The sequence below is a fragment of the Cynocephalus volans genome, chromosome 6 (assembly GCF_027409185.1).
Source record: "Cynocephalus volans isolate mCynVol1 chromosome 6, mCynVol1.pri, whole genome shotgun sequence".
Classification (NCBI taxonomy): Eukaryota; Metazoa; Chordata; class Mammalia; order Dermoptera; family Cynocephalidae; genus Cynocephalus; species Cynocephalus volans.
The window spans coordinates 113023822-113146858 of NC_084465.1; the positions used below are offsets into that span (position 1 = coordinate 113023822).

Below are 123037 nucleotides of genomic sequence, written 5' to 3' on the forward strand. Positions count from 1 at the left end.
TCAGTCTCCTTCATGCCCATAGCAATCTGGGGACCCAACAGTCATATTATGTCTTGAGTGCTCACCATAAAAATCCAAGCTGGTGGCTTTTGCAGAGGAGCAGTGCAATTGTCTTAGAAACCTACCCTTATCTATTTGATTCCAGTCAGTTCCATGGGCCAATAGCCACACCCATAACTCTTTTCCGACACACCTCTAACACCTCTCTCTTCAGACTTAACTGCAGGCAGATTGAGCCTATATACTAACTGCTTTGGGAGAGCTGCACTCTTAATCTCTTTTTTTCTGAATCATCTTGACTAACTGAAAGGATTTATTGGGAACCACTTTGATCAGCTCAGAGGATTTTACAAAAGGTATAACAGCCACACACTTGATATGGCCCTTGCCACAAAAATGAGTTTGGGTTTTTGTTTTTTCATAAAAATGAGTTTTAATCAGACTTTGTAGCTTAATGGCCTTCTCAGTTGTATCTTTTACTGGTTAAAAACGTGGATCACTTGCCTGGAGTTCCTATATTCTCTTCCATTTCTGCTTAAAAACTGACCACTTATTTCTTGAGTCATCCCTTACAGCAATGTGTCAAATGTACCCAGTAGGAGCCCCGGCATGCTACTAATATTTTCTTTCCCAAACTTTTTGCCTAAAGCCCCATGCTCATTTGGTCATTATATTTTTAGTTATTGCCAGCTTACAGTTTAACCAAATGCTTTACCATTGTACAACACGTCATCATCTTTCCAACTTCCAATGATATAGTTTCCTCACCAGCCACTGTCCAGTTCAAAGCCAATGCCACATAGTTTAGGTTTTTTATAAGTTTTTTAATTTTTTTTTTTTTTTTTTTTTTGGTGGCTAGTCAGTACAGGAATCAAACCCTGGACCTTGAGCTAACCCGCCAGCCCCTAGGCTCATTTTTTATTGTAGCAGCACCCAACTTCTGGACACTACTTCCGTAAGTTTGTTTAAACTAATTATGATGTGGTAACAGACAACTTCCATATATCAGTGGCTCACAGTAAGACATTTATTTCTCATATGATACATCATTTTACAGGTGTAATGGGCTACAGCCCACCCTAGGTTCCAGGTTAAAAAGGAAATCAAGATCTGGAAACTGCCAGGCTCATGGTAGAGGGAGAAGAGAAGGGAAGCTGCCAGACTACTCGGTGGTGCTTAAAGCTTCTGTTTGGAAAAGGTACTCTACATTTCTACTCATATTGCCTGGGCCAAAGCAAGGCATATAGCGAAGCCTATGATAAGCAGGGCGTGAACATATCATGCCCCTACAGGGAGGGGCCCAGTGGTGACGGACAATAAATATTTGGAACAATAATGCAGTCCCGAGATGTCAGCACTGAGCTTGTTCACTCCTCCTGCCACCACACTCACGCTTGCTGCTGCAGCGTTTTGTACCACATACACCTCGGCCAAAGGTAAAGTCTTGACTCAAGGTCAGGCAGTTCCGAGGCAGGTCACTGTAGCCTGAACTGGAGAGCAGACTAGACCAATTCCTTTTCTTGTAAATTTGAACCTTGAAATACTGAGCAAGTGAGTCACAGCTGAAAGACTGTGCTACATGATGGATTAAGAAAAGTCACACAACTAACCAAGACCCTGTGCCCTGAAGGCTGGGCTAACAGCAGCCAAGCCAGGAGTTCCATGCCAAGCCTGCCTCTAGCCCCTCACTCTGGTCAGGTTCCCACAGGGAAGGGCTATCTACAGGGGAGCCTGTCACATCTCCAGAGCATGGGTCCGCTTGCCCACTTGCCTACCAGATCTGCTCCAAACTTGTTGCTCACCTGTTCAAAAACCTTCCATTGGTCCCAACAGCCCACAGGAAAAGTTCAAACTACTGAGCCCAGCATCAAGGCCTCACTTGGCCACGTAGCCACCTCTTCTAGGCGGTTCTGGATGGATTCCTGGGTGAGACAGGTGAGCTGCCTTTCAGGGGTGGCGCTGTCCAGCATGGCCAAGAAGAAGGCACCTGTTGCACATGGACACCAGCTGCACAGATGTGGTGTGGTGAATGCCACAGATCCTGTGGTTTTACTCTGAAGGCAGAGAGGTGACAGAGTGGCTAACAGCCAACAGGACAGGATTCCACTGGAGATGAAGGTGGCAGGGGTGAGAGATGGAGGATCAGGGAAGCCGGATCCAAATCAGTCTTGCACTGGGGCAGGATCCCCGCCTGCAGCTTCCCCATCAGGTAGACATCTAGGTTGTTTGCACACTCCTGAGAATGCAGAGCTCTTTCCTGTAAAGTCCCCTGCTCACTACCCCTGCCAGTCCCTCCACAAGCCCATAGCCTTCCCATCTCTTTCGGAGCTTTGATCGTGCCCCTCTTGTTCTGTGAAAAAGCCAACCACTTTTGGGCGCATCTGCGAAGCTGCTCTGAGGCCCTGCCTATATCAGCATCCAGATCTAAGTACTCTTTATTTTACTTATTTATTTTTTTAAAAGATGACCGGTAAGGGGATCTTAACCCTTGACTTGGTGTTGTCAGCACCACGCTCTCCCAAGTGAGCTAACTGGCCATCCCTATATAGGGACCCGAACCCGTGGCCTTGGTGTTGTCAGCTCCACACTCTACCAAGTGAGCCACAGGCCGGCCCTTAAGTGCTCTTTAATACTGGGAGGGGAGGGTCACTTCCCCATGACACCCTATGGACCAATCCCGATGTTCTTCAGGGACAACATTTAGGTCCTCTGGCCAATCCTTTTCCAGTTGTGAACAAGCCACTGCTTCAGCCACACCCTACACACTGCATGCCGAGCTGCAGGAAATCTTGGACTGGTGCAGGCACCCTGCAAAGGCCACTCCAGTGCCATGGGGAGGCACTACAGGTGGCCACTGAGCCTCAGATGGAGGCAGAGCAGGCAGGGTCTGCCCTTGAGCCCAATCTGCCCTCCTGCCCCTCCTCTGACCCTGAGGCCCAATCCTCCCCCATGCACCTGTCCCTCCCCCAGCCCAGGTGCAGGCACCACCCGCTCTCCAACCAGCCGGCTTACCCTTTGAAACCAGGGCTGTGGGGGGATGGGAGCCACATCCCGCTCCAGAAATTAGGCATCAGGACTAGGAACCATTAGAAATTTGGAGTCGGGGCTTGGAGTTCAGGTGCCTTATAGAAACGACAAGTAAGATCCTCTGCCTCCTCTACTTGCTTCAGCCAGGTAACCCCTTAGAAGCCAGGTTCACTGATGGGGTCATTGGCTCTCTAAGCTAAACTCATATAAAAGGCAATGCCTTTTTCTGGTCCCAGGCCTGGCCTATTCTTCTGAGACCAGACCCGCCCTGTCCACTGTCACCAAAGCAGCAGCCTCAGTTGGTTCATTTTTGGGATTTTTTTGGCAGCTTGCCAGGAGGGGGATCTGAACCCTTGACCCTGGTGTTACAACACCTAACCGGCCAGACCTCAATTACTTTCATGGTGCCTCTAACTCTAGGCCTCAGGAATGCCCACTGACACTATGCACACACATGTGCACATGTGCATATCCACACATGCGTGCACACACACAAAACACACACGTCTCACCTGAGTCCCAGCCTGGCCCGGTCAGCCTTATTGCTTCGGGGACAGGTACTCACAGTGGCCTTTCCCCAGGGACAGTACTGTGCTGGGAGCCAGATGTGGGGGATACCCCTCCCTACTCCACCCGTTCCTGTGGGAGAATAGAAGGGCAGACCGGCCTGCTGTGGTCACAGCACCTCGGCAGTCTGATCTGAGCCTGCCCGGGCTGGGCCTGGCCCCAGGGATGGTCAGGACAGGGAGGCTGGATACCTGGAAGCCCTGTGCCAGCCCTTCCAGGAACACACATACACAGGGTCTTTCTTCCTTCATTTTAATTTTTTACAAAACCGTGTGTCCCAGCCAAACAGGATGCTACAGGCCTTCCCTGGGGCACTGTGTCCAGAAGTGGGAGGCCCCCATGAATGAGCAGCTGCCAACCCCAGAAGAACCATCTGCCCCTCCACACAGGGGCCAGTGTCAGGAATGGGGTCTGGTTGGAGGCTCTGCCCTGCCCCTAGCAGCTGCTGGGAGAGAAGGCCAGGCCCTGGGTTCCTGGTGCTCCCAGTGCCTGCAAGGGAAGGAGGGAGAAGAAGGTCTGAGAGGAGGAGGGAAGGCTGGGGCCAGGGAGGCGGGAGGCCACGGGTCAGGCCCACAATATCTCACCAAGAAAGTATGATATTATCCAACCACTGTGGTGATGCCGATGATGACTGCCAGGATGAGGACAGTGACGGACACACAGATGGCAATAAAGACTTTCTTCTGCAGGAGAGGAGGGGATCAGGGAAAGTTGCTCGGGGGTGCCAGGGCCAGGCCGGGCTGGGAGGCTCACCTTCCGTGCCTTCTTCTGGTTCTCCAGGGCTATCTTGACATGTTCCTGCCCACGCTCCACGTAGTCCGCTGAGCTCAGGATGTTCTTCTCGATCCGGTTGATCATCTCCCCCTGCTCAGAGGATAGGGCAGTTCAGGAAGGTAGGGATGATGGGGGTTGGGGGACCAGCAGCTCCTTTGCCCACTCCAACCCCAAATGACTGAAGGACAATCCTGGTGGAGAAAAACTGCACTAACAAAGAGGCAGGACGCGATCTGACAGTTCAGACTCCTGAGGATAGCCTCCACGCCCCTTCTATGGCATGTCCCTCCTCCCCTGCTCCCTGGCCCACATGGACTGTGTGTGCAGTGGTGGCTTGGAGCTAAGAGCCTGAAATGGCTCAAAGCTCTTCACAGATGGTGAATTTCTGTCTCCTCACAAATCTGTCTAAATTCACCCATTCTTCTAGGCCTGTCTGCCAGCTGCTCTGAAGCCCTCCCTATTCCTGCCTCCTCCTGGCACCACTAGTTTCCAGGTCCCGGTACTCCTACTGAGATCCCTTCCCCCTGTCTCCCAGCTGCAGAAGGGTACTGGCTATAGCATGACTGAAGTCAGCTCCTCCAGGACAGGGCTGGAAGCTCACCTCAACCCTTACACCAGGGCCAGGGGAATGGCACCCCCAACCCCAACCCTGTGCAGACTTTAGCAGGCAGGCCCCCTAGGGGGCAACTTTGACTGGAGCTTTTAGAAGTATAAGGGAGGATGCTATTGGTGGAGAAGGAGCCAGGGCTGGGGCCATACCTGTGCCAGGCTCATGTTGGAAGGGTGGGGCAGGATACTACGTATACGGGAGCAACCATCAGGGTAGCTGTGGAGTCGGGCACGATTCTGGGGCTACAGCTAAGGATGGAAGTAAGGGTCATCCTGGGCGTGTGGCTAAGCCTGGAAGAGCACAAAAGCCTCGGGAGAGAGTCTAAGGGTGGAGGTAGGCTGGTAGTTGCGCTGGCAGTTCTGACTGAGCAGAGTCTCACAGGTGGGGGCTGCCTGGGGCGCCCACCTGCATCTCCACCTCAGTTGCCAAAAAAGTAAAGATGTCATGAAGCTCTCGGATGCTGCGTTCAAGCTGCTGGATCTCACTGTGCCGGGCTGAGATCTCATTTAGGGCCTGTCGAGTCACCTGTGTGTCCTTCAGTATCTGGAAAGTAGACAGGAAAGGGGGAACAGATCACAGGCAGAGCAGCAGCAGGCCAGAAGTTCTTGCTGAGCTCCAGCAGGCCTCTGGCCTAGAGGCTGACGAGCAGCTTCAGGCATGTTAATTCTCTTCTGAGACTCAGCAGTCCTCAGTCAAAAAGGGCTGGACTCAGGGAGGAGGGGAGGCTAGCCACAGCCACTCACATTGGACACAAACACCTCACTCTGCCCACTGTCCAGCATCTGCTCCAGCTCCTCGTCAGACACCATTCCAGCATTGGCTGGGGAGGAAAAGGCCAGGATCAGAGCTGGGTCAGGGCGAGCTGACACTGTGGGCCACGCGCCACGACTCACTGATCTTCAGCTGCCTCAGGATCCTCTCCACGTTCTTCTCCCGGTACTCAGACTGCATGGAGTTGCACTTGTTGATGAGCTCCACGAATTGCTGGGACAGGACCCCGTGCTGAAGATGGAGAGCGCAGGCTGGGCACCTCTGAGAGGCAGCTGTTACACAATGCCTGCGCCTTAACCACCTTGCCAGGCTCCCCCGCTTCTCTCAGAGGAAAAGCCACATGGCCCTACATGATCTGCTCCTTCCCACTTTACCCCTCTGACCTCACCTCCTCCCACTGTCCCCTCCCTCCCTCCATCTCACTGCTCTCTGAGCAGAGCGCACTCCCACCCCAGACCTTTGCACTCCCTCCTCCTTCTGCCTGTGCAGTGGATTGAATGTCTCCTCAAAACTCACTGAAGCTTGAATTGTGTCCCCAAGTTTTATGTATTAGAAATTTAGCCCCTCACTGTGACTGTTAAGAGGGTGGGAAATCCTATTGTGGTAATTGAAAGGTGGAGCCTTGAAGAGGTGATTGGATTGTAGGACTGTGCAGTAGTGAATGGATTAATAATGGTGGTCAGGGGTGTGGTTCTGAGAGCTTTAAAAAGGATGAATGAGGAGGTTACGTGCTCTCTCTGCTCCGCTATTTTCATAATGTCATACTCTGCTATCACTGTCACCACCAACAAGACCTTCACCAGCTATGTTCCCTGGACTGTGGACTTCCAAGCCTCAGAAACTGTAAGCAATAAATTTGTTTTTCTTTATAAATCACCCAGTTCCAGGTATTTTGTTACAAGCCACAGAAATGGACCAATGCAGCCTGGAATGCTCATTCCTCACAAATACTTTCACATCTTTGCTCAAATGTCACCTTCTGAATGAAGCGTTCTCCATCTTATTTAAATTGCAAGCCTACCCTCTCCTGGCACTCTCTATCCCTCTTTCCCTGCACTTTTTTCGTGAATATTTACTATGTCCTAAATTAATTCACTTATTTATTATGGTGATTGTCTCTCCTCACCACAATGTAAGTAAGTTCCATGAGGATAAGGGTCTTTGGTTCACTGTATACTAAACAGCCCAAAAAGGCTCTGGCCCACATCGGCACTCAGTATGTATTTGCTGAGTGCTTGCTGAATGCCAGCCTCATTGCTGAGACTAGAGGTGTGCTAGTGTGCCTGCGGGTCACATGTTGCCTGGTAGAACAGGTCCATCTAGGTTCTCTGTCTCTCACACCAATGACCACCACAGGTTCCCATGAAACACCCTCTTGGGGGCATCTTGCCCCACCTTGTCTCTTCTCCCAATGCTTTAAATACGCTCATTCCTTGGAGTTCTTTCTTCAGAGATATATCTGTTCTCCTGGACTCAGCTGCACCCTTTCAAGATGCCCAAATTGATCCATCTTCAATTTGGGGCCTTTGCTGAGCCCTGGGCTCATGTACCTCAACCCTGACCCCCAAGAACCCCAAACCATTCCTCACTGGGCACCCAGAGGGGGCCACTCATATCTCAAATCTCCTTACTAAGATGTCACCCCAGGGAAGTTCCTCATCAGTGTGGCCCCAGGGAAGTTCCTCTTCCTGACTTCTTAAATTCTGCACATGGGGCTGAGGATGTCCCTGTCACATAGGCAGGAAAACTGCCAGTCATTCTGACTTTTCCCTCTCCTTCTCTGGGCAGAGCCAGGAGCCACCAAGTCCTATATGAATAATGTCTTTGTCCCTGTTCAACCCTAACTCCCCATCTCAGCTCCTGGAAAGCATGTCTCCTAAAGCCAAGACTAGGGCATGTCTGGGGACACAGCACTTTCTCATTGAATGGAGAAGAAAGCAGGGTGTTACAATGGATTGGACGTCAGGAGATCTTGGTTCTTGACCTTGAGGGAGTTCTTTCTCTCTCTGAGCCTGTTTCCCCATTTGGAAAATCATTAGATCAGGGTTGACTCAGTCTCTGAGGGCCCTTCCTTCATACATCTGCCATCTAATGACTTATGAAATACTTGTTGAAATGTCCGGGTTCTGGGAAAAACAAACCCACCTGTGTTTTTCTCATTCTCATGTTGACTGAGTTATAATTCTCATCAGCTTCCTCCTTCTGGGGCTCTATGGCTGTGAGAAGACACAAGGTGGGGGATGTGTTGAACTGTGACTTATGAAAATTGTTTTGGTAACAGGACACAGGGCCAGGGCCATACCCCAACCACAAAATAGGGAGGTGCTTGTCTCCATAGGATTTTCTGGGAAAACGAAACATCACAAAATGGCTGTAGTGTATTAAATGTTCCCCCCAAACTCACTGAAGCTTGAATTGTGTCCCTCAAGTTTTATACATTAGACACTTGGCCCCAACTGTGATTGTCAGGAGGGTGGGAGATCCTATTATGGTAATTGAGATGTGGGGCCTTGGGGAGGTGATTAGATTGTAGTATCATGCTGTAGTGGTGAATGGATTAATAACACTCATCATGGGCGTGGTTCTGAGGGCTTTAAAAGCAGGGCAGTGAGGAACTATCCCTCTCTCTGCTCCGCCATTTTCTGTAATGTGGGGTCACTTGCCACCACCATGACCCTCACCAGATGTGTTCCCTGCACTGGGACTTCCCAGCCTCTGAAACTGTAAGCAATAAATTTTATTTTCTTTATAAATCACTCAATTCCAGGTACTTCTGTTATAAGCAACAGAAACGGACTAATACGATGACTAATTCTGAGAGTCTGACAGGAGAAAGTCTGTTTTTCTTTGTATTACATCAGTGAGTTCCCACAGATATGCAGAAGCCTCCTGACAAAACCCTCATCTGCCAGCCCAAAGAATGCAGTATGGGCAGCACGAATTGTAGGAATGAATGGTTTCATTGTAAATAAAGGAAACTGAGAGGCACGCATGTGCTATGGAGAGTACATAGACTGGAAGCCAAGACGCAGAGATTCTACACCCAGGCTTGCTCTATGACCTGGATATACTATTGGCTTCTCTGGGCCAATACTCCCCAGATATACCAGGAACAGGGCAGGATCAGAGGGAAGGATCTGTTCGAAGACCTAGGAGCTCACCTTTCAGCTGCGTGCGGATATCCCTCCCCAGCTGTTTGATCTCGTCGCGCAGGTTCTGAAGGTCCTGCTTCATGCCTGAAGAAGAAAAGGCGTGGCTCCCAAACAGCAAACAGCAGCCCCTAGCTCAACAAACCACCCCAGCCCACCTACGTGGAACTACAGCCCCCACAATCCTTCGGGCTGAGCATGCGCTCTGCACCCGGGGCGTCACTCACTCTCCTCGGGAAGGGGCGTGGCCAGGATGGTGACCTGCTGCTTCTCCAACTCCCGGACTTTATTCTCCAGCTTGACAATAGTCTGCCGAATTGTTCGGACCTGTGGAGGGTGACCGAAACAGCTGAAAGAGATATGGGGTACTCCAGACCGCGCAGCTCCTCGGGTCCTCCTGCTCATTCGCGAATCCAGGCCAAGACCCCAGCCCCTTACCTTCTGGAAGAACTCATCGTCCGGGCTCCCCAACCGGGCCGTGCCCGGGTGCACCACCAGCGCCACCCACTCCTTGTCCTCATCGTCCGAGCTGTCATCCCCCTGCCAGGGCCGGAGTCATTTTCACCACTTCCTTGCTGCGGTTCTCGCCCCGCAGGACCCACAGGCTTCCGGGACTTTCCTTCCTGGCCATCAGCCACCCCTCCGTGCCCCGAAGACCATGAGTCTTGCATTTCAGCCCGTCCGCCCGTCCCCAAACCTGCTGCCGCAACTTCTCACCTGCCTCAACTCATGGGTCCGGTCCCGCATGGCTGCCCGCACTCCCTCTCCCCAGCGCCTGAGTCCCCAGGGCCTCTAGGTTCTGAGTTTGGAATTTCCGTACCCCGCTCACACTGACATTCCCTTCCGTCCCCGTGCGGACCCCAGCACCCCCGCGAGCTGCCAGAAGCTTTGTCCCCGGTACCGTCCACAGTCAGCGGGAAGGAGCCGACCTCGGGGACCCCCAAAGGTTCCACAGGTTGGAATTCCCTTTTCTTCCCCCCTCCCGCTCCCTTGGCCTCAGCCCCGCCCCTCTGGGATGATTCGGGGCATGCGCACGAGGTCGCGTCTACTGCTCCCCGGAGGGAAAGGCGGCGATCGGAAGCTGTGGCGCCCCGAACGGAAGTGGAGCTGCCTCGACGTGAGACCCCGCCCCTTTTGCCGGAAATGTGGCCTTTTCTAACGGAAATGTAGTTGCCGAAAACGGTGGGAATGCGTCATTTGTACGTAATCTGAGAGAACCGCATCTCACGTCACCCCATGGTGCCCCCCCCCCACGTCACGTGACCGGCCGTGTCCCAGCCGCTCGGAGGCGGAACGTGACGTTTTGACTATCACGTGTGCCGGCTCTGTCAGAGTCGTCTCTGGGACGCCCGTCTTCTCACGACGTCTCCGGCATCCCGGCTTCCGAGCTGCGCCCCCACATCCCCCCAGGAGGTGAAGAGCGGGGTGCTGACCACCCCCAGAGAGCTTTGAGGCAGTGGGTGGTAGGACCCTCGCTGAATTCGCCTTTATTTCTTTTGGGTCCAGGGGCGTGGGCAGACTGACGACTTAGAATTTGGTGCTGTCAGCATCATGAGACCTTGAAAGTCAGAAAATAATAAGATCCGAGGCTTCAGCGTCACAGAATTGCAGGGTTTTGTAGGCAGGGCATCTGGGGGTGGGAGGTGAGCTCACCCAAGGCAGGAATCTCTTCTCCCGCATACTCCTGGCGCAGCCTCTGACAGGTGGGCGGCGGCCCCTGCTTGAACACTGCAGTCCCACTGAGCTCACTACCTTCTGAGCTGCGGGACCGTCTCAGGGCAGCTCAGGCTGAGAAAAGTGTCTGTATGATGTTGAGCAGTTTGCTTCCCTTCCACTTCCACACCCCACCCCTACCTTGCACCTGAGATCGAGGCAAGGTCTTGTTCTTAACTGAATCCCCAGTACCTAGTTCAGTACCTAGCACATAATGGGCCCTCGATAAATATTTGTGGAGGCTGGTCGATTAGCTCGTTAGTTAGAGCGTGGTGATGATAACACCAAGGTCCAGGGTGCGATCTCTGTGCCAGGTCAGGAGGCCAAGCCCCACCTGGTAGAGTCCCCTGGAGATCATGAGGAAGAATTTCTCTGCTTTTGGGTCTTCCGTGTCAGTCTCTGCCTCTCCGATGAACTACCATTTACCTCTGCCTCCCTGCCCCCCTTTCTCTCTCTCTCTCTCTCTCTGTCTCTCTCATACTCTGTCTCTGAGCGGTACAGTGGAAGGTCTCTTGCACACCTGACTTCTAGTCCTGCGTGTGATCTTGAATAATTCATTGCGCCTCTCTGGGACTCAGTTTCCCCATTTGACAACTTGGTCTGGTAATTTCTGCCTATCCTAAGGTAAGACTCGTAATTGTCTAGTGAGGTTAGGAAGGACGTAGAAGGGTCTTGTCAACTGTTGAGGGTTCTTCTTCTCTGGGCCCACCAGTCCCATCTGCCCCTCTCTGTTTCTCAGACTCTTGATGACTTGCCTTCTTGGTCCCCAACTGCAATCGGAAGTTGTTGGTGCCTCTTTTAAACTTATCAGGATTATAATATTCATTGTTTCATTTGTGGCTCTGGGTAGGATCACAGGGCTTTGGAATAGTGACTCAAGGTCACAGGAGGCTGGACTAGAGCCTCGTAGAATGGTGTGTGGAGGGGACAGAGGCCATTTGGAGAGACTGGCTCTGGGGATGGAGCTCTCCAGAGCTGAGCCCTTGTTCCTCCCAGGCCCTCTGAGCAGCCTTGAAGTGTGTTTTAAGTATGTTGGTTCTTGGATATATAGGTGTCAGCAGGTGTGTTTGAATGTGTGTTTCTTTCAGTCTCTGTGAAGGTCAGGTTATACCTAATCCTGAGGCTTAGCAGCCTAACCTGTCCTCTCTATCTGCAGGTCCAGTCCTATCAACACTGGAGCCAGATGGCTTGGGCTGGAATACCAGCTCATTCACCTAGTAACTCTATGAGGCAAGTTGCTTAACCTCTCTGTGCCTCAGTTCTTGTTTGAAAAATGGAAATAACAGTAGTACAAAATTCACAGGGAGGACATATGTAAAGTGAATAGAGAGTGCCTGGTACAGTGCTATATAAGTGTCTGCTGCTATTATGTGATGGTGATGACGATGGCTATTAATCTTAGGATTTCGGCAGCCCCAGTGTCTCTGCCAGGGCTTCCACTCTGCTCCTTGTCCAGGGTCTTCCTTCCCCTTTCCATCTCCTGAGCCCCACTGTGCTACATGTCCTGGGCTAGCAGCCTTGCCAACTCCTTCACATCTCTCATGTCTCCCCTTGGATCTACATACCATATATTTTGCTTACTAATTTTATATATTGTCTGTCTTCACTGCCCTTGCCCCCCCCCTGAATGTGACCTCCATGAGGACAGGGATTTTCACCTGCCTTATTCACTGCTGTGTCCCCTGCATCTACAACAGTGCCTGGCACACAATAGCTGGTCAATAAATATTCATGAATGAATGAAATTATTTCTTTTTCGTTTAATATTTATATAGTACTTACATATGCTGGGCACAAAATAAGCACCTTATAAATATTAACTCATTTAGTCCTCAAAACAATTCCATGAGATAGGTACTATTAGTGTCCTCATTTTACAGATGAGGAAACCAAGGCAAAGAGAAGTTAAGTAACTTGTCCAAAGTTACACAGCTAGTAAAGACAGAGCCAGGATTTGAACCCAGATAGTGGAGTTCCAGAGTCTGTGCTCTTAACCACTATGCTATGATACAAGGAAAATACCAGCTAGGGGTGACTCCTTATGTTCCACCCACCCTTGGGGACTTGCTGCCACCTGCAGATGCTCTGCTTGGATTATCTGGGGGAGGAGGAGAAACTGCCTGCCTGACTGAGCCTGCTCCCATCCCCTGTCACAGGGCCTCTCTCCCACGCCTGCTGGAGAGGTTGTTGGTCCTCTTCCCTCTCCCTGTTTGCTTTGTCCACAGGAGCCAAAGATGTCCATATATGTCTCACTAAAGGGCCTCCATTCACCCTACAGATATCTCTGAGGCTGTTTCTGTGCCGAGCCCCAAGAGCCACAGAGATGAAGCCCCTATAGTTCCCTGAGAATGTTTTGAGCCCAAACTTGACCACTCCCTACAATTCCATTTGAGACCCTCTCCTCTTCAAACTACACATATTCTTGTGACTTTAATTGACATCCATATATTAGCCTCTAAATCCATATCTCCAGCCAAAAATTCCTTCTTGAGTCCCACATCCCTGAATCTCCCTGCCTCCTGGATGTCCCCTCCTGGATATCCCCTTCTGGATGTCTCACAGGCATCTTAAGCTCATCATGTCCCAACCAGGATATATTGCCTACCCCGAGAACTTCCAAAACCAGCTTCTCTTCCTCCTGTGTTTTCTGTCCATGTGGTTGAATTTATTCTAAGGGTGATAGATCACACAATTTGTCAGAATAAACTCCATAAAAATACTAGAAGAAAATATGAGCAAAGTCTTTTATAGCTCTTGGAGTGAAGAAAACTTTCCCAACTCACACACAGAATTCAGAAGCTATAAAAAATTAATACATTTATCTGCATAAAAAATTTTGCATGGGCTGACCAGTTACTTGATTAGAGCATGGTGCCGATAACATCAAGGTCCAAGGTTCAATCCTGTACTGGCCAGCCACCAAAACAAACAAACAAACAACCCAGCAAGAAAAAACTTGCTAAGCAAAATCAAAAGACAAACTGGGAAAAAATGTTTGCAATCCTTATTGTATACAAGGGTCTAATCTCCCTACTATTTAAAGAGCTCCCACATATTGATAAGAAAGATCAATAGTTCAATTAAAAAGTAAGCAAAGAACATGACAGTTCACAAAAAAGAAAATACATAAGACCTTAAACATATATACAGATGTTCAACATTGCAGATAAGAGAAATGAAAATTAAGACAATACTGAAATAACATTTTTAATTTATGGCATTAGCAAAAGTCCTTAAGTTTGCCAAAACACTCTTTTGACAAGACTATGGGGAAACATGTACTTTCACCCATTATTGATGGGAATGCAAAATAATATAGTCCAGCCAATATTTATCAAAATTACAAATGCATATACTCTTTGAACCAGCAATCTCATTTCTGAAAATCTATCTGAACGAGATTCCTGCTGTATCAAGCAACCATCCCCCATAATTTGGGGTTACTTACTGTGATAAAACAACGATTTACTGTTTCTTCAGAATCTGAGGGTGGCTGGGTAGGTTTTCTGCTGGTCTTACCTTTGACTACTCAAGTGGCTGCAGTCAGCTACACTCACACTCACGTGTCTGTGACCTTAGTTCTGATGGCTGGATGGCTGAGCCACTCTCTCCATGTGACATTTCTCTGTGTGGGTTACTTCATAGCGTCATGGCCTCAGAGTTCCAAGAGGGTGAAAGGGGAGGCTGCAATGCCTCCTGAAGCCCTATTCAGAATTTGCACAATGTTAATGTTCTACCACATTCTGTTAGTCAAAGCAAGTCACAAGTCCATACCAACTTCAAAGGGTGGGGGATAGAATTTCAACTCACCACATCTGCACATGAATGAAACGACACATACATCCAATGTTATTCATTGAGCATTGTTTGTAAGAGATCAGAAACTTGTCCATCAGCAGACACGAATCTGTCAAAAAGAATTAGGAACCTCACTATGTATAAATATGAAATATTTGTTAAATATCAAGGTTCAGAAAAAGTATCATGTTTACTGTTGTATAAGAAAAAAAGTGTGTGTACGTGTGTGTGTGTGTGTGTGTGTATTTGCTTATATCCTCACAAAGAAATCCTGGAAAGTTATATAAGAAACAAATAAAAGTTGTTCCCTAGGGGTGGTTCCTGGGAACAGGGTGATTAGTACAGTTGTTAGAGTAAGAGTTTCACTGTACACCTTTTTTATTACTTAGATTTTTTTTTTTTGACCGGTAAGGGGATTGCAACCCTCAGCACGGTGTGGTCTGCACCACACTCAGCCAGTGAGCGCACCGGCCATCTCTATATAGGATCCGAACCCATGGCCGCGGCACTACCAGCGCCACACTCTCCCGAGTGAGCCACAGGGCTGCCCCATTATTTAGATTTTTGAACCATGTGAAGGTACTACCTATTGAAAAAAATTATATTGAAAGAATGGTAAAGGGGTACTACTGAATAATTTTAAGCCAAGGAATATGTGTTAGTCAGCTTAGGCTGCTGTAACAAAATGCCATAGACTGGGTGGCTTAAACAATAGACATTTATTTCTCACAGCTCTGGAGGCTGGGAAGTCCAAGATCAAGGTGTCAGCAGATTTGGTTTGTGGTGAGGGCCCACTTTCTGTTTGCAGACGGCCACCTTCTTGTACCATCACATGGCAGATAGAGGAAGCTCTAGTGTTGTTCTCCTTATTAGAACATTAGTCCCATCATGATGGCCCCACCCTCATGACCTCATCTAAACCTAATTATCTCCCAAAGCCTCAGCTTCTAATACCATCATATTGGGGGTCAAAGTTTCAACATATGAATTTTGGGGAAACACCATAACGGAACACCACGATCAGACTTTCCTTTTACAGAGATCCTACTGTGGCCATGTGCAGTGCCACCACAGATGGCTGTGCTGGTGGGCACTACACAGAGCATCACACCAGTGGGGCACCATTCACATCCTAGACACCATGTATTTGAATATTTACTAAAAGAAGTATCTGATGGCTGGAAGTAGAGTGCCATAAGGAAAGAACACCTCTTTCTAATTTGCATAAAGGTGCAGTAAGGGTTGGCAGTAGCCTGGCTCTGTGAAGATCAATTGGGAGATCAGTTAGAAATCACCCCAGGCCAAAAGTAATGAGGCCTACACTGAAGCCTGGAGATGGGTATGAAATGCCCATTTAAGAGATGGAATCTATCAGACACAACTGCAGATTAGAGGGGGTGAGGAGGGAGTAGAAGGGTCCTAGATCACTCCTGGGTCTTTGGCTGTGGTTGTATGTGGAGTAAGTTTGCTGGAGTAAAAGAAAGATCTTAACATAAATTGCCTTTATAAATCACATCAACAAACTAGGAAGAAAAGACATACAAAAAAAGAAAACAAAACAACAACAACAAAAAACTAGGAGGAAATGCAAAAACACCATTTATAGAAATACAAAATGCCTAAGAATAAATCTTTTAAAGATATATTAATGTCCTTTATGAGAGAAAAAAATTTTACTTTTATTGAAAGATTTTAAAGAAGTCTAACTTAATGGAAAGATATACCATGTAAATGGATAGGAAAACTCAATATCATAAGGACTTAAGCTCTAGCAAAATATATCTACAAAGGCAGTGCCACGATCCAGTGTCTGCTGCGTGATACTGACTCTGGTTTTGGTGGAGAGAAGGGCTGGAATGGGCCCCCTGGGAGGCAGAGACCAGTTGACCAGGAGAATGTTTTGATAGTCTGGCATTTCTGTCTGGATTGGATCCCAGCTCCTGCCTTGAGCAAGTTACTTAAACTCTTTGTATTTCAGTTTCCTTATCTATAAATGGAGATAAAATAGCAGTAATCTCAACGGTTATTGTGAAGATTAGTATGACTGAATACATATAAGACACTTACAACTCCATACATGATAAGCACAATATAAGAATTAACAGGCTGACCAGTTACCTCAGTTGGTTAGAGCACAGTGTTGATAACACCAAGGTCAAGGGTTCAGTTCCCTGAACTGGCCAGCTGCCACAAAAAAAAAAAAAAAAAAAAAAGAGGTATTACCACCATTATTTTTATTTTTTAATTTTTAATTTTAATTTTTTTTTTTTTTTTAAAGATGACCGGTAAGGGGATCTTAACCCTTGACTTGGTGTTGTCAGCACCACGCTCTTCGAAGTGAGCTACGGGCTGCCCCTAACCACCATTATTTTTAATGTTATTAACATATTCACTGTACAGGTTCATGATGGTTTGAATGGGCAGTGGAAATAGTGAGGACAGGGGCATGGTACCAGATTCCAGGGGCCTGATTAATACACTCTGAAAACCAGATGTGAGGGATGGAGGAACAGGAAAGGGGCAACCCCAGAATAACAGTGCTTTCACATCTGCTTGAATCGAGATTTTCAGGTCACAAATGGCTTCTGTGCTCATTTTCTCTTCCGTGCCTGAAGGGTAGGTATTAGAGCCATTTTACGGATTTGGAAACTAGGGCTTAGCAGTTAGGTGACCTGCTCCATAAGGAGAGGATTGATATTTGCTTTGCACAACAGTAGGGCCTCAACAAATCCTTACTGATGGATAGGTCAAATGGGTATTTATTCTTCTGCTCCTAAGCACAGTAGGTGTGACAAGTCCTGTGCCAGATGCCATAGGGAGGCAGGGATTAATCAGATGAGATCCTTGAACATGAGGAACTCAGAGTCCAGCAGGTTGATAAGGTACATATAAATTTCTCTACCTAAAGCAGTGAGTCTTCCTTAAGGCCAGATGCTCGGGAAGTAACCCAAACCCACTGCAAAAATAAATCTTCATTGTATCAAATCACTGCAATTTTGAGGGATGTTTGTTAGATAGCATAACCTAGCCTAGCCTAACTAATATACTGTGGTTCCCAAACTTGACTGAAAATGAGGATTACCAGAGATAATTACCAAAAACCTAGCTTCTGGGCCCCAAGCCGGTTCTACTGAATCAGAATTTCCAGGGGTAAGGCCTGGTAATCTGTATATTTAATAGGCTTTCCCTCCAGCTTTCGAAGAGCCAAGAAAGACTCCAGCAATTAAACTCTGGAGGAAGAATAGGAGTTGGGCTTGGGGATATGAGAGGGCAGGGTGTTCCAGGGGACAGGAACATGAGGAAAGGCATGGAGGTAGGAAAACACAGGAAAAACTTGGGACTGGAATGAGAGGGTGCATGCAGGATGGTGGCCCTTGCTGAAGTGGAAAGCTGGGGTAGGAAGTCTGGGCTTTATCTCATTGGCAATTCAGAAGCAGAGAACTTTTCTGAGCAGGGACTGGTCTAACCAGGCCAGCACCTAGAAAGGCCACTCAGGTAGGGAGAATGCCTAGGAAGCTGGTGCACGATCAGGCAATTCACCTCACAGGTTATCGGGTAGACTTTGAGCGATCATGGGCATGGTGAGCTCAGAATCACCACTGTCAGCACAGTACGTGTGCTTGTGTCCCTATGGAGAATGGCAGCCAGACTTGACTTGCGTATCTTTCACTCATTCATCATTTAACAAATACTTATTGAGCACCTACTATGTACAGGTGCCAGAGTGCCACGGGAAAACTAGCAATGGAGAAAACAGACAAAAATCCCTGCCTTTGTGGAGCTTATTTTCTTTGTCTTTATGCCTGGGTAAAGGTGAGAGGGAATATGCCATTCATTCAGATTTTTAGTGAGCATCTACTTTGTGCCTGACCTTGTGTTGGCTGCTGGGAGTAGCAGACATGAGTCAAGTGCAGTCTGGTCTGGTGGGGAAGCAGACTCAGCCCACACGTGGTGAGGCTGTCTGCCCAGAGTGCTGGGAGAGGCTTGCTCTGGGTGATGGAGGATGAGAGGTCTGACTCTCAAAGAAGGGGCCAAACAGCATTCTGGGCACAGGGAACACACAGAGAAAGACTCAGAGGTGTCTAGAGTCCATGATTACCTGGTGTGATTAAGGCACAGAAGGAAAGTAGGAGAGAGGAGGTGATAATGGTGGGATTCACATGCCAGAACAGGCTTTTGAGTGTACTCCAGGACGCCATGGGGGATGTTGGAGGTGTTGGTGCAGGGGGTTAATGTTATCACATTTGTTTGGGGGACAATCACAGTACGGGCTGGGGAAGAAGATGGATGTGAAGGAAAGGGCACAGGGAGGAGGCTGTTCCAATGGTCCAGGTGAAGGACAATAAGGGCCCAGGCTGACCTGAGTGGTGGGAGCAGAGAACCCCCAAGAGACAGTTCTGGATGTGGCAGCTGAGAGAGGAGCTCTAACACAGAGGTTTACAAGAATGGGCTTTGCAATCAGAATGTGCAAATGAGAGCCCCAGCCCTGGCCTTTATTAGCCTTGTGGGCTTGTATACCTTATCTAACCATTCAAAGCCTCAGTTCCCTGATCTGCACACTCAGGAGAATAGTGGCGGCTGCTGTGAGGTTGGGAGATTTCTGGGAGCTGCCAGCATAGTGAGGGGGACATCGTGGATGCTCAGAACATGGTAGCATTATTATGATGGGGAGCAAGTCAAGGACAGCTTCCTGTCTGTTTGAGCAGCTGGGTGGACGGAGATGCCATCTCTCATGGAGAACACAGAAAGAAGCACTTTGGGGGTGAACAAGGCCACCGCCAGCTTTCAGCTTCCCATAGCAAAGCCCTGGCCTTGCTCATCATAGTCATGAATTTACTTAGGTCTCTGATAGCATTTTTTGTCTCAGTGCTCAGGCACATAGTAGGTGCTGCCTTTGTGGAGAGGGCTCTGACTTGCAGGTGCAGATGTGGGTACTATGGGTGTATGTAGGTGCAGAAAGGTGCAGGTAAAGAAAGAGAGGCTGGGATGGAGCCCAGGGAACCCTGATGTTGAGGGCTGTAGGAGAAAGAAGGGGCCCAGAGGGAGGCTGGGAGACATCCAGAGGTTGGGGACAGAGGGGGACAGGAGAAGAAAGGCGGAGAGGGAGGAGGGCATTCAAGAGGAGAGAGGTCAAGTTTGGCGCTGCTGAGGATAAGACCTGACCAGTGGTCGAAGGATTTGGCATCCAGGCGGTCCCTGGTACTCAGCAAAAGCAGCGTCAAGGCCTGGCCTGGCAGGGCCAAAGCCCCACTGCAGGGGGGAGGAGTTCATGTGCTGTGACAAGGTGGAGATGGGGAGAGGAGAGGTGGGCCTTGAGGACAGGAGCACGCAGGGTAACGTGAACCCTCAGGGGTACCAGATTTCTGCTCCCAATAAGAATGAATTTCATTTTTAACAGTCAGAGCCATCTGAATGATGGGCCAGGCAGTCTCGGACGGTAGTGAGCACCCTGTCCCTGGAGGCAATCAAGCAGAGCCCTGAGACACAAGACCGCGGGGGTGCTCAGGCGTAGGGTGGGAGAAGGTGTGCAAATCAGGCCCCACGCCCTTCTCAGCAAGCGCTTGGCTGACGCCTTGCATCAAAAAAGCCACACAGAGGGTCAGTCTTGCTACTGCTAGTGTCCAAAGAGCCTCCTGCAGGGCCACCAGACGCAGAGGTGGTCGCGTGTAGGCTCACACCCAGACACGCAGACACAAAGCATAAATCGCTCCCTGTCTCCCGGTGTGAAGACGTCCGCATCTCTGTCCCCAGGTCGCTCCTCAATTCATCCCCTTGTCCTCTTTCCGCCGGCCCGCGCCGGTCCCCGCGTTGCCTCCGCCCCTCTCCGCAGCTCCTGCCTCCCTCCCCCACCCGCTTCTCGGCCTCCCCAGTGCCCCTCCCCGCGTGTCCCCCTCCCCGGACTACAACCCCCAGGCGCCCCCAGCCCCCTACGCTGCGCATGCCCCTGCTCCCCGCCCCCTCCCGTTCCCCCTCCCTCCTGCCTCCTCACCTCCCTCCGCCCCCCTCCCCCGCGCCTCGGCTCCCGCATCCCTCCATCCAACCCTGTGCCGCAGCCGCATCGCCACCGCAGCCCAGGCAGAGCCGAGCCGGCCCAGGCCCCTGTCCCTGCTCGGCCCTCGGCCCACTGGCCCCCGGCCCCGCCCGCAGGCCCCCCTCAGCGGCTTGGGCGCCCCCCGCACCCCCAGACCCCGGCCTCCAGCACCGAGGCGGGAGGCAGGGAGCAGCAGCAGGGGCAGGAGGACGAGGAGGAGGAGAAGCAGCCGTCGCAGGATGAAGGATCGGACTCAGGAGCTGCGGAGTGTGAGCTTGGGGGTGGGGAAGAATGGGGGGGCGGGACCCCAATATTTGGGGAGCGCGTGGCGATGGAGTGGGGGAGGTGCTGAGACGTGGGGGCGAATGATGAGACTGGAGGTTGGTAGCCGGGGCACCCCAATATCTCAAGGTACCTGATGTTTCCAGTGAACCTGCATTTTGGGGATAGTGGCTGGTAGGGGTTGGAAGCCATTAAGACATGAGGGGGCAGGAGAGGTCTCAGGGGCCTGGGACACCCCCCATTCCCAGGAGGGCCCTGGGGTCTAATATGGGGATGTCAGGAGAGAATTGGAGGGTACTGTCATCCCCTATGGCAGATTTGCCAAATTAGAAGGATGGAGGCGGTTACCTGGCCAGACTGAGAGTCCAGCAGGACCTAGATTTGGGGGATGCTATGGGGAAGGACACAGTTTGGGACTGAGATGCCAACACCTGGCAGTGAATGAAGTGTGTGCACACGCGCGTGCTGTTCCCCAAGAGAGGGGGCACCTCTTGGAGATGGGGAGGGAGGAGTGGCTCAGGAGACAGCCAGAGGGCCAGGGCCTGAGACGGGTGACCCTGGAGGTGGGAGCTGGGGATGCAGAGGAGAGGGGAGAAGGTTCCATGCACAGGGCTCGCCATGGAATTGGGTTGTGTGACATGGGTCGCACTCTGCCGGGGGAACTGGAGCATCCTGAGCAGTCCGGGGTGGGCGATGGGGGCCCGGGTCTGCAGGCCTGAAGAGGCCCAGGTCCAGGAGTCTGGCCAGGCAGTCAGTTGTTTGGGGAGATGGGGGAGGGCTGTGCTAGAGGTTGCAGTGGAGGCTGCTGTGGGTGGACGCTACTATTTGGGGGGGCTGGGGAGTGGGGCTTGATGAGAATGGTTTCAGGAGCAGGGAGGATGCTGGGGCACTTGGAGAAATGACCTGGGGCCTGAGGAGGCAGAGCTGACCATCGCTGTGTGCTCCTGGCCTGTGGTGTTGTTCATAAAGGTTCTAGCTCTGGCCAGTGTATCCTGATGCACTGGGTCCTTACCCGGAGTCTGTTGGTTGTTACTCCATTTGACAGATGAAGAAACTGAGATGGCAAGGGACTTGCCCAAGGTCACCATGCAAGTTGGGTGGGGGGTCAGAATGGAATCTGGGTTTCCCATCTAAGTCAACATGGGTCTCTGCTTTTTCAGTCTTTGAAACTCAAGTCTCAACAGTGGATTTGGGGGTGGGGACCCAGGTCACAAAGAGATGAGGGAAAAGAGCTTGGAGGCAAGTGACTGCTGTCTCTGGGGAAAGACAGGTTGGCAAGTGGGAAGAAAGGAGGAGCTGGTGGTTGAGGGAGGGAATTTTGAAGGTTTATTTCTTTACTAAACTTTTACTGAATATATGCTCAGGCGTGAGGAAAATGACAGTGATAATAACCAATACTGTTCTAAGTGTTTTATATGTTTTAACTCATTTTGATCCTCACAGCAACCCTGTGAGGCTGGTATTAGTATTATCTTATTTTATAGATAAGGAAACGGAGGCCCAGAGAGGTCAAGTAATTCGATGAAAGTCACACAGCTAGTAAAAGGCAAGATTCAAACCCAGGCAGGCTGGTTTCAGCATTGGTGCTCCACACTCCCCTGCTCTCGTGGCGCAGTTTGCAAAGCAGGTTGCCATCCATAATCTCACTAGATTCTCACCAGCCTCCTGGAAAGGTAGGTGGACTGGAAGGCTACCTCATTTTATAGTTGGGGAAACTGAGGCTCAGAATGGTTAAATAACTTGCCCAAGGCCACACAGCTAGCACGTGAGGAATGCAGATTTGAACTCAGATCTGCCTGCTGCCAAGACTATTTTGTTACTCCAAAACTCAGAGAGATGGGAAGTGCATTGGGGTGAGGTCATGGTGGAATTGTGGTATAATCAGAGAGAGAGGGAAGGAAGAGGCTAAGACAGGGGTGAACGGGGAGGAGGGGATGGGGAGTCCTCATCTGAGTGAGTCAGGGCGCCCCTGCCCAGAGGTGAGGAATCCCATGGGCTGGGGCTGCTGGGGCCGCCACACGGGGGAGGTGGGAGAGGGTGTGGAGGGGGGAGGGTCTGGGTGAAGACTGATGCTTTGATGTTAGTCACGGCTCAGGGAAACTGGAGATTTGGGAGGGGGTGGATGGGGCAGAAAGAAGCTGCCAGATGCAAGGAGTAGAGGGGTCTCCCTGCCAGAGTTGAGAGTGAGGAGGCTGGGAGGCAGGAGAGACTGGGCAGGGTGTAGGGGTCTCTGACATGCTGGGGAGGACCCTGGGAGGAGGGGATGTTAGCTCAGGGGGCCCGATTGTCTTTCCAACAGTACATTAGAGTTCCCAAGGGGTTCTTGCATCTGTTTATCACTAGTGGTTGAGGGAGGCTTGGGATCTAGACTGTCTGGATTCAAATCCTAACTTTGCTACTTCCTGTGTGACCTTGGGCAAGTTGCTTAACCTCTCCGGTCCTCGTTTTCTTCATGTATGAAGTGGGAGTAATAATAGTACTTGTTTTACAGGGTTGTCCCGAGGATTAAAAGTAGTTAATATGCATAAAGTGCCTTGGGGGAAGCCTGGGGCACAGCAGTGCTCTGTTTGCTACTCCACCGATGACTTTTATTTCTCTTGAACGTCACATAAGGCTGCTTAAATGGGCAATATGTGATCCCTAATTTATTCTGAAGTAAATTAAGGGCCAAAGAAAAAAAACTGACTTGTGCCCAACGCCACAAAACTCTTAGTGGCAGAACTGGGTGGAACCAGGGTTTTCTGTCTTCAGTTCACCAAGTACCTTTGGTTGCAATGGGGAGTTAGTCAGCTGAACAGTTGTCCTAGGGCCCGAAGAGTGAGGCCAAGGCTGGGGCTCAAGAGAAGAGGGGAACAAGTGATGGAGAGGAATGTTGGTTGGGGAGAGAGGCCAGGAGGGGCCCGGTGTGGGCTAGAGTCTGTGGAGTGGGAGGCAGGAGGCGTGAGGGGACGAGGAGACTGGGAGGAGCAGAGTGGAGGAAGATGAGACCTGCAGTGAGGGAGGCTAGAATTTGAGGCTGGATGAGATGAAGGCTGCTAAAGGACAAGTTGCACACCCTGAAAGCAGGGGCCAAGTCCCATGCATAGCCCTTAGGTATAGGGCAGGCATACTAGGTGCTTTAGAAATGCAGACCTGAAGGAATGGGATGAAAGAGTGGCCCAGTAGTCAGAGACCAAGGGACCCTGGGCGATAGATGGGTTGACATCTTCCATGTAGTGCTGGGCTTCTTTCTGCCATTCAGACACAAGTCTCTCCCTGAATGAGGGCCTTCACCCATGTTCCCTCTGCCCGGAATGCTGTTTCCTCTCCCCAGAATGCTTTTCCCTCTGGCCTGAATTCTGTTCCCTCTGTCTTGAATGCTATTCCCTCTGTCTTGAATGCTGTTCCACTGTTCCCTCTGTCCAGAATGCTGTTCCCTCTGCCCTGAATGCTGTTCCCTCTGCCCTGAATGCTGTTCCCTCTGCCCATAATTCTGTTCCCTATGCCCAGAATGCTGTTCCCTTTGTCTTGAATGCTATTCCCTCTGTCTTGAATGCTGTTTCACTGTTCCCTCTGCCCAGAATGCTGTTCTCTCTGCCTTGAATGCTGTTCCCTCTGTCCAGAATGCTGTTCCCTCTGCCCTGAATGCTGTTCCCTCTGCCCATAATTCTGTTCCCTCTGCCCAGAATGCTGTTCCCTTTGTCTTGAATGCTATTCCCTCTGCCTTGAATGCTGTTCCACTGTTCCCTCTGTCCAGAATGCTGTTCCCTCTGCCCTGAATGCTGTTCCCTCTGCCCTGAATGCTGTTCCCTCTGCCCAGAATCCTGTTCCCTCTGTCTTGAATGCTCTTCCCTCTGCCCTGAGTTCTGTTTCCCCCATATTGTGGCACAGTTGGCTCCTTCAGGACTCAGCTCAAATGTCACCTCCCCAGAAAGGCCCTCCCTGACCATCCTGTATAAAGCCCCCCTTGATACCCATTTCTCTCTATCACATCTTCCTGTTTATCCCCCTCCTGCTATTTAGCACGACCTGAAATTACCTTGTCCATTTTTCATTGTCAGCTCCTGGTAGGCAGGACCTTCTCACCTGTCCTGTTCACCCTGTACCCCCAGTAGCACCCAGAGGAGAATTTGGTATAAGTTGTACACGTTCTTAGATGAATGAATGGCTCAGTGAGGCAGAGGGAGGATGAGGAAAGGGGGTAGGTGGGTCAGGCAGGGAAGGTGGAGGAGAGCGGTCGGGGTGAGAGGGCTGGGCTGAACACCCGCAGGAGGGAGGAGAGGCCCAGGCCAGGGAGACAGATGGACAGAAGCAGGAGGAGGGCGCGGGGAGAGGCTGCTCCTCTAGATCAAATGCCACTTGCACCCGGAGGAGCACGGGCGAGCACATGTGTCACACACACATACGCACACACACACGCGTGCTCTCTCTGTGACTTCTCTATCGCCCAGCTCCAGTCTCTTTCCGCCTCTGTTTTCATCACCTCTCACCATCTGTCTCTTTGGTCACTGACTTGCCAACTCGCATTGTCCCTCTTCTCCTTCCTTTTATTTCTGTCCTGGTTGTCCCTGCATTGACACACACGTGAGGGCCCTGGTGTCTTGGTGTGAAAAACCTGGCCTGGGGGGTCCTGGGAAGGCCACACTGAAGCTGGAGGAGGCCCCGGAAGGTGTCTAGAAGCTCTGCGCCATCTCCTTTTGTCCTCTCAAGTGCTCAGGAGTGGGAGAGCAGGAGAGAGCAGAGAGAGCAGAGGCCTGGGTTCAAATCCCGGCACCCCAGCAGCACCCCATCATGTGTAATCTTGGGCAAGTTACTTCATTTCTCTGTGCTTCAGTTTCCCCATCTTTCAGATGTGAGTAAGAATAGCATCTACCTCAGGGAGTGGCTGTGAGGACTAAAGCAGAAATGGAAAGCACTTATAACAAGGCCCAGCTCGCAGAATCGGCGCGTATGATGTGTTAGACATGTATAGATTATTATCATCCTCATTTTGCACATGAGGAAACTGAGGCTTGAATTGTCCATCTGTAAACCCAAAGCCACCGTAAAGTGAATGAGGCACATTTGACCATTTTTTCCTAGATAGTCTCATTTGCCCCCAGCCTGCTTTCTTTCAGGTTGGCCTAACTTCTTCCAGAAATGGAGGCTGTGCTCATTATGAAACACACACACCTCAGAGCAGGGTGGGCCCTTGGTGACCACTTTCCCCAGCCCACCCACTGCACATACGAGAGAATGGGGGCCCAGAGAGCAGCTGAGATTTGCCTAGAGTCACAGCAAGTCACATGGAGGCTGCAAAGCTTTGCTTCCTGTCTGAGCTCTTCCTGCAGCCATGGGCCTTCTTACTGATTCTCTGTCCTGGCTACAGGAATTCAGCAGTACTGAGGACGCAGCAGATCAGGCTCTCTGGGGCCAGGTAGGAATAGAGGGACTGCCATCTGTCAGCAGGATGGTTGAGCAAGAGCCTGGGATTTAGCCCCTTACAGTCCTGGGGTCAGGTCCCACTCCTGGCTTTATTTGCTGTGTTGCCTTAGGCAGGTTGGACAACCTCTCTGAGCCTGTTTCCTCATCTGTAACATGGCGGGGCAGGGGGTAATAACCAGCCCTCATCAAGCACTCGCCTTCTCTCCTGCAGCATTAGGCATTCTTCCTGCCTGTCTCATGGCCTCCTCCTGACCACCATCTAGGGTAGACATTATTGCCTATATCAGCAAGTGCGGACACTGAGGCTCAGGGTGGGGAAGGTCATGTGGCCTTCTGGCTGCTGACCTAGGGTGAGTTCTTTAGCCTATGCCTCAGTTTCCTCATATGTGGAAGGGAACTATAATACTATCTACATCAGAGGACGACTGCAAGAATTAAATGGATAAATATATGCAGAGTGCACGGAACAGTGCCCAGCATGTTGTAAAATGCTATCCAAATGTTAGCCATAATTATAATTATGGTCCTTACAGAGTTTTAATGAAGATTAAATGAGATAACAAGTATGTAAGACTTATGCAAAAGGTACTATCGTGGGGGCTGGCCAGTTAGCTCAGTTGGTTAGAGTGTGGTGGTATAACGCTAAGATCAAGGGTTTGGGTCCCTGTACTGGCCAGCCACCAAAAACAAACAAACAAACAAAAAGGTGCTATCAAATGATAATATTTTGCCTGGTTTTCAGGGCACAGAGCCTCACCCAGATCAGGCCTTAGCAGAAGCTGACTGAGAGAGAAAGTTATGTGGCAGAGAGTATCACTGGAAGGTGGTCCAGTCTGGAGTCTTGGGGTGGGCAGAGGCAGGTGTCCTGGATTCTCAAGGTTCCCACCCGTGTTCAGCCTGGGTGCCCTTGGGCAAGGCACTTTCCTTTTTTCCCTCTGGCCTCCTGTTCCCTCATCTGTGAAATGGGGACAGTGACATTTGCTCAGCTTTTCTCACAGAGTTATGGTGGTGAGGATCAAAGGGGATTACGGATGTGCAAGTGTTTGTAAACTGTAGAGGATTATTAGGTCTCAGCTCTCATTGTAATTATTATACCAAATAAATCATACTTGGGCCTGCTATCTTCCTCTCTCAAGGGCAAGTAAACAGGTGGCCCAGGATGCTCCAGGGAAGGATGTAAGGGAACAACAGGAGGGACAGAAATTAGACTTTAGGAAGGACTTTCTAAAGCTCACAGGGGGAAGGGAAAGAGACAGAGAACAGGAAAGTTCCCAGGCCCCTGGGCCCATAAGAGGCCTCATGACATGTGTGCAGGTGGGCTGAGGGCTGAATGCGTGTCGAAGGCAGATAAGGACAGAGGAAGGCTTTGGGCTCCAGGGAAGGGAAGCTTCATAAAGCAGCTGGTTTTTGAGGACAGAGAAGGCAGAGAGCAGCATGGGAGGCCGATAGTCTCAGAACTGAGCCCAGCACCCCAGAGCTTCTCAGGGCCAAGGTCTATCTGGGGTGATCCTGAGCCAGGTGGAGGCTCGAGGAGCCAGAAGTCCTATCAGGGTTCCTAAGACCCACCCATGCCACCTCTCCTTCTGGGGACAGTTGGGGCCCAAGACGGAGGAACCTCCCTTTCCAGGCAGATATTTGGGATTGTCTGGAAATTAAATGCAAGTGCTGAACACATTTTCTGGTGTGGGGCCCAGCATCTGTGTTGAGAATCCCTGGAGTTCGGTCTGGGCAGGGCTTAGGCGGGAAGCTGGGGAGTGCTTCAGGAACGTCTAGCTGGAGGTTTCCTCTGGGCTGTCTGGGCACTTCCTGGTGCTGTTGGGTTCGACTGATTCCAGGTTCTCTTGGCTGTCTGGATTGCATCGAAGGTCCCATCTGGCTTTGTCTAGGTTCGATCTGAGCTGTCTGGAATCTGTCTGGGATCTGTCTGAGCCTAGTCTAGTTCTGTCTGAGCCTGGCTGGCTTCTGTCAGGGCCTGTCTGTGTTCTGCTTGGACCCTGTCGAACTCTCCTCTTTAGATCCCAACCGGCTACATCCCCAGGTAGATGCTCTTTGGATCCTGTCTTGATTTCATTCCAGCTCTGTGCTTCAATTCTATATGAGCTCCAGCTAGATTCTTGCTGGAAATTAGGATGAACTCTGTTTAAATTCCCACTGTGGCCTGATTAGGGCTCCAGATGTAATTAAGCTTGATGGGCTCAGATTTTGCCCTGAGACCTCTGTCCCAGGCAGAAAAGAGTGCGGAGAGAGGACTGTGTGGCACTGGGAACCCTCCCTGCCCCCTGCTCTTGCCCAGGTCTGAATGAGTGTGCAGGCCCGAGGCTCAGAGAGGCTGAGGACAGGCCCAGAGGGCCCTCCTGAATGTCCCTGAGCTGCAGCCAAAGGCCTGTGTGTCCACACGCGTCACGTGCAGCTCTGCCATGGCTCTGTGTGCGGGCGAACGGCAGCATGTCAGTGTATCTGCGTGTGGGTGTCAGAGCCTATTTCTGTGGCCTGCGTGTCAGCTCTTCTGTCTGTGCCGCTGGTCTGTCTGTCGGCGGCAGTGGTGGTGTGGGTGGGTAGATCCCTTTGTGTCTCTGAGCCCTGCGGGTGGAGGACTGAACAGCTGCAGGTTGCAACTGGGAAATCCAAGCAAGCAAGAGTAGGTGGGTGTGAAATGGAAGGGCTGGTTGAAAGCAAGTAACTACACCAGGAAGGGTAGCAAAGGGGGAGCAGGAGCGGGCGGAGGGGGAAGGCGTCACGGGGGGGATCAGGGCGCTGCTTTTGTCCCCCAGCCCTCACCGGCCGGACTGGGCTTGCTCAACTGGGCTCCTGCCCCTGGCAGCGAAGTGACCTTGCTCAGGGGATGTGGTTGGTCGGTGGGGGAAGGAGGAGAGGAGAACGAGTGTAAAGTGAGGCCTGGGCAGGAGCAACTGGGGGGCGGCAGGAGGTTCAGGCTCCTAGGACTCCTTCCCAGAACCCTTATTGGAGCCCAGAGCCAATTACTGCAAGGCTGGCATTTACCTAGTTGTTAAAATATTGAAATATGCCCATACTGGTTGGTTAATAGCAGCTGCCCTGAATATCATCCTCCTCCAGGATGACTCTGCACCCACAAGGCCACATCCACCCCAAAAGGGTGTCTTTTGCTAATTCCCTCCAAGGTGTCCTTTGGGCTATCAGCTACCCTGGCCTTCAGGTCCTTGTTCATTCTGACTTTTGGTGCCTTTGCCATGCCTCCTACATGGGACTTGTCCCAAGTCCCCTTACATATGTGTGGTAACGAGAGGGCCACAGAGCTAGAGAGCCAGCCTTGGGGACCAGTATACGGACTGCTCATGGATTCAGCCTTCCTTTGCCTCCCAGGCGAAAGACAGTGATGATGAGGAGGAGGTGGTCCATGTGGATCGGGACCACTTCATGGATGAGTTTTTTGAACAGGTAATGAGTCCCCAGTGCCCCCAGACCTAGAACCCAGCTCCTAGCCAACAACTACCTTTTTCCAGTTCCCCACGCCCACCAACTCCTGCAACCTCCTTGGCCTTTTATCAACTCTCCTGGGTCTGGCCCATTTGCCTGAAGCCCGGCCGATTCCCCGGATCCCCTTGTCTGGACTGACAACTTGGCTGGGTATGGCTGGTTTTCTGCCCCAGGTAGAAGAAATCCGGGGCTGCATTGAGAAGCTGTCGGAGGACGTGGAACAGGTGAAAAAACAGCATAGTGCCATCCTGGCCGCCCCCAACCCAGATGAGAGTGAGTGCTGCTGCTGCTGGCTGGGGGTGAAGGAGGAGGGGTCTGGGGTCCCACCCAGACTTCTCACCTGCCCTCGCCCTCCCCTCAGAGACCAAACAGGAGCTGGAGGACCTCACTGCAGACATCAAGAAGACGGCTAACAAGGTTCGGTCTAAGTTGAAAGGTGAGGAGTGCAATCCCTCAATTAGGGAGAAAAATAACTCTGCCCACAATTGACACAACAGGCCTTTCTATAACGAATGTCAGCAAACTTCCAGGGGCCAGATTCCTAAACAGCAAGAAAGCACAAACTGCCAGATATCCCCCCTTGATCCAGATTCTTTGGAGAAATATACATGACAGGGAAATGAGGGAGAGGAGCCTTTCTGTCCAGATCACATCTGCACCCTGCTGGTTCCATCAGCATGAAGGTCCACCAGAAAAATATAGTCTCCAAGTGGCCTTGGTTTCATTAAGTCCTCATTTCTCCTGAGCAGGCACCCGTCATAGCTCTGAGCACCCAGTAGGTGGGCTCAGCAAATGCCTCCGAATTGGTATCCTTGGCTCAGGACAGATTGGACCGTGTGGCTGACATCAGAGTCTGGCAAGCTTTCAGGAGGGGCTTGCCAAAAGCTCATGTATTCACTCTAATTTAAGGACTTGGGTGCTGGTAATAATCACCTTTCTCCAAAGCATTGTGGGTTGGGAACCTCCTTGTTTGCTGGTGCCAGGAGAATAGCAGCGTTACTGTGCTGCTGGTTTGTATGCTAACGGTTGTTCAGCATCAGAAAACATTTGCCAAGCACCTACAATGTCCGAGGCACATTGCTAGGCTTTGGGGAGAAGGAGCTATAACAGATGCCTGGACCTGAGAACACTGACCTTGGTCCAGGTGACGAAATGAGAACAGGAATTCCATGCCCTCCTGGACTCAAGAGGAGGCCATATATGAGCTCTGATGCTGATTTGTAAAAACAAGTCCTTTGCACTCAGGAGAGTGTGCTGGAATGGAAAATACCCTAAATCAGGAGCACATGGAGTGCAAATTCATGTCCAACCTTCACTCAATATCAATTTTCTCTGGGCAAGTCCCCTACCCTTAGCTTTCTCATCAGTACAATAAGAAAAATTGAAGCAATTTAAAAACTGGCTTTTTAGGGCCGGCCCATGGCTCACTCGGGAGAGTGTGGTGCTGATCACACCAAGGCCAAGGGTTCGGATCCTATATAGGGATGGCCGGTTGGCTCACTTGGGAGAGCGTGGTGCTGACAACACCAAGTCAAGGGTTAAGATCCCCTTACCAGTCATCTTTTAAAAAAATTTTAAAAATAAATAAAAACTGGCTTTTTTTTTTTTTTTTGCGGGGTGGGAGCAGCAAAATGTTTTTTTCCAAATGAAATCTTACAAAGAACTCAGTGTATAAAAAGCTCTGGCTGAACTGGTGTCGGGAAGTCCCACCTGTCTGGCCTCCCCTTCACTCACTGCAGCAGCCCTGCACTTCTGTCTCAGAGGCAGGTTCCTCCAGCACACAGTTTAAAAATCCCTGGGCTCAATGGTTTCTTTGGGTCCATTGAGCTCTGACCTTGAACACTCTCTGTAAAACCATGAAGAGAGAAGGCTCTGTGGTTCAGGGGTTTGGGAATAGACCCAGAAAGAACCTAAGAGAAGTGGCAGTGGCTTAGAGAAGCTGACTTTCCAGACCTGCAGAAGAGGAGAGAAGATTTTCCTCTTTTCCGTCCTCTTCTGGTCAGTAGTATGAGCTGGTGGTATGAGCTCAGGCTTGGGCTGTAACCTTGAATGAGCTGTTTTACCCACTTGAACCTGTTTCTGGTCTGAAACATGGGCTGATAACACTGAACTCCCAGGATTGTTGTAAAAAGCTAGTGAGATCCTGTAAAAGACCCCTCCCTCCTGACTTGGCCCCAGCCCCAAGTCTGACAATAGGGCCTCAGTGTGGGCCAGCAGATTCCCGTATCTCTGAGTGTTTGTGTCCCTGGGCTTTTCCTGCATCAGCTGGGCCAGAGCTGTCACTCAGTCACTATGCCTGCCATTGCTGGCAGGGGAGCCTCGGGTGCCATCTCTCCCCGATGCCTGCAGAACGGAGAAGTGATAGTCTCAGGAATGGTCCACAGGCCCTGGGAGGTCTGAGAGGGCTTGGTGATTCATCCCTGCTGCATTTTCTGATCTTGCCACAAGCTCTTTTTTAGAAAATCTGAATGATAGTGTCATGAGTGCATGATCCAGAAGCAGGAATCCCAGTTAATCAGTGCACTTTTCCAGAACATCCTTTAGAAGTGGGAATTCCCAGTACGGCTATCACCTTGCAGGGCAGGGGGAGGGCTGTTTTCTGTGTTGGAATATCTATCCATCCTTCATCCTGGAATTCTCCCGGGCAAGGGTAGTCACTAGAACCTAACCCACCTGGAAGTGCCTGCCTTCCACCCAAAAAATCGCAGGATGGGTTCCTGCCCCCTGTCCAGGGGCTGTAGGAGGTGGAGAGTCCCCCACATACAGGGCCCCTCAGGTGGATGGGCCCACACCCTCTCTGGGATTGGGCAGGAGTTACAGCTGGTGGGAATTTCCAAGACCCAGTCCTTCCACCAGAACAAATAGCCCCCTCTGTCTTGTGACCGTCTGACCCTCAGCCTCCCCTCCCACCCACCTTCGGGACCCCCTCTAACATCTGTCCTTTTATTTACTGGCCTCCTGCCCCTTCACCGTGGATCCTCTACTGCCCGCCCTCCGCATGTGCATGACATTTCTTCCCAGGCCTGGGGACAGTCTCCAGGCGTCGACCCTTCCTACGCCCCGGACCCCCGCCCCACAAGCCCCGGGTCTCCCGCGCGTCACTGCGCCCTCTCTCCCACAGCGATCGAGCAAAGCATTGAACAGGAGGAAGGGCTGAACCGTTCCTCCGCGGACCTGCGCATCCGCAAGACTCAGGTAGGCGGGGGCGGCCCGGCGCGGGCGGGAACAGCCTGGCTCGGAGGAGCCCGGGCTGCAGGCGGGTGGGGTCCTGGGCCCGAGCGGAGCAAGGCGCGGAGCGGGGCTGTAGGAGAGGTGGGACCCGGCCACCTCTTAGTGCCCTAACTGGGTCGGGCGTAGTATGGGGGGACCCGGGGTGGGGGTAGGGGACTGTGAACTTGTGGGGCGTCGGGACTGCAGGCCGAGGTGAATAAGAGGACGTAAACTAATTCAGCCCGTCCTCCCCTCTCCATCCGCCTGCCTCGGTCTCTGCTCTCTGGTCCCTAATGTGTCTGTCACCCCCACCCAGCACTCCACACTCTCCCGGAAGTTCGTGGAGGTAATGACCGAGTATAACGCGACCCAGTCCAAGTACCGGGACCGCTGCAAGGACCGGATCCAGCGGCAGCTGGAGATCAGTGCGTGTGTCCCGACCCCACGACCCCCCCAAACCCTACGGAACGGCCCACGGCCCCGTCCAGGCCCTTCCTCTGTGTGGAGGGGGCGCCTGGCCTAAGGCCGGTTGGAGGGTGGCTCCCGGGCCCCCGCCCCGGCCTGGCCCAGTCCTTGAGCAGGGGTCCTTTCTCTTCACAGCGGGGAGGACCACGACCAATGAAGAACTGGAGGACATGCTGGAGAGCGGGAAGCTGGCCATCTTCACGGACGACGTGAGCCGTCTGGGGGCGGACTCTGGGTTTGGAAAGCATTTGCCTCCCCGCCAAGCTCAGGTTGAACCGAGGTCCCAAGTCCACCCTGGAATAACAAGCAGCGGGAAGCCCCGACCGGGAACTGGGGAATTCCGTGGGAGCAGGGCAGGAAGGCACCTTCGTGAGGATGGCCAAGGGTGGCACGCCAGGCACTGTGCTAAGCACTTCCCATATTTACATGTACCTCCTAACTCATTTACTCCTCGCCACCACCCCGCGAGGGAGCCCCGTTTCACAGCCGAGGAAAACTGGCCCAGAAAATAACTTGTCCAGGGTCCCCGAGCGGGGGCAGAACCAGCATTTGCATCCACAGGGTAGTTTCAGAGTCAGAACTCTTGGGTCCTCAGATACACTATGCCCTCCCCTGCCAAAGTGGGTCATTTCATCATATGACTAATGTGCCTACATTTTGAAATTTTTTAAAAGAACAGGTTTTGGTTTTGCTTAAGTTTTGCATACTGCCCTGCCCTTGTCATTTTATATGTGAGTGGATGGGCTTTCCCCCAACACTAGTTCTTCTTTCTCTTTACGAACTTTTGCCCTGGCATGCCCAGTCCTGTCTCTGTTTCTGCTTCTGGTGGCAAAATGGCCCTGGCTAAGGGTTCTAGACCAGGTTTAAAGTATGCACTGTGATTGTCTTATAGTTTTCAGCAAGTTGTTATTTAGGTAATTGATCTTTTTTGAATTAGCTTTGAGCAAATTGATTATGGGCCGGTTCACCTGGAGTCCCCCAAACGGCTCTGCTCAGGCTGTCTGTCCGTGTGAGAATGGAAGGAAGCCTGGTGGGTGTTTCCAAGGGAGCCACTTCAATGGACAAGAGCCAATCCCTGCTCACTGACCCACTATCAGTACAGGGGAAACCTGTCATTACAATGCAGGGTGGTCGGGATGTTGGCTGAGGACTGTGCCAGCTGCAGATGGGCCTGAAGTGGTAGTTGAAGGCGATTAACGCTGGAGTCAGGGAAGACTTCCTGGGGGAGGTGTCATTGAGCTGTGCCTTGAAAGACAAGGAGCTTGTGGACATGGGTGAAGGACACTTCAGTCAAAGAGGACTGGGAGAGAGGACCACTTGCCAAATGGCCATTGGATGATTTGGGCTCTTATAGGATGAGCAGGAGATCAGGGCAGAAAGGGAGACTGCTGAAGTGAAGGTGTGTAGCTTTCGGTACTGGGGAGCCCTGGCAGGTTTTAGAGCAGAGGAGTGGCTTGATGCTGTCTGAACAGCTTGGGAAATGAGTGGCCTGAGCCAGACGAGATGTGTGTGCTTGTGGGTTGGGTTCTGAGGGCCGCAGTGCATTTCTGTACTATCTGTCCCCTGCCCCATCTCAGGCAGCTGCAGGTCACTGTGGGCACACTGCCTTCCCATCAGGGCCCCACTCTCTGCTTGCTATGCCCTCCCTGCTGCTCCTTCTTCCATCTCCCTGCCTGCCTCTGACCATCTCTCCTCCCTGGGCTGCCCTGGCGTCCATGACAGAGGAAGCCCTGGAGCAAGGTGGTGGGCTTGGACAAGTTTTCTTTTTTGTAATTTAACAAACTTCTCTTTAGTGTTTACTGTGTAATCCATGTACACATATGAACTCACTCCATTTTTATGACAATCCTGTGAGGTGGGCACTGTCATGACCCACATTTTCTTGGTGGGGAAACTGAGGCCAAGCGAGGTTAAATAATTTGCCCAGGGTTACAGCTAGTGAATGACACTTGGACTTGACCCCAGATGCTCTGGCTGCAGAGTCGAAGCTCTTGTGGGGGTGAGGAGTGGTCGCAGCCCTTTCCCCTCCATCGCCCTAGATCAAAATGGACTCGCAGATGACGAAGCAGGCGCTGAATGAGATTGAGACAAGGCACAACGAGATCATCAAACTGGAAACCAGCATCCGCGAGTTGCACGACATGTTTGTGGACATGGCCATGCTTGTGGAAAGCCAGGTACTGGCTGTGCCATGCCGATTGGGAGCCGCCCTGGGCCCCGGGCTTCCCCCCATCCCTCCATGTGCCTCTCTGTCTGCAGGGCGAGATGATCGACCGCATTGAGTACAACGTGGAACATTCCGTGGACTATGTGGAGCGAGCTGTGTCGGACACCAAGAAAGCTGTGAAATATCAGAGCAAGGCCCGGAGGGTGAGCAGGCCCGGGGCCTGGTGGGGGCGGGGGCGGGTCCTGGTGGGTGGGGCTGGGCTCAGGCCAGGGCCCGCGGCAAGTTAAGAAATCGGGTGAAAGGACTTATCTCTGGCTCTGACCTCTTCCTATTTCTGTTTTCCTCCCTTCTTTTCCTTCACACCCTCCTCCCTCATCTTTTCCTCCATCTGTCTGTCTGTCTGTCGGTCTCTCTCGTTCTCTCTCTGCCTCTCTCTGTCTCTCCTCTTTCTGTCTGCAGAAGAAAATCATGATCATCATTTGCTGTGTGGTGCTGGGGGTGGTCTTAGCGTCATCCATTGGGGGGACGCTGGGCTTGTAGGCCCCCGACCCTTCTCTCTCCCAGACCCCTCCCCACCACATTGGGAGCAATACCCCCACCACCCTTTTCACTCTATCCTCTGCTCCAGGCTCACCCCCAAAACAGACCCAGGCAGCCCCCTCCTTGACCCCCACAGCAGACCTTGGAGTCCCTGGACCTCCCCCTGCCATGGACCACCCCTGCCCCGCACGTAGATAGCAACAGGCGTGATTACACATGCACACCAACATGCATGCCGCCGGCACATGCTCGAGACGTGTGGACACCCCAGCGTGTGTGTACATGTGTAGATGTGTGTAGATGCTCCACACCCCTTTCTTGCTCCCCACCTCAAGTCTGGATGTGGTCTGAGCTCCCCGCTTCACCTGGGTTGTTGTGTAGACTGTAGCTGAGTATAACACAGCAGCCCATCAGGGCCCCCTCTGTCTTCTGTGAATAGGTGTGTGTGTGAGTGTGTGCGTGTGCACGCATGTGTCTCCAGGATGTGCCCGAAGTGTTGACAGGTCTTCTCAGGTGGAACCCTCCACACTGTGGACTGGACACCAGTTTGGGCTGGGCACAGAAATCTTTGTTACTATGCTACCTGTAATGAGGTCGTGGGAGTGTGTGAGTGTGTGTGGAGGGGCTATCTACACAGTGTGTTTCTGCCCCTTTGTATTCCACATACACACACGTGTTTATCTTTAGAGACGTGTGCCCCATCTAAGTTGTTTCTCCAGATTTATTTGCCCCTCTCTCTCCCAGAGCTGCTGTCCCCCTGGTATGACCGCACACAGTGCGACATCAATCTTGTGCACCTGGAGCGCCCTGCCTGGCCAGGCCTCGGGCTCCCTGTGCACACATGCCCAGATCCTTATCTCTCTGTGTCCATGCCCGAGGATCAGCCCAAGCCCACAAAAGCTGGTGCACCACAGTGTGCCCGCACGCCGAGGCTGGGGAGGGCCCGTGGCGGTGGCCACGCCCAGGGCGCACACACACACTGGAGCACATGAATGCCTCCTCGAGGGCTGCTGGTAGGGCTGTTATTGACAAGGCAAGATGTCCAGGGTGCCCCTCCTGCCACCCACACACTCACCTCAGACCTGGGAGAGGCCAGTGTCTGTCCCTACTGCCCCATCCGATGCTCTGGGCTCTGACGGCCTCAGGGAACTTGAGTTTGGGAACTGTTTATTTCAGACTTACCGGAGTGGCCAGTGTGGCAACGATCACTCAGGGGGCCAGGTCCTGGGACCTATCCCCTGGACACCTGTCCTGCTGAAAGGTCAGCAGTGGCCGCCTATGGCACCAGGGTGAGATGGAGCGGGGAACAGGACTGGGCTCTGGCAGTGGGGAAAGGGTAGCTTCTCTCTGGTTGTGTTTGGTGGCAGGTGGGAGGTGCATGAACAAAAAGACAGTGTTAGAAGTCCCCCCTCTATGGTCGAGGGACATGTGGGTGAACACACAGGAACATGAATGTGCCCCACCCAGGGGTGGGGCCCATGTGCACAGGTGGAGGGCTCAGGCATGTGTGTGCTCGGTCCCAGGTCATGTGAAGTGTGTGTGTGTGTGTGTGTGTGTGTGTGTGTGTATGCACGCGCACCGGCCACACAGGTATGAACTCCTGGCACACCCCAGCCCAGCTCAGACAGTCACCCTCCCCTGCACGTGGCTGTTCGGGCCCTGTCTGCCCTGGCCTGTGTGCATGTCAGTGTGGCCATACATGTGTCGCCCCCAGGTCAGCTGTCCTGAGCAGGGGAGCTTGCCTGCCTGTTCCCAGAATGCCCTTCCACAGGACAGGAAGTCTGCCCGGGGTCTGGCCACAGCCTTCCTGCTCCTCCTCAGGTTTTGGTGACATCAGAGCAGGCCCCAATATCCAGTCCATTCTCTCTTCCTGCTGCCCAGCCAGGATCCCCTTTGAACCCAGGTGTTTCTGGAAGTCCCGCAGCCTTGGGGCCAGAAGGAGAAGGGTGGAGCTGCGGCTGGGTGGCACTAGGCCCACCACTGCCTATCTCTGGGCCTCAGGTGGACCAGGGGATCCCCAAGGGGCTGCTGTGCCCCAACTTTCTACGAGTCCCACACATTGCGTGATGTGTTTGCGTGTTGGCTGTCGTTGTCTGTGTGTCCCAGAATGTCATCTGGGGTCTGGTGTCTTTTGCATGTTCTTGGACAAGTGTGTGCTGCCCACCCTCCACGCACTTCCAGCCGGCAAACCCACGTGTGCCCCGCGGGTGGTCCCGGGCCTGGCCAGGGCTCAGTGCATCCCCACCCCGTCCCCCACCCTGTCCCTGACCCCTGCCTCTCACAAAGCACACTGCGTGTCCATCCCATGTGCCCGTGGGGCGGTGTGCGCTCTCGCCATGCCTCGAGCTGTGCACATGATGTGTTCTATGCATTCACCCTGCCCCCTGCCTGCCCCGCACAGGACCAGATGGGTGGCCCCCGGCTCCTCCTACCCCCCTGCCCCTGCCCGCTGTGCAGCCGTGTGCGTTGGCGTGTGTTTCTGTGTCGCTGGCGTGTCACGTGACGTAGCTGTGTTTGCTGACATGAGCCCCTGCCCCGTCTGTTTCTCTGTTGGTTTCTAGAGCTCTCTCCCTCCCCTCTCCAGAGGGGACAGGACTCCTAGGGCCTGGCTGGGGGCCCAGAGCCAGGTCGCCCTCTCCTGTCAGCCCTCAGAGCCCCATTTCTATTGGTGACCAAGTTGCAAACGGATAAAACACAGGAAAATTCTGCCCCTCCCAGCCCTGCATGTCCTGTCCCCAGAACCCCCCCACCCCCACCCCGGGCCGGTTGGGCCCCGTGGGACGGGAGAAATAGCAACCAATCCAACAGCGGGCGTGCCGTGTGCTCACTTCCTTCTGTCCCCACCCGGGACAGGGGCGCCGTGGGGAGGGGGAGATGCGTGGGGGGAGGAGTGGGGAGCTGGACAGACCAGTGGACACAGGCTTGGACAAGGATTTTAATCCAGGGCATGGCCAGGTACAGCATTCCCGGGGCACCCTCAGCAGAGCACTAACACGATGGCAGGAACTGAATGTGGGTGGAGGGGTGAGATGTAGTAAAAACCTACTGATTTCCTCAGCCTTCGTTGAGGGGAATTCAAAGATAAATGTCTAAAGGTGATACATTTTTTAAAACAATGGGAATATAACTCCCCAAGGAGGGACGAAGGTTGTGGAGGAGCCAGAGAAGCCTCTCCACTCTGACCCTGGGCCTGAAGATCCACCCGGATGGCTGGAGACCAGCGTGTGGCCTGTGGAGCCTCTGCCTGCTTCCAGCTGGAAAAGCCCCAGCGGGACAGGCAGTTGGGACCATCCAGGTGGCAGAACCCGGGTTGAGAGTGAAGTCACTCTGGTCCCAAACCCCTGCCCTAGAACTTGGAGGCATCAGGACCCAATGCAGACCCAGGGCTTGTGGACTTAAAGTGTGGTGGGCTCCAGACAGCCGGTCTGGTGCCAGAGCCCTGCCTCCAGCTCTGGACTACAGTCATCCCTCCCAGCCAGGGGTGTGGGCCGGGGCCTGGGTGGAGGCACTGGACGGGTCTCCAGGCCCCGGCCCTAGATCACTGGGCTGAGCCCTCCGTGGCCTTCACCCAGAGGATGGTGCGGGTCCGGCTGTCCTCCCATGAGAACAGGGGCTCATAGCCAAAATGGCGCTGAGCCTTGTCGGTGCTGACGGTGAAGGTGGTGTTGGCCACAGCCAGTGTGTAGGGGTTCAGCAGGGGCGCGTAGAGCAGCAGCGGCCGCAGCAGCCACTGCAGCAGGGCGTTGAGCGCAGCCAGGAGCACCAGCAGCCAGTAGGGCAACAGCGGGCGGGTGCCCACCAGCCGCAGTCCACAGGGGCCCAGGAACTCCATGTTGAAATCCTCGTAGCTCTTGTAGGGTGATGCGTCATAGCAGAAGTACACCTGGCCACCTATCAGTGCCGCGCGCTGCTCCATCTCCCGGGCCACCAGCACGTGCATCCAGGCCACGTTGCCTGTCCATGGGGGAAGGGAGCGGACATGTCCCTGAGAGCCCTTGTGACCATGCAGATGCTGCCCACATCTCCACTATGGCCTGGTAAAGGTTGCTTTTCCCCCAGCCCCTATAGCCACTTGCTGTCCTGGGCCAGCTGTCCTTCTTTTGGTCCTGTGTAGAAGCTGCCCCCTCTTCTCCTGGGGAGATGCTGCTCCCACAGCTGCAATCCTCTCCTGGACTTGTGACATGCATTTTGTCAGCCTTTCCTAACTTGCATGGATACTGTTTCCACCGTGCCTGCACAGTGCCCACCTTGGCTCATGAACAGACTATCCTTTTCCAGCCAGGTGCACACGGCCCTCCCAGAACCACCCCCTTCTAGAGCAGGTCCTCCTACCCTGGTCTTAGCCTCTCCCTGCCTGTCCCAGTTCTCACCCACATAGACCCGGCCGTGCTCCACAGAGGCCGAGACAGCCCGGAAGAGCCGGCCCCCCAGGCGCAGGCCCTGGCGGTAGAAGTCCCTCATGATCTGGTGGCCTTCACCGTAGATGCCCGTGGGACGCAGGGCACATGTCACCAGGGGCAGCCCCCCGCGGACCTGGTGGCAAAAGGCAGGCATTGCTAATACCCAGACCGGGTGGTTTGCTCTCTGGCCTGGCCTCATCAGGCTGGAGATGGAAGGGAGGTGCCTGGAGCAGGTTGCAAATAATCTCCTGTGCCTGGCAGTGGCGCCCAAGGCCCTCTCTGCTCTCACCTTCCTTCCATTGGCCTCCAGGACCAGCCGCTCAGCCAGGGCCTTGCTGCGAGGATAGGGGTGCTTGTGTATTGCTTCATATGGGGTGTCCTCATTGCCCCTAGGGAGAGAGAGGAAAGACTTAATGCTGATGGGAAATGGGCTGTTAAAATATTGGGAGACCTCAGCTCACCTGTAGAAGGGGTGGCCTTTGGTGTTAGGCCCCACAACTTCCATGCTGCTGGTGTAGACCAGGAACTGTGTTCCAGTCTGTACACAAGCCTCGATCACGTTCTGTGTACCTGGGAGAAGTGGGGTGGATCCAAGCTGAGGTTTCCTCCCTCTCCACATCCTTCCCCTCCCCATCTCAGGTCCAGGGAAACCACAGTGGGTCAGGTGGTAGCAACAGAGCTGTCAACAGGACAGGTTGTCACACGGGAATCACAAGAGGTCATGGTCAAAGAGGGGGTGGGGAACAAACAGGCGAGATCAGGCCATGCCTCAGGGACTGGGAAGTGTGATTAGACCTGGGAGGGCCCTCACCCTGCACGTTGACCTCGTGGATGGTCTTGGGACTGGCCCTCCCAAACACGTCCACGAGCCCAGCTGTGTGGATGACCACATGGGCTCCGGCCACAGCTGCTGTCACCTCGTGGGCCTGGGTCACATCCCCCTGGATGGCAGTCACCTGCACGGGCCCTGGTGGGGCATGGGGGAGGCCAGAGGCAATGTCAGAGCCAAGGCCAGCTGCTGGGTTCCGCCTGCACCCTCGGGAGCCACGTTCCCAGTGTGACTCATTCGTCCATCCATGTGGACTGGAGAACATAAACAGGGATCAGCTTTTCTACCACAGGGGTGGGGATCCTGGCTTGGGAGGGGATGGGGAAGGGGATCCATGCCTTCTTCCCTCCACAATCACCTGTCTTCAGGTCCTCCAGCCAGGGACCCAAGTGTAGGTCAAAGACCCGGATCTCATGGAGCCGGGGCTCCCGCTGCAACAGCATTCGCACCACATGCTCCCCCAAGAAGCCACAGCCGCCTGTGACCAGGTACACCAACTTCTGGGCCTGGGCAGAGTCTGCCATGCCTGGCTGAGGAAGAGACCTTGCTTCACTTGAGTTGCCTGCTGCCACCTGCCCCAGTCACCTGTCCTCCCAGACAGGGCCCGCTGGCTTGGCAGACAGGAGTACAGTGACATTGGGGCGGGGAGGCAGAACTCTCCAAAGCTGCTGCCATAGGTGCAGGAGCCAGGCCTGACCCTGTTACCTGCTGAGTTCTTAAGAGGGGTAAGGGATGGGGCTGCGGGAAGTGGTCAAGGTTTGAGGTGGATGGGGAGAGAAGTTTCAGGGTAAAAATGGAGGGTGGGAAGGCAGGGAGGTGGAAGTCGAGAGGAAGGTATAGAAAAGTGGGAAGGGCCACCTTTGTCCCTCGGATCACCTCTGCCTACCTGCGGCCACTGTCCGAGGGTGCCTCAACTGGCCACCAGACGGTCAGTCTTCTTTTGTCGCCTGGGCCCGCCAGCCAGCAACACATCATCCCACTTCCGCTTGCTCCTCCTCCTCCTCCCTCCTGGCCCATTCCAGGAACAGACCAGCCCAGCTGCCACCCCCTCCACCCCCACTCTTGCCATGGGGTGCCCCCTGGTGGCCACTCTGCCTCTATGGCATCAGGTTCCAGCAAAGAACCTGGAAGACGAAAAAGCCAGAACTGCTGGGTGGGCGCTGAGGGGTTTGGGCCCATGGGATGGAGCCTGCAGGGTGACCTCATTCCCACTGCCTGACCCCAGTCCCTCCCTTCTGCTGGAGCTCCAGCAGCAGCTGCGGTTCTGGAGAGGCAGACAGGCCTGACCTTGGCTTGGCTCTGGCAGGCACTGGGAGGGATTTCTGGCATAGCTGGGGCAGCCTGTCAGGTGGCCCAAAGCAATGGCACTGGGTCTGTGGGTCTAGGCTGTTGCCCGAAAGCCCCTTTCCACAACCCAAACTTCAGACCACCCATTTCCCCCTCTTCATCTTGCCCCACCCTCTGTATCCCCAACCCCCATCCCTCCCTGCTCTTCCCCAGAGATATGGACCAAGAACTTTTGTACAATAAAGTTTAATCACAATTATAAAAATGTGGCATTGGGTTTGCACTATTAACATATGTACAATCCAGCCCAACAGGAAGGGCCCACCCCCCACCATCCTGGCCTGGCTGAGCCACAGCCGCCAGACACCAGGGTGGAAGGGTGACCCACAGGGTCTGGCAGGAACAGAAGACGAGGCAGGGTTCCAGGCACAGAGTCCCCAGGACTGGGGGTGCAGGGCCCCCCCCAGGGGAGAACATGGCCACTGCCCCGAGAGACCCCTATACTGGGGAGGGGTGCACGTGGGGCACAAAGGAAAGTCCCCATTAACACAAAGCGAGAGGGCTGTGCAGCCCCCACAAGAACAGGATCTGTACAGGCCGGCACCCCAGGTTTCCACAGGAAACAGCTGCTGGCAGCTACAAAACATTTACAGCTTCTTCTCCGCAAAGAAAAAAAATTAGGAGGTGGGTTGGCAGGGGCGACAAGGGAGGCAGAAGCTGCCTCAAGGGACTGAGGCTCCCTTACTGGGCTCAGGGCCCCCCAAACCCACACTGGGAGATGGGGGCATGAGGGCCCTGCTGAGCCCACTAAGGCTGGGGGTGCTGGGAGCTCAGGGCACCAAGGGGGAATAAATAGGGGTGTGGGCACCAGTCCTGCCCACCTCAGTTGAGGGAGCCACGGCAGCTCTCGGTGCCACACAGACACGGAATCTTGTTGTCCTCCAGTGGGAACTTGTAGTCGTAGGTGATCTCCTCGTCCACGCCGATGGGCTGCTTGGAGTAAATCACGATCTTCTTCTGCGACTCAATGGTGATCACCTTGGCATAACAGTTGGGCTGTAGCGGGGAGGGCAGTGTGAGCCATGGCCCACCTTCCCCTTGCCCATCCCCCGCCCAGTTTCCAGCTCCCAGCGCACCGTGCAGCAGTGGTTGATGAACCTCGCCAGGTTGCCACACTTGGTGGCATCGATGATGGTGTCATGGTCCACCCGGAACAGGTAGCTGCTGCCTATGCCCTCCTGCACGTAGCGCTTCTCCCGCATGTCGGCCACCATCTGGGACGGAGGGATGCAGACGGTTGCAGACCTGCCCCTTGACCTCCTACTGGACCAGGCCTGAGGCCACCAGCCCCTCTAGACAGTCTATCAGCCACCACCCCAGTGACCCGCATTAGCCAGGTCTGGACCTGTGTTTCTGATTCTGGCTCCCACGAACCCAAGGCCTTGTGATATGCCCTTAACTTTGCTTCCAGGAGCCCTCCCTCTTCTGGCCACCCACCCTAAACCCTGGCTGCCATTCTGACTAAGTCACCACATGAGGACCCCAGGGAAGTCTGCACTGATGCTCCGGGCAGAAGGGCCACCAGGTCCTCCAGGAGCATCTGCCTGATCATGATGGAGCCCCCAGACTGCTGTGGGGCTAGCAGGGGCAGCTTCCGAAACGTCAATGGCCATTTCGTGGTCTCACCCTACTCATCTCTTCTCTTCCAAACAAGCATCAGCCAGCTGCCGCTGGCCAGTGCAAAAGACAGATTGTTCACGTTAGGGCCCGTGTCCTTGTGTGAGAAGGAGCAACTCTTACTTCCCCGAAAACAGGACAGTGAGATCTCTGCACTCTCCTTTGGTGACCTCACTTCCTTTCAGAGCTTCAACTGCCAGTTAAGTGGTGGAGACTCCTCCCAAACTTCCATCACCAGCCAAAACCCACCTTGGTGGAGCTGCTGGGCGTCCTCCCCTTGATGTCCCTGGGGCCCCACCTCACATGTCCAGCTTGGCCCTCATCTTGATCATACATCTATCTGTCCCTGCTCCCATCTTCCCGGCAGCCAGTGGCAGCGTCCTGAGAAAGGGCCCTGCCACCTCCTCGCCCTCCCCTCCACAGCCAACTCCCCAGAACCCACAGGTTCCTGTAATCATCAGTGCCTAGTCCAGGTCCCCCTCGCCTTGGCCTGGGTCTCTGCCACAGCCCCCACACGGGTGGCAGCCTAGATTAGCTCTCCCTTCACACTACAGCCACAGGGAGTTTGCTCTCCTGCTTCACGCTTGCCAGGTGTTCCTCCTGTCTCCCCACAGGCCCAAACTTATTCAGGGGACCCCCAAGCTCTGTGTAGTCAGTGCTCCACCTGCCCCCAGCCTCACATCAGTGCCACTGGCCCTACTTTTCCCAAATAGCCGCACCAATCTCCTTGCCCTCATATGACCGCATCCTTCCAGGCCCTGGCACATGCTGACCCACACCCAGCAGCACGTGCCCCTCACCCGGGCCTGGAGCTCCTCAACCTCTCTCAGCATTTGCTCAAACATCACTGTCTCGGGGAGGCCTGGGGTCCCTGCTCCCCCACCCCTGCCTCCCCAAATTTCCCCTCTAATACCAAACACCGTCCTCTACTGTTATCACTTTTCTTTCTTTTTCTTTTTTTCAAAAGATGACCAGTAAGAGGATCTTAACCCTTGACTTGGTGTTGTCAGCACCATGCTCTCCCAAGTGAGCTAACCGGCCATCCCTATATAGGAATCCAAACCCTTGGCCTTGGTGTTATCAGCACCACACTCTCCCAAGTGAGCCACGGGCTGGCCCTGTCGTCACTTTTTGATGCCTGTCTTCCCCACTTCCCCAGGTCCTTAAAGGGGGCGGCAATATCATCCTTGTTTCCTGCTGGATCACTGTCTGCTTAATTGTACCTACAAGCGATTGCAGGAGGCTGGGAGGGAGCGGAGGAGGAGGGATGGCAAAAAGGACAAGGCAGCTCCACCAGCTAGTCTTGGAGCTGGAGGGTATATGAGGCTTCATCCAGAGGGCCAAGTGGTACACAGGCGAGCACCCTGCACTGAGGTCGTCAGATCAGGGCTGGGGCTGGGTGTGGAGCCTCACCTGGCGGATGTTCTGACCCACGTATTCGATGACCATCTCGTCGGCTGCAATGGGTTCCATCGCAAACAGACCCCACTCGTGGATCCGGCTCCGGCCAAATCGGAGCTTCTTCTTCCGGAACTGGGAGGCAGAACAGACTGTCCAGCTGGATGCCGCCCAAGACCTAGCCCCTTGCCTTTCCTGCAGACCTCCCAGAACAGGGGTGTACTGGCCACTCACCCCGACCTCCACCCCAGGGGACCCCTGGAGCCAGCACAGGCAGCTGCCCTCTTCAACCTCTGCAGAACTCCTCACCTTGAGCTGGTTTAGCTTCAGCAGGTCACTATCCATGATGGCCGAGGTGCCGATGGCGCTCAGCAGCCGCCGCTGCTCAGACCGGCGCTCTGAAAGCACGCGGTTAGTGCCCTGTGAGACACAGAACAGGGAGGAGGTGAGGGACCAGAGAAGTATGGGAGGCAGCTGCGGTGGCCAGGATCAGGGCAGGCCCCACCTGAGTGTCTGCTCCCTCCAGCTGCCGGGCCGAGACGGGGCACACATCCAGGTACTTGTCCTTCTCCTTCTTGCTGATGGGGTAGTAGCCCTCGCTGCGGGCTGAGCCTGTCTGGTGCTCTCGGGGCCCGTCCTGGGGCCGCCGCTTGCGTTTTGGAGTGCTCAGGTTGGTGAGTGCAGGGCGTTAAGGAAGAGAAGGGCTCCTCACTGCCAGATCCCCAGGCCCGCTCCTCTGCATCCACCCCAGTCCCAGCCCGTGGAAAGGGCAGCTGCCTTAGCTGAGCATGATCAGCATGAGGAAGATGAGGTGAGAGAAGCAAGTCTCAGAGCCCACCACTCCTGCCTGAAAAACTCTGTGAGGCTGAAAGAGGCGGGAGGCAGAGAGAGGCACGAGGCAGAGAGGAGTTGGCTTGGCAGCCAGAGAAACACCCAGGCTGAACGCGGCGTGGCGAGCTGAACAGGAGCGGGGTAGATAGATGCAGACACTAGGAATGACCCGAGGAGGACACCACCTGGCTGTGACCCCAAGGAAGGCCACCCCCACCCCCGGGCCCACGTCCTCCTGTCCTGTGCAGGCGACCACTGCAGCACAGGATATTGGTGTGATGGACCCAGTGGGTGTCGTTGAGCCAGTCAGCCCCGCTAGTCTGCTGTAGCAGCCGCTCGTACGTGAGCCGCAGGTAGCCCATGTCTTCCAAGTCCAGACCCGAGTTCCAAATGTCATACAGGATGGTCATCTGCTCAAACTCGCTGCGAGGCTCGTAGGTGGGTGGCGGCGGGGGCGGGGGCAGAGGTGGCCTACGGCGCCGGGTGTGGGAGCGGAGGCTGCGGCGCCGGACAGCCCCCTCCCCATCACTGCTGCTGCTGCTGCTGCTCTCAGAGGACTCGGACTCCTCCTCCTCGTCCTCTTCCTCCTCCCTGTCCTCTGGTCGCTGCTGCAGCTGCTGCGGCTGCTTGGGCTCTTCCGCCTCAGACACCACCACCTCAGGGGCCTCGAGGACCTCATCTGCTGGGGAGCTGAAGAGCGCTGCAGGGGCAGAGACTGGCTCTGGGGGCCGCGGGACCGGCGTAGAGGGTGCGGGCTTGACAGCCAGGGCATAGTTATGCTCCAGGAGGATGTGGCTGAGCAGGGGGCTGGGGCGGTCTGCCTCGTCTGACGTCTCTGTGGCCTCTGAATCGTTGACAGCAGGCAGGGCAGCCAGACCACGCCGGGCCGGGGTCAGGGCCAGATCAGCCAGTACTGCCAGGTCCACTTCTGTCCCTGGCTCAGCCTCTTCTTCCTCAGTGCAGCGGCCTCGGCCTCCAGCCCGACCCCGGCCTCCTCGCGTCACCTCCTCGGGCCAGCTCTTGACCAAAGATGCATGATCCAGGGGCAGGTTGCGAATGGTCCGCTCCACACCCCGGGGGACTTTGCGAGAGGCTGGGCCAGGAGACTTGGCCTGCGGCGGGGCAGCTGGGGCAGGGTCTGGGGCTGGCACCTCCTCCACAGCAGAGAAGGAGACGGTTTTCCGGCGCTTCTTGGGTGGGGGTAGGAGTGGGATAGGGGAAGAGGGGCGCTCATCAGGGCAGGGCGCAGGGGCTGGAGGCCCAGCTGGTAGCTCTGGGGGAGGCTGGGGCACACTGGGAGGTGGTTCCTTAGTTGGACCTGGGGAAGGAAGCACACAGTGACAGGGAGGAGGGTCAGCTTCTAGGCCTGACATCAACAGAGATTGGCCTGGGCAGAAGCCCTGCCGCTCAACTGGGCCCTGGGCTGCCCCGTCTCAACAGTCTGTGACACTCCCTTCTCAGCTTCTGCCCCAGAAACTCACCCTGCAACGTCCCCACCTCTACGGGCTCCCCTGACGGGATGGGATTCTGCACTTGCAGGAGTGTCAGGCATGGGTTGAACACGCTGAGCGGACACTCTCCGCTTCCCCACAGAGCTCACAGTCAGTGAGAGGCAATGACACAGAACACACGCCCGCCCAGCTGTGAGGAGGGGACATGGGGCTCTGCACAAACGCCTGGAGTCCAGCCTTTTCACCAGCACTGGCAGCGACAGCACCACATCCAACCACAGGCACAAGGACCAAGGCGATTTCTGCCAGCTGCGTTCTATAATAATGACCCCATTAGCCAGCCTGGAACTAAAATATCCACTATCTTAAACACAAACGACACTCGCGGTTTACCGAGGTGAAAGGATACAAGGTAAGAAGCTGCATCTTTGTATTAAAATATGTTATAATGCGGTGTTACAATGTTAAGGTCTCTGGCTGGTTAGCTCAGTTGGTTTGAGAGCAGCCTTGAAACACCAAGGTCAAGAGTTCAATCCCCATACCAGCCAGTCACCAGAAAAAAATTTTTTTTTCATTGGAACATATAATATCAATGTCAAGGCTCCACCCCCTCAACCAAACTGAGGAGTTGCCCTAGTGGGGAGGGGATCAGGAGGAATCTCCCCCAAGGAAGCTGAGGCTGAAGCTGAAACCCAAAGGACCAGGGGTGGGCTGGGGAGTGGGTGTACTGTCTTTGAGAAAGTGGCGTTGGGCCTCCCCAGCTCAGCCCCCAGGACAGGGAGCACATCCTCCATCTCACACTCACGTCCATGGGGGAAAGCCTGCCTAGAGCTTTTAGAGCTAGCCCAACACCACCTCCTTTGTGAAGCCTTGCCTGGCTTCTCTAGACAGCGTAAAGCCTTCCTTTCGGAACCTGAAGGCAGGAGGCTCTCAGCTGCCCATCTCAAGCTGACTGTGGAGATTAACAGCTAGCATCTTGTGCCTAGCACCAATCCAAGCCTTTTCCACACACTGACTCGTTTACCTGCTGCCCTGCGCTGCTCTGGACGTCCTGTAGCCTCGGGGGTTTCATATCTGGCACCACCCCTCACACAGCTGGAGGGCAGCAGCACCAGGCCTGGCCGGACAGGCAGGGATCAACGTACATCTGCGGCCTAACAAATGCTCCCGGATCTGGCCCCCTGAGCGAGGCCCGCAGGCCATGGTGCTTTAGGCTCTGGATACCAGCCAGGGTTTCAGCCAGCAGTAACCCACGCTCAGAAGTTATGGAGGCCCTCAGTTTCTGTAAGTCCTCTCACCTCTTCTCTCCCCCACGTTGGAGCAGCCTCCCCCCAACCCATCCTCTGACCCAGCCACTCCAGCTTCCAGAGACCTCACTGAAGAACAAATCCCCCTCCCAGCTCAGGTTCCTCATCCCCATTTCCCTTTGCTCCCCGGTCTGAAGGAAACCTGCCCTTCTGTTTAGGAGACAACTGTGGGGGTACCTGCCCAGTCAATACAACTCCCACCTTTCTCTGCGAACTGCTCTTCTGATACCCCCAGATCCACAAGGGTGAAGCCCCAGAAGCCAGTTTCTACTGCATGACCTACCCCCCTCCCAGGGCCATCACTAACTGACCCAAGCCAGCCCAACCAGAAACTTCCTTGAGAATAAGGCTCTAAGATAGACGGGCCTATCTGTGGCCAGCCTGGGAGGCAGGTGGAGGCAGACACCCTGGGTTGGAATGGAGAAGCAGAGGAAGCCCATTTGCAGGAGGTGGGAAGAATGAACCAGACTGGAAGACAGAAGAAAAGCTAGTCCTACAGGCATTTTGGTCCCTGTTTTTGGGTTCTACCAGACAGGCCACAACCTATAAACAAATCCCTTTACTAAAAATTGGTTCCTGTTACCAGAAACTCAATGAGCCTTCAGTGAGGCACCAACTTACCAGAAGCCATGACCCCTTCTCTGGAGGTGGGTGTGGGCTACCCTTTGCTATCTTCTGAGCCCTCCCCCAGACTCCTGCCATTGGGCCACACAGCCCTCCCCCAGCCACATCCTTGGGAATGTGGATGTCCCTGCACACCCCCTCATTCTCTAAAAACTGAGGGACCTGCCTTCATCTCCCTTCCTCTCCACCCCTGTCATCCCCCTGGGGTATTGGCTCTCCCACCTGTTTACCTGGATTCCCACATCTCCAGCGACCTGCTTCACTCGCCCTCAGCTACCCTCCACCAAACACAGGCCTGGCTCTGCCTGGCCCTGTCAACCCCATTGAGGTCCATGCCCTCGGGCCTCGGGCCACAGTCCCCAGTGCCCTTTTCCCATTCCCACCCCTCACCCTGGCTCTAGGCCACTGCCCTTCTCCTAAACTTCTTGCCTTCTCCTGCCCAGACCCCAGGCCCTCACTTGGTCCTCTCCTCTCTCAGCTCCTGTCGCATCAAGTCATCCTTCCAGCACTCCCACCCTGCGTCCCCCCAGCTGCCCCTGTTCCTCAGCTCCAGGCCCCACGTCCACAGGCCCCTGTGCTGCTGGCAAGCCTAGTCGCCTTCCATCCTCACTTCCCACTCCCCTCGCTTTCCAAGGCTCCTGCTGCTCCTACAGAGCCAAGAGGAGCTTTGGGCATGAAACCTCTGCCTCCCCCTTTACAGATACGTTTGCCTCAGATCTGAGTCCGTCCCTGCCTCCCCAGGAATGCCACTCCAGCAAAGACTCTTCTCTCCTGGTCCATCCACCTTCTCCCTCTGCCCTTCAGTGGAGGAACATGCCCAGCTCTCAACTAATTTAAAAAGCTAAACTCTCCATCAACCCTGCATTCTCTTCTTGCTGTCTCTCCAATCCCAGCCGGGTAACCCTGGGCTTGTTCCTGCATCCCACTAGCCTCCAATTCCTCATCTGTAAAATGGGAATGACCAGGATATTGTGAGGACTGAATAAGAAAATGAATTTTCAACTTGCTACGCCTAGAGCCTGGCATCCAGTAAGTACTCAATAAATATAAGCTAATTTTATAATTCTGACTCCTCAACTCTTTTCCTTCTCAGCCACAGTAGCCTATCCTTCCAGAAGGCTATCTTTGTCACCTCCCCTCACTCCTTAACAACCCATAACTTGGCTTCAGTCTCAACTGCTCAACTGATAAGGTCACCAAGGACCTCCTAACTGTCAAATCCAACAGACACTTTGCTATCTTATAACCTCTTTCTGGCCCAATGACACCGACCACTCCCTCCTCTTTAAACCCTGAGCTGCCCTTGGGGTGCAAACCTGACAGCTCCCTGGTTTCCTTCCCGCCTGTCACTCCTCTCTAGCCCTCTCTGGCTTTCTTCTGCCCACCTGTCTCTCAGGACTCCAAGGCTCCACCCCCTCCTCTCATTCCACACCTCCTCCTCAGTTCTACAGGTGAACTCACACCTGCACTAGCACTGCTCTCCAACATTTGCCTCATTTCCAGCCTGCTGTTCCTGCCAGAGCTTCAGATCTATTGATCCAACTGCCAGTGATTCTACCCGGAGCTCCCAGAGGCATCTCAAACTCAATCCCAACAAAGCTCAGCAGTTTTCTTCCTAATCTGGGTTCTCGTTCCTGAGTTTCGTTTCCTGGTAAGTAGTGTAACCAAGCCATCCTATCTCCTAGATTTCTCTCAAATCTTCATCCATACCTCCACTCCACTGCCCCGTACCTCACCATAACCACCCTCCCGTTCTCACCTATGAGCCTTCAAACCTTCCAATGGCACCGTACCTCCTTCCTCATCTCTTCCAAATGTCTCCCTCTCCTGCCAGGATGGTCTTTCTGAAATGCAGACCTGGCCATGTCCCCCTCCTTCTTCCTGCTCCACTGAGTATGAAACCTGGGACCCCGCAGACCCTTCTGCTTTCCAACAGACCCAGAAGCAGCTGGAGAGTCATCTGAGATGTAATGAGAGCCTTGTCTCCCCCTGGTGAGGGGTCTGTACCTGAGCCGAGTGTGCCAGTGCTGGGCTCCTGTGGCCACTACCTATCTCGGACCATGGATGCTCAATAACGTTCAAGTGGGTGATCCTGGGAGTCTATGTGCACCTTTGAAGCATACCTTAAAAGCAGACTTATTTGATTCCATCGTAGGAACACCCCAATTCAAGCTACCACCATAGCTCACCTTCCTTCCTTACTGCAATTGCCTCTTTTTTTGGTGGCGGGCTGGTAAGGGGATCTGAACCCTTGACCTTGGTGTTATAACAGCATGCTCTAACCAACTGAGCTAACTGGCCAGCCACCTCTGCAATCACCTCTTAGTCTCTCTGAACCTACTCTGGCCCCTCTCCAAGTTTCCTCTGCACTGCATCTTTTCAAAACACAAATCTGATCATGTCACTCCTCTGATGGCTTTATACTGGTCTCAAGATAAAGACCAAATTCCTAAGATAGCCTGCTTGTTTTGCATGGCCCGGTCCTTGCCCACATCTCCGGTTTCAGCCACCCCAGCTCCCCTCTGTGCTCAGTCCTACAGAAGGTTAGCTTTCTTCCAGGCTTCCCAACCTGCTGCTTCCCCTGCCTCAGGGCCTTTGCACATGCTAACCCCGCCTTCCTCCCTGCCTTGCCTACATTTCAGGCCAACTATGCCTTAGCAGGGAAGATTTCCCCATGCGCTCAGATGTGCTCGAGTTCTGAGTACTTTGTACTTTTCCTTCATGGTGCTTTCACAGTCTGTAATGATGGGTTTTCTTATGGATTAATTACTCAACCCAACCATCTCTTCCTGTAGACTGGGAGCTCGCCGAGGGCGAGAGTAGTGCCTGCTGAGCACACCATCATAGCCCTGCACCTAACTCCTGCTTGGCTGTGGTAAGTACTCCATAAACACCTACCGCCTGAACCAGCAGTTCACTCAGCTGGATAAATTACCCATATGTGCTATAAAATAACAATAGAACGCACAAATCCACAAAGGAATGCAAAGATAGAGCTAAATTCTGAGTTAATGTTGTGAATATTTGTTTTCTACCTACTTAGCCATTTAATCACCTGCACATATCTACTATACATTAAGGAACGAGCTTAAGAAAAATTAGTAGGAGGATCTTCTTAAATTGGGAATTTTCTCCATAACTTACTTGGACGGAAGGCATTTCCCTATTACTTTAGCAGCCAAACGCCCTGGTCTGGCTCTGCAAAACCACTGTAGCAGAGCAGTTTGACATGTTAGGCCATAAATGTCTCCAAGCAAGGGGGAGTGACAGGTGACAGTGACTCTTTTTTGGTATATTTTTCCAAGAGTCATACACTTATACACAATAAGTGCAGGTTCCACTGTTCTCTCTCTCTCTCTCACACACAGATCAGATCAACACTCACCTGCAAGTCTTGCTGGAGACTTCTCTTGCTCAGGAAGTGGTATGACGGGGGAGCCTGCCACTTGCTCAGGCTCGGCCTCCTCCACAGGAGCTGGCATGGGCACTGGGACTTCTCTAGGGGGTGGTGAGGCTGAGGGAATGGTTGCTAGCTGCTCCTCCTCTTCCTCTTCCTCAGAGGACTCAGATGATGAAGAGGACGAGGAGGACGAAGAGGAGGATGAGGAGGACGAGGAGCTGGAGGAGCTGCTGCTCTCGGAGTCTGACGTGCTATCGTTTTCACCATCTGAGTCAGCATACAGAGAACATTTGGAGGACGAATCGCTTTCCTCGTCCTCGCCTGGAAATCCAGAAGGAGCAATCAGGCGAGGTGGAAAGGCCTCGGTGAAGCTGTGGGTTCACTCACGGACTCACTACATGGATGTCACCCTATGTCAAGGAGTTGGATAAGCAAAAAGTTTGTTCCCACTGAGGTAAGATCAGTATTAAGGGGCTGGGGAGCGTGGTGAAGGGAAGCCCTGGACTTTGGAGCAGCAGCTCAGGGAAGGCCTCCCTGAGAAGGAGATGCTGAAACCAGGGACAAGGAGGAGTCTGCCACACAAGCAGTGGGGCTCAGTGGGGACGTCAAAGGCAAGAAAAGGCAGGTACTTGCAGACTGGCAAGCTTTTCCCAAAGTGGGTCTTATGGACACAGGCTGGATGACAGACTCTGTGAAAAAGGATTCTAGGGTGAAATAAGCTTAGAAAACATGACAAGCTCCATGCCTCTGGGAGACTGGTAATGTATGGGAAGGGCTCTAAGAAATCCAGGAGTTCCAGTCTTTGAGGAACACAGTTGGGCAAATTAGAACAGAAGATGGTGGTGGCTAGGGAGGAGGCTGAAGGATGGCCACATGCAGCTGAACAGATAAACAGGGCTGGAGCACAAAGGTTGAGAAGTCACCTTGCGGAAAACAGGGAGCCAGGAAAGACTTCACGGAGGGACGTAACAATCAGGTGTGCGTTTTAGGAAAGATAATTCTATCAGCAGTTTGGAAAATGGAGTGGAATGGAGGGAGAAGGATGGACACAGAGACAGGGAAATCAGTCCCCTGCCACAAGAGTCGAAGTCACAAAGACAGGACAGCAGGAACAAAGGTGGTGACAAATGCAAGAAGCATTCAGGAGGGAACTCTGATGGAACTGGTGATTGAGTGGTTGTGGGGGGTCCACAGCCCTCTCTCCTAGCAGACAGCCCTGCCCCTGAGAGACAGGCCCTTGGGTCATCCACTCGCTGTCCTGACCTCTGCAGAAACGGCACCTCTCCAAGGTGTTCCTTGACCAGCACAGAGAAAAGAGTAAATCTTTCCCCAGTCCCCACCCTATCAGTTTCTACCCCGTTAACCTATTTTACCTTCTTCAAAGCACAAGTTTCTACCTGAATTGATCTTATTTGTTTGCTTGTTCGTCAAGTCTCCTCCTAACCTCCAACAAGTTCTGCAAAAGCAGGAACCACGTCCACCTGCTATGTCCCAAATACCTAGAACAGCACCCAGCACAGAGGGGCTCGCTGTACATTTCTGAACAAATGAATGGAAAGGAAGCCTGAACTATCTACCCAAGACCTCAAAGAACAAGGAGAAAAAAACACGTGTTCAACTGAAGGACAGAGGAGTGTCTGGTGATGGCAGCTGTGAGGGGGAGAAAGGAGGCACAGCTTGGTGGCTGGGCCTTAGAGGGAGAGCAGTGGTCTAAGGTGAAAAGATACAGACAGGCTGGCAACATTGAGGGGGAGGAGGAGAATGCAGACCCCTTATCTCCAGGGCCTGGGAAAATAAGTAGGCTCCACGAGGTGATCCTCAGGGGAGCTGCATTTCAGTAGAAGAGGCAAGCAGGAGGAGTGTTCTGAGTACTGGGGTTTTACTTCCAGGGGGCCAAGGGTTCCAAAGGATGTGGCTAAAATCATTGCTCTTGCAGAGGGCAAAGGTGGCCAATAAATCTACCAGGAAAGTTATGCAGGCCCAGGAAAGGGCTAGCTGAGTGGTGAATCTCTTCCTCCCAAGCCAGAATTCTATTCAACTGGCTGTGCTCACCATCTGACGCCTCTGTCTCCTTCTTAGTGGTATCCACAGCTTCCTCTCGCTCTTCATCTTCCTCATCATCCTCATCATCCTCCTCGTCCTTAAAGAAAGGGACAAATGGGGACTAACAGGAAAGGGACAACTGGTCCTCCATGAGGCACAGCTGCCTGGGCTCCAGCCCAGTGTGAAACTGGCCATAGGGACAGGGACTCAGGAAATAGGCTCTGGCAGGGACTCAGTGCCCCGGCCCCCCACCTTCTCTGAGGAGGACTCCTGAGACGCCTCCTCCCCTTCGCTGTCCAGAGCAAAGGACTTGCGGTGCTTGCCCTGGGTCTTGCCTCGGTCCTCATCTCGCTTCGGGGGCTTGCTCCCCAGCCGTCCCGACTCTCCGGCCTCCTTCTCTCGCTCAGGGTCTAGGCCAGGCGAGTGGGGGTCAGGGCACTCTACCATCAACAATGAGTTATCATCCCCCTACCCCATGCAAAGAGCTTTACATACACTGCTGCTGACCTGCTAGACAGTCCTCATTTTACAGACAAGAAGTTGAAGTTCAGTAGAGAAACAAACACCTCACAGTCATCTAACAGCTTATGCTGTTTTAAACATATCCCACCCACTTTATCTTTCGTCTTTTTCTGGGTTGGGTGGAAGAGGAGCTGACTTGTGCCTGGCCCAAGAAAAGAGTAAGAAGGCCAGTAGGTCTCCAAGGAAGCAGATATGACTCAATACAGAAGTCTCCCAGCCATGTCAGCTGTCAACGAACAGCTCAGATTTAGACAAAGTGGGAAGAAGGCTGCAGGAGAACATAAGCATTAGATAGTAAACTCGGCTAGATGACTGGCTTAACTTCGAAATTCTCTGATTCTATATACTGAAGAGTCTATTTCTATGTTACAGGTGGAAAAACCAAGATGCAGAAAGCTTAACTCAGCATACTAGAGCAAGAACTACAACTACACCACAGGGATAGCCCTGTCTGATCTTCTCACGCCTCTCGGAACTGCCTGGGTTTAACCCTGTGCCAGAATTTCCACTTGGCTCCCTGCCCTCTAGATACCCTGACCCCTTTGTCTCCGTCTCTCGCTTTCATCAGAATCTAAGCAGCCCATTCCCTTTCTCCAGCCGCCTGATCTCCCATTCACCATCTTCGTCTTCCTCAGCTGGAGTGGAGGGCCGGGGCCTCTTTTCCTCACTGGCTTCTGAAATTTCCGATGGTTCTTTCCGCTTTACCTGGGAGAGGGGGAAGAGATGGGGCCCATTTAGAACTCAAGCACTCACAGGTGCTGACCACCCCCTCCCCCTTGCTCCACCCCCTCAGCAAGTCCACAGTTCTAGGTACCTTAAACGAAGGCAGCCGCAAGGCCCCTCGCAGCCCTGACCCAAAGGCAAAGGCCTCGATGCCTGTGGTTCCCCCGCTCTTGGCCCAGTCTACGAGGGACAGCAGGCCTGGCTCTTTGAGCTTTGTCTTCTCTTTATCCTCCTCCTTGGCTTGCTGTTTGGCTGCATTCTGGAATGGCTGCAAGCAACAGGGAAACTGAACCCCAGAACCCAGGCGTTCCCACCTCCCTGAGAACCAAATCCAGACCCCAGGAATTCAGAAAAGCATCTATTTCCTCCTCCATTTGACACACGTGTCTGTCACACCTGTACAGGCATTTGCCCAAAAGTCTGCTCCCTTAGCCCTGGGAAATAGCTACAGGTATTCCCACACCACAGACAGCAAAACTGAAGACTGAACCCCAGAGAGACTTAAGGGCCTTGACCACCACAAGTAAGCAGTGGAGCGGGTCAAAGCTCTTCTGCCTCTCCGGCCCATGTGTGTCTGCTGCTGTGTCCCCTAACACCACTGCCCAGCTAGGGTGTCCCTCTGAGGGCCCGTGGTCTCGCTCTCCACTCCCCTCCACCTAGTGCATGTGGCCTGGAGAGCCAGAGGCCTAACCTTCCCCTGTGCAGCTCCAGGTCTCCCCAGTCCCAGGCATTGGCCTCACCTTGGCCTTCTCTTCTTTGCTCTCCCACCACTGGTCAAAGGCTCCAAAGGCCACGTTTTCCACCATCTTGCGGTTGAGGTCTCGCTGCATGATGCTCTTCATCTCTTGGACTAGGGTGGCCAGCACGCGGCCCACGGTGCCTGCTGACGGTAGGGCCTTGCCCTCTGCCAGCTCTGCTTCCTCCCTGGGAGGCAGCCGGGCCTCTTCTCCCGAGATGGAGGAGGGCAGGGGCTCGGCTGCCATGGGCAAAGGCAGGTGGTAGGCCTCCCGGGAGTAGGCCCCTCGGCCTTCTTGCCCTTGTGTGTACAGAGCATAGGGCAAGCCATAGGCTGCCTCCTGGGGGGGCGGGAATGGGAGGAAGGCCTCCCCAAAGACCCCACCAAGGGGACCGGCTGAGGCAGCAGTCAATCCCTTGCCCTGCCGCAGCTGGTGGAGCCGAGTTAACATCTGGGTCTGCATCTGGAAGGACATAGGCATCCCTCCCCACTGAGCCCCAAGCCGGTCCATGAGCTCCAAGGAGTTCACAAAGTCATAGATGTGAGGAGGAGGGGGAGGGGGTGGGGGGTACTCAGGGGGTGGTGGCCCATCAGGTCGGGGTGGGAGGAGGTAGGCAGGTTGGTGGGGAGGATAACCAAGGGGAAGGGAAGCCAGATAGGGAGGGGGAGGAGGAGGGGGAGGGGGAGGGGGTGGAGGCTGCTGGGGGGGTGTCGGGGCCGGGGGTGGTGAGCCACCCCTGTCGTCGTCGGAGATCTCCATGTCCTCTCCAGAAGAGCATGGAGAAGCCTATGGGGGTACAGAGAAGGGTCACAGAAAGCTTCTATCTGTTCCCTGGTTTTCTCCTCAAGTCCCTGTTTTCCTATCAACTTCCCTTCCCTCAGCCTTCGGGGCCCAGCCCTGCCCTCCACATCCCAGGTACCTCCTCTGACTGACCCCAACCTCACCTGGTTCTGTCCGTTGGCCTTGGGAGACTCTCGGGTAGCCCCTGGTTCCCCACTCCCTGGGGGTGCGACATCCTCAAAATTAGCTGGTGCAGGAGGGGGTGTGCAAGGCCCGTGACCTGACCCTGAAGGCACCTCGCTCCCTGTGTCCCTAGCCCCAGGGCCGGCGCTGCTGTTCTCTTCCTCCTCCTCTGTGTCGGAGGCCAGGAAAGAAAACTTGGAACGCTGCTCCTTCAGCAGCATCTCGATGCGGGAATCCAGGCTGCTGTGCTGAGCGAAGGGCACGCTCTCATTGGTGGTCTCTGGAGCTGGGGAGCCGGAACGGGCAGGTGAGGCTGGGCGGGGGGAGGTCCGAGCTTCTTCTCTCTCAGGGCTGGGCCCCCCACCGCCCCCGCCTCCACCAGGTTCTGGAGGCTCCGGCGGTGGGGCCTCAGAGGCAGGAGGCCGGTAGTCCTGGTCAGCGGGCCGGCTGGGCTCAGGGGGCAGGTAGGAAGTGTAGGAAGGTGGAAAGCGCTCAGCTGTATTTTCAGCAAAGGGGGCCCCGGGGGCCTCCTCTCGAGGTGCCCGGCGGGGTGGGTAGGAAGCATGGCGCTGGTAGCGATTCCAGCTCTCATAATATGCTGGGTAGTTTGAGTCAGAACCACGAAATTGAGAGGTCGAGGAAGAAGAGGTCGATGAGGAGGACGAGGACAATGAGGAGGAAGAAGAGGAGGATGCAGCAGTGGCTGCAGTGGTGGCTGAGATGGCTGTAGAGGCGGTTGTGGGGGCCGAAGATGCAGAGAAATGGCGGCGAGAAAAGGAATCTTGGTAGCTGTTCTCTGACCTCCGGGGCTTGAAGGAGGTGGAAGTGGTGCTAGAGAAGAAGTGGGGACATTAGCTGGTCTCATCTCTACATGACCAAACCCAAGTGTCCTGCTTCTCAATACCCAAAGCTCCTCTACAATGGGTTCCTAGCTAGCAAGCTCCCTGAGGACGGCAGTTTGTTGGCTGAATCCACAGAGAAACTAGAACAAATTATTTCCCTCTTGGAGAGACTTTGGCCTTCCTCCTCCCAGTGGCAGTTCCCAGAGTCTGATGGCTGGGGGCCCCAGATGGTGTTTGCTCTTTACCTGCTGGAGTAGGCAGAGTCCTGAGAGTAGGGCGTGCTGCCCCGAGATGTGTAGGGGGTTCCTTGGGAGGACTGAGGGGTGAACTGGCCAAAGGAAGATGGGGTATCTTGTCGGCTGCTGGAGAAGCTTGTGTCCTGGGAACATGGGGTGCCATTGCCAGGGGTGCCCACCACAGCAGTGCCTGCTGGGTAGGTGGCCGTGTCAGAGGAAGAGCGGCGGCGGGATTCAGTCTGGAGGGAGAGAGCAAGGCAAGGAGAAAGGAAAAGTGATCAAGCACCATTTGAAAACATGCTCTCCCCCAAACCAAGAATCCCTGTCTTTGGAAGGATCTAGGCATCTTTTCTTGGCTCTTCCTGTATTTAACAGGGAAGTCCAGAACCTCCCCAAAGACTGCTCCTGCTCCTGGCACGCAGGAACCATGCCCACAGCCACAAGCTTCTCACCGTCTCAGTGGCTCCTCCAGAGCCCTGGAACTTCTCACTCAAGGCCTTGCCCCCTGTGGGCACAGTCTGAGGGGTGTAGGAGCCATTGACAATCAGTTCATAGTACTTCATTCGTTGTTGTCCTAGAGGCAGAGACATGGGAAACAACAGTCAGATGGAGAAAACAACACCTTCCTGACCTGGTATTGCTGTTTCTTTCTCAAGCTTCAAGTTTCCTACAATTTCTTGGAGTCTTGGGTTTTGGGATTTTAGTTTTCCTACCTTATCTCTATCTTTAAGACCTTCTACGTCATCTCTACCTCTTAACCGCTACAAATAATATGTTTTATGACACTTCACAGTTTACAAAAACTCTTCTACATATGTTGCTACACTGGCTGATCATCAGGATAGAAAAGAATCAGTGCCCCTATTTTACAGGCTTATCAGCACCGCACTCTCCCGAGTGAGCCACAGGCCGGCCCCTTCTATTTTACAGGCTTAAAGAAAACGGACCTGCCCAACGTCACAAAATTCTTTGGTGGAAGAACTGGAATTCAAACCCGGGTTATCTGCAGTTAAATCCCCCCATACTCTTTGTCCTATAAACTAAAGGTTGCAGAATGGTAGCCTGAGGACTAAATCCAGCCTACAGATATGTTTTATTCACCCTGCATAATGACTTAAAAAGTCTGGGGACGGGGGTAGGAGGGATGAAGTAATACTTAAAAACCATGAGATTTCCCTGGTGGAAAAAAAATTAAAAAACAAAAACAAACAAAAAAAAACAACACCACCCATGAGATTTGACACAAAAATCTTGATTTCTGGCTTTTCTTTTAAAAATCAAATTAGGGAATAATAGCCCTTATTCCCACTTGCAAACTGGCTAATGCCAACTAACAGCTCCTTTAGGTGGCACTCTAACCTACAGTTCACCATAGACCCCACTCCTCCCTACTGTTCCTTAACAAAGAAGCCCAGAATGCTTCACTCATCTTTATAGTTTCCCAATACTCTACCTAAAATTTCAAAACCAAAAAAACTGAAAACCTACTTATTTTGCAGATTTTGGAGTCAAACCCTGACCTGAGCTAATGATTTACTGCAGCCTTTATTCAGTCTATCTAGTGTGACCCCTCCCTATGATTTCTTACAGATATAATCATGTGCTCAACTTTGGGGTGCTGCCCTGACCCTGCCGAAGATAACACACAGAAAAACATGTATGTCCCATAATTCCTCTCTAAAATTTAAAAATGCTGATTTCAGAAACACATCTGGCCCTAAGAGTTTCAGATAAGGAATCATGATCCTGATCACTTGCCTGACCCCAACAAGCACTTGCACATACAATCTGATGGAGCCCACCTTTGAGCAGCGGGCACAGGTGCCCTCACCTTTGATATCAAGCTGGGCGTGGATGATGTTGCCCATGACGGAGGTCAGGTGGAGGTTCTTGACTGTTTCCTTGGCGCCCCGAGTGCTGGTGAAAAGCACACGGGCCAGGCCCAGGTGCTTGCGAGTGCGGGGGTGAAGAAGGATTTCTACCTCCTCCACCTCACCATACTTTCGGCACATGTCCTTCAGGAAGGTCTCCCGCACATTGTCATTCAACCTTGCAAAAGTCACTTCCTTCAGTGGGATCTGTCCAATGTAGAACTCATCCAGCTGAGAAGAGAACAGGAGTTGGTCTGGGGTCTCAATATTGACCACTCTTCCTTTGCCCTTTGGGAAACTTTAGCAAAATCCATGCAGTCAAGAGAGAGGTCTGGGAAACGGAAGGGTAAGGGGAGGAGGCCACACAGAGGATACATCAGTCTTGACTCTTCTCTTTCCTGAATTCTTCTCACCATACAAGAATGGCAAGAACCAGGAACAGAAATGCACAAACTGAGAAACCCCCATGGAAGGAACTAGTAGGGAAATAATTCACTAGCTCAGCTTTTACTAAGTGACCGCCTGAGACTGGGCACTAGAAATACAAAGATGAAAAAGAAAAAAGATTCCTGCTCAGAAAAATAGACAACACAGACAGACACACACAATTGCCTGACGCAGTGTCAGCAGAGGTACAGACAGGGTGTTTGGGAGTTCACAGAAGAAAACCTTTGTATAGAGTGAAATCAGGGAAGAATGCATAAAGATGGTGGCATTCTTACTGGAGTTTCTGGATAAACAGGTGTTTGCCAAAATGACAAGGACTTCTAGCACATGCAACTATAAGACAACTAGGCATTTTCTAAAAACTGCAAAGCGTATGGTATGAAGGTAACACAGGGGTGTTACATCAAGGCCAAGGATAAGGCTTGGCCAGATCAATAATCATATGTGCCAATGCTCAAAAACGGACTTGGCAACAAGAGTAAAATAAGAGAACAGTAAAACCAAAGCAACAAATGGCAGCATAAAATAGAGAGAATGGAAGCAAGGAAACCAGGTGAAATGAAGACAAGGGTCTATATTACAGAAGGGGCAATGGGAATAGAAAGATTCAGACAAAGCAGAAAAAGAGTCACCAGGACTTGGTGACAGACTATGTAAGAAATTAGGGAGAGGAGAATCATAGGATGACTACCAGGTTTCTAGCCTGTGCAGCTGAGTAGATGGTGTTGCCATTTATCAGTAGAGGGAAAATGAAATAGAAAGCAGAATTAAGGCGGTGAAGAGAATTTGTTTTAAATCTCTTGAGTATGAGATGTCTGTGGGGCCTTCACATGGACAGACTAATGGTGGCTGGAAACATATATTTGGAAGCCATCAACATTTAGGTAATAGGTGAAGCCATGGCTGTGAAACAGTAAGGAAACCCCACAATTTATTTAGAAGGGAAAAAGAATGAAGAATTAGTGGAAGAAACTAAGAACCATCAGTTCTTAGTCCAAGGCCTGATGAGTGTCCTGCTTGGAGTGGAAAATGGGAATCCTCTGAGAAAACAAGATGGTCAAATGAGAGGTGAGAAACACAGGACTCTGGGGTGGCAGTGGCTTTGTCACTCCCTTTAATTGTGGCGGAACTGAGATATCTCACTGTTGTGCTATGCACTGTCTAGGAATACAGTGATAAATATAGCAGCTAAATCTGCCTTTACTTCATCCTTCAAGAAGTCAATACCCCCACCACCAGGGATACACTTTGGACACCTCACCTATACCTCTCTAGAAAGATAAGTTTACCTCCTACCCAAAACAACTCAGTCTCATTGCCACTAAGGTTGTTCGACCTGGCTGTGTCCTTTTCACTACAAAACCCCTTTTATTAGGCTATATGAAGACTAGAGTGTCAGGATGGATCTTTTCTGCACCCTCCAAGGGCCACCACACCAGGAGACCAGCAGACACTTACCTTAAACTTAGGGACTGGGAGGGAAAAGTCTCTGTTTTTGGACCTGACATGGCAACGGGGGTCTTGGAGATCTTCGACTGGTATATACTTTGAGTCCTAGGAAGGAAAGCAGGAACAGAAAGACAGCTCAAGATGAAACCAGGCTGTTGAGCTCTAAGAAGCCCATTTGGAGATTCACATGCAAAAGAGCTGGGTTCAGTTGTCCACCCTTGAGAAAGCAGGCTATAGGTAGGAGAGTTCTGGGTGCTGAACGGAGTAACAGAGAAGCAGGGGGCCTGGAGTTCCCTAGATGGCAAGAAAAGGTCTGGGGCACTCACGTTGACGCTGAAGTGGATTCCATCATAGCGGTACACCTTTTGAGAAGGCCTGCGCAAGGCAGGGTCCAAGGCAGGATCCACGATGAGCTTGTAGTTCCGCCACTGGAAGCTCGGGGCCTTCTGCCCATCTCCCCCACCTTCCTGATCCATCTTTGCTCATTTACACTGTTAGGAAAAGAGGGATATGCAAGGGGGTGATCCCTTGCTGGGGGATCAAGGCTTGACTCCCTTGCTATCCCTCATTGGCTAGCTCAGATTCCAGGTTCTCTCATCACACCAGTTTCCACAGCTCACCATGAACGCGGCTCCCCCAGATTTCGCCCTAAGTACCCTCTGTCTCACCACAACACCCCATGCTCTCTCCACTTCCCAACTCTTCCCTCAGGCCCCCAGGCCCATCTCGCGCCCCCTTACCTTCCCGCTCTCCCCAGCGCGCGCCCCACTTGGCCTCCGCGCAAGACCCCTCCCCCGCCCCCTGGCAGGCCCCGCCCCCTCCCGCCTCCTCACCGGCCAGCGGCCCGGGCCAAGCCCCGGCTCCCGCTCCCACAGACCCGCTCCCGTCCCCGCGCCCCGACCCTCCGGCCGAGAAGTGGCACCTCTTCGGGGCGTTAGAAACACCGCGAGACCGAGCCCGAGACCCGGCTTCGACCCCGAATCCGGGCCGGGGGGTGGGGAACGCGCGCCGATGCCCTCTCCTCCCGCCCCGGTTCGTTCTGCGCCCCCCCCTCCACCGGTCTCCGCGCACGCGCGCCGCGGCCCCACTCACCCGCTCGCGGCGAGCGGCTCCCCTCCCCCCACCCCGCGCGGCACCTCAGCGGCGCGAGGCGGCGGCGGCGGCGGCGGCGGCAGCGCGAGACCCGGCCCCGCAGCGGTGGCGGCGGCGGTGCCCCCCCCACCACCACCTCCCCGGCGCGCGCACCAAACACCACCGCCACCTGCGCGAGGCCCAGCGGGCACAGCGTCTGCATTCGCACTTTCGCCACGGGTGCCGCCAGGAGACCCACGGGGCCGAGGGTAGCGGCCTCGCCTCGGCCGGCGCCCTATAAGGCTCGGGAGTTGCGGCCCAAGGAGCCTGGAGATTGGTCGCATCCCCCGGAGAGTGGGCTTCACCACCACTATGCAGCTGCTCCGGCCTGGGGTTTCTGACGAATCGGCGGTGACGAAAGCTGTGACCAGTCCCTGAGGGAAAAGGGGGCGGGCGGAGGGGAGGCGGCCAGCTGGAGCTATGCAGGGTTGAGTGGCGCGTTGAGCGGACGCAGATTCGTCGGGCGGGCGGGGCGAATCGGTGGACAGGACGCGCGCTCCTCTGCGCCTCTTCCCTGCCCCTTCCTTGCGCCGCCGGAGGTCTAAGGGGCTGCAGATTCGCCACTGTTCCTGGCTTCAGCCGTCGCCTCCCTTCATCCGCCTTGGTGGTGTCAAGAAAATAACGCCCGGTTAGTCAAGTCGTGTTGGCAGAGTCGACCACTTTTTCTGGCTCTTTCTTCCTCACACAACTCAGGGGATAGCCCACTTCTGACCCAGGAGGAAATGGCTCCAGCCCAGAGCTCCTGTTTGAGTCCGATGAAAATTTCCAGTCAGGTGTAGAGGATTCCCGAGTAATTCAGAGGAGGAGCCGGCCTGTCGAATCTGCGGACCCTTCTGGGCGGGGCAAAGGCGCCGCGCGCCGAGGGGCGTGGCCAGAGCGTGCGGAGCCCGGCGGGGCGGGGCGCGGCGCCTGCTGCAGGACCCGCCGAAACCGGGGCGGACTGGGAGGGGCACCCGGGAGGTGGAAGGATACCACCAGGAGCGGTGACTCAGGCCGTTTGCCCGGCCCTGCACTTGATGTCGGGAGCGTTTTCTTCCCACTATCATCCTTGGGCCTATAGCTGTTTAAGATGCCCATTTGACAGATGGGGAGACTGAGGCCCGTAGAAGGTGCCGCATTTTGCCATACTTAGCCCACAATTAGTGGTTAAATCCGGGACTGTCTCCGCGTTCTCTAATAGGCCTAGTTGGGCCTAAAGGGCCTTAAATGGGTCGTGTAAAATATAATAAACTAGATCCTACAGGATCTGGAGTGGGCTGGTCGACTCTCCAGGCATCATGGCCCCAGTGCCAGCTTTCTTCAGCTGGGGCTCCCTATGCTCATGGGAGCCCGCCACTCGAGGTCAGCACCAGCGCAGGCCTATACCTGGGACCCTGGGGCCGGGTCCCCCTCAGGCTGGACACCCTTTTTATCATGTGTGGACGCAGACACCCTGGTCTCTGGGGGGAACGGCACTCCCAAGAGGCCCATCAGCCTGAGCTGAGGATGCCCTAGACTCCTGACATCTCTATATCAGTTCCTCACTATAGGACCTTGGGCAAGTCATTGACCTAAGTTTCAGATTCTTCCTCTAAAAATGGATGTTAATTCCTGTCACACAGTACTATTGTAGACATCAGAACAGTGCAGGAAAGAATCTTGGAGCCCGGTTTGTGTAAATCCACCATTTCAAGGAACAGAGAAAGGGGACTTGCCCAAGGTCTCACACCACAGCAAAGAAGACAGAGGATTAAAACCCTTTCAAATTTTGAGGGAAATGAGGCTAAAAAATTAATTTACATGGAGGCATAGGTGATGAGATCAGATTCCTTACTTTTGCCCCAGGTGAAAGGTGCTGGTTCATTTTCTCAAATCAAACAAAGATTCCCATGTGATGGTAAGGGTAATCCGAATTCGGTTTCACTGACTAGCTGTGAAACCTATGAAAAGCCCCTGGTATGTAGCACTCAAGAAAGAAACTTACACTAGGCTGGCTAGGTAGCTCAGCTGGTTAGAACTCAGCCTTATAACACCAAGGTTGTGGGTTCAGATCCCCATACCGGCCAGAGGCCCAATAAATAAAGTTAAAAAAAAACAAAAAACTTACACTAAATCCTCAATGGAAGAGATACAGACCCTGAGCTCAGGAACAAGATTTCAAAGGCCTTTAGCCTTGAAATAACTCTCCACATTCAGAAGCAATTGGTCCATGTCAGTGCCTGACAGGGCTCGCACCTGGAACCCACTCCCTGCCAGGTACATTTGCCTCCACCTGCCTCTTAGGAACAAGTAACCTCCCAGGAAGTCCCCCCACCTTCATCCCATTCACAGCCACAGGAACATATGTGAAACACAGTTTATTGTACAAAACGGTGCATCAAAAATTCAGTGTCTGAAGAGCTCTGCATTCCACAGGCTAATGACTGGACCTTCTCCCTTAAAACTTCCTCACCCAACCCTTGCTAAGGAGTCAGGCTGGGGCACAGGCCCTCAGTCTCCCAACACCTCCAGCCCTGGCCCAGGAGAGTGAGAACTGGGTATAGATGCATAAATGAAGGCCTAGGGCAGTGGGCCAGGTATCACCCCTTCTGCGTGTGGCCATAGGTCACCAACAGTGGGGGGTTGGCTTGGACCTCCAAAAACAGGGAGGATCCTTCTAGGAAAGGCTGGACCTATGCCTGGGGCAGAAATACCCAAATCCCTCTAAAGCAACTAAAGCAAGAATGTGGAACCCCTCAAAGTATGGGGCCAGGGAAATAGTTCCCAAAAATGCCAACTGTGAAATAGATTCTACAAAAATAAAGCAAGGGTTGACTGCCTTCTGGGGCAGCTGTGTGGGCCTGTAACCTTCTGACCTCCACATCTTGTGCAGGAGCAAGGGACTGAAGGTCAGCATCACAGGTCCACCTGGGTCTCCCTGCCTCCCCTCTATCTACTGCATGGTACTTGGACTGAGGACCTTCCACTTCCTCCCTTGTTCCTCCCAGCCTAGGTGCAGGGTAGAACTTACAAAACCCATTGAATGGACGGACATGGAAAAATCCCTGGGGATATAGGAGCTGCCCCAAGGCCTGGCCCAAAGGACCCTGCGGGCAGGAATCTGGTGTCTACCTGAGAGTGGCCCGCAGGAAGTGGCTCCAGCCAGGGGTAGGGAATGAGGTCTGCAGGCCCCTGGGGCCTCTGGTAGACCCCTACAAGAGGGGCAGGCAGTGCTGCAGCAGTGGCTGACACCAGCCTCACACAGCCTGCAGCTCCCCCTGCAGGCGACTTAGCTCCTCCAGCTCTTGCTTGTAGCGGTCTGTCTTGTGTGCCACCAAAGAGCGGTAGAAATGCAGGGCAAAGGCCACGAACACGAGCCCCACGGGTACCATGATTGCTGTGGAGGCCATGGCTGCTTGCCAGCCTGGCCCATGGGTCCCACTACCACCACATGCTTGCCGAGGTGGGCAGGCCTCAGATGATGGCTCAGCGTGTGATGGGGCTACAGAAGCAGAAGGTGGGGGGAGGTTGGAAGCTGGACTAAGGGAGGTGGCCACTGATGTCAGAGTCCCAGGCACCTGGGTTGCAGGTACCACAGGGGCCGGTGTGTCCAAGGGAGCCCCTATGGGCACAAACTTGACCCAACCAACCAAGACAACTTCAGCAAGGAAGAGGAAGGTGCCCAAGGCAGTGGAAAAGCCCCAGGCCAGCTCCACGTAGCGGTGGAGCCGCTGGTGTGGAGACTGGTGGACAGAGTTGAGGTTGTGAATGTTGCTCACAGCTTCAATGTGGGGCAGCAGACACGTGGAGACCATGAGTGCAAAGAGGTGCACAGCCACCAGCACAGTGGTACAGGCACTAAAGGCCACCAGCAGGCCTGGTGGGTATTCATGGTTGCTCTCCAGCTGTACCTCCACCATGGCCACCTGTAAGGACAAGAGGGATGGACTGAGTGCCCGTAACCTCCTCAATAGTAGAAGAGTTTTTGACTGTTGGGATACATCACTGATTTATTCCTAGGACCTAGAATGGTGACTGGCAGGAAGAAGGCACTGACTTTGTCAAGTGAACAAATGGGCAGCCTTGGCAAGGCTCTGTCCTGTTCTGGACCTTGGTTTCCCCACCTGGCTATCAAGAGGGCTGGATGATATGTTTGACAATTTTACCTTGTAATAACATAGGGGTTAGCAACAGATTATGGAGCTGGGCTGACTGGGTTCGTTCTCAGCTCTACAAGCTGTGTAATCTAGAGCAAGTGACTTAGCTTTGTCTGTGCCTCCATTTCCTATCTGGAATAGGGGGTTGATAATAGCACCTACCTGCCTTATAGGGTGGTTGAGAAAATTAAATGAGATGATACATACCAAGTGCTAAGAACAGTGCCGGGCACACAGTAAGCACTAGGTAAGTGTTTTCTGTTATTATAGTTAACGCTAAAGTCTGAGGCCAGAGTTTGCAAATTGGTACACCATGAACCGAAGCCAGCTTGCAGACATGTTTTGCTTGGCTCACACAATGTGTTTTTTTTTATTGAATTACTTGCCAACTTTTAAAACTCAAGAGATTTCATATAAATATCTCTATTTCCAGATCCTCTGGAAAACTTGGAAGATCTGGTCACACCAGGCCCACATTCCTGCATGGGGTCTCTCAGCTAGAGTTGAGTCATGGCTGCTCCCTGTGGACAGGTCATGGGGTCTCTTGATCACCAGTCTCACTTGGCCAACTTGGCATCCATAGTACCTGCCTGGCCTTGGCAAATATTTGAATTGATGACTCTGTTCTAGCAATGTATAAATTTTGGACTCGAGACAGACTGCCTAAATTCAAATCCTGCCACTTACTTGCTGTGGGACCTTGGGCAGCTGTCTTAACATCTCGGATCCTCAGTTTTCTCATCTGTAAAATGGCCATAGTAGTGGTAGCTACTTCATAGGATAATAGAAAGTCAATGAACATAAAAGTCACGAGCTCAGTTCCTGGTACTTACTGACAGTTCAAAACAATTCGTGTAATGTTATTCTAACTCAGGCTACTTGGGTTTCAGAATCTGGATCTTTCCTCATCCCTGGTTCTCACAGGGTCTAGTAGTTTGCTCTGGGGCTAGGGGGAAGGTACAGAGCATGGCAGGTGGTGGTAGGAAAATAAGGCTGAATATTTTGGGAAACTAGGCCATAGCAGGTGTTACCAGGTGTTTTCCACAGACAGGGATCTGGGTCAGGTTTAATCCTGGTTTTTCCCAGAGCCAGGCCCAGCCTTGCTCACCCCTGCCAGGACTGGGGCCAGTCCTTCCCCCAATACCTACACATCCATCCTCTTGATCCTGCAGAGAAGGCCCTGGCCCTTAAGCTGTCACCCCAGCAACCTGCAAGTCCTACAGTTGGCCAGACTGTCCCGTTGGGAACAGGCTGGACCATGGGGTTGACCTCCCTCAGCTGCTCCCTCCCTCTGCAGTCTGTGAAGATGAAGAGAAGCCAACTCCCCGCCCCTAAATGACACCCCCAGGAGGAAGGGGGGTTCGGTCTATGGATTCTGGGACCCCAAATAGAAAATCAGAGGTCTAGGATAACCCTTAGAGACTTTACCTGTCATCATTCAAATACAGAGGCTAAGGCACAGAGAGGGCAGGGACTAACCCAAATCACCTAGTACTATGACCCTACCTCAGCTGCCTCTGATGTCCACCCCAACTGCCTCTGATGTCCACCCCAACAGAAGCACGTTCCCAAAAGCACCCCCCCATCCCCTTTCTTCTTCCTGTAATGAACAGTCCGGTGACCCTGGGTCCTAGTTCATTCTATATTCTTTATCTGCTGAGTGTCCTTGGCAGAGTGACTGCCCCACTCTGGGCCTCGGTTTCCACACTTGTCTAATTAGCAGGTTAGTCCGAGCCACCTCTGGTGTGTGTCTTGCTCTGATGTGCTTGGATCTGGGGTTCCTGATGACAAGAATCACAGTTCATCTGGGGCGGGTACTTGGCAGGCTACAGAGGGCGCACCCTCCATGATCTCAGAATTTCCCACTGGCCTGCGAGGGGAGGAGGCTGTCCAGGGTCACACAGCTGGCCATAGCAGGGAGGAGTCAGGACTCGTGTCTGTTGACTCCTCACCATAGGACTGACTCCCTCTATCCCACTTCTTGTTAGGCCACTTCTGGGACCGTTAGCTGGTATCCTCCTCCCACACCTGCAGCTTATCAGCTTGAGAATCGCTTATCAGCTTCCCTCCCCAGCGGCTTCCTCACGGGCATCACCTTTTCTCAGTTTTCCTGGGTGATACTAGCACCCTTTGTGCCTTCTGCAGAGCAGCCTCCTTCCTCGGGACGGGCCTGCCTTCAGTTGCATCCAGTTTATTCCCACCCCCACCCCCGTTGATAGAACCCCTGTCCGGCTCTGACTTGCCTTTGAACTTCTCATGAGGACCTAGTGACCGCTTCTGCCAGAAGGATCACTCTGCCCTATCGTTGCCTATGTGTCCCCGTTGGTGACTTGTTTACACCCTCCCCCATGGCCCGTTTATATCCCTGGAGTCCTGTTAACCCACCCACACCCATAAAAAGGGACTTGTTCAGTCCATTGGGACCTAGTTCGTTCCCCGTTTAAACTCCATCTTTCCCTTTCCTCTACCCTGTCTCCCTGGGGGAACCGGTTACTTCACCCCCACCCCGTGTGCCCCTTCCCTCCCTCACCATGGCGAAGCCCGAGAGCAGGGCGGACGTGCGGCTGGAGGCTTTGAGCTTGGCTCGGCTGAGGTAGAGGCGGCGCCAGCTGAGCGCCCGCAGCGAGTGCTGGCTGGCCCCCATGAGGTCGAGGTAGCCGCGGTGCACGAACTCCCGGTACGTGGCCGAGCCCGCGGGGCTCTCAGCCTCCGGGTTCAGCGGGGTCTGCTCGCCCGCGTCCCCCTCGGCGCCCTTCATCCTGGGGGGGGGGGGGGCGGCACCAGGAGGGCTGAGCGGTCACAGCGGGGCCGAGGCGCCTCGGAAGCCCCAGGAAGGCCGGCCCAAAGCGGGGGAAGGCCCCATCCCCCGGCGGGGCGAGCGGGGATGAGGGCAGTAGGAGCCCGGAAAGAGGCGACCCCGGCGAAGCAGGAAGAGCAGCGGCTGCGGGGAAGCCCCAGGGGCCGAAGCGGGAAAACAGAGGCCGCAACAGGAACTGGGGCAGAGGCGGAGCCGGGGCGGCCACATGACGGGGTGGAGCCGGGGGACGGAGCCCCCGCAGTCCCAGATCCGTGGGCAGAGATCCCGGGGGACCCCGCGAAACCACCGCACCAGGATTACCATGCAGGCGCCCGAGCCCCAGCCTGTGACTGGGAGTTCCGAGCTCCAGACCACTCCAAGGCACACCTGGACACTCCCAGGTCTAAGCAGTAAACTTGGGAAAGGTGAGCTCATTCACCTGTAGAAACGGCAGGGGCCCCTCAGATCGATCTAAACAGCCCCTAGGAGTGAGCCCTTCGGCTATCCCCACCATACCCCAGTTCCCCGACGCTGCAGACAGACACACGAACTCGGCGGCCCCGGCTGGAAGATTCTGAGTTTTATAGCAAACCGTATTGTACAAACCCGGGGCCCAGGGGCCCAGCCCGGCTGGGTCCCCCACTTGCCCCTCGCCGGGCTGCCTCCTCCCCCTCCCCCAAGCGGCCCCATCCTTGAGCCTTTCGCGACCCCCAGGTCCCCCCTCCCCTCCAGCCTTTGGTCCGCCCAGTCCCACCCCCCCACCCGCGCACCTCCCTGTTACCTGAGGTATGTGGATAGATCCCCCCTCCCCAACGTGGTACAACCCGGCTCCCCCAGGAGGCCCGGGCTGAGGGGCGGGACCTGGCCCCGACTCCGCCCTCTGGCTCCCGAAGCCCCTCCCCAGCACCGGAGGAGGGGCGGGGAGAGGTGGGCCAAGAGAGTCTGTTACAAAGTTCCCATGGCAACTAGAGGGGCCATTTCCAGCCTTAGCACTGGCATCGGGAGGTGTCCGTTGGCTGCTATTTCCATGGCAACCAGGAGTGGCAGTTCCCTGGGCAAATGGGATAGTTTCCATGACGATGAAAGAGTGGGTAGAGCCAAGCTGGAGGAGTCCCATCTTCCCCATCATTGGGCTGGCACCCCCCACCCCCAACTCGGGTCAAGAGGGGTGTAGCTGCTCAATACAGTAAAGCAAGAGAGAGCCTGGGGGTGGCGCAGTCCAAACTGGGTGCCCACTGGTCCAGTCTCAATCCCAGCTGGTCCTGTCCCCTCACACTCCGGCTCTCCCAGGTCCGAGGTTCCCCCGGTTCAAGTAACACTTCAGTACAGATGAATGTTCAAGTATTGTGCGGAGAGGCAGGCAGGGGGCTGGGGTACCCCTCACCACTCCCCTGGGCCACGAGCTGAACAGCGGTAGTCCCGTGGCCCCCACTCCTCGCAATAGCTGCCATTTTCAGTGACGTTCAAGGAGTCAGGGTCAGGAGGGGAAGGAACTGAAATCTGGGGAGGGGGTAAGGAGAGGGGTGACCCCCCTGAGGGGGTACAATTGCCCCCACACCTGCTGTTGCCCCCACCCCCCACTCAGCCCTGGCTTTCCCCTGGCTCCCTAAGTCCCCCTACCTGACACCAGGATCCCCAATTGCTCCTCTGGTTTCCCTTTTTGGCCCCCCCATCCCACCCCGCATTCCAAGACTTTGTTCCCTGAACCCTTGGTGGTCTGCTTTCTGCCCCCTCCCCCCGCCCATCCTCCACCTCCCCCAGCCCCTGGCTCCCAGTATCCTGTGTGCAGATACCCTTTTCCCATTCTCCCTCCCTCAAATTTGCACCTGAACCCCCCTCCCACCATCCCTTTGGCTCAGCACCCCCCAGAACCTCTGACCCATTCCCCCCAGGGGATGGACAATGAAGCAGGTGAAAGGGGGAGGAGATGGGAAGGACAGACCCCCAGAGATATCAGTGCAGGGGGAAGAGAAGGGGGAAGCTGGCTCAAGTTCCTGGGCAGGAATCCCAAGTCAGAAAACTCAGGAATCCCAAGTCACGAGGTGGGTAACCTGGCCTCCCAGCAAGGGGTGAAATGAAGGCCGAGGTCCAGGCTCCTGATGAGTCCAGGGAAGGGTGGGGGGGCGCCCAACTAGCTGTCCTTGAGAAGTAGCTTCTCCTCTGGGCAGCGGAAGGGGCCAGGGGGGCCAGCGGCTGCCAGCCGGGCACAAGCTTCAGGTGAGAGCTGGCGGCAGGAGCGCAGGTCTAGGCGGCGTAGACGCGGGCAGCGGCGGAACAGCGGGAGGCAGTGGTCTGTGAGGCGGTGGCAACCTGGGGGATGGGACAGCAAGAGTTGAGACCAGGTAGGTGAGTGGGGACCAACAGGGGAACCCGATGGACAGGGGACCATGCTTACCAGCAAGATTGAGGTGCACCAGGGTCTCGCGGAGTGGAGATGTGGGGGCTGTGAGGAGGTGGACACTGGGGTCCCCGACGTGGGCGCAGTGGCTCAGGTCCAGGGCGCTCAGCTGGGGTGCATGGCGCAGCAGGAGACGCAGGGAGGCATCTGTCAGCTCCAGGCCTGCCAGGCGCAGTTCTGCCACCCCCTGCAGCCGCCCCCGGCTCTCTGTTTGTCCTGGGCAGGCAGAAGATAGTCAGCACCCCTGGCCACTCCTGTCCCTGCACCCAGGTGTCCAGAAGAGCTGTCTCCATACCCTCACTCCTCACCAACCCCCAAACCTGCTTCCACCATAAGCAAGGTTCAACTAGCTGCACTCACACAAGGCTTGCTCTTCTCCCAAATACCCAAACAACTGACTGCAGCTCATCTGTGCATTGCTCACATCACCTCCTCAGTGAGGCCTGCCATGATTACTGTCTGAAACTATAACATTCCACACACTCCTACCCCTTCCCTGCATTTTTTTTTTTCATTTTTTCACCATCTGACATATTGTATACATTTTTTCCTACTAATCTTGCTCTCTTTCTAGGAGAATTCAGTTCCATTGAAGGCAGGAATTTTTGTCTGTGTTGTTCATTGCTCTAGCAACTGAGACACACTAGGTGCTCAATATATATTTATTCATTCATCCAACACATGACATTCCTTTTTTTTTTTTTTTTTTTTTTTTGTCGTTTTTTCGTGACCGGCACTCAGCCAGTGAGTGCACTGGTCATTCTTATATAGGATCCGAACCCGCGGCGGGAGTGTCGCCGCGCTCCCAGCGCAGCACTCTACCGAGTGCGCCACGGGCTCGGCCCGAACACATGACATTCCTAAAGGGCCTTCTCCCAGGCCCTTCTCCCGCTTCCCTCTCTTCCATGATTCGTAGTGAACAGTTGGACACTCCCCTGGTCACCACTCTGGGTCAACACCACTCTGGCCTGAACTCCTGCCCCAGCCTCCTCACTCATTCCAGTATCTCCTCTTCTTCCTAGCATCCACTGAGAGCCATTCTCAAACACAAACAGGACAACATCCCTCCTCTGCTAAAAGCTCTGAGGGCAACTCAAAGAAGTCCAGTCTTGGTAGAACATTCCAATTCCTATAAGGTCTCATACCTGTCTCTGCTCCTAATTCCTCTCCCTTACCCCCAAACACATAGGCCAAATTTCACAAGTGGCCCTGCCCAAGACACAGCCTGGCCAGTGTCCCTGGCTTTCAGGTCTGAGCTCAGAGGCCTCCTCTTCTCCCATCTCTGGGGAAGAGTTCACGCCCCTCATCTTTGCCCCCAAAGCACATGTCTGCCTTTGTTTTATAACACTGGCTGTCAAACTGGAGAGGCTTCAGAGTCCCCCGGAGAGCTGGTTAAAATGGCTTTGCTGGCCCCACCCCTGGAATTTAGGTGGGTTTAGGGTGGGGCCTCAGAGTTTACTTTTCTAATAAGCTCTCCAGGGATGTTGATGCTGCTGGTCCAGAGAGCATACTTTAAGAACCACAGCCTTGGGAGACAAGTTCTCTAATCATCATTCCTGTTTACTGATGAGAAAATTGAGGCTCAAATCATAAAGCAATCTGTCCAAGCTCAGATTATAAAGAAACAGAGCCAGGAAGCCCAGGACTGGTGACTCGAAGTCCACACTCTTACCACAATGCTGTCTCCTGCCAGGCACCAGCCTAGCCCTGAGATAAACTAGATCAGATGTCACAAACTCATGAAACCAGACTCCAAAAGTGGAATCTGTATAGTGCTAAAAATTTTCTTAAATTAATGACTAACAACACAAAAAGGACTTTTTTTTTTTTGGTGGCTGGCAGGTACAGGGATCAAACTCTGGACCTTGGTGTTATTAGCACCATGCTCTAACTAATTGGGCTAACTGGCTGGCCCCAAAAATAGCATTTTAAGAAAGAAATTCAGATACTGAGCTTTGCTTTGAAGAACTGTTAAGATCTAGCATCACTGGGGACCCCCTCTCCACCTGACAGTGATGGGCTGGAGCTGGGCTGCTAGAGGCCACCCCCTAATGTCCTGCACCAGAGCATCACTCTTCTTGTCTGCCAGGCCACCTCTGCAGATGCTCGACTTTGCAAGCCCTGGATTCTACTCCTCCTCCTGTCTTTGAGGAGCTAAGAGCCTGGAGAGGGGATACATTTACAGATGCCTCCAACCTTAGGCCACAGTTAAAGGCCATTAGAGGAAAGGAGAGAAAAGAGAGGTCACTTCTGGTTTGGGTGGGGGAAGTAGTCATCTGCCAGGATTTCACTGAGGTGGTAGCATTTAAGCTGGGCCTCCCAGGGTTTGAACATGGAGCGAGGTGACAGAAGAATACAACAGGCAGAGGGCAAAAGTGAGGAAGTAGAAGGACTTCCAGTTCTGCTCCAGGAATGCTGCACAAAGCCAGGGAGCCAGGAAAGGAGAAGTGGGTGCACAGTCCTGACACACACAGCAGCCCTGAGGGCCTGGAAGGCTCATCTTGGGGAGCTCCTGAGGAAGGACTTGAACTGAAATGAATTAAGGCAGGAGGAGGTGGGGTGGGTCTGTCAGATAGCCAGCACTGTTTCACCTTGTGGAATGCAGCCCACCCCCAAATCTTTCCAATTCAGTCCAGTTCCAGTAAGAATGGGCAGCAGGTGAGGGCACTGGCCTGGCTCTGCCTGTGTGACTTGTGGCAGTCACTCAACCCCTCTGGGCTTCTAGTGCCTTGTCCAGAAAATGCTTCTCTAGTCCCCCCTTCCAGGGTTGCTATGAAAGGGGTTAGGTGGGAAGAAGGGAGCCAGGAAAGGAAGCTGTGGAAGAACTTTGCAATTATTCTCTTATTTAAGGTCCCAGCAAATCTTTTGGAATCTTCCCTCAAACTAGACCTCCCTTTTATCCCGACTGTTTGCTCATTCAATTTATTCATTCAACAAGTATTTACTGAGCACACCACTGAGTAAGCAGCCAGCCCTTGCCATCACAGAGCTTAAGAACCCACTGAGAGGAACAGAGCTGAAATCACTTCTCTGCTGCACAGTGATGTGCTGGGAGGGGACTGCTTTCACAGATAAGAGGGACTCTGAGCTCAGTGGGGGGAGGATCAGGGAGGGCTCCTAGGTGGAAGTGGCATTTGTGCTGAGGCCTGAAGGATGTCTAGGTGTTAATCAGATGGAGGAGGATAGAGCCTAAGAGGCAAAGAGGAGTAAAGGACCTGGGTTGCAAGGAACTTGATGATGAGGCTGAGGTGGCCAAAATGCAGGGACAGCCTAGGTCAGTGGGAGCCAGACCATGCCGGGACTTGGAGACTGTGGTAAAATATTGGTCTTTATCCAAAAAGCACCAGGGAGCAATGAGAGTTTAGAGCACAGGAGTGACATGGACAGATATGCCCTTCTGGATGGTTCCCCTGGCCCCAGTGTGGAGAATAGACTGCTAAAGGCCAGAGAGGATGCTGTGAGTGTCCCATCTCCTGGATTTATGAGAAGCTCCAGTGCCCCTACCTCCCACCTCCATATGACCCCTCTGCTCCCAGCAACTCCCTCCACCCTATGGGCCTCCTGCCTCAGCAAACTGCTAATCGTGCCTCACACTTCCTGGGAAAACCCTGTCCCTTTCAGGACTCAGTTCAAAGCACACAGCAGGTGAGTGAATGAACGATCGCCAAGCCAGGTCTTCCTGCTCAATCTCATGTGTTCTTTCCTTTTCTCAGATACTTTAACCTACTGGCCAGCCGCCAAAAACAAAACAAAACAAAACAAAACAATAAAAAACCTTTAACAAGACCCAGCATGAGTCAGAAGAGACCTTAGAGGCCTCGTACCCTCACCTTGGCCAACCCATTCTACAGATGTAAAACAGGGGCCGCACCTGGTTTGGTGTCTGGTGGAGGCAGGAGCAGCTCGCGGAGCTGGGAGTCTTTAACATCCTCTATCCAGCGGAGGTCCAGGAGCCGCAGGGCTGGCAGTGGGGCTGAGCCCAGGGCAGAGACAGACAGCCAGGAGCAGCCGGAAAGCACCAGCTCCTGCAGGCCTGGGAGTGGTGGGGATGGGTCAGGAAGCAAGTGCTGCAGGCCTGTCCCCGTCCCTCCCCTGTCCTGCCTCACCACCCCACCCTACCTTGTAGTCGGTTGAGAAGCCACATGAGCTGCTTCTTGGAGACACCTGTCCAGCTGAGGTCCAGGGCACGGGGCTGGCGGCGAACCACACCGCTGAGCATGGGCGGGGTCAGAGACTTCCGCCGGCTCAGGTCCATTCGAGGCCACAGACGCTTGTCATAGCACCTGTCAGCCACAAGGGGGAGACAGAGACCTCAGTCCTCAGCTCCCAGGGAGCCCACAATCCCCACACTCTCTCCAGGCCCACACAGCCGGTGGCAAGAAGCTCCTGGCCCCAGGCCAAGAGCTTTGGGACCCCACTCCATCACTAACTGGATGCGAAATCCTGGGCAAGTCCACTTCTCTCCCTGAGCCTCAGAGGCCTCACTTACCAAAAGAAAGCAATGACCCAGACTCTGCCTGCCCCACAGGGCTGCTATAAGATCAAATAAGGTAATTACAGTCCATGGGCCTTAAAGCTTATAAAGCATTATGCAAAATACAAACTCAAACACTTCACGCACCATCTAATGCAACGTCAAAGGGACTGGTGTTATCACTAGTCCCCACCTCCTTTGGGCTTCTTGATTCCTCCCTGGCAAAGCCAGTGGCTCATGGATAAATCTTATTGCCTCTACTAATCTCTGCCCCTGATCCACATCTGCCCCATCTTGATGCCAGCTGCCCAAAGCTGGACTGACAGCCCTGATATTTTCTCTTTCTTTGATTATTGTGTTTCTCCAACTAAAATGTAAGCTCCATAAAGGCAGATTGGCCTTTTTTCACTTCTGTATCCTAGTCTTCAATGCACTGTTGCGTGCAAAGTAGGTTATTTGTTGCACGTTTGTTGAATGAATGAATCAAGCCAGTGTGAACTACTTACAGCTCACATGGAGCACTCCTCCCCACACTCATCTATTCACTCAATGTTTACGGAAGGCCCGGTAGGTTCCAGGTATTGAAGCTACAAGATGAATGAGGCCTGAACAAAGTTAAACAGGTTTCCTGACCCCAGCACTCCAAGAGCCTTGACTAGTCCAACATGCAGTGAACTGGAGAAGGGCTTCCCAAACTCACTTCACCAAGGAACCCTTCCCCATCTCTTCCAAGGTTATCTATTAACATTTTGTAGTACACTAAAGTTCCTCTGGGCTGTTTGGGAACTCTCTTCTAGTTCAGCTGTGTCAGGACATTCCCACTGGACTAGATGGACTGTGTCAGACGCAACAGGGACAGGGCAGGGCCCACGAAGCTCGTCTTTCCCTTCAAGAAGTTCTGGGCTGGAGCAGTGTCCCAAACTCCCGTCATCAACTGTCCACTTGTCTGCAGACCATGAATTCACCTTTAAATCATCCCCTCTTTGCACTGAAAATCAGTATTGTTTCACATAAATATGTTAACCTTAAAAATAAATTACAATACTCTAACAAGCATGAGAAATTAAATAAATAAATAACAATAAAAACAGACCAGGGTTATTTTGAATTCTAGTGAATTCTAGGGCTATTGCTGTGGCTTTAGGCTACCACTAAAGGCTACTTCTGTTAAACAGGGAGATAATCAAGTGTTAGAGAAGTATTAAAGGTAAAACAGCACCCAACGGAGACTTCCTTTTCAAAACTAACAGAAGAATTAAGCCATGTTTTTAATAAGCCGGGGATACTCCAGAGCCCCAGGTGACATTTTAGGAAATGCTGGAAGCACAGACACCAAGAAGGCTTCCATTTGAACAACTCCACTCCTCTGCTACCCAAACTCTTGTTCTCTCCTTACCCCACCTCCGCCTTTTGGCATTATAACCTCTTCCTCTCCGGATACCTTCCACTCAATTAACTTTTGCAAATCTTTCCAATTCTAAAAGGGAAAAGGAAAAAACCAACCCAGCTTCTGCCCCTAGGTCCAACCCCTTTTCTCTTTCCACACACAGTGAAATCCTGCTCCATCCAAAACCTCTCTCTGCCTACTCTGACCTATCCTTGAATCCCAGCTCAACTGCTACCACTTCCTTGAAGCCCTCCTGGATTGTCCACAGCTGGAAGGGAACCCCTCTCCTTGAGGGCCCCCACAGGCCCTGATTATGTTTCTGTATCATATTCCATGAGAGCCAGGCCAAACCACCCACCTGCCTACAGACACACAATGCTGTCTGGTGCCAACATGTTTGGGCACATGCTGTGCCTCTTCCAGAAATGCCAACCAACCCAGATCCTGCAAGGCTCAGCTCCAGTTCCTTCTCTTCCCGGAAGTCTCCCTGACCCTTTCTTGGCTGGAGCTCATCAGTCCTGTTACCGTTGTATGAGGACATGGGGGTTAAACCTCAGTGGCAGCCAACAGTCACTGAGAACCTCTGTTATCAAGTGACCAGCTTCCACTGGGCCCAGAGCAGGCAGATGACAGGGTTCTTGCTACACGATCAGGGGAGACACAGTCTGAGGTGCTAAGCGACACAATAAGAGTCAATTCAAGGACGGGGATGGGGAGCCTCATGGAGAAACAATGTCTGAACCAAGACTTTGAGGGAAGAAGTGGCTATTTCAGAGAGGGGAGGGGAGGGGAGGAAGAGGGTGTGTTCTGGGTGGGGAAGAATCGGTGTCTAGGCCCAGGAGCAAGACAAAACGGAGAGTTCTGGGAACCTCAGGGAGCAGGAACTATGGGCAGTTCATCATCTCATCGTGATGATGAGAATGATAATGATGATAATGATGACAATGACAGCACTGATAACTAGTGTTCCTCCAGGGTTCACAATGTACCAGGTATTGTACAATGCGTTAAGCATTTAACCTCAGAACAGCCTGAGGAGGTAAATACAACTATTATCATCTTTTTACTGTTAAGGAAAATGAGGCCCAGAGAGGTTAAGAAACTCGTTCAAGGGCCCACAGCTACTAAGTGCTAGCAGAACCAAGCTGTCTGGGTGGCCAGCCTGAGCTCTGAGTGCGGAAGAGGCAGGGGTGGGGCTGCAGGGAGGCTGTGGTAGAGACGCCAAAGGAAGAAGGGCTAGGATGCCAGGCCACGGACTGCTGTGGCCACAGAGCCCAGAGGTGAAGTATGTCAGCTGGGGGGATCTAAACTCCAGCTCTGCCACCTCCAGGCTTTGGGCAACCGTAGGCATGTCACTTGCCTTCTCGGGGCCTCCATTTCCTGAACCATAAAAGGTGAAGGATGGCACTTACTTCCAAGGTTTGCTGTGACAATAGAGGGAGATAACACAGGGGATGTGTTTAGTGCAGTCACAGGGGCCCAGTTCATGCCCAAATGACAAAACAGGACTGCGGGATTTCATTGTGAGCACACCAGGACAACAACAGATGGGTTCTAAGTTAGGGAATGACACTGAGGCAAGAGGTAGGAAAAACTCTTAAGAGCCAAGGCATGCCGTCGTCTCAGAGAGGCAGGGCTTCATGTCCAAGTTTCCTAGCCCATTCACTTTCTCCTTGACTCCAGCCACCCTCATGCCTGAGTCAGCACATTACTAAGCCCACTGGCGAAACCCTAAATTCTAATCTTAAACCTAGCTCTTGCAGGAGCCCCTCGGGACAGGGTGCTGGGCCAAACTGCTCCCTGCAAGCTCACAGTCTCTGGGGCTCCAACCACAGCCACTTCTTCCTTCTCAGAGCTCTCTGGGCTCCCTGAAGCCACCACCGTCCTATAGTCTGTCCATCTGCAGGCCTTGACTCCCAACCCCAGCTGGCCTTGACCCTGCATTCCAGTCCCTTCCTTGCTGCCCTCTCTGCACATGTCCTTGAAAGCCCCAGGCCTCTTCCGGCAACTCAACAACTCCTCCATACCTTCCCTGCCCACCCTCTTTCCCCTTGCTCTTGGAAGAGCACTTCGCCTCCCAGTTCCAAGAGATGAACGCCACCAGACAGGAAAGCCTGCAACTTCCTGCTCTCTCACCTACAAATTTCTCCAGCTCCACCCTCTACTACCTCTTTCCACACTCCATCCTGATTTCCTCACTTTCATTCATTCATTCAGCAAATATTTTTTCAGTACCTATTGCATGGTAGGCCATCCTAGAAACTAGGGACACAGCAGGAACAGACAGATCAAGTCCCCACCTTCGAGTTGACGTCACTGACACTATGCAATCTGACTTTGGTCCCCCATGACCCACTCCATGGAGCACAGCCAAGGATACCAAGGCCTCCTTGTAGCAAAATTCAACTGCTACTTCTCGGTCCTTCCTCTCCCGTGACCTCTTGCCAACACCCACCAAGGCTTATCACTCATTCCTCCCTCAGTCTCTCTCCTCTTTGGGGCACACCTCTGTCCTTGATTTCCTCCAATTTCTCTGCTGCTTTCTCTAACTCTGAAATACTGACATTCTACCTTCCACATCGTTGAAGCTACCTGAATGTCAAAAACTCCCAAGCTTCTATCTTTGTCTAGAGCTTCCGACCGGCAGGTCCAGTTGCTGTCCTGCCAGCTCCAGCTGGCTGGCCCACAGACCTTGCAGACCAACCCTGTCAAATCTGAGCTCTGCACTTTCTCCCAAACCTGCTCCTCCTCCATTATTCCTGAGCTTGGGGAATAGAGCTGTTGCCCATCCAGAGTCCTGCACCACAAATTCAGTTGGGTGAGAGTTGTCCTGCTGCCCCCAAAGCAAATTAGCCACCAGGTCCAAGACATTTCACTTCTTAAAGTTCTCAACCTGAATCCCTCCCCACTGCCCCTGCCTCTGTGCCCAGACCTGGCACAGCCTCCTGAGAGGTCCCACCGTGTCCCCCACAGGCCCTGGCTCTGCTCTGCCCTCATCCTTCTCATCGAAGCCACCATTTTATTGAGTGTTTAGTAACTTTCAGGCACGATGCTAAGTGCTTTGCAGAAACCACCTCACTGAACCTCCATAAGGTGAGCTTTAATATGAGCCCCAGACTACAGATGAGAAAACTATGGCCTTGAGGTGTAGCTGTCCACCCATGGCCACATGGCCAGGAAGTGCTGGAGTCACACTGGAGGAAACCCATGGGTCAGACTCCAGGGCCCAAGCTGGAAACCACTGTGCAATCCAGCTTGCTGCTCTGTCCACTTCCGGTCAGATGTCTCTCCTTGAAGCAGAAATCAGGGTCTTTTCAGTTCTGGATCCCATGTGCCAAAGGCTGGCCTTGAAGGGGACTCAGCAAACATTTCTTCAATTAATACATGAGGCAGGGGTGGTAATTCCCAGCAACTTCTGCAACTATCTGCTTCTATGTTACCAGTTGACTGGGAATTCTTCAAGGGGCACAGATCTATGTTCTGAGAACTACAAGTCCTTGCTTTTGGTAAACATCTGTAACTGTGTGAGTAATAGTAATAATAATTTCAGTTAAGGCATTAACTATAGTTCCTATTTCCTAGGTACTGAGTTCAATTCTTTATGCATATTAGCTCACAAAAACACTATAAAGAAAGAGCTTTTATTATCCTGGTTTTCTTAGATGAAGTAACCAAGGCACAGTGAAGTTATGTAAATGGCCCAACTGCATACAGCTCCTTAGGGGAGAATAATGTTCGGTGGCAGGCCATTTGCCTGCAGAGACCAGAAGGCCTGTACTAGCACCCCAGACCTTGGCTGAAGGGAGAGGACAGGAGTTGCAGTTCAGCTGCTAACGTGCACTGCGACTTCAGGTGTCCCTCATTCTCTCATGGGGCAACTACTACAAGGAATAAATCAGCTAACATTGTGAAGTGCCCTACCGGAGGTCCACAGCGAGTACCTGGGAAAGAGCCTGAATTTACTCATTTATAAAACATTTCTTGAGCACCTACACTATCCCTTGTCACATGCTGGGGACATAAATATCTGACAGACAGTATCTGCCCCCTCCCAGCAACTGACAGGAACAGAAAAAAGAGTCAATGAATGAAGGCTTGTCAACACGGAGAGGGCCTCTGTGTGCTCTCTGAGGGGAACAGAGTGCTGTGGAGTTTGATGGAGAGAATTCTGCTGGGGCCGGGATCAGAGAGGCAGACAAGAGGCTGGGGAGGGTGACCGGCATTTCTTAACGAGTGAGGTTCAGGAGCTGGGGGGTGGGAGTAGAGGAAGGAGAGTGGACAGAGGGTGTCGCTGTGGCTCCAGGTGAGGAAGCTCTGAGCTGAACCAGGAGGTCCAAGGGGCCAGCAAGGGGCATTCCATACATAAACGGGACCAATAATCAGACTGCCCCCAGAAAAGGGAGCATGGAAAGTAAGTGAGATCATGCATTACAGCACTTAGTACTATGCTTGGCACACACTAAACAATAAATAATAGCTATCATTAAGAGGAAAGACTCTGGAGCCAGAGGGCCCAGGTTCAAATTCCTGGTTCTATTCCTTCCTCTCCAAATGACCTAGGGCCTCAGCTTCATCTCAGCTGCCCCACAAAGCTGGCTGCGAGGATTAGATGAGCTCACAAAGGGAACGCACACTGCGCACAGTGAATATGGCAGTGTCACACTATAACAATACATACACGCTACAGAAGTATTATCTACACAAAAGCAAGGCCCAGAGAGGATCAGAGACCTAGTATAAGTCACAAAGCAAGTGAGAAGCACGCTGGCAATGGAACTCAGGCCTCTCTAGGCCACTCACCAGCGGCTCCAAGTTCGGCAGACTCGCATGCAGATACACAGCTCTCGGGGCCCGAGGTGCTGGAAGACACGAAGCCAGGCGGCCCGGGGCAGAGGGTGGTCGGATCCAGCAGCTAAAGGCAGCGTATCAGGCTCAGGGCTTCGAGGTGGGGGCCGTACCACATGCCTCTCCAACTGTGGAGGCCGGGGTGGTGGGGCGGGGCCCAAGGGCCAGCTGAGCAGAGGCGCCCCACTGCCAGGGCGCACAGCCCGCCGTCCCCCACGGTTCTCTTTCTCGCCAGAGCTGCCCCGGGCTGGTCTTCGCCCATTCCGGGCCTCGCCAGGGGCCTCATCCTCACTAAGCGATGTGCCTGATGAGTCGGAGTCAGAGTCCGAATCAGAGGAGGAAGAGGAGGTATCAGGCACCCGCTCCAGCAGCTGGCACATCCGCTTGAAACGCTCTAGCTTCTCCCTCTGTGGTGATGGGGATGGCACCGCCGGACCCTCAGCAGAGGCCAAAGTCGGCTTTGGTTTCTGCAGGAAGACAGGTGAGGCTGTTCTAGGGCCTGAAACACATGTTCTCCCCCTAACCCCCCACCACCACCCATGAGGAGTCACCAGGGGATGTACAGCCCAAGGGACAGTCCTGAGTTCCAGCAGTGGCACTGCTGCTAAACAATGTGAGACCTTGGACAAGTCAAGGTCTCTGTACTTCATTTTCCCCATCTGTAACACGAAGGTGCTAATTCAAAGAATTAAAAGCCTGTGGGTGTCGATGGCTTATAAACTTCCAAATGCAGTAAGGTATGGAGAACACTAGAGACCTGGTTTTGAGTACTGGCTAGCTTATCAACTCTGTATGACCTCGGCAAGCCCCTGCTTTATCATATATGACATGGGACACCTGGACTAGACAATTCTGAGCATCTACTCAACAATGTGAGAGTAACAGGGACCACCTGGCCCCGTGCGGAGCACCCCATGGTCACTGACTCACAGTGCTCTAATGCAGTGGCGATTTGGGCTACTCTTTTTAGACACAAGGAAAGTGAGGCTCAAAGAGATTAAATGACTTGCCCAAGGCAACAAACTGACAAATGGCAGAGGCAAGATTTGAACACAATGAGGCAGACCCTGCCTTTAATGTGTCAGTGCGAAGTAATATCTGAGTTCTAGCTTTGCTGTGAGACTTTCAGCTAATCTTTGAACTTCTTGGGCCTCATCTCCCTTGAATTTAGGTAAATTTTATAGTTAACAAGTCTCATTTACTTTCATTACGTCATTAGATTTATACAGTTCTGTGGAATAGATGGGTAAGGTGGGCAGCATCATCTCCATTTCACGGATGGGAAAACTGAGGCTCAGAGCAGCTGACAAGTTGCCAAGATCATTCAAAGAGTAAGCAGTTGGGCAGAAATGTGAACTCAGTTCTTTCCCCTTTAAGGCTCGGAAAGATGAGGTGAATGGACCAGATAATACCTTAAGGGCTCTTGAGAACTCAGGGGCTCCTGTGGCCTGGACCCAACCCACCCTCCCACCCAACTCTTCCCAGGGGCCCAGACCCCCATTATGGCCAGTGGGGCTGGGGCAGGACAAAGCCAGCAGGAAGATAAAGAGCTGTGTCTGTAGGGTGGAGGGTGGGGCAAGGAAAGGTAGGAGGGGGAGGGAGGAGGTCCCCGGCACACCTCCCAGTTCTCGGGAGGGAGCCCAGGGTGGCAGGACGAGAAAGCCTGGCTTGGATTCAGAACCCTGGGGGGCAGAAGGCCGGGGCCGCCTGGGTCCGATCCTCGGAGGAGGCAGGCATCTCCACCCACCTTCTTCAGGTGCCTCTCTCGGCCTCCTTTCACCTACCAGAGCAATAGGCAGATATGGGGGAGGGAAGAGACCCCATTAGGCCCTCAATGACCACAAAACTTAAGGCCCACACCCTTCTGTTAGACTACAAGTCCCAGAAGCCCCCATCTCAGGGAAGAGTCTGAGCATGCTCACCTTGCAACCAGTGTCTTGGCTCACTGAGCATGCTCTCATCTCCTCTTTCTTTCCCCTCAGGCCCTTTCCAACCCCTCCCTCCTCCTCCTCCATAGCAGTTCATTTGAGCATGCTCTCTCCTTCCTCCCAAACCACCCAGGTTTCTCAAATCTTCCCAGCCAGTGCCAATTTCCCCCCTCACCTGTACCTCTCCTCCACACTGAGTATGCCCCATCCCTCCCAACTCCTGACCCACATCTTCCAACAACCCCTGGACAAACCCACTGAAGCATAGCCTCCCAGACCCCCTCCCCCAATAATGGCCAACACTACAGCTCCCAGAATCCCTTACGCTTGACCTAGTGAGCATGCTCCATGGCTCACCTTTTTCCTTGGGGTGGGGGGCTCATTCCCTGCCTCCCTCTCCTTTCGTTTGGGGGGCCCAGACACGTCCTCTGGGGGGGGGCCAGGAGGTAGGGGGCCCTTGCGCCTTGGAGGGGGTGGTGGAAGTGGCGGCTCCTCTGTCAGCTTCCATCCACTCCCCAGGCTGGCGCCCTCCTCACCATTGTCAGCCCTGCGGCGGCCTGGCCCCTCACCTGAATCCTGGAGAGATGGAAGCTGGGAGTGAGGTGCTGCACAGCTCCCCAGCTCACCACCTATCCAGCCCCCAGTCCAGCCCCTGCCCCTACCTTGTTGGTGCGGCCTTCCTGGGTGCAGCGAGGGCACTCCCAACAGTTGGGGATCTCTGCATTGATGACACCCTCAGCCTTCCCCATCTGTAGGCAAGAGGGCAGGGAGTGGATGTAGGATGCTAGCAAACCCAGCAGCAGTGTGCCCCACCTCCTTGCTCCCTGACAATCGGCCCCATCCCAGATCCCAGGGTCCCCAAGACTATCACCTTCAGGCAGCCAGGGTGGACGATCTCGTTGCAGATTGTACACTCCATGAGGCTCAAACCAAATTTCTCTTCCTCTCCCTCCACTGTGTCCTCCTTCCCAGCCTCCCCACACAAGAGGCACACAGCTGTGTGTGGGAGCACGGGCTGTTGGGGAAGAGGGGTATCAGGTACCCCGGAAGCCAGCAACAGGGGAAAGACCCTTCTCCTTCTGGGGACCCTGGCCAGTTGTTGGATAAGGTTCAGAACCCATGTGGCAAGCTAAGTCAAATCCTGTATCTTTTCCTTTTTGGCAGTATGACCTCGAGCAACTGATCTGACCTCCTTGAATCTCTGTTTTGCATCTATAAAACGGGGCTAAGAATCTTTCCCCTGCAGGACTGTTGTAAGAATGAGATGATGGAGGAGGCGCATTCGATACAAAGTTGTATTCACTGTTGTGATTGTCATAACTGAATCCAGGGCCAGTGTGACCCTGAAAGTACAGCTGGCTTTGGGGAGGGAGACCACAGGCATATATCGTAATAATACTCAGAGAGGCTGAAGATATGGCAGCAGTTTGGGGTGATTCTGAGGCTGCTCAATTGGGCAGCCCAAGGGTTGCTCTGGATCCCGTAATGAACCCGATTTGGGCAAGACCCCAGGGAACACTAAAGGCAGCCGGCTAGTCTTGGAGAAAACGGTAGCAGCCTTCAGACAGTGTGACTTAGGGGAGGATAATGGCCATACTGAATCCTACTGGGGATGCTGAGGGTTGTGAGAAGCATCAAGGAAGAAGCAGGTAGGGGAAAATGGCACAGAAGAGCAAGGCAAGGGGTTGGGGGACGAAGGAAGAGAAGAGAGGGGCTGTGGGGTGAGGAAACTAACCAGGAAAGAGCAGCTGGAGGAAGAGGGAGGTGGTGGTGTGGGGAGGGGGATGCAGGATGCAGCTGCTGGGGAAGGGGCTGCTCTCTGGAGCCCAGGGAAGCTCAAAGGATGAGGAAGGCAGGGAGGAAATCCCCATTTCCCCCACACCTACTGTGTGCTAGGCCTCTGGTGGGCACGTTCACACCCCTGCTATTGTTTAATCTTTACAACTCAGCAAAGGAAACATTTTACAGAGAAGGCACCTGAGGTTCAAAGTGATTTGCTCAAGGTCACACAAAGGGTGAGCCTGGCCTCAAATCCAATGGATGGATGATGAGGAAGAGGCCAGAGAAGAGCAAGCCTGTTCACAGGGGCCAGCTGTGGGAATAGGCCACTTATGCACAGATACCTCCGGGGAGTGGTACCGCAGGGGCTGAGCTCTCCGTGGGTCTGTGCTGAGAGCTAGGAAAAGCGTGAAGGTAGGGACTGGGTCAGATTCTTCTGTGCTCCCTAACACTGCTCCCAGCTTGGAACTAAGAAAATAGACATTTAAACAAACCAGGGAACAGATGAAGGAAATGAATGAGCGAACAAACGGCAACTCTATAGTACACTCTGGGAAGCAGCCACCCCAGAAAAGAGCTTGGGCCAGCCGGGGAGGGGTGCCCAGAGCTCCAAGGGGACTCCAAACGCGGGGGCAGAACTCACGGCAGTGCACTGCCGGAGCAGGCACGACTGCTTCATGCGCCCAGGCCCCCCGAACTTCTTCATGTCTCGGCAGAAGTGGCAGTCCCCGCACTCAGTTCGCACACAGGCCCGGCAGCGGCGGCAGCGGGTTCGGCGTCGGCGCGCTCCGGCCCCCGGCCCCCGGCTGCTCGACGACATTGGGGGCGTCAGCAACGCCGAGGGCTGTGGGTGAATGGTAGCAGGGTCAGACGGGCCTGGGAGACTCCTGGCAGCAGCTCTCCCCACCCCTAGGCAGCCAGAGCTTGCCCTCCTACCCACGGGGACAAAGAGGTCACCCCCTCCTGTGTGAGTCTCAGGGGGAAGGCACTCCTTCTACTCAAGGCCTTTCCCTCCCTGCAGCAGCTCGTCTGGCTCCTGGGAGCCATGAGAACTGGCTTCCTGACATTACTCCTCCTCTACCACTTCCTCAGTGCCCCTTCCTGAGCCCAGGGAGGAGGAAGGGATACTGAGTCCTCTCCTCTGACGTCACCACACCAAAGCTCCTTTCAAAGGCCAGGGGCTCCTCATCTGTGGTGTTATTTCAGAAAGGTCCCAGCTCTCCTTGTTTTCCAAATATAGAACACCCCAGGATTTTCCCAACTTAAAATTCCCCAGATTTATCTCCAAGGCACCCCCAGATTCCATGGTGGAAGCTCCAGACTTTTCTTTCTCCTTCTCATAAGCCCCAGCCATCCAATCTCTCTTGCTCCCAAACCTGAATATCTTCCCTAGATCCAATGGGATCCTTACTCCCCCATCCCTAATGATCCACTCTGCCCCCCAACTTCCGGGGCTCTGACACCCCCCTGAGATGTTTCTTCAGAGTGTCTTCTCAGCCTAAGATCTCAGCTCCTGTGTTCCCCTCAGAGCTCCTTCTGCTCCATGCCATACTCCTGGATCCCTCGGGTCAACCTAGGCAATCTCCCAGATTCCCTGGGATTCTAGAATCCAGCCTGACATCTCCACAAAACTCAGGATAGGCTCGGTCTTAGATTCCCCCCAGCTTCCCAGGCTGCTTTCCATCCCTAATTGTCTGGAATCCCTCGGGTTCCCCTTCCCATGGAAACTAGATCCTCCAAGATCCCATACAGACTCAGCACGCCTGGAAGGTCTCTTCCCAGTGAAGAGTCTTACCCCAGCTTCCCCCTTTTCAGGGACTTCCAGACCCATCCATGAGGGTAAGGGGCCCTCCAGCGCTCCAGGGGAGGGGCCTGGAGGGCGGCGACTGCAGGCGGGGGTGGGGGGTCTGCAAGGGGAAGCAGGGTCTAGGAAGGAAGGCCAGTTCCCCAGGGTTGAGAGACACTAGGAAGGAGGACTGGAAATGAGGAGTTTGGAGCAAAGAGAGGGTGAGGCTGGGGGCGGGGAAGGTAGAGAGAGGCCGGGCTGAGGATGAATGGGAGTGGGAGCTGCCCGGGTCTGGGGATGAGGAGGAGCCGCACGAACCCACCTCACACGTGTCCCGGGAGCCATCTCTCCCTTCTCGGCAGCTCCCGGCGGGTCGGCGGCCATCGGCGGCGGGGGGGCCGGGCGGCGCGGGGCGCGGAACGCTCAGAACGCCGGGGTCCACGGCCCCCCGAGGGCGCTCGGCCCCTCCCTCCGGCGGAGGCCGGGACGGCGGCGAGTGGAGATGGGGGGCGCCGGGGGCGAGGCCCTCCCACGGGCTACGGCGCGGCCCTTCCAGGGGGAGGTCCTGCTCCGGGGGGCTCAGTCCCTCAGCCCCCCCAGGCCAACGGGGGGTCCTCGGGCGCAGGGTGCTCAGCTTCTGCCCGGGCCCCACTCAGTCCCGGGTCCGAGTCACAGCTCCCCTCCTCCCGCCCCGCCTCTCCCCAGCGCCCCCGGCCCTTTAACTGGCCCCTTCCCAGCCCCCACTGCCCAGGGGTCCAGGGCCAGGCCTGGGCCCCCCACCGTATCCGGGGTTCAAGCCCCGCCCACCGCCGGTTCCCGGGGAGGGGGGGGTCCCTGCAACCTGCCCCCCTCCCCTGGGCCCGCCCCTGGACTGCGGCCCCCGGCCCTACCGATACGGGGCGAGGGGAGGGGGGCGAAGGAAGCTGCTCCGGCCCCGCCCCCCAGCCCGCGCGCGCCCCCTCCCTCTCCCCCTCCCCCCCCGCGCGACCCTCGGGAGATAGGGATTTAAATAAAATTTGAATAAATCCCCCTCCTCAAGCGGGAGAATGGAAGGAAAGGATGGAGGGGGACAGGGAAGGGGGGAGGGGCAGTTGTGGGGGTCTCAGCCCCCCTGGTCCCCCGGCCCCGCTCTGCTTCGGCCCGGGGCCCTGACCGCCTCTCTCATCCCTCCTCAGCTCCTTCCTCCTTCCTCCTCTCTTTCCCCTCCCCTCCCTCCTCCTTCCCTCCTCCTCCTCTTTACTCCCTCCTTCTCCCAGAGGAACCCCGCCCCCTACTCCCTCCTTCCTCCACCACCTCCACTTTCCAGGACAAACGGGCGCGGGGTACGACGGAAGTTGTAGTCCCGCAGCCACCGATGATACCGTGGGAACAACGGGACACTGGGGCCAGCGCGGACTACAAGCAATATGGCGGAGGGCGTGCCAATCCGGGAGCCGAGGATGCCGGGAGTTATAGTCTGTTTGCCCCGAAGCTCCCCGTTGCAGAACACAGAGAAGGAGCGGGAACGATGACTACAAACAAGATGGCCTTCTCCCCAGACTCGACCTCCTTCCCAGGCATTCACACGCCCTCCTGTCCACAACCCTCCGCGTGTGTGGTACCTGACGGGAGTCGCAGTCCATCTGCTGCCTTCCCGCTGCCATTTCTACTCGTCAGGAACAATGGAAAGGTGAAAAGGAACGAGGACTACAAGCAAGATGGCGGAAGAGGGGCGTACACCTGACTAGAAGTCGATCTTTTGAGGTGCGATGGGAAAAGTAGTTTTCTAGCCTTCTAGAGTTCCTTAAGAATGGCGGACCCAGGAGGATAAGGAGACTACCGAAAAGATGGCAGGCTGCCTAGCCTCACCCCGCCGCCTCATTCTCCCACCTCGGGCACCTCGCCCGCCTGAACTCTAAAGCCCCTCCGGGCGGCGCGAGGCCTGACGGGAGTTGCAGTCCCCGGCTGTCCGGTTCTCTGCAGTAGAGACAATGGAGGGAGCGGGCGGGGCTGCCGGCAGAGATGGCAGCCGAGGGGGAGCGGGGGCGGCGCACGGGACTTGTAGTCCAGGCGCCAGGGCTGTTCCCGGCAGCACCGGGAAAGAGGACTACAGCGAAGATGGCAGCCTAGCCGCTCGACCCCTGCGCCAGAGCCTGCTGGGGGTCGTAGTCCCTTTCTGAGCTCTACAGAGAAAGGACGTTGGCTGTCGAAACGTGCATTACCACGCCAAACTACGAGCCGACGGAAACGGAAGGTCTCTTTCCTCCTTTCCCCGCCACCGGTTTCGGAACGGCCTGCCGGGAGATGGAGTCCCAAGCGTTCGCTCGCTAGTGGAGGGGAGAATTTATGTCACCAGTGGGAATCAGTGCGGGTGGGGAAGAAAGACGTACGAGCGATCCAGGAATTTCGAACGTCCTCCTCCCCGTGTGGCGGGGGCTTCATATTTCAAGGGACGGCTCTTTAAAGGAAAGCAACAGTAATCACCATCGTCGCGACCGGGGAGGCGTGGTTCTCGCCGAGAGTGCACTCACGCTTGGGCGTCTCGCACCCGATGCTGTTCTCCAAGCCTTCGGGATTTTGTATCTTACAAGTCGTGGGGGCTCCAGGGGAAAGGCTCATGCAAAACCCCCGACCCATCCCGAGAAGTCACCAAACCTCGGTTTTCTCATCTGAAAAACGGGGGTAATGATACCCACCTCGAACAAGACAGTGTTCACGAAAGTGCCCAGATCTGACACGGGGCACGTGTGGGTGGTTCCTTTCTTGAAGTCCCTTCCAGTCCAGCCGTCCTGGGAACACAGGAATCTATCGTGCCGGACGGAGTTAGCTCCCGTGGGAAGAAAACTGTGATGAGCAGGCTCCCCGCATCTTGAGCGCCCGCCACCCGTTCTCATCTGGCCCTCCACTACCAGGCATTGCTCCCAGGGGGCGCCCGTTCTCCACTTGACTGAGGTCCTACCAACGCCAAATTCCTCAACCTGAAGTTGTCGGCTCAGCATGCTGCCCAGTCTCATTCATCCCTGGCCTGATTTCCAAGTCACCCTTGGAGGCTTCCCCCTAGACATCCCAGTTGCCAACACAAATGGGACTGCTTCCCACCTCTGTGCCATCTTACCTTCCGTCTTGATCTCCACTGCCTGGAAAACTGCTCACTTCTGACTCCAAGGCAGCCCCTCTGCCTCCTTCTCTCTTCAATGTTTCGGGGCCTTGCGGAAGACTTGGTGGGTGTGGTTTTTCTGTTAGGGAAGTTAACGCTGGCCAGTGCGGTGTGAAGGCCAAGTTTGCAGAGACTGGCCTCAGGCTGAACTGAGGGTCTTTGCAGCTCACTTTCTCAGTCAGGAAATCCTCGGCTCACAGAGGATTGTTTGTCCCCTTTGTCCTCACTGCTTTAACTTTGGCTTGCAAGATTGCCTTAGGGCTTTTTCAAAAGCCCTTCCCTCAGCCCCCTGTTATGCTCTTCTCCACCTTCCATCCCACTTCCCCACCCCGTTAACCATTCATCCTTCAGGCTTCCATTTATTTTTTATTTTTTTCTTTTATTTATTTTTTTCTTTTTGTCTTTTTCGTGACCGGCACTCAGCCAGTGAGTGCACCGGCCATCCCTATATAGGATCAGAACCCACGGCGGGAGCGTCGCTGCACTCCCAGCGCCGCACTCTCCCGAGTGCGCCACGGGCTCAGCCCCAGGCTTCCATTTAAATGCCACTGTCCCAGTGAAGCCTTCCTGCAATTCCTAGATGAGATCTATTGTCTCCCCACTAGATTGTAAGTTTTGTGGGAAGTCCACCTCACAAGCGTTTTCAGCATCTCATTTGATCCTCATAAGAATCCTATGAGGTAAAATCCCATTTTATAAAACTGGTGCCCTCAACTCTACAGAACGATGAATGGCAGAGCCCCTTCTTCACCAGCCCCGGCTCCTGCCCACTGCTCCGAAGGGTGTGGGAGGGCCAGTCCCCAAGGATGGAGGACCATGGAGCAGGTGCCAGAGCCCATACCCCTGGGCCTCTGTGCCCCAGCTGCACCCAGGATCTGTGGGGTATGTGGGGCACAGCCTGACCCTCCTAACCTGCTGACCACACCTGGCACCAACTCTGTGTTCATTTTTCAAGAAACAATTCAAATTGCTGCTTGGAATTTGAAATTTCCTGTAACTGTCAGTGTAGGGACTATATCCTGATCCTGTTTCATTTTTAGACCAACTTGGTAAAAATTCCTGGTCCTGCCCAAGCCTCCCCACAATTGAACCGCACGTGAGCCCTGAAAAAAAAAAAAAATAGAGCGATGAGTGGAAGAGCCAGAATTCAAACCCAAGTCTCCAGAGCCGAAGCTCAGAACTACAACATCCACAAACATCAAATCCAGCCATGTGTGTTTCATTTGGCCTAGCAACAACACATTTCTCATGAAAACAATATTTACAGTTTCTCTTGAAAAATCCTGAAATTTAGCAAAAATGAGTCTGTACTCCTTAAACAAAAAACAGCTGAAGCTGAACAGGGGCTGCCCCTTTTGGACAACTCATATCACTAGTGCCCCACAGTCCTCTCTCAGCTTGCTTCAGTCATAATATAAGCAATATTGGCCCCATTCTAACTCAGACAAGCAGAATAAGACCGTTGAGGGCCAAGACCATTCCTTATACTGTGGGTAGCCCCTCCATGTTGGGCACTATGCTTGCTCACACAGCTGGGTGGGTAGGTAGATGGCAGAGTGAGACTGCATATAAAGATATAGGAAAACTAAGATCTTTTTCAGTTGTACAAAAATTATGTTTGTTCTTTGTCTTATTTATGCATATTGTTTAAGAACCTTTGGAAGAATGGCTTAAGACCTCTCAGTGGTGATGGTTTCTTATGTGAGGGCCTGGGCTGTGGGACTACAGACTAGTTTCAGAAATAGGTCATGCCATTCAGTCTTCAGAGGGGAGCTGCTGAAAAGGAAAGGAGGGCACCTGCCTGCTTTCAGAACTATCTGCTACCTTGGAACAAGCACACTGAGTTCAAAAGATGGAGTGGCCCATTTATCCTGAGGTTCCTTTGTAGCAAGAGCTGCTCTTCCTTCTCAGTCTGTTCTGGACCTCTGTCGAAGTTCACAGCTTCTCTATCAGCCAGGGTAGGCTAGGGTATGCTGCAGTAACAAGTCTCAAGTTTTAGTGGCTTATAACAACAAGGGTCTGTTTCTTGCTCATGCTGCATGTGAAGTGTGGTCAGCAGGGGAGGTCTGCTCCTTGTAGTTGCTCAAGGAGTAAAGCCAAGGGGAAAGGCTCCATCTCCATAAGACTTTCCATGATCACCATCATAGTGGGAGGAGGACTTGGTGAAACATGCACCAGCTTTTATAGCTTCTGCCCAGAAGTGACACATGACAGTTCTCACATTTTATTAACCAGTCACATAACTGTACCTAATTTGAAGGAGCCACGGAAGGGAACTCTTGGCACATTCCCGGAAGGAGAAGAACTGGTAAACTTCTGGACAATCCTAATGACAAGCACAGCTTCCTATGGGTCCTAGGGGAAATTAGTGCCGTCTCCTAGAGGATTTTCAGAATCCAAGCCAATGGAAAGCAGGAAGCATGCCCAGGGACCTCAGAAGCTATGGGCAGCCCCTGCCACTGCTGCAGACACTGCTGCCACATGGGTGGTATGCCATAGCCACTGCCACACCAACTTCTGCCTCAGGGATGGCTTGCCACCATAGCAGCAGCCACCACACCATGCAGGAGGTCCACAGACCACTCAACTGCATCGGCAAAGGAAAGTCACCAGCAGAGCCCAGGGAAAGAGGTGAGGGAGTGCATACTCATGACCCAGTAGCCCAACCCACAAGGGGCATTATGCTGCACATGCGGTAGCACACCTAGGAGTGGGAGGTAAATGTGCAGACTACAGGACTGCCTTGATATGGGGAAAGACACACACGGAACCCCCTAAGAGTGTGGAAACCAGAAAACCCAAAAAGAATAAGGAAGAAAATTCCCAATTACCACCAACCCAACCCCCGACCAGGGGAAGCAAGAATCCAGAAGGAGCATCTGCCTGTGGGAAAGAGGAAAGAGAAACACTGCCCAGGGTCATGCAGCCCAACCAAAGAGTGACAGGGCACCCAGGCACTTCTCTGAAGAACTCAAGATCTCACTCACATCTTCAACAACCCAACACATTGTCAATAACCTCATCAATGAATCACCAAGTGCCCCAGTGCATAGGTGTATTAGTCCTTTTCTGTTGCTTATAGCAAAATACTTGAACTGGGTGATTTATAAGAAAATGAAATTTATTGCTTACAGTTTCAGAGGCTGGGAAGTCCAAAGTCCAGGGAACATATCTTGTGAGAGTCTTGGTGGTGGTAACAGTGATCCAGGGGTCTCACATTGCAGAAAATGGCAGAGTAGAGAGAACTTCTCATGTGCTCTTCTTTTAAAGCCCTCAGAACCATGCCCCTGACCACAATTATCAATCCATTCACTATGGCATGGTCCTATAATCTAATCACCTCCCCAAGGCCCTAATTTTCAATTACCATAATAGGATCTCCCACCCTCAACAGTTACAGTGGTGATTAAGCCTCAGTGAAGTTGGGGGGAGGGCATCCAATCTACACCACTAGGCCACAGAGGAACTCACATGCAACTCCAAGATTGAATGCCACTGAGGTGCCCATATGGACTACACTGCCATATCTACCCAGAACCAATACTAGGACATCCTACCCAATGGTTAATCTGGAACACATCTACAGGAGGAAGTCATCTTTCTCCTCAAAGCCCACTCTAGAGTAACGGAAGAGGCAGCTGATCTACCACATGACCAGACATCAACATAGAGATACTATAAATAGAAAAAATAAAAGAAAATATCAGTCCAATAAAGGGATACAATGGCTCTTGACCCCATAGGGCAGAAAACCCTTGAAATGACTAAAAAGGAATTCTGAGTAACAGTCTTGGGGAAACTCAGTGAGATACAGGAGGACTCAGTTGGACAAATCAATGAACTGAGCAGAACTATCCAAAATATGAAGGAGGAGATCTAAAAAGAGATTAACACTGTGAAAAAGAATGTAGCAGAACTCCTAGAACTGAAGGAGGCATACAATGAAATAAAAACACAGCTGAGCTGAGAGCTTAGGCAGCAGGCTAGATCAAGCAGAAGAAATGATTTTTTTTTTTTTTTAAGATGACCGGTAAGGGGATCTTAACCCTTGGCTTGGTGTTGTCAGCACCACGCTCAGCCAGTGAGCGAACCGGCCATCCCTATATGGGATCCGAACCCGGGGCTTTGGTGTTATCAGCACCGCACTCTCCCGAGTGAGCCACAGGCCGGCCCAATCCCTATCAAACTAACAGCAGACTTCTCAACAGAAACTCTACAGGCCACAAGAGCATGGGATGACATATTCAAAACACTAAAAGAAAAAAACTGCCAGCCAAGAATATTATACCTGGTAAGGCTATCCTTCAGAAATGAGAGAGAAATAGTGTATTTCCCAGAAAAATAAAATCTGTGGGAGTTCACCACTACACAACCAGCCATACAAGAAATCTGCAAGGGAGTCCTACATCTGGAATCCAAAAAACAATAATCACTACCATGAATACACAAGAAAGAACAAAACCCACTGGTAGAACAATAATGCAAATGAGAAAGAGAAAGAAACTGTATCTTACCACCTCCAACAACCAACAAACACTGAAGACAAACAATAAAAGAGAAAAAAAGGAACAAAAAGTATTTAAAACATCCAAATGAAAATCAATAAAATGGCAGGAATAAGACAATATCTTTCAATAACAACCCTAAATGTAAATGGATTAAATACTCCACTCAAAAGATACAGACTAACTGATTGGATTAAAAAGCTAGATCCAACTATATGCTGTCTACAAGAGACTCACCTCACCTTTAAAGACACAAACTAATAGTGAAGGGATGGAAAAAGATATACCATGCAAATGGAAATCAAAAGCGAGCAGGAGTAGCTGTGCTTATATCAGATAAAATAGACTTTAAACCAAAAACTATAAAAAGAGACAAAGAAAGCTATTATATAATAATAAGGGAATCTATCCAGCAAGGATAGATAACAATCATAAATATATATGCACCCAACACTGGAGTACCCAGATATATAAAGCAAACATTATTAGACCTAAAGAAAGAGATAGACACCAATGCAATAACATTGGGGGACCTGAACACCCTTCTCTCAATATTGGACAGATCATCTAGGCACAAATCAACAGAGTAACACAGGATTTAAACCACACCTTAGACCAACTGGACTTGGCAGATATCTACAGAACATTTCTTTTATATTTTTTATTATTTTTTAAAATTTATTTTGTCGATATACATTGTGGTTGATTATTGTTGCCCCTTACCAAAACCTCCCTCCCTCCTCCCTCTCCTCCCTCCCCCCCAACAATGTCCTTTCTGTTTGCTTGTATCAACTTCAAGTAATTGTGGTTGTTATATCTTCTTCCCCCCCACCCCCGGTTTGTGTGTGTGTGTGTGTGTGTGTGTGTGTGTGTGTGTGTGTGTGTGAGTGAATTTATATATTAATTTTTAGCTCCCACCAATAAGTGAGAACATGTGGTATTTCTCTTTCTGTGCCTGACTCGTTTCACTTAATATAATTCTCTCAAGGTCCATCCATGTTGCTGCAAATGGCAGTATTTCATTCGTTTTTATAGCTGAGTAGTATTCCATTGTGTAGATATACCACATTTTCCGTATCCACTCATCCAATGATGGATATTTGGGCTGGTTCCAACTCATGGCTATTGTAAAGAGTGCTGCAATGAACATTGGGGAACAGGTATACCTTCGACTTGATGATTTCCGTTCCTCTGGGTATATTCCCAGCAGTGGGATAGCTGGGTCATATGGTAGATCTATCTGCAATTGTTTGAGGAACCTCCATACCATTTTCCATAGAGGCTGCACCATTTTGCAGTCCCACCAACAATGTATGAGAGTTCCTTTTTCTCCGCAACCTCGCCAGCATTTATCGTTCAGAGTCTTTTGGATTTTAGCCATCCTAACTGGGGTGAGATGGTATCTCAGTGTAGTTTTGATTTGCATTTCCCAGATGCTGAGTGATGTTGAGCATTTTTTCATATGTCTGTTGGCCATTTGTATATCTTCCTTAGAGAAATGCCTACTTAGCTCTTTTGCCCATTTTTTAATTGGGTTGCTTGTTTTTTCTTGTAAAGTTGTCTGAGTTCCTTATATATGCTGGATATTAATCCTTTGTCAGATGTATATTTTGCAAATATTTTCTCCCACTCTGTTGGTTGTCTTTTAACTCTGTTAATTGTTTCTTTTGCTGTGCAGAAGCTTTTTAGTTTGATATAATCCCATTTGTTTATTTTTCCTTTGGTTGCCCGTGCTTTCGGGGTTGTATTGATGAAGTCTGTGTCCAGTCCTATTTCCTGAAGTGTTTCTCCTATGTTTTCTTTAAGAAGTTTTATTGTTTCAGGGTGTATATTTAAATCCTTAATCCATTTTGAGTTGATTTTAGTATATGGTGAGAGGTATGGCTCTAGTTTCATTCTCCTGCATATTGATATCCAGTTATCTCAGCACCATTTGCTGAAGAGGCAATCCCTTCCCCAGTGAATAGGCTTGGTGCCTTTGTCAAAGATCAGATAGCAGTAAGTGTGTGGGTTGATTTTTGGATTCTCTATTCTATTCCATTGATCAGTGTGTCTGTTTTTATGCCAGTACCATACTGTTTTGGTTATTATAGCTTTGTAGTATAGCTTAAAGTTGGGTAGTGTTATGCCTCCAGCTTTATTTTTTTTGCTCAGCATTGCTTTGGCTACGCGTGGTCTTTTATTATTCCATATAAATGTCTGGATAGTTCTTTCCATTTCTGAGAAAAATGTCCTTGGAATTTTGATGGGGATTGCATTGAATTTGTATATCACTTTTGGTAGTATGGACATTTTCACTATGTTGATTCTTCCAATCCAAGAGCATGGGATATCTTTCCATCTTCTTGTGTCCCCTTTAATTTCTCTCAGCAATGGTTTGTAGTTCTCATTATAGAGATCTTTCACATCCTTGGTTAACTCAATTCCTAAGTATTTTATTTTTTTGGTAGCTATTATAAATGGGCAAGCTTTCTTGATTTTTCTTTCTCCATGTTCACTATTGGAGAATAGAAATGCTACTGATTTTTGTGTGTTGATTTTGTATCCTGCTACTGTGCTGAAATCATTTATCAACTCCAAAAGTTTTTCTGTAGAGGCTTTAGGCTGTTCGATATATAGGATCATGTCATCTGCAAACAGGGACAGTTTGACTTCATCTTTTCCAATCTGGATGCCCTTTATTTCCTTCTCTTCTCTGATTGCTCTGGCTAGTACTTCCAAAACTATGTTGAATAGAAGTGGTGAGAGTGGGCATCCTTGTCTAGTTCCTGTTCTTAAAGGAAAAGCTTTCAGCTTTTCCCCATTCAGGATGATATTGGCAGTGGGTTTATCATATATGGCTTTAATTATGTTGAGATACTTTCCATCTATACCTAACTTATAGAGGGTCTTTGTCATGAATGAGTGCTGAATTTTATCAAATGCTTTTTCAGCATCTATAGAGATGATCATATGGTCCTTGTGTTTGACTTTATTAATATGGTGTATCACATTTATTGATTTGCGTATGTTGAACCAACCTTGCATCCCTGGTATGAATCCCACTTAATCGTGGTGAATAATTTTGTGTATGTGTTGCTGTATTCTGTTTGCTAGTATTTTATTGAGGATTTTTGCATCTATATTTATCAAGGATATCGGCCTGTAGTTTTCTTTTTTAGTTATATCTTTACCTGGTTTTGGTATCAGGATGATGTTTGCTTCATAGAATGAGTTCAGGAGATTTGCGTCTGTTTCAATCTTTTGGAATAGTTTGTAAAGAATCGGTGTCAATTCCTCTTTGAATGTTTGGTAAAATTCTGCTGTGAATCCATCTGGTCCTGGGCTTTTCTTTGTTGGGAGCCTTCTGATAACAGCTTCAATCTCCTTTATTGTTATTGGTCTGTTCAAATTTTCTACATCTTCATGGTTCAGTTTTGGGAGCTTGTGTGTGTCCAGAAATATATCCATTTCCTCCAGATTTTCAAATTTGTTGGCGTATAGTTGTTTATAGTAGTCTCGAATGATTCCTTGTATTTCAGCTGAATCAGTTGTAATATCGCCTTTTTCATTTCTAATTTTTGTTATTTGAATCTTCTCTCTTCTTTTTTTTTTTTTTGTTAGCCATGCTAATGGTTTGTCAATTTTATTTATCTTTTCAAAAAACCAACTTTTTGATTCATTGATCTTTTGTATTGTTTTTTGGGTTTCAATTTCATTCAGTTCTGCTCTGATCTTCATGATTTCATTCCGTCTGCTAACTTTGGGTTTGGATTGTTCTTGTTTTTCTAGTTCTTTAAGGTGAAGTGTTAGGTTGTTCACTTGCCATCTTTCCATTCTTCTGAGATGAGCATTTAATGCAAAAATTTCCCCCTTAATACTGCTTTTGCAGTATCCCACAGGTTTTGGTATGATGTATCATTATTTTCATTTGTTTCAATAAATTTTTTGATTTCCTGCTTGATTTCTTTTTGGACCCATATGTCATTAAGCAGAATGCTGTTTAATTTCCATGTGTTTGTATAGTTTCCAGAGTTTCGTTTGTTATTAATTTCTAGTTTTAATCCATTGTGGTCTGAGAAAATACATCGGATAATTCCAATTTTTTTGAATTTATTGAGACTTGATTTGTAACCTAATATGTGATCTATCCTGGAGAATGATCCATGTGCTGATGAGAAGAATGAATATTCTGAGGTTGTTGGGTGGAATGTTCAGTAGATGTCTGCCAATTGCAATTGGTCTAGAGTATTGTTTAGATCTTGTGTTTCTCTACTGATTCTTTGCCTAGATGATCTGTCTAATATTGACAGTGGGGTGTTCAGGTCCCCTGCTATTATGGTATTAGTGTCTATTTCCTTCTTTAGGTCTAATAGAGTTTGTTTTATAAATCTGGCTGCTCCAACATTGGGTGCATACATATTTTGATTGTTATGTCTTCTTGATGGATCAGTCATTTTATCATTAAGTAGTGTCCCTCATTGTCTCTTTTTATGGTTTTTAGTTTAAAGTCTCTTTTGTCAGATATAAGAATAGCTACTCCAGCTCGTTTTTCTTTTCTGTTTGCATGGTAAATCTTTTTCCATCCTTTCACTCTTAGTCTATGTGAATCATTATGGGTGAGGTGGGTCTCTTGTAGGCAGCATATAGTTGGGTCCTCCTTTTTAATCCAGTCAGCCAGTCTTCTACAGAACATTTCATCCAACCACCACAGAATATACATTCTTGTCATCAGCACATGGAACATTCTCCAGGATAGATCACATACTAGGTCACAAATTGTCTCAACAAATCTTTTAAAGTTGAAGTAATTTCATGAATCTTTTCAGACCACAACATATTAAAACTAGAAATCAATAGGAAACAAAACTCCAGAAGCTATACAAACACATGGAAATTAACCAACATGCTCCTGAATGACCTATGGGTCCAAGAAGAAATTAAAACAGGAAATCAAAAAATTTCTTGAAACTAATGAAAATAAGGACACATCATACCAACTTGTGGGATACTTCAAAAGCAGTATTAAAAGGAAAGTTTATTACAATAAATGCTTACATCAAAAGAGTAGAAAAATCTCAAATAAACAACTTAATGCTACATCTCAAAGAACTAGAAAAACAAGAGCAATCCAATCCCCAAATTAGTAGACAGAAAGCAAGAATTAAGACCAGAGCAGAATTAAATGAAATAGAGACCCCCAAAATGATACACAAGATCAATGAAACAAAAAGTTGGTTTTTTGAGAAGATAAACAAAATAAACAAATCATTAGGTAGGTTAACTAAAAGAGAAAAGACCCAAATAATCAAAATCAGAAATGAAAAAAGAGACATTACGTCCAATCCTGCAGAAATACAAAGACTCATTAGAGACTATTATAAACAACTATAAACCAACAAATAAAAAAACCTAGAGGAAATGGACAAATTTCTGGACACAAACAACTACCAAGACTGAACCAATAAGAAATGGAAAACTTGGGCCGAGCCCATGGCACACTCGGGAGTGCGGCGCTGGGAGTGCGGCGCTGGGAGCGCGGCGACGCTCCTGCCGCGGGTTTGGATCCTATATAGGAATGGCCGGTGCACTCACTGGCTGAGTGCTGGTCACGAAAAAGGCAAAAAAAAAAAAAAAAAGAAAGAAAGAAATGGAAAACCTGAACAGGCCAATAACAAGCAATGAGACTGAAGAAGTAATCAGCAGTCTCCCAACAAAGAAAAGCCCAGGACTGGATGCCTTTACTGCTGAATTCTACCAAACCTTTAAAGAGGAATTAATACCAATTCTCTTTAAACTACTCCAAAATATTGAAACAGAGCCCATTCTCCCAAACTCATTCTATGAGGCCAGCATCACCCTGATACCAAAACCAGACAAAGATGCAACAAGAAAAGAAAACTACAGGCCAATATCTTTGACAAACATAGATGCAAAAATCCTCAACAAAATATTAGCAAACAGAATACAGCAACACATCAAAAAAACTGTACACCACAATCATGTGGGATTCATCCCAGGGATGCAAGGATGGTTTAACATACGCAAGTCAATAAATGTAATACACCACATTAACAAAATCAAGGACAAAAACTATATGATTATCTCAATAGACACAAAAAAAGCATTTGACAAAATTCAACATCCCTTTATGATAAAGACTCAGCAAATTAGGTATAGAAGGAAAGTGTCTCAACACAATAAAAGCCATATACTACAAACCCACTGTCAATATCATCCTGAATGAAATGATATTTCAGCTTTTCCCTTAAGAATGGGAATAAGACAAGGATGCCCACTCTCACCACTCCTATTTAACATAGTATTGGAAGTACTAGCCAGAGCAATCAGCAAGAAAAAGAAGTAAAGGGCATCCAGACTGGAAAAGACAAAGTCAAACTGTCCCTGTTTGCAGATGACATTATCCTATACAGAGAAAAACCTAAAGACTCTACATAAAAACTCTTAGAGTTGTTAAATGATTTCAGTAAAGTTGCAGGGTAGAAAATCAACATGCAAAAATCAGTAGCATTTTTATATTCCAACAATGAACTAGCAGAAAAAGAAATTAAGAAACCTAGCCCATTTAGAATAGTCACCAAAAAATGAAATACCTAGGAATAAGTTTAACCAAGGAGGTGAAAGATCTCTACAACAAGAACTGCAAATCACCGCTGAAAGAAATTAAAGAGGACACAAAAAGATAGAAAGATATCCCATGCTCTTGGATTGGAAGACTTAACATTGTGAAAATGTCCATACTACCCAAAGCAATCTATAGATTCAATGCAAGTCCCATCAAAATACCAATGATATTCTTCACAGAAATAGGAAAAACAATCCTAATATTCACACGGAACAAAAAAGACCCTGAATGGCCAAAGCAATTCTGAGTAAAAAAAGATAAAACTGGAGGCATAACACTACCTGACTTCAAATTATGCTACAAAGCTATAGTAACCAAAACATTATGATACTGGCATAAAAACAGACACATGATCCAATGGAATAGAATAGAGAACCCAGAAATCAACCCACATACTTATAGCCAACTGATATTTGACAAAGGCACCAAGAACATACATTGGGAAAAGACTACCTCTTTGATAAATGGTGCTGGGAAAACTGTATATCCATATGTAGAAGAATGAAACTAGACCTGTACCTCTTGCCGTCTACCAAAATCAACTCAAAATGGATTAAGGACTTAAATATAACACCTGAAACTATAAAACTCCTAAAAGAAAACATAGGGGAAACACTTCTGGAAGTAGGACTGGGCAAAACCTTTATGAGCAAGACTCTAAAAGCACAGGCAACAAAAGGAAAAATTAATGAATAGGGTTATATCAACTAGAAAGCTTCTGCACAGCAAGTGAAGCAATTAACTTAGCACAAAGACAAACTACAGGGTGGGAGAAAATATTTGCATACCACGCATCCAACAAGGGATTAATATGCAGAATATACAAGGAACTCAAAAAACTTAACAGTAAAAAAATGAGCAACCCAATTAAAAAATGGGCAAAAGAGCTGAATAGGCATTTCTCAAAGGAAGATATACAAATGCCCAACAGACACATGAAAAAATGCTCAACATCACTCAGCATCAGGGAAATGCAAATCAAAACCACATTGAGATATCATTTCACACCAGTTAGACTGGCCATTATCAAAAAGACAAAGAATAACAAATGCTGGCGAGTATGTGGAGAAAGGGGAATCCTCCAACACTGTTGGTGGGACTGTAAATTGGTGTAGCCATTATGAGAAACGTTATGGAGTTTCTTCAAACAACTACAGATAGAACTGCCATAGGTCCAGTAATTCCACTGCTGTGTATATAACCAAAGGAATGGAAATCATAATGTTGAAGGGATACCTGCACTCCCATGTTTATCGCAGCTCTATTTACAATAGCTAAGAATTGGAACCAACCTAAATGTCCATCATCAGATGACTGGATAAGGAAAATGTGATACATTTATACGATGGAATACTACCATGCCATAAAAAAGAATGAAATACTGTCATTTGCAGCAACATGGATGAGCTTGAAGAAAATTATGTTGAGTGAAATAAGCCAGGCACAGAAAGAGAAATACCGCATGTCCTCACTCATAAGTGGGAGCTAAAAAAGAAAGAAAGAAACAAACAAACAAACAAACAAATAACAATCACAACAATACGTTGAACTTTCAAAAGGAGTGAACAGAACTGAGGTCACCAGAGATGGGGAAGGGGAGAAGAAGGGGGGTAAGGGAGAAATTGATTAAGGGCCACAAAAAGTGATTACATTGTATAATGTTGAATATACTAATTAACCTGTTTTGAGCATCACATATTACACAGGTATTGATATTTAACGCTGTACCCCACAGATATGTACAATCAACTATGTTTCAATAAAAAAAAAAAAGAAGAAGAAGAAAGAAATCAGAATCTAAACCAGGTCCACATACTGCATTTGGCTGCTGCAGTAGGCACCTCTGAGACAGCCCCACGTGATCCCTGCCTCCTGGTGTCCCCCTGCCCTGGAATGCAGGCTGGACTTAGAGACTTGTTTCTATAAGGAAAAGGATAGGCAAAAGTGATGGGGTGTCACCTCCAAGATAATACTATAAAAGACCATGACTCCCACCCTCTTAGCACTCTCTCTACGTCTTCTTGGCTTCTCTAGTCAAGCAAGATATCATGTTGTGAACTGCACTATGGCAAGGTCACTGTGGCAGGGAACTGAGGACAGCCTCCAACTAATAGACGGGCAGGACTGAATCCTGCCAACACCTCCTGAATGGACTTGGAAGCAGATACCCTACCCCCTTGGGGTGACTGCAGCCCTGACCCTGATTGCAGCCTTGTGAGAGCCCCTCAGCCAGATGTGCCCAGATTCCCAACCCACAGAAACTGTGACATAATAGTTATTGTAAGTCACAAGGTTTTGGAATAATTTGTTACACAGCAATAAATAACTGATATTGTTGTTTTGTTTCCTGAATCTTTTTAATCTACAACAGTTCTCCTACCTGTTTTGTTTTTTTCTTGCCAGGCCTTGTTCTATGTGGAAGATAGAATGTGTGTATTACTCATTGTCCTTCAACATGTGACCCAGAGTGCCCTAGGAGATGGGGCAGGGGTAGCCTCCAAGCTAAAAATGCAGAGGCCTGGGGTCCATCCCAGGTCTCTTGAATCTCTGTGTGGGGCCAGGAATCTGTATTTCTAATTTTCACATGTATTCTCATGCACCAATGAGAGGTTACTTGTGAGGACATACATACTCAAGTCTTTGCACAGGACAGCCAACTTGGTTTTTCAGTTGGCTAAACAAAAGTTTCTTCTGCATGCTAGTTTTCACATATCTATGACAATTTAAACCATGTTTAAGAGAAAATCAACTCAATTGCATGTGAAATATTGACGATTTAAAATATTCTAGGGAGTCTAAAATGTTAAACACCTTTTTGTTTCATGCTGTGTTGTAAACTGTCTGGATGCTTTCTGCAAATTGCTACTGAGTCTCTGTGATTCATTTGCTCTTTATTTTTATGCCATATACATATTTCATGCAGCCCTTCTATTAGTTACCTATTGCTCCCTAAATTTAGTGGCTTAAAACAACAATAATCATTTGTGATCTCTCATGGTTTCTGTGGGTCAGGAATTCAGTAGGGGCACAGCAGGGATGGCATCTCGCTGCTCCACCACGTCTAGGGGCTCAGCTGGCAGACTCAAAAGCTGGGGGCTGGAATCATCTGAAGTTTTCATTCATTTTCATGCGTGGCAGCTGATGCTGGCTGTTGGCCAGAGCACCTGCACATGGCCTTTTATGTGGCCTGGGCTTCTTCCCAACATGGCACCTGGATTCCAAGGACAAGTGTCCAAAGAAGCACTTCTTACAATCTTGCCTCAGAAGTCACATAGCATCACTTCTGCTGCATTCTGTTTGCTGCAGGTAAGACACTAGAACCAGCTGCATTTGAGGGCAGGGAATTAGGCTCTTCCTTTTGAAGGGAGGAGTGCCAAAGAATTTGTGGACATAGTTTAACATCACCGTGATCCTAACGAAAATATGAGTGGGATCATCCCCATTAGTATTCTGGATTGTGAGACAGTACACTCCAATAATCTCTAGCAACATCTGAGTGCACTTAGAGTGAAAAAAAAAATAGAGATAAATGTTAAATGTATTCACCTTTTACTTTTTACTTTATGGGTGTTGTGTTATGCGACTTGCTTTAGAAGGCTTTTTCTTAGCCCAAGCTTTTAAAGTGTTCTTCTATATTTTTACCTAATGATTTTAGAGATCTTTTTCATATTTAAGTCTTTAAACTATTATTAATTTTTAAAATGATGTTAGGAAGGGAAACTGTGCAAGATGAGGATTCTTGACCTAGTGATGAGGAAGTGTCCCAGAAGAAGGAGGTGGTCCGGATAGAGCTGGGAGGGAAAAGCTGAGATGTGGTCTCTGAGTCCAGAGAAAGCTCTGGAGCCCACACTGTACTGCCAATTAGTTCCACCTGGAGGCAAGGGTCCTGCCTTTTATCACCCTGGGCCCGTCTGTCATTGATCATGTTTTGCCAGGGGAGGGGCACAAGGCAGTTCCCCAGAGATGGGGGACAGCAGGGGGGTGAGGGATGTACTGTGGTCAAAGGGATCCAAGTGGGGCATCGAAGCGTGCACCAGAATACACCTTTGCTTTGCTCAGGTCGACTTGCTTCTCCCAATAAGTTCACCCTGTGCACGTCCAGCTTCTCCATGTTTCTGATTGGTCACAATTTCTGGGTAAACATAGAAGAGTTAATTCTAGAGCCTTTTTAAAAAAATTTATTTTTGGCAGCTGGCCGTACAAGGATCCGAACCCCTGACCTTGGTGTTACCAGCACCATGCTCTGGAGCCTTAACTGATATTCATCACCTCCTTCCTTTGCCACCTACTCATTCTAGCCACCCCCCAACCCCTCACTCCCAGCTTCAGTGGGTATTTCTGCTCCTGTAGATAGTTTGCCTAGTGGGTTGACCCTGACTCTCATCTCTGCAGAAGCCGAGTCTCTAGTTCCTATGCCCTATCAGGTCATGGCTATAATACTTGCCCATTTACAAATAAAGCTCATTGTGGGTATCTAGAAATGTCTGAGTGCTAAACATCCTCCTAGCACCTGGTGACAACCGGGGTCTATTACCTCTGCCAGTATGTAGCAAGCCTTTTCTTTGCCTGCTGGTCATGAGGGGACCAAAGTGACCAGGCAGCAGCTGCAGCTCAAAATTCAGTGGGACTTATCTTAGCTCGTTTTCTGTTGCTATAACAGAATACCTGAGGCTGGGCAATTTATAAAGAAAAGAAATTTATTTCCTACAGTTCTGGAGACTGGGAAGTCCAAGGTCAAGAAGGTGCATCTGGTCTGCTTCTGGTGAGGGCCTCGTGCCGCAGCGTAGCAGGGCAGAAGGCATCACAGGGCAAGAGGTGCGCACAAGAGCCCAACTGGCTTTTATAACCGACTCACTCTGGTGATAACTCATTAATCCATTAACACATTAATCCACTGATGGATTAATCTATTCATGAGGACAGAGCCCTCATGACTCAGTCACCTCTTAAAGGCCCCACCTCTTAATACTGTTACATTGGGGATTAAGTTTCAACATGAGTTTTGGAGGGCAGAAACCACATCCAAATTACAGGAGGCCTCTTGCCATGTCCCTGGGTAGAAATGTTTCTCCCCACTCTAGAAACCAGGGACTAGGATCTCTAGATCCTCAGGGCCTAAAGTTGGAGGGGACTAAGCACAAATTCACCAGGGGGCACACTGGGAGTGGTAGTGAGCAGAGCCACTCCTGCTTCCACCCTTCGGAACTGAAGCCTCCTGTACCCACCTCCTGGGGCACAGCACCATTGAATAGCCTTAGTTTAAGGTGTGTGTCTCCTTCTGAAAGATGGTGCTGCATCCTCTCCATGCTGGCATCTCAGCTGTGCCCTCCAGAGGCTGTTCCATCACCCTAAGAGGCCAGCAGCTTCTGGATGGTGCAGCAAGGGGTAGTATGTCACCACCGCACTTTCTTTGCTGTAAAGTGCATCCTTTGGTCCACGGGAGAAGAAGGTAGCTGTGAGCCATTAGCAACCAATACACATACCAGCTGGGGGCTAGTGCACTACCAGTAAAACAATCTGGGTGGGACACCAGCTGCACCCATAAGACCTAACTAAACTTTTCCCTATAATCTTACAGCTGTCCCTGTACCATCTTTTTAAAACAGTGTGTTCTTATCCTTCCTCATTGAAATGTCACTTCTATCACATACTAAATACCTCCGTATACACGGGTCTGTTCTTGGTCTTTCTATTCTGTTCCATTGATCTCCTTGTCTAGTTCTGCATCTTTATCCCAAAGTGTTTTATGAAGCATAATTTGAGGGTAGCTTCTGGTATTTGGCAAAGTCTACTCATCTGATTAGACTCTGTTCATGTGTCACTTCTTTGGGAAGTTCAGGTCACACAGTAGCCATTCGGTAGTAGCATAATTGAGGCTTTAAAAATGTGATTCTTTTCCTTTCCCGGTATCTTATCTGAGAAATAGGGATGACAGCCGCTGGCCAGATAACCCAGGGTGCCAGAGGCTGAAGGTAGTGGTTACGGTAAAGAGCCCCAGCTCTGGTGCCTGCATTCAAATCCTAGCACTGCTCCCTACTAGTGGTGGGACCCCGGACCGATCACTTAACCTTGTTGTGCCTCCATTTCCTCATCTGCTAAATGGGGACACAGTACTACCTACTCCAAGAGATTTTGTAAAGAGATAGTGAGTCAATATACAGAAGCAGCTTAGAACAATTGCAGGCCCCTAGTAAGCACTTGAGAAATGTTAGTGGTGGTGATGATGATGATGATGAAGGGGGAACCGCAAGGCTGTGTGCTCCAGGGGGCCAGGGGCCTCTTGGTCTTGGTTGCCATCATCTCCCAGGCTCTGGAATGTGCTGTGAAGGTCCATGGAATTAACGAATGGAGTGGGCTGTGCCCTGATGGCAGGCACCTGGTGGGTGGAGTCGGTGACAGCCTGGGAGATGGGAATTATTACCCCAGTTTCCAGATAAGAAAACAAACTAAAGCTCAGAGACGTTAAGTGACTTGCCCAAGCTAGTGATGAACAGAGGCAGGACTTGAACCCAGGTCTGCTGACTCATAAATTGCTGGATTCCCAAGGTATCAGCTTCTGGTAAGATCAAATCAGAGATGGAGACAGGTGGGCCTGCAGGGGGCAGGGAGGGAGCTGGACGAGTGGCAGAGCTGATGGCCTTTGCCAAAATAGGCCCTGTGGACAAGCGGAGCTGGGCCCGGGATGGGGCTGATTCCTGCAGCTGTGAAGGGCGCCTCCAGAAGGCAGGCATGGTGGGGTTGGGCAGGGGTGAGGCCTGGCCCCACGTCCACCATCCACCTGTGAATAGCACCAGATCGAGTGTCTGCTTCCCTCCTCCCCTTCTGCCCTCCTCCTTCCCCGCATCCAGCACCATGGTGTGGACTACGCCTCAGTGCACCCACTCAATGGGCTCGCTCTAATCCCCTGACATCACCACCTGCCAGCCCTGGCATCCCCCAGCCTTGGAGAACCTGTTGAGGACCCCCCCTGGAACCCGCATTTTTCCTTGACCTCCTCCCTCTTTTTGCTCATAGTTCAGATCTCGGACACCCCACCTCCAACCCAAGCTGGGGGCAGGAGTCTAGGATCTGCCCTGGCTTTGCTGTGTGACTCCTGGTAAGTAGCTGCCCCTTTCTGGGCCTCAGACTCCTCATCTAAGTCCTCCCAACCCCCAGCTAATCACATCGCTCTATTCTGGCTTCCTCTCAGTGTTCTGTCGCTCTAGGAAATCTTGGCTTTATTAGTTCAGGTGTGTATTATTGGTCTCCCCACTGGACTATGTGCTCCATGAGGCAGGGACCGTGCCTGCCACATTATTCAGCCTGGTGCTAGCACACAGTAGGTGCTCCATTAATATCTGCTGAGTGAATGTATGGGCCCCCTCCCTCCACGTCACCCCCCAGTGAGGGGAGATAGGGTGGGGCAGCGTTCTAGCCACCCCGGCTGGAATTTGGGTGGGGGTCTGACTGATCACTCTCTGACTCAGAGGGCAGGCAAGGGTGAGAGCGGGACATCCTCTCCATCACGAACATGTTGGCAGACCCCTGCAGAGGAATGTCTGTCTCCCCCTACCCTGCCCCTCTGCCACAAGGCTTCTTCAGGGGGAGGAGGAATGCCTCAGGTGTGTGCATCTGTGTGTGTCCATGTGGTTTGTGCCCGGGCAGAGGAACAAGATCTCTAGTGTAGCGGAAGCTAGGACGTGGCTAGATCCCAAGATTCCTAATGCCCAGCTACACACATGTCTGCGTGTCCCTGTATGGGCACGAGGTGTGTGTATCTCTTGTGTGTAAACGCCTGCTCTATGCAGGCACCTCTGGCTGGGCCTCCAGGTGTGGTATGTGTTCATGTGTCTGTACGTGTGTGTGCGCTCATCTGTCTGGGACTCTGGGACTCTGGGTGCGAGACTTGTGTAGGTCTGGCGAGATACAACACATACGTAGGCATGACCACTATGGTGTCAGCTCCATGACAGTAGGGACTTTTGTCTGTCTTGTTCCCTGCTCTATCCGCAGCACCTAAAACAGAGACTGGCACAGTGTAAGGCGCCCTGCGTACTTGAATGAATGAATGGAGGCAAGTGTGTGTGCGTGCCTGGTGTGTGCCCACGTGCCAACGTGTGAGTGCACGTGTGCGTGCTCCTGTGTCTATAGGGCACCTGCATGTGGGTGATGTGGCTCACACACCACCCCTGCTGTCCCTTTTCCCCAACTCCTTGGGAGCCAGGGCCAAATGCCTGGGTCCCTGTGGGGCGGAGCAGGGGCCGCCTCCTCAGGGGAAACTGGATCCCAGGACGTGCGGAGCGGCAGGGAGTGGGGCAGCCCCTTTGTCCCCCGATAATCCCCTCCACGCCCTTACCCCTCCCTCCCAGCCACCAGAGTTTAAGGTTGAATTTGGGAGCTGTAGGGGTCTAGGGTACCCCCTCAGCCTCCACTTCCCTGCCTGTTCCCTGTCTCTGGGTCTTCTGTACCCTGAGTCCTGGCCTCTCTGCCTGGAATATATGCTCTTCTGGGTCCCTCCCAAACCTCTCCCTGTTCTGTCCCATGGCCGGGTCTGTCTTTTATTCTTTGCCAGGACCCTGCCTGCTGCTTGCCCCCTCCCCAGGGCGTGACTCCTTCCCTCCCTCCTGGGCAGCCCCAGGTATAAAGCCACCCAAGGGACGGGAGGACAGGCACCCTGGAAAGACCCAGAGACTGCAGAGAGGAAGGAAGCAGGAGAGAGCATGAGCTATCCGCTGGGTGAGTGAGCAGGCAGGGGTGCCAGGCCTCAGACACCAGGACGGGAAGGGGCACTGCAGCCCTTGGGCTGTGACATGGGTGCTTGGCTGTCCTTGCATCTGCTGGAAACCTCCAGATCCTTCCACATGGAAGATTTAATTCGCCATTCATCCAACAAATATTTATTGAGTGTCTTATGTGCTAGGCACTGTTCTAAGCATTTGGGGATACCGCAGTGACAAACAGACAAAAATCCATGGCCTTATGGAGACATCATTCTGCAGACACACATTACATGTAATAAGTAAATATAATGCCAGCTTGATAGAAGGTGGCTTGATGATCTAAGTTTGTTGAATGAATGAATGAATGAATGAATGAAACTTTTGACCTTCTCTTCATTGGTTCTGAACTTCTGGGAACTCAGGAATGTGGGAAGGGTAATGAAAGTGACCATCCTGGGGTTGCTTCGTCTCCATCACTTCCTCACTGGTGACCTTAGGGAATCCCATCCTCTCTGAGCCTCATACCACAGGTGGGGCCAGACCTTTGAGAGGACAATCTGGCAGCATCTATTCAAATTTAAAATAAGCATGCCCTCTAATCCAGATATTCTCGTTTTATTTTACTTTTTATTTTTTTGTTGGCTGGCTGGTATGGCGATCCAAACCCTTGACCTTGGTGTTGTCAACACCACGCTCTCCCAAGTGGGCTAACCAGCCAGCCCCAAGATATTCCTATTTGAAAAGCGCCCAAAGAGGCTGGGATAAGAATGTTCATAGCAACATTCATTCACTCATTCATTCATTCAACAGATGCTTATTACGGGGAACCAGCAGTGAATGAACCAGATAAGGTTTCCTCTTCCTTGGAGTTGATATTCTAGTTGGAGAGGCAGCAGCAAGCAAGTAAACAAATAAATAAATGAGGGAGCTTCAGATAACAAAAGTCTCTGAAGATGAGAAATCGGGGATAGGGGCTTCTGATATGATTGCCAGGACAGCTTGTCTGAGCTGAGGCCTGAAGGACAAGGAGTAGCCAGTCTCGGCAGGTGTGGAGGGCAGTCCCGAGGGGCCACAGCAAGGGGAAGGGCCTGCGGGGGAAACATAAAGAAAGCCAGGGCAGAGGGCACATGCCTCTGCAGGCCATGCTGAGGACTGTGTTTTCATGCTCAGTGAGGCGGGGGCCAGGCATATGCTGGAGCATGAGGCTTATGGCTGGACTTGGGGCCCTGGGATGGGGAGGCAAGGCTGGAAGCAGAGGGACTAGGGAGGAGGGCACCGCCCAAGCAAGAGGTGATGGTGGCATGGACAGGGTGGAAGCAGTGGAAGGAGGGAAAGATCTTTTCATCTTTTAAAACTTTTTATTTAAAGTAACAAGCACACAAGTCATAAGTGTACAGCTCAATGAATTTTCACAACATGAACACATCCTTGTAATGAGCACCAAGATTGATCAGAAAACGTTTGCACTGGCTGCCTTTTAAAGATAGAGTCAGTGGGATTTGCTGTGGTACTAGATATGCAGAGTAAGAAAAAAACGAGGCCGCAAAGAGGACCCATGGTTTGGGCCTGGGTAACTGGAAGAATGGAAATGCTTTACCTGAGATGGGGGAGTTTGGAGGGGAGGGTTGGGAGTCAGAGGGGGGATGGAATCCAGAGCCTAGTATTGGATATTTTGAGTTTGAGATGCTTAGTAAGAGCCAAGTGAAAATGTCAAGTAACAAGTTGAATACATGAGTCTGGAGTTCAGGGAGTGTCCTGGTAGAAATAATCGGCCTACAAGGAGTTCTGCCCTGACTTGGAGATACAAGACGGTTGTGGGCCACAAGGGCTGTACCCTTTGGAGGAGTTGCCAAGAAGGAGGAGTGAATGGGCAGGCAGGGTCGGGCCTTGGTGCTGACCTCTGATTCCTCTGCCAGCCCCCCTCTGCCTGCTGACCCTGCTGCTGCCACCCCTCAGTCTGGCAGCCCCCATCTCCCCAGCTGAGCCCATCAGCCAAGCCTACAGCCTGGCCCTCTACATGCAGAAGAATACCTCAACGCTGCTGCAGATTTACGTGAGTGACGCTGAGCAAAAGCAGGGGACCAGGGGAGAGGGACACTGCCCTCCTGGCCCAGCCTGGCTGGGGGAAGCACAGCAAGCCCAGGGGAAGTTCCTTCTGTGGGTCTGAGGGTACGGGGCTCTTTTAACTAGAGACACACTCACTCGAATGCTGTCACTGATGGCCGGTGACCTTGGGCAAGTCATTCTTCCTGTCTTGATCTCAGCTTCCTCATCTGCAAAATGAGACGGTGATCCTGCCTTTGCTGACCTCTCAGGACTGTTACAAGGTTCAGAGAGAGCATCTAGAGGGAAGGGCTTTACATAGCCACGACGATTTCCAGCTCATGCTGTGTGCTCACTTGAGCCCTATGCCATGCAAGGTACTCTATTCCCGTGATCTCATTGACTTCTCAAACAGTTCTGGGAGGTGGAATTATACACAGTCCATTTTATAGATAAGGAAACTCAGTCTTCAAGGGGGTGAATAATCTGCATGAGGTCACAGAACTAATAACTGGCGGTGCCAGGATCTGAAACCAGGTCTTGAAATTCTGTGCCCCCAATCACCCCACCTCACGCCCCACCCCACCATCTAGAAATTCAAACTGCCAGCTGCTGTCTGGGTCAGACCCACAGATATTTTTTGTTAAGCCCACACGGTGTCTGTTCAAATTCTGAATATGAATGCCTGTGTGAAGCAGGCATAGGGACCCTCTTGGTCTTAACTCCCACCCCATCTCAGTCCTGTCTTCTTCCCAAGTGACATGATCAGCCTGGCCCTGGGGGCTCTGGGGTTTGCTATGCTTTCACTGTAATACATTCCAGGACCAGGTGAAGTTACTCAATCTACCTCCTAGTCCCATATCCGCCACTGTTCCCTGGATAGGCTTGAGCACCCTGAGCCTCAGTTTCTCCACCTGTAAAATGGGTCTGCAGGAGTAGGTGATCAACCAATTAGGACATTTCTCAGTGTGCATTAAGATTCTGTGGGTCTCAGTTTGTGGAGATGAGAAGTTTGATGGAGAAGGCTTTCAATTAAATATAATAATATGAACAATGATTTATTAACAATTATAGTAAAGTTAACAAACATAAACAACTAAATGTAAATTAAAAAGAAAGCTATCAGGCTGTAACTATGTTGTCAATAATATATGTGGATTGAAAATACTATAATAAGTAATTAATATAATCACATATTAATATAAATATATTATTAATTAGTAATGGCTTATCACACCCTTCTTGTATGTTAGATGCTGTGCTAAATGCTTTACATGTATTATTTCTGATCATCCACACAATAACGCAGGCACAGGGGAATTGCCAAAGCTTGTGACTCAGCATTGCACATCTAGGACATGGACGATGACAAACTGGAGCCAAACTGGAGCCTAACCGGACCCTTGCCCTGTGTTAGGATGTCCCACCAACTCTCTGAGTGTTAGTGAATGGCGACTCCAACTAGCAGGATGCCAGTCTCAGAGGCAGATGTGAAGTCAGGGTCCCAAGTACCCCTTTGGTCACTCCTGTCTGTGTCTGTCCCTCATGCAGCTCCAGTACCAGGGCAGCCCCTTTAGTGACCCTGGCTTCTCAGCCCCTGAGCTCCAGCTGCGCAGCCTGCCTCCTGCCGCCATCTCTTTCAAGACCTGGCATGCCCTGGATGATCGGGAGCGGCTAGGCCGTGCCCAGGGGGCCTTCCTCGCCTTGACTCAGCACCTCCAGCTCGTGGGAGATGACCAGAGCGACTTGAATCCTGGTAGTCCCATCCTGCTGGCCCAGCTAGGGGCTGCACGACTCAGGGCCCAAGGCCTGCTGGGTAACATGGCTGCCATCATGACTGCCCTGGGGCTGCCTATCCCCCCTGAAGAGGACACTCTTGGGCTTGTCCCTTTTGGGGCTTCAGCCTTTGAAAGGAAATGTCGAGGCTACGTAGTGACCCGGGAATATGGTCACTGGACAGACCGCGTTGTGAGGGACTTGGCTCTGCTCAAGGCCAAATACCCAGCATAGAGAGGTAGGACTTCCTGTCAGAGGCTGCAACACTTCCTCTTTCACAGCACTCTTTTCTGCCTTGCTTCTGGGCTAGAGAAGGAGATACATCTTGTCTAGCACACAGGACTTATGTGCTATGTCTTTGGGAATATTTCCTGAAAGCCAGGCCTCAATCTCTTATTGCCTGGGCCTTCCTACCCAGATCCCATGGCCTCCCTTCCAGATCAGGGTGGGTTTCCCCAGAGAGCATTTCATGGACTACCAGTCCAGTGGTACTGGTTGCCCACTTCCGGGCTGGAAAGAAGTGCCTCTCTCAAGAGGCTTCTTTTCCCACTCTACAGGGAGGGGACAGTTGGTCTCCTTCAGGGAGAGCCCTGAGATCTTCTCCTTTCTGTAATTTTGGGAGACCCAGGGGCTGCCTTCCTGTCTCCATCTACCTCACTTCCTGTGTGAAGATATGCCCTTTCTGAGCAGATAGGCCTCCCTTCTTGTTGGAGTTCACTTCCTCCCCTTGTCTACCTCTCTACAGCCACTGTTCTTCAAGGGACTTCACTTCCTGATCAATAGAAATCCAATTCTTAAAGAACTAAGGACACAAGTCACATCTGTTTCTTGCTCAGGGAACATCTCTTCCTGTTCTGGGCTGACTATTCATACTGTGACTTTTGGGTTTGTCTGAGGGACCAGGCTGCACCCCAGGGATCCTATTCTCCTCAAAGCTGTGTCCCCATTTTCAACAACTGTATATACAACTTCAGTTTTGTGTTTATTTTTTAGCATTTTATTAACAAAAAGTTAATTTATTTTCAGAAACAAAACTCTTTTAAGGCGTTGCTCTTTTTCTCTCCACAGACCTGGCTTGGGGTGGGAGTGGGGGTCGTGCAGGGACAGGGCAGAGGAAGGTGGAGGAGGAGAAGGACATAAAAGGGAGAGGAGGCGGGGCCCAAAGGGACGGATGGGACTGCGGAGAGTGAGGTGGCAGGTGGAGCGACAGGGGAAGGTGGCAGCAATTTGTCTGGAGCTGCCTTCCCATCACAGGACCAGCAGGCACGTCCCTGGCCAGGAAGGGACAGAGAGAGGAACAGAGGGAGACAGAGCGACGAGGCTGAGATGTACACACGCTCACACAGGGCTAAGGGAGACAACAGATGGGTACAGAGAGAGACAGAGAGACCCGAGAGACAGAAAAGGGGGGAGACCAAAGAGAATGAGGCAGACCCAAGGATGGAGAAAATGGGAGGGAAAGCAAGAAAATGGCAGACCCAGGGGAAGCTGCACGCGGAGACAAGGGGGTCCAGAGGGGAAAGGAGAATGAGGACAGATAAAGAGAGACGGCCGCGACAGAGCGGTGGAGACCGGCAAGGACAGACATGCCTAAAGCGACAGGGACGCCTACAGACGCTCAGGCCGGGCCCCCGGGCACCAGCTGGCCCAGGTCGCCCTCGGTGCGGCTCACCCACTCGCGGTAGAGGCCGCACACGCGCAGCCCCAGCACCTTGGCGGGGAAGACGCCCGCGGCGACGGTGGCGGTGGCGGCGGTGGGAGGCTCGGGCCGGGGCTCGCGGGCGGGGGCGCCCAGCGCCGCCAGCACGGCCTCCACGGCGGCGCCCAGGGCCCGGGCCTGGCGCGCCGCGTCCTCCAGGCGCCGCAGCAGGCGCGGCGCGCGCGGGTTCAGCTCGGCCTGGCGGCGGCTCACGGCGTCGAGCAGCGGGGGCAGCGCGGCCAGCGCCGCCGCGTCCAGCCGCAGCCGCTCGGCCACCGGCAGCGCCGCGTGGGTCGGCGTCGGGGAACTCAGGCCGGCCACCGGCAGCCGCGGGGGCGAGAAGCCGGGCAGCCCGAAGGGGTCTCCCTGGTGCTGCACCTGCAGAGACACGGCCGGCGGCGGGTCAGCGTTGTCCTCGCGGGGGGCCGTGGGGGTCGTCCATTCTTAACTGAGCCCTCCGCCCCTCTCCCAGGGCCTTGGTTTCCTCATCTTGGAAATGATAAACCCCTCCTACCAGGGTTGTTGTGTTTGAGATCACAAACAACGCAGGCATTACACCAGTGCCTTCGTTTCCGAAACGGAGCTAACAACAGTATCAACTTCACAAGGGCACTATGAGCATGTTAAGTGCTTAGGACAGGGCCTGGGTCCTAGGAGGGCTCAGTAAATGTTAGCTCTTTTATTAAGGTTATCTTTCGGGCCCGGGTTCAAATGCTGTCTCTACCACTTACGAGCTGTGCGGTTTTGGGCAAAACCATTTCTCTCCCCTGAGCCTCAGTCTTCTCATTTGCAAAGTGGGGCAACAGCTCCCTGCCCTGTCTTCCTCCCAATAATCTCCCGAGATTCATGTAAGATAGTGACCCAGTTGATTTCACTCCCTCCTCCTATCCTCCCCAACCTCTCCTACCTGCGTTGAGCACCGGCTCAATGAATAATTATTATATGAATGAACAAATGAAAGATAAAGGTGATTTGTATTCTATAAAATGCTGTAAAAATAACATTCGTTCTTTGCTCTAACATCTTGCCTCTGGTCAGGCATTGTGTTTGCCTCTTCAAACACTATTTCTAATCTTCCCAATAATGAGTGTAATGATGATGATGATGGTTTTGTAAATAAGAAAATTGGAGCTTAAGATATACAGTGACTTGCTCTAGGACACCATCGAGGAAGTAGCAGAATTGGAATTTGAACCAATGTTGGTTAAGACTACAAAGTTAGTGCTTTCTATTATTCCGCTACCTGCTGGCGTAATTGTTATACTAATATTTTTAATGTGATTATTACTGCCCACAGTCACAGTTAGCAAGTTGGAAGGCCTACAGTCTGTCTGATTCAAAACTGAGCCCTCCCTCCACTACACCAGGGTAATTTGGGAAAACATCTTCCTTCCTGGGCTGGGCCCTTTGCCTAACCAAAGATGTGAGCAGAACCCCCTCCTCTGTAAAAGTCCCCTCTTGGGATAGAATTTTCGTCCCCAATTGAAAACTTTTTATGGCCTCTCTGCATATACTAAAGAGAAGAGTTCACAGTCCATCCAGTTAAGCTGCTTCATTTTACAGCTGGGGAGATTGGAGATGATGTAACAAGATCACACAGAAGTAGAACCTAGGTTTCCTGACTCCCACACCAGAGTTCTCTTCACTCCCTCGGGCTGCCTCTGACTTAAAGCACCAAGGAGGGAGACTTCAAGCTGAGGAGTACAGAGCAGTATTTGGGGCACAGATAGGGTCTTCATCCAATTGGCTGTGTGGCCAGGGGCAAGTCACTGTCCCTCTCAGGAGCCCTGCTTTCCCCAGCTGGGAAATGAGGTTGAGAAAATGAGTGGTCCAGGACCTTTGTGATCTGTGCGTCCCCATTCCCCAGGCCCTTGGTGCCCCACCCGCATTCCCACTCACATATTCCTGGAGCAGCTGCTCAGCATATTTGGTGAGGAGGTGGGCAAGGCTGTGTGTCTGACGGATCTTGGCCTCCAAGTGGGGAAGGAGTGAGACTGAGGAGTCAGCCTGGGGGTCTTCTGGTGGGAAAGGGGGGAGGAATGAAGGCAGCTCAAACCCCTGCTCCTTGACCACCTCTCCCAGGCTGGCTCTTCCTTCCTGAACCCAGAAGCTCTGCTTGATTCTCCAACTTTCAAGCCGGGCAGGGTCTGTCCCATTTCAACTGAGGGAAAATGAAGCAAGCAGTTGCTCTACCTGAAATGTGTTCCTTGTCCCCAAATCTTATTGAAATCCTATTAAAGCTGAATTCAAATACTGCCTCCTCAGTGCAGGCCTCCAGATTCCCCCTCCCTTAAGTGAACTTCTTTCGATTTAGGGCCACTTGTTCATACTTCCAGACTAGCTCTTCTACTGGTTCTTTTAAATGTGCATATCTCTGCCTTAGCCTGGAAACCCTTTGAAGACATGGCTCACATACCTCTGTACCTCAGTTAATATTGGTAGAATTCAACTTCATTTTAAGCACAGAACTTCAAAGGAGAATGTGCCGTTATGGCCATTTTATAGATAGGGAGACTGAAGTCCCTTTCCCTCCCTCATGCCCCTTCTATGCAAAGTGCTGAGCTGCGCAGCACGGATGAATCAATCTAGCCTTCCCAGGCACAAGCCAGAATGTGGCGCCCTGGAGAACTACATTTCCCGAGAGGCCCAGCGCGCGCGCCCAAAGCATGCTGGGGAATGTAGTTCAGGTCCGGCAACTCCTTCCCCGCCTCCCGCCCCCCACCTGAGTTTCCCACCGTCAAGTCCCATTCCTCAGCAGCCCCAACTTGTGTCTCCTGTTGTCACTCACTAGCTCAAAGACTCACTCCTGTGGCTCAAAGACTTCCTTCCCTAATTCTATCCCTAACTCCAATCCCCCAGCTTTGATTTTTTTCCCGATACTTAGAGTGGACCCAGTCTTCCTGCCCCAGCCCCGACCCCACTCCCCCTTCGAGGTGTACTCGCATCGGTGATCTAACCCCTGAGCCCAAGTCCCTGAAGCTTCAGCCCCAGGTCTCTTCTAAACCCACGCTCCTGCCCCTTTCTCACAACTCACCCGCTCGTTACCTGACACCAGAGCCCTGCTCTCCCCCGCCCAGGCCGCTCCCCTCCCGGACCCGAGATGGCGGAGACCCAGACCCCAACCCTTCTGACTCTTGCTGCCCTCACGGACCCGGAGTCCGGTCCCTCAGCCCCTTACCCAGACTTCCCTCCCTCCGGCTCATGCTGGCCCCTGGCTGATCCCGGTTCCCTCCACGCCCCCCTTCCGAGGGGGGAGAAGGGGAAAGGGTTAGGGGCGTGGCCCTGCCGCAGCCAATCAGAGCCCAGACCCCAAACATTCCCCCCCCCCCCCCCCCCCGGCAACTTCCAGGCAAGATTCCTTGGCCCTGAGCTAAGCTCCCTGCCTGCTCTGCCCAGAGGGGGAAGGGGCCTGAGGTGGGGGAGGCAGGTCGACTGTACGGTGGACGGGTCCTCGGGGCTGGGAGTGTTGGGACCTGGGAGGCAGCCTTGTTTCCGGCTGGGATGGGGAGGCTCAGGCTTCGACCTGAGGCAGAGTTTGGCGCCTGGGCTGTTTGGAGGGGAAAGTTGGGGAGACAGGAGAGGAAAGCTGCGGGGCTGGCAGGACAGGAATGTGCAGGCCCTCCCTTTTGGCTGGGGGCGAGTGTGAGAGAGGCCATCGTGGGGGACGTCAGGCTTGGGTCACACCTGTCCAGACATACACCTCTTGGCCTTAGATACCTTCCACTCTCGTCACACCTCCCAGAAGGGAGATAGACACACCACCTCAGCCCCGCTTACCAGGCCCAGTAACAGAACCCCGCTGACACACACATGCATCTACTGAAGGGTTAATGCATACAGTCTCACTTGGGAACAAACTTCAGAGACCTGTACAGGAGGTCACACCCATACATCAACCACGTTAACCTGGTGTAGACACTGAAAGGAATGTACACACTTACCCCTTCACATGGTTCCCAAGCACCTGTTCTGTTCTAGGCTCTGGTACAGAGATGATCCACACTTGGTTTCCGGCCCCCGGAGGAGCTCACAGTCTGATGGGGGAGATCGTAGTCAACAGCAGGTTATAGGGTTTGTGAGTGAAGGGATTGGGAAGGAGTCCTCTGTGTCTGTGAGGATATTGTCATGAGCAGACAACTGTCAGAATGAAGGAAGAAAGGGATTAGCTGGCACAGCAGGTGCAGCTGAAGTCACACTGTTGGTAGGAGTCACAACCACACACTTATTACAGTGAATATTTATTGGCTATTTTGTGCTGGGCACTTTTCTAAAAACTATATACATATTAACTTACTCCTATGTTATAGATGAGAAAATACAGATAAGGGATTTGTCCAAGGTCACACAGCTGGGTGTGGCAGTGCTGGGATTTTACCTCAGCAGTTTGACTCCAGAAATGCTGTCATAACCACTCTAATCTTTTAACCCCTCTGGACATGGTCACACCAAAACTCACAAACACAACAGCCACACCCTTGAAACACACACACTCACACATACACGCATGGCAGCAGCAGCACAAATTTAGGTATCTGCTGCCAAGCCAGCCTCAAATAAAATCAACTAAGACACACTCATTTTCTTTAAGTAAACTTTTAATTGATGTATAATACACAATCGGAAAAGTGCACACATCATAAGTGTACATACAGCTTGATGAATTTTTACAGAGTAAATATGCCCAAGGAATCAGCACCAGATTAAGAAACAGAAATGACCAGCTCCTAGAAGCCCCCCTCTTATCCCCTTCCCAGTCGTAAGGGTGACCATTATCCTGATATCTCACACCATAAATTGGGACGAAGCATCCCTGGCTGCTACAGGAGTATAGTTAAGAAACAACCTTACTTTGAGCGGGAGGAACGACGATACTGTCTCTTTTTGAACTTCGTATAAATAGAGTACAAGGTCAAG

At 51.9% G+C, this 123037-nt stretch overlaps 8 protein-coding genes across 18 annotated transcripts; 2 read left to right on the top strand and 6 right to left on the bottom strand.

Annotated features, from left to right (window-relative positions):
• Positions 1-3564: 3564 nt before the first annotated feature.
• STX4 (syntaxin 4) lies at positions 3565-9893 on the bottom strand. The gene is made up of 12 exons (XM_063100284.1): positions 9616-9893; positions 9337-9438; positions 9126-9225; positions 8911-8985; positions 7895-7965; positions 5872-5980; positions 5722-5798; positions 5384-5521; positions 4348-4458; positions 4179-4277; positions 3786-4083; positions 3565-3666 (listed from the first exon to the last, which is right to left on the bottom strand). The coding sequence occupies exons 1-10, from the start codon at positions 9643-9645 to the stop codon at positions 4194-4196; spliced, it is 897 nt and encodes a 298-aa protein (XP_062956354.1). The 5' UTR covers positions 9646-9893; the 3' UTR covers positions 3565-3666; positions 3786-4083; positions 4179-4193.
• A 10786-nt stretch (positions 9894-20679) lies between these two features.
• On the top strand, positions 20680-35963 carry STX1B (syntaxin 1B). Its single transcript, XM_063100170.1, has 10 exons — positions 20680-20709; positions 29468-29542; positions 29755-29854; positions 29943-30017; positions 32703-32776; positions 33108-33216; positions 33392-33465; positions 35296-35433; positions 35516-35626; positions 35883-35963. Exons 1-10 carry the CDS (start codon positions 20680-20682, stop codon positions 35961-35963), a joined length of 867 nt encoding a protein of 288 aa, XP_062956240.1.
• Positions 35964-38884: 2921 nt separating this feature from the next.
• Positions 38885-42165, bottom strand: HSD3B7 (hydroxy-delta-5-steroid dehydrogenase, 3 beta- and steroid delta-isomerase 7). 6 transcript variants are annotated; one of them, XM_063100101.1, is made up of 7 exons: positions 42079-42165; positions 41551-41718; positions 41175-41330; positions 40825-40933; positions 40653-40779; positions 40334-40496; positions 38885-39917 (listed from the first exon to the last, which is right to left on the bottom strand). In XM_063100101.1, the coding sequence occupies exons 2-7, from the start codon at positions 41714-41716 to the stop codon at positions 39502-39504; spliced, it is 1137 nt and encodes a 378-aa protein (XP_062956171.1). In that variant the 5' UTR covers positions 41717-41718; positions 42079-42165; the 3' UTR covers positions 38885-39501. The 6 variants fall into 6 exon arrangements, with proteins under 6 accessions (XP_062956171.1, XP_062956172.1, XP_062956170.1 ...); XM_063100102.1 differs by having other exon boundaries at positions 40653-40752; positions 41551-41722; positions 42079-42163; XM_063100100.1 differs by having other exon boundaries at positions 41551-41722; positions 42079-42163.
• A 588-nt stretch (positions 42166-42753) lies between these two features.
• On the bottom strand, positions 42754-63485 carry SETD1A (SET domain containing 1A, histone lysine methyltransferase). Its single transcript, XM_063100655.1, has 18 exons — positions 63327-63485; positions 63010-63105; positions 61065-61335; positions 59686-59807; positions 59243-59472; positions 58137-58986; positions 57196-57978; positions 56547-56723; positions 56350-56437; positions 55463-55620; positions 55220-55307; positions 53153-53488; positions 46657-47703; positions 46060-46232; positions 45864-45974; positions 45570-45689; positions 43616-43753; positions 42754-43535 (listed from the first exon to the last, which is right to left on the bottom strand). The coding sequence occupies exons 1-18, from the start codon at positions 63474-63476 to the stop codon at positions 43362-43364; spliced, it is 5112 nt and encodes a 1703-aa protein (XP_062956725.1). The 5' UTR covers positions 63477-63485; the 3' UTR covers positions 42754-43361.
• A 3000-nt stretch (positions 63486-66485) lies between these two features.
• Positions 66486-71209, bottom strand: ORAI3 (ORAI calcium release-activated calcium modulator 3). The gene is made up of 2 exons (XM_063100404.1): positions 70777-71209; positions 66486-68015 (listed from the first exon to the last, which is right to left on the bottom strand). The coding sequence occupies exons 1-2, from the start codon at positions 71002-71004 to the stop codon at positions 67347-67349; spliced, it is 897 nt and encodes a 298-aa protein (XP_062956474.1). The 5' UTR covers positions 71005-71209; the 3' UTR covers positions 66486-67346.
• A 1711-nt stretch (positions 71210-72920) lies between these two features.
• On the bottom strand, positions 72921-91283 carry FBXL19 (F-box and leucine rich repeat protein 19). Of its 5 annotated transcripts, none has more exons than XM_063099943.1 (11): positions 91242-91283; positions 88498-88698; positions 86947-87090; positions 86738-86824; positions 86433-86651; positions 85895-85927; positions 84103-84614; positions 77561-77724; positions 77313-77474; positions 73439-73657; positions 72921-73353 (listed from the first exon to the last, which is right to left on the bottom strand). In XM_063099943.1, the coding sequence occupies exons 1-11, from the start codon at positions 91281-91283 to the stop codon at positions 73175-73177; spliced, it is 1962 nt and encodes a 653-aa protein (XP_062956013.1). In that variant the 3' UTR covers positions 72921-73174. The 5 variants fall into 5 exon arrangements, with proteins under 5 accessions (XP_062956013.1, XP_062956011.1, XP_062956012.1 ...); XM_063099941.1 differs by having other exon boundaries at positions 85766-85927; XM_063099942.1 differs by lacking the exon at positions 91242-91283 and adding an exon at positions 89650-89685 and having other exon boundaries at positions 85766-85927.
• Positions 91284-110482: 19199 nt separating this feature from the next.
• Positions 110483-116658, top strand: LOC134381014 (cardiotrophin-2-like). Its single transcript, XM_063101106.1, has 5 exons — positions 110483-110654; positions 110921-111002; positions 112518-112621; positions 114522-114658; positions 116200-116658. Exons 1-5 carry the CDS (start codon positions 110483-110485, stop codon positions 116656-116658), a joined length of 954 nt encoding a protein of 317 aa, XP_062957176.1.
• A 1300-nt stretch (positions 116659-117958) lies between these two features.
• LOC134380655 (cardiotrophin-1) lies at positions 117959-121364 on the bottom strand. 2 transcript variants are annotated; one of them, XM_063100718.1, is made up of 3 exons: positions 121302-121364; positions 120023-120138; positions 117959-118501 (listed from the first exon to the last, which is right to left on the bottom strand). In XM_063100718.1, the coding sequence occupies exons 1-3, from the start codon at positions 121324-121326 to the stop codon at positions 118043-118045; spliced, it is 600 nt and encodes a 199-aa protein (XP_062956788.1). In that variant the 5' UTR covers positions 121327-121364; the 3' UTR covers positions 117959-118042. The 2 variants fall into 2 exon arrangements, with proteins under 2 accessions (XP_062956788.1, XP_062956787.1); XM_063100717.1 differs by having other exon boundaries at positions 120023-120141; positions 121302-121363.
• Between the last annotated feature and the right edge of the window lie 1673 nt (positions 121365-123037).

Coding starts and splice junctions, on each gene's coding strand:
- LOC134380655 (XM_063100717.1), bottom strand. CDS start 121,326: ATGAGCCGGAGGGAGGGAAGTCTGG. Junction 120,142..121,301: donor CCGGAGGGAGGGAAGTCTGG/GTAAGGGGCTGA, acceptor CTTTCCCACCAG/AAGACCCCCAGGCTGACTCC. Junction 118,502..120,022: donor AGCAGCTGCTCCAGGAATAT/GTGAGTGGGAAT, acceptor GTGTCTCTGCAG/GTGCAGCACCAGGGAGACCC.
- FBXL19 (XM_063099941.1), bottom strand. CDS start 91,283: ATGGCAGCGGGAAGGCAGCAGATGGACTGCGACTCCCGTCAG. Junction 84,615..85,765: donor TCCCTCCCGAGAACTGGGAG/GTGTGCCGGGGA, acceptor GTCTTCCTGCAG/AAACCAAAGCCGACTTTGGC. Junction 77,475..77,560: donor GCTTCTCAACCGACTACAAG/GTAGGGTGGGGT, acceptor CACCACTCCCAG/GCCTGCAGGAGCTGGTGCTT.
- SETD1A (XM_063100655.1), bottom strand. CDS start 63,476: ATGGATCAGGAAGGTGGGGGAGATGGGCAGAAGGCCCCGAGCTTCCAG. Junction 59,473..59,685: donor CTGGAGGAGCCACTGAGACG/GTGAGAAGCTTG, acceptor CTCTCCCTCCAG/ACTGAATCCCGCCGCCGCTC. Junction 55,308..55,462: donor AGGAGTCCTCCTCAGAGAAG/GTGGGGGGCCGG, acceptor CCTTTCTTTAAG/GACGAGGAGGATGATGAGGA.
- LOC134381014 (XM_063101106.1), top strand. CDS start 110,483: ATGGAGACAGGTGGGCCTGCAGGGGGCAGGGAGGGAGCTGGACGAGTG. Junction 110,655..110,920: donor CATGGTGGGGTTGGGCAGGG/GTGAGGCCTGGC, acceptor TTTTGCTCATAG/TTCAGATCTCGGACACCCCA. Junction 114,659..116,199: donor CAACGCTGCTGCAGATTTAC/GTGAGTGACGCT, acceptor TCCCTCATGCAG/CTCCAGTACCAGGGCAGCCC.
- ORAI3 (XM_063100404.1), bottom strand. CDS start 71,004: ATGAAGGGCGCCGAGGGGGACGCGGGCGAGCAGACCCCGCTGAACCCG. Junction 68,016..70,776: donor TGCTCTCGGGCTTCGCCATG/GTGAGGGAGGGA, acceptor TTGTCCTTACAG/GTGGCCATGGTGGAGGTACA.
- HSD3B7 (XM_063100101.1), bottom strand. CDS start 41,716: ATGGCAGACTCTGCCCAGGCCCAGAAGTTGGTGTACCTGGTCACAGGC. Junction 40,780..40,824: donor AAAGGCCACCCCTTCTACAG/GTGAGCTGAGGT, acceptor ATTTCCCATCAG/CATTAAGTCTTTCCTCTCTC. Junction 40,497..40,652: donor TGGAGGCCAATGGAAGGAAG/GTGAGAGCAGAG, acceptor TTTTGCCACCAG/GTCCGCGGGGGGCTGCCCCT.
- STX4 (XM_063100284.1), bottom strand. CDS start 9,645: ATGCGGGACCGGACCCATGAGTTGAGGCAG. Junction 5,799..5,871: donor CCTGAGGCAGCTGAAGATCA/GTGAGTCGTGGC, acceptor TTTCCTCCCCAG/CCAATGCTGGAATGGTGTCT. Junction 5,522..5,721: donor GTGAGGTGTTTGTGTCCAAT/GTGAGTGGCTGT, acceptor TCTACTTTCCAG/ATACTGAAGGACACACAGGT.
- STX1B (XM_063100170.1), top strand. CDS start 20,680: ATGAAGGATCGGACTCAGGAGCTGCGGAGT. Junction 32,777..33,107: donor TGCGCATCCGCAAGACTCAG/GTAGGCGGGGGC, acceptor ACCCCCACCCAG/CACTCCACACTCTCCCGGAA. Junction 33,466..35,295: donor TGGCCATCTTCACGGACGAC/GTGAGCCGTCTG, acceptor CCATCGCCCTAG/ATCAAAATGGACTCGCAGAT.